Here is a 112,961-nt window from a genome sequence, read left to right as displayed (position 1 = left end):
GGGTGTGTGGGCACTTATAGTTCCACCTCCTCAGTCCGTGACAGACACTTAGTCAGTGGTGTAGTAGTCATAGCAGACAGGCTTGTGGCTAAGGGCTGAGTCTTTGCACAAATAAAAGAGAGAAAACATGTTTATTTGTTTGAAAATGACCAATTTCCTTATAGCTGACGCCTCACTTTATTCATAAATGCACTGCATCAGTGTGTACAGCTTTATACATATACTCATAATGGCCAACATGTGCTTATAAATATGTTTATGCACATATGTTTATAAATATAAGTATACTTTTGCAAGAGATACTGTGGTCAGGAACCGGTTGTGGTCGCTGATGCACAGGACCCACAGAGACTTGCATATTCCACAGATATACAGGGTACGTATCGTATAATACATACCAACATATATGTTTCATATTACACTTTCACCACTCTCTGCAGGGACTTTCAGTGGCGATTCAGTTTCTTGACTGGATATGTAGAATAGCCTTAGTTATTGTTCATTACATTAATCTTTTTGTAAGTTATTAAGCAGCCTAATATATTATACTTCACAATCAAGCCTACTTAAAGGGCTCATATCACAGAATATCATAGAATTTTGCACTTTTATTTCTAAAAAAATGTAAAAATTGTAATATCGCTAAACTTACAAAACAAACCGTTCACTCTCGTCCATACAGTCCATATATGGAAATGTAGCTGCCCATTTTGTGATGTCATAACAAAAACAACACATTCATTATTATTCACCTAGACAACCTACCGCTGTGTAACTCCACAGTTAGTTGTAAGGATATATATTTATATATAGTTTTAAAGCTCAAACTGCTTTTTTGCCTGAGCCGTAACACAGAGCAGCTTATCAGAACAGAGCTCATTTACATCTATCGGTCTTAAAGGCATAGTAACAAAAACAACCTGTTTAAAGAGAGGTCAGGAAGTGGTCATGTGACTGTTTTTGGTAAACAAACCCACACATACATCATAAAATGATCTCAGAAGTGAGAAAGGGGAAAACTAAAATGCAAAGCGAAATGCAGAATATGGGCCCTTTAATGGTCTGTTGCTTGTTACAGATATATTAATGAAAAGTAATGCACTGAATTTTCTTTCATATATTCAATTTGATCTTACTTTGGGCAAGTTTGGTGTTGATGATGCACAAATTAAATGAATTAACCTTGTTTTATATGAAATTGGCCTGAAAATATTTTTTCAAAGCTATAGCATTACATATATGCAATATCTAAAAAATCTGATTTTGTATAGTAAATAAAATGGCTGTATTTATGTTATAGGCATCACAAATACTGCTTCCCATCATCACCACTGTAAAAAATCAGTACATTTCCCTTTAAAGAACAACTTCCCAACAGGCCGCTCTGAATGACTAGGTTAAACTATGCAGGAATTTTGAAAAGTCGGTGGAATACCCCTTTAAAGGTGAAAATTCGCATGTTGCAGCCGTGATTGGACCAGTAAAGCTCACCAATCCTGGCCTAGCTGAGTGTGCTGGAGCTGACAGGCCTTTCCTTCTGTCCAAATGGGAGGGGAAAGCTTTGAAAGCGCTGAGCATCAGTGAGTGGCCCACACAGTGAGAGCTAATACGAGTGAGCAGCGAGAAGACCAGTCAGTCACTGTCAGAGACGTTTTCGCCAGTTTCCCTCTCAAGACGCTTTGCTGAGAGATTTCCGTCAACACGGACACACAGGAGGAGTCGTGTTATAAGGCTAATACCGCGGGAGAGAGTTTTCTGTCAGCACAAGCCGCCGGCCAAGCGAGAAGTGTCCACGGTCAAGAGACGAGTTCAGGTGAGTTGTGTGGTGAAGTTTGGCGGTGTAGGTGGGGGAAAGTGTGTTTTTTCCATAGTAAACAAGAGCCAGCAGCTTCTGTTTGAGCCAGAACAGCTCTGCCTGTCACTGAACTTCGAGTCAGGTCCAGGTAAACTGGCTTCTTATTCGAATTTTTCTCTTCCACCTTAAATGGTGCAGCAGTTGCGTTCTGGCACCTGAGGCGCCAAAATGTAACTGCTGCACCATTTAAGGTGGAACGGAAAAATTCGAATAACAGCTTCAGCTTCGTCAAACTATCCCCTTTTTCCTTACCCATGTGCTCATTATCGCTGCAAAAAATAACTTTTATCATCTATAAATGTCCATGTTTACAGTAAAAGTACTTTCCACATACACCGAAAGCAGCATATAGTCAGAAAAGTCGTCTAAAGTTCTTTTTTCCTCTAAATTATTGCATCACGCTAAAGTAACAGCAGCCAAATGAATGTCTGCCTGTCATAGATCATAGATAATCATTTCTGAATGACTCAGCAGTTTACGAACACTGACTGAGATTGCAAGTAAATCATCTATAGTGGGACAAATAGGCTAACCTGGACATTTTTACACTACATGGACTGTTTACATGGCTGAAATGAAATTCACTCCAGCTGTTGGAAGATTATCTCCTCAACAAAGTAATGTTGTGCTGGTCGTCATGATGCTAATAGCCAGAAGTGTAAATTAAGTTAGCCTCAATGAAATAGTGACTCAAATTCAAGTACCAAAAACACAACTTAAAGGAGAACTCCACTGATTTTTCAAAAGTTCTGCATAATCAAATAGTTAAGATGTAAATAAAGTCTTTCAGGGTGGTTTGTGTGAAATGCTCAATTCTAGAGAAACTTGCGGAGACAGAATTGTGCACAGTGGTGGTGATAGGAACCAGACGTCCACCTCTAAAAGCTCCCTCACAGAAAGTTAGTATGTGGGAAATGGTTATGAGTACGCTGCCTGATGCCTGATACATTGTTTTGCAGTAGTTTTGTGATAAAGCTTTTGGTCTCAAGCAGTTTATATTAATCCATTGATGTCAGTAGGATACAAAAAGGGTGGTCTGAGGCAAAATAGTCCCCAAAGAACACATTTTTTCATGTTTATCACTCTTTTGCCATCATTAACATTCCATACAAAACTCAGAAGGCACAAGTAGGTTCACTGTTGGTTTTGGATAGTAAATAAAATGGCTATATAAGTGTTGTAGACATGGTGACCCCTGGTTCCTATCACCACCACTGTGAAGTAAAAAGACTCCATAAGTTTCTATACAATTAACCATTTAACATTAAACCACCACATCTCAGCGATTGAATTATGCATGCATTTTGAAAAAAATGGTGGAATTCCCCTTCATGAAAAAGTGGCAGGTCAGTACTGAGTAACTTGTAGAACTGAATTGGAACTTCTTAAACATTCATCATTAGCAAACAGCTTTTAGAGGTTCTGCTGTCATCATAACCGTTTTTTGTTGCTGTACAAAAAACATACATGTTTTCCATGATAGAGAACCATTTATATATTCAAGTGGTTCCTTCAGTGTTCACCGTTGACTTTACTAAAGAACCTTTAAAGAACCATTTTGAAAATGAACCTTTTTGGTCTAAAATGAAATGCTCAAGCGTGTATCTGTACTAAAGCAGTGTAAATGCTGTCCCCAGGGTAAGAGACTGAAATTAAAGTCCCCAAAAAAGGAATCAGTAACTAATGTTAATGATTAAAATGTAACTGATTAACTTCCCCTTATAGTAGAAGTAAAAGTCATTTGAAAATACTGAGAAAAGTACTTCAAAAAGTCCATCAAGTTTTGCCTAAGTACAATACCTGTGAGTAGTTTTCACCCACCTCTGCTAACAGACATACGTAAGTGTTAAACTTCACTGAATTAGTGTGACAGCGTGACAAAAAGGTTACTTGAGCTCAAGAAGGCTGTGGTGAAAGTTAAATTGTTTTGGCAGAAAACATCAGAACTGTTGCTGGCCATTTGTGATTGACAGATTGAGATGTTATAATGAAAACAAGCAATGATAACTTTGCTCTAGCATTGAAGACATAGTCAAGCTAGTCAAGTACACTTTTACAAGGAACTTTCCCATCACTAGGTATCGAAAATAGCATTTTTCCATGTACATCTTCATTTGTTCACCGTGAACAACTTGCTTTTGTACGACCTTTATGTGCTTATGATCGTGCTAGTCCACTGTACTTACTGGCAAGCATAAATTTCCGGCAAGCGTCACAGTACATAAAGTGCAACGGGCAGAGCAAGTATCATTTTGAAAATTGTGCCTAATCGTTTTTTAATAGATTTTTAAGGAACTGGTTGAAAGGCCTTCTTAAAGGTCATCCTCCATGACCCTGTTTTGGTTAAAGGTTATGACGGTCAACCCTACAAAACTATTATTAAGCAAGTTTTGGGCCAAACTGGAGTAAATTCTGGTCCCTAACAAGAAGGCTGATGCTTTACGCTGATTCAAGTCATTAGTAAAACTGGTTGGTGTAGGAATGTGTGGGGTGTGCGTGCGTCCGTCATGTTTTCTCTGATAATAAAGTGATATGATGTGATTATGCCAGGCTAATATTAAAGGGCAGTGAACCTTGCTAATCACAGCAGTTTAATTCAAGTACTAAAGTCACTCACTGTCTTGTGACACTTAAAAATAAGAACTAAGTTGAATGACTATTTAAAGAAAATTACTAAATCACCTATGACGCCTTGTTGAATTGGGAAATGAACAGTTCAAGGCACTTTGTGATGCAGTTTTTTAATGTACCAGAGGTCAGTTTTGCGTTACTTCACTATTGTTTTCTTTCTTACTTTCTGTCTTTTGCCAAGATGGGTTTTATTCAGTGCATAATGCTTATTTTGCTTCGTTTTCATAGTAGAAACAGGCGCTCTGTTACAGTTTAGTGTGGAAGTCAGAGACCACTCTTTTATATATTAGAAACATTGACAACGAAATATATCATTTTTCAGTGTTAAGTGTCTCCAGCTTTTGGCTTTATTATGACGTTTTTTTAAGAAAAACTGTTCTTCTTGTAGGGATGGGCGATATATTGGGCAAAAATATTATATCATGATACTTCCAGACATTTTTGCAATACACAGTATGCATGTAGTTGCATGTTTAATATTATTCGTATAGTGCTCTTTACGTATATTCCAATAAATAATTCCAATTATACATTTTCAGTAATGTCCAGTTTCAGCGTTCTAGTGCACACATTCTTCTATTGTGTCTGTCTCCTTTTCTCTGTGAGGCTTCTTGACAGCTACACATCCTTTCAAACGCATAGCGCTGAGTTGTCTTCTCACAGTGGAAGGATGGACAGAAACACCTGTGGATGTTTTCAGATCTGAAGCAGCTTGATTTTCTCCTCTCTCTCAAAGATGAGAGCTTTAAGTGCTGTTTATCTGATGGGGACAGTTCTGGTGTCTACCAGCTTTTGAAGGTGGTTGTTAGGAGTCCCATTTTCTCTATAGATTTTTTTCTAGTTTTTTCATCTTACTTATGCAAGCAGAATATCATATGTAATGCTCATCAGAAATATCTTGTTTGGTCATTTTAGATGCATATTAGAATGAGATCTGGAAGGCTAGAAGTATATAGAAGCAGTAAGATGTGAAAATTAAAGAGCGGACTGATAGATTTGATATGATACTTAACTGTCGGAGGCTTTCGCATAATTTAAAGTCTTTCATTTCTTTAAATATACGTTTTCCTAACAAATAAAAGTAAATATTTTTTTACTTAATTTAAAAAATATTAAATAAACAAGAAGGTGGTCTCTGACTTTTGCATAGTACTGTATGTATTTTAATGGAGTTGTCAAAACTGCGGAGCTAATGTGTTTGTGCAAGTCGATGTGTGAGTTTATGAGGGTGCGCTGTGGTTCAGAGTTAAAAGACTGAGACTGATCTGTTATATAATCAACATACGATGTGATGGACTTTGTTCTGTTGTCATAAATGTAAGGTGCAGTGATATGAGTGAAGCCCTGTTGACATTGCCCTTGTTTGGTCACAGATTTCTCTACATTCTACTACAAAGCCTGCTCGTGAACAGGCCCGTTTTTACCCATCTTTGCAGCAATGAAAACTAACCACATCTCAATTCGCTCATGTCAGCTGAGGACAGCACCTGACAATTTTTCTTTTAATCTTTAAATGCGTGCAGTATGTGGGCGTGTGTCACTCGGTTTGTTGAAAAATGAGTGTCCTTGAAGGGTTTTTGGTGGGGTTATAGTTCGGGTGGGGGTCGTATGGAAAAAATTTAACATAATTATACTTCAAGATATTTTCTTAAATAAAAATACCATCCAAAATTATACGTACAGTGATTTTTATACATTGCACTGAAGTTAAACAGGACTAATTGTGCCCACTTTATAATGAAACATGTAGACGTTCAATGTTTTTTAAGTACTCATAATACCCAAGATAAGCCTAGAAAACTCTGTTGTGATGTTATGTGACATACTTTTTCACAACAATGATAAATATTGTCATATTGCCAATCCCTTAAGTTGTGATGTACAGGTGTGGAATATAAGTGTAATAATATAATATTCAGTAAAGTATGCACTCGTTTCAGCCAAAATACAGTTCTTAGATTATTTTCAAATGTAAAAAGAAAAGTGCCATGAATTTTTCTGTTTATTTCCCCAGTCACGTATAAGAAATAATTCCAGTCATACCAGAACAATCCAATAAAATCACTGAATCATTTTCTAATTTCATTTCCTAATCATAATCAAATTGTTGTTAGGTCAGCACCCTTAATGAAGACTCTTTTGTCCCTCATGACTGGGTTGCTTTCAAAAATAAAGGTACTAAAGGTAATAAAGTATTGTTTTTTTTTGTTTTTTGTGTGATGCCATAGAAGAACTATTTTTGGTTCCCTAAAGAACCTTTCAGTAAATGGTTCTCTAAAAAATATCTTTATAAATGAGTATGAGTGTGATGAATATTTTTAAAATTTAAAGAACCTCCACATAATTTAAAGGTTTTACACAAATTGAAGGTATTTTCTACAACCATACATCTAAACCAAGAACCTTTTTGTACCTTATACTTTTTTAAAGGGACATTTAACCTATTTTTCAAAAGTTACGCATAACTCACACATTGTGATTAAGAGTTTGTTGTGAAATGATTAATTGCAGAGAAACTGGCAGATTCAGGTTTCTTTACAGTCGTGGTCATAGGGACCAGGGGTCACCATGTCTACAACACAAATATGAACCTACACATGTCTTCTGAGTTTTATATTAAATGTTGATGGTGGTAAAATAATGATAAACCTAAAAAAATAATTTTTCTCTGAGGACTGTTTTGCGTAGAAAACACCCTACATGTACCATAACAGGATTTGAAAGCATACTTTTTATCCCAAAATCTTCTTAAAACTATCGTAAAACAGTATCCCAGACATCAGGCAGTGTATTTATAACAATTTCATATACTAACTTTCTGTGAGGGAGCTTTTAGAGGTGGACATCTGGTTCCTATCACCACCACTGTGAACAATTCTGACTCTGTAAGTTTCTCTAGAACAGAGCGTTTCACAATAAACCACTCTGAATGACTTTATTTACATGTTAATGACTTAATTATACAGGAATGATTAAAAAATCAATGGGATACCATTTCAAAACTGTAGGGTTCTTTATAGTCTAAACACTGCCAAAAAATAATATTGGAATAATAATATACTATATAGCTTTGTCCAGAACAGGGTCACAGACAGTGACCTTTAAAAAGGTCTTCGGAGCAGCTTCCCAAAAATCATTATCATGGTGTTGAGATCATATGAACTGACAGAATCTTTAAAGTGACACTTGCTCTGTCCATCTTGTGCTTTTTATGCCGTGACATTTGCAAGAAATTCACCCTTGCCAGAAAGCTGGACCAGCATATTCATAACAGATCGTCTTTAATACAACAGCAAGAAGTTGTTCACAAGAAGAAGTTGTGGGTGGGAGAATTATTCTTTATTATTTTTTAATGTAGACAGTTTCTTGACATTTTTCTCAGCTGTAACGCTCCTGCTTTTTGATATAGTATAGTACTGTTTATATCTTTATAGTATAGTAATAGATATTACAGCAAGCTCCTTCTGGTGTGGGTTTATTGTGACTTGCATGTTAATAACGCCCCATTGTGGAGAAACTTAACACTGCAACATACGCTCCAAATAAGTGATTTTCCTAAGCACGCCCACATTCTTTATGTATTAAAAAAATTACACATTTTGTCGTTATAGTATGGTCACTCATGCCGGTCACGGGTAAATACGGTAGAATTAACTGTAACAGCTTTTAAAGGCCCCATAATAACCCAGTGTTCTAAAAGTAAAACTGAATGAAACACTGTGTGTACATATTATTTAATATAATTTTTCAAGCTGTTTGTTAGTCTGTAGTTCTCTGTCAGTTCTCTTTCCCAATATCCAATTACATTGTCATATTGCCCAGCCCTAAATGACATATTGACCCCTTTAAATGGCCAGGGCCCACTGGTGGGCCCAAAGTTTTATAACCTAGGAATAGCTCATCTGCTTTGCATTGAAGTCCCTGTAGTTACTGAACAATAAGCCTTACTATGCAATAAGCCTGAGATTTTAAGAGGTTAAATGACTGAAAAGTTCCCACTATTGGATTAGTATTCAGGTATGGTGTCTCAGAGGTAGGGGTTGGCAATATGGCAAAACAAAGCAGCATCGTACTTCAAGACAATTTCTTGGTCTGTCTTTAGTTTTAAGTTTTTCTCTTGGATCAGCACAATTTTGGGTCAACGTATCGATGTATTCCAAATGAATAGTTGTTCATTTTTATTTGTTTATCTTCTACTGTTTAAAGGGTACAGCTATAGAGGTGGGCTTGGGTCCAGGCAATTGACCATGCTTTGATGTGCCATTAAAAACCTCTTATCGTTCTCACTAGATCCACTCATTAAATTCCATGGTGGGTGAACATTAGATAGCTTATAATCTTCATATCAGATATGCGTATGATTTTTACACTGGCATCTGTCTGCTTGCTTATTTACTTGTTTTATTTAGTACGACCTGTTTAGGTTGTTGGATCAAATCTGTAAAAAACTAATAAATATCCCATTTTTTTCATTTTTAAAAACAAAATCACCAAATAAGTGATTCTGCAGAACATTACTGAAGATATACAGTACTGTGCAAAAGTTTTTGGCTCCTAAGAACATTGTTTAAGCATACTCTCAGCAGTGAGTTTGCTTTTGCCAGTAAAAACGTCATATAGCATTAGAATAGATACAAATAAATACAAATAAACAAATACGGTAAAAAGTAACAACATTTTACAGGTTTTGTTCTGCAATTCTCATTGTGATGCCCCAGCAATTGCGTGGATTTGTTCATATTCACCAGCACATTTGATTTTACATAATGAAGGACTGATTATCCCAGCGAGGTGTTGTATGATAACTGTAAATAATAGGGCTGCCATGAAGAGAGGTTTGGAAATGGTTAAACAAATACATTGACATATAAATAAAACCACTGTTTATTGTATTATTTGTATTTATTTCTAATATTAGTGTTGCAAAATAAACTGAGCAAATAAACCCCTACTGCCCAGATAAACATCGTTTTGAATCAGATTTTCTCATGTGCCTAAGACTTTTGTTTATTAGTAATAAAACAAACAGAGCTTTGTAGACTTCATATAACCGTGCGGAAACAACAGGCTTGTTATTTTTATATTTGTGTACTTGTTATTTATTTATTTTCATTTATTCTTGTTTACAGATTGTTTATCAGTGATGTCTTTATTTGGAAGTCTGGGACTATACGTCCGCATATTATTGTTAGCTTATCCAAAGTTAGACTTTTTGTGTTATGTATTGGAGCAAATCAGCCTACAACAAAAAGCCTAATCAGCAAAGAACAGCAAATTAAGATGAACATGTAAAACATGCAAAGTAAGAACAAAGTAATAACAAGTAAGAAACATGCAGGGGACCAATGTTAACATGATGATTTTCATTTAAATTGTTCAATTTAAGGAAACATAAAGCAGACAGCTGTGCTGAAGAAAAGTCTTCTGTAGCTTCACTGAAACAGAAACACGGAAAGGCTGCAGTGTTGCAGATTATCAAATAGCCTTTTGGAATATCTGCAGGTGCGTATCTGCACTTGTGGTATGTGGTTTGCAGTGTTTGAATTACTGTAGGCTTATTTTGGGGTTTTGCAGCATGACATCATTTTATTCGCAGTGCTGTGCAAAAGTCAGAGACCACCCTGCATTTATTTTATTTCCTGTCATAACAGCCATTAAGTACATGTTATTCATGTTTCAGTAGTAAAAATGCAGCAAACATATTTAACAGAAAAGCCTCAACACAGAAATATAAAATCAGATTTCCCAGTATTGGAGTGTGTCACTCTTTACCTTTACTGCAGCTTCAGTTCTTTTCAGGAGACTCACTTTCAGTTTCTCAAAGAAATCTGCAGACACACCTCCAAAGTTCAGTCTTGGCAGCTACACATCCTTTCAGACTCATAGCGCTGAGTTGTCTTCTCACAGTGGAAGGATGGACAGAAACACCTGTGGATGTTTTTAGATCTGAAGCAGTTTTGGTGTCTACCAGGACTTGCAGGTGGTTGTTAGGAGTCCCATTTTCTCTGTAGCTCAGTCACATTTTGAACTCCAGTTTTGCAAACTCCTGTTTTTATTCTTGCGACTCTCTCCTTTATTATCTTATATCTAATCTCCTCAAAATTATCTCCTTAAAAAATGAAGAGCTGTGTTGTTGGTGCTTGAGGAGGACTGTGTGTTGAAACAGGCTGTAGTAAAGCCATTAGAGGCTGAGATTTACAGAGCGTCTGAATGATTAACAGTCTGTTCTCACAACAGATGTCATCAGCGTAATGGCTTTATTGCCTAGTCAGTGAAGTGTGTACGGCCCAGTGCACTGTTTGTTGACGGTTTTACTGCAAATATGAATGTGCATCTATCTAAATAGTATTGTCAACCAAGATAGTCTCCTAAAACACTATGGCACCAAAGATCACTGAAATATGAAACTGCAAGTATCACTTGGTACACCTCAACAGGGTGAAGCGTAAGAAGTAAAACGTAGCTTTCGCTGTGCTCTGTGTTGTCTATCACTCTGTAAAAATAGTTCCGTGCTGCCCTTATTGTTGAAAGCACGGCAGTAGTTTCTAAGCAAACATGCAAACTCAGTCAGAATACAGTTTAGATTGCTATAGAAAGCTTATTAGCGCTGAGATATCATGTATAGTAGATTAAAAGGCAGAAATAGGCAATTTTTGGGTGTCTGCTTTTTGTCGGACAACGTTAATACCCTGATACATCAAAGCCCTCAGAGAAGCACTCATGTGGACCTGTAGCCATGTTTACATGCAGCCTAATAATCAGTTTATAATCCAACTAATAGCTCGGAATAGAATACATCCATGTAAACACCTCAATTGGAATAGACTAGTCTGATTGAGGCCATTTGGAATACAATTTCTATCCGATTGAACAAGGTGGATAATCTTGTAATAATCCATTAAATAGAAGGATAAAAGCCATATAAACGCCTGTATCTGATTACGTTCCCAATCGGAAAGTTTAAGTGTGTTCTGCGCATGTGTGTCACGTCATAGTGAAAGTTTATAACATTCAACATGGCGGGAGCAGAAACTGGTCTGCAGAGGAGATGAAGTTTATGCTCTGATCTTTAAAAGATGGCGGTGGGATGGACGTCCAGCTTATGTGTCTCAGAACGTCTTCCTCTCGGCCTTCTGTAATAAGCACATGTGAAGTACGTTTTCCTGAGTCTGACATCATTTTAAAGTAATTAAAAACACAAGCACTGCTCACTGCTGCTCGTCTTACACAGACTGGACTCACGTGATGCTCGTTGTCATGGTTACATCTACACTAAGTGGTTCTCTACGCATGCACGTAATATTGGATCAGATTACTTGCAGTGTGTAGAGTGTAAATGGATCCATCAGATTGTAGAATGTGAATATAAACACCTTAGTCTAAATCTATAATCAGAATGAATTCAATACGATTGGCAAAAATATTTGCACGTAAACACAGCCAGTGATCGGTATGCTCATAGCACACAGTGAAAAAAAGGTGATAGGTTAGGGGGCTAATTTGCATATTGTAGCCTTATGTGATATTGGTATATTACATTAACGATCCACGAACTGATAAATTGTCCAGCCCTTGAATACATGGCGTATACCAGAGTGTACTCTGAAATGTTCCTTCTTGGGGGTTGCAGCTTATCATGAGGGGACCATTGGGCTTACCAAAATGTTTGACATAACCGAGTGATCCATGATGGTTCATTAGAGCAAAGTTCATAAGACTTTTGTACAGAATTTACAGTGTCACAAGTGATAGTAAACATAGTCACGGAGCTTAGGGAATGTGATGTAAATCGTTCAGTAAGCTGACCTTTCTCAAAGGGTCTGGCCAAGAGCAGCACGGCCACATGGCTTTAGTCATAATGTGAACCTCCCCTGCCAAGCGTCCACCCACCCACTCCTTTTTCCTGTCCACCTCGAGGAACAGGGAAGACCCCTCCTCAGTGGGTATGGGGCCACGCTGAATGGCGGAGGCCTTGACAGCACACAAGCCCCTTCCTTATCCGCTGAGGAAGCACGGCAAAGCCTCAGGGGAGTCATCAGCTATTAACTCATGCCTATTATAAGCAATTGGGGGAAAGTTGATGTCCTTAGATATTGTGGAAGACCAAATTCCCAAGGAGCTACACAATAAAGATCTTGGCATTCGAGACACTCGCCCAGAAATGTTATTTGTTGCGGATATCGTTTGTCATCAGGGTCCCCCCCCCGAAGAATGTTACGGCTCAACACCCACACCCACCCGCAGGTATGCACTCGTGATGCCGTTTTCAGTGTTTTCTCCAGGGCTTTGGATTTGAAACCATGAGATCATGATTAGTCATGTAATGAAAGTATGGAGGAGTAGACTGTGTTCTTGTATGTGTGTTTTGTATGTGGTTTATGTGTGAAGATGCTTTGCAGTTAAAGGCTGTTAAAGAAGTAGTTCGGTATTACAGATGGAGCGATACCACTTTTTCGTTTCCAATGCCAGTACTGATATTGAAACCTTAGCAGAGTATTTCTTCTCTAAAAAGTACGAAACTTTAAAATGAGCTATTTTTAATTGGAACGCTTCAATTAAAATGAGTGTAAAATGAATGAAAAAGTGAGTTTCAAATTTACACCGCAGACAGAAACTGTGAAAGTTATAACAGTATTAGCAATTTAGAAATCAGTAGATTAAAGTTAGAATCAAAAAAAACAGTTTTTCAAATTTTCAGAGTCATTCAGTGGTTTGGTGTGAAATGGTTAATTGTAGAGAAACTTACTGGCTCAGGTTTCTTTACTTTCTTCACAGTGGTGGTGATGGGAACCAGGGGTCACCATGTCTACAACACAAATATAGCCGTTTTATTTACAATCCAAAACCACCAGTGAACCTACACATGTCTTCTGATTTTATATATAATGTTGATGATGATAAAATAGTGATCAATCTAGAAAAATAGTTTTATTTTGTCTTAACCTGCATAAACCTCTCCATCATTAATGTGCTTTTAAAAATGTCATGGGCTAAAACCTCCCTCAGAACATACAACAAGGCACCAGGCAATGTGTCTGTAACCATTTCCTGTAATAGCTTTCTGTGAGGGAGTTTTAGAGGCTAGTAAACACTTCTGAAGTAAAACTCTCAGACATTACCGCATGTAATTCCTTTTTATTAAAGGGGGAAATTCTTCCAGTTTTCATTATGTCTGCATAATCAAATTATTAAGATGTAAACAGAGTCATTCAGAGTGGTTTGGTGTGAAATGCTCTGTTCTAGAGAAACTTACTAAGTCAGTATTGTTCACAGTGGTGGTGATAGGAACCAGATGTCCACCTCTAAGGAGAGGTACATATGAGTGTTGTAAAGCAAGAAAAGAAAATGTTTTTTTGAGATTTTTCTGTTTTATCATTATCCTTATTCTGTATGAAAACTCAGAAGACACGTGTAGGTTAACTGGTGGTTTGTAGTCATGTGACCCCTGGTTCCTATCACCACCACTGTAAAGAAATCTGAGTCTCTAAACAACAGTGTGTGTGTGTGTATGCAAAAAAAACAAAAGAAAAAACAAAAACAATACTTAAGCGAAAGTGAAAAATGTCAAACTAAGTTCGGTTCAAGTTAAGTTCATTTACTGTTAAACTAAGATCCAGTCTGCATGTTTAAAAATTCAGTAGCTCAGCACTTATACTGATGACATCCATGCAGGGAAAGCTACTTTTACGTCAGCTTTACTATATAAATGTATCCGAAGGAAGAAGTGCTCATACCAGTATGCTTTCTCTAAAGAGAAGTGGAACCAGAAAGGCTCTCAGTTTGAGTGAAGCAACAGGAAGTCATCTGGCTAGCCTAACACCTCACAGCAGGACCACATGATGGTTAGCTGTCTGCACTTTTGCTGAGGCCACGAAGTGTGAAAATTGGGGAAAAAAAATTCAGTTCCTGTTAAATTTGGTAAAACCACAAAAATAGCCACTCGCCTGCCATTTTCCTAAAGTCAAAAGTTCAGTGAATACGTCCTCAGCATAATTGACAACTTCAGTCACGGGGCTTTGATCTCCAGTGGAAGGTTGGGGGTTTTTGGGGTGAGTGTTTTTTTTTTTTAGCTCTTTGTCTTTGGTTTGTCACATCTTGGTTTAGGTTTGTAGTATTTTGAATACTTGTTGTGGTCTGTAAATTCATAGCAGTGTTAAACCATGTTTTCAGTGAAAATAATAGATTACACATAGTATTTTTGCAAGAAAATACTTTAGTAATGTATGTGATCACATTCATTTAAAGGTGTTAATTCAGTGTTTAAGGTGTAAGCAGAGTCATTCAGAGTGGTTTGAAGTGAAATGGTTCAATGTAGAGAAACTTAGACACAGATTTCTTTACAGTGGTGGTGATAGGAACCAGGGGTCACAAAGTCTGCAAAACAAATATGAACATTTTATTTACTCCAAAATACATTTTGTTAAGGGAGAATTTTAACTTCCTGCACCCTGCATGTACCTCCTTAAAATATGTTTTACCTTCTTAAAACTATTAAAAACAGTGTCTAAGGCATCAGACCGCATATTCATAACCATTACATGTAATAACTTTCTGTGAGGGAGCTTTTAGAGGTGGACGTCTGGTTCCTATCACCACCACTGTGAACAATTCTGACTCGGTAAGTTTCTCTAGAACAGAGCATTTCACACCAAATCACTGTAAATGACGGTTTACAAATTAAGCCTTTAATTATGCAGGAATTTTGAGAAATCAGCGGAATTCCCCTTTAAGTGGTGTCCAGTAGTGCTTGAAAGCATGCGTTAATAATATAGTAATGATTAGCATGACATCCTACCTTAAGCCCATGAATTAGTTTCAAAATTTGCGAATTTACTCATCCCAGTAAATTCATTTAAATTAGTATATCAAATGAGTACTTTTTTGAGTATAGTCAGTGTTATTAATCAAATCATTGACTGCACAGTGAAATGCACGTTTGCAAGTGTTTAAAGGACATCTCAGCGTAAACTGCGCTATTTTTGGGGAGCGTCAGTATCGGTGCCATTTGTATGACACAACCAATCATAAAGGACAAAGTGAACCATAATATTTCAACACTGAACATGGTAATAAATGACCTGCTGCTGTAAAGAGGGACCCATTAATCTCTTAATCATAGATTAAACTAGTTAGACAGATAAGTAACTCATTAGATTTTCTCTAACATTAGCCAGCTAGGTTTGTTTTTAGAGATAAACATTTAGAACTAGCTGTGATTAGCAAGATAGCTTGCAAGCTAGCAGCAAAAATAGGGGCTAAGCACTGCAGTCTGGCTAAACTCAGCCTGCCTAGACTTGCTCTCTTCCTGAGCAGGTTCTCGAAGGACGTCTTTCACATCTTCTCTGCTAGATTCTCTTTTAAAGCAAATTATCATTGAGCTTTGAGTACTTTGTTTACATGCATTTTAGAACAAAATTTCTGCACTCATTTGCAGATAAGAGTAACAACTGGTAATGCATGCTTATTTTTAAAGCAGTATTATAATGTTGAGCGTTGCCACATATCACAGTTTTGTTGACATGCTAGCCAAGCGCTTAAATAAGTAACATGCATGTTCATTTAGAGTGCAGTAGAAAGTAAAGCCAAATACTTTCCTGCTTTATGAAGCAACATTTCATACCTAATACAATATTTATGCTTATAAATGCAGTAGTGAAGGTTCTGATCATTGCATCTTAACTTTTAGCTGATAGGAGCACCACTAAGAGTCATTTGTCATTTATAGATTTATTAGCATACATAAAAGGTTTAAAAAAAAGAGGTTCTTCTAGGGTTCTTGAGTAAAAACATTGGCTATACAGTATTGTGCAGGAAGCTCATTATGTTAAGCTATTTATCTTGACAGTAAGTGTGCTTTTGCTTATAAAAACACCATATATCATCAGAATAAATGCAAATAAGCATAAATATAGAAAAAAGTAACAAGATTTTTTTTTCAAGAAAAAAAACCTGGCTGAGCTTTGAAGAACTCTTCCATATTTCTGACACTTCCAGCCACCACATGCACACCTGATTTAACTTCATGAAGCACTGATTAGTCAAACCTAATATTGAAAAAACGTTGGCGTGCATAAAATCACTACTTATTAAGTTGATTTTATTTGTAGTTAATCTGATATTAGTGTTTTATGAGCAAATAAACACTCAGACCAGATAAATACCTGTTTTACATTTTTGTCCTGGGTGCCAAACATTTGCATAGTACTGTATATAGAATCAAGACAGCTCAGAGAAGCATTTGAACACATAAATAGTTGTTTGCAAGGTAATGTGGTTTAATTTCTGTGATTAAAATACAGCGCCTGAGAGTTTTTTGTACTACGTAGAACCCTTTGTGTAGAACCATAAAAACTCAAACAGGGTTCTATAAACACCAAAAAAGTAACATATAACAATAGCAGACCCCTTTTTGGTTCTTTATGAAACCATTTTTTATATTCAGCAGGCTCTTTATCATCGAGAGGAACCATCAAGTAAGCAAAGAACCATTCAGTTGTTTATTGTATAGTTATGGTTCTATGTATAACAATGTTCATAACTTAAAATGAGAACATGAACTCCAGAACAATCTGTGATTTTTCACAAGCAAAAATATATACACTTTCTTTATTTGATCTGTTTCCTGCAGTCGTTCGTTCTTTTAGATTATGTTTTTGCATCTCTGAAGGACATTCGTGTTATTTACAGAGCCGTACCAAAGTCAACAGGAAGGAAACGATGGTATTGATGAGAGGGCAGTACAGTCATGTGCAAAGGTTTGGGTGCCTGTAGTCAAATGGCATGTTGATTTTCTAAGTGTTGAAAAGGTAACGCACAAGGTAACTCTACAGAGGTCGCATTTCTGCACAATTTAATGCATTTGGTGAAAAAATGGAGCATAAAAATGAGCCTGCAAACATTTTATATTGTGCGTTTATTTTTTACTACATGTTGAAGCAAATAAACAGAAATTGTGCATTAAAATGTGCAAGAAAGTATTATTAATATATGTTCTCTGTAGAGGATGTGTTAACTTATTTTCACTTAGAAAATCAACAAAACATGTCATCACTGTTTATTTGCTGATAAAAAAAAAACATAAAAATGTAATCTGTACAGAAGTTACGTTTTGGTTTTATTGCTTTTTCAATGTGGTAAACTCAGCAGATAAATAGAAACTGTACCCTTTGACCAGGTATGTGCACAGTTTTTGAACTGTATGAAGGAGTGGATGTTTCCTTTGACAGCAGCCGGTAGGCCCCAAACCATCACCTTTAAACTGAGCAGTATGAAGTAGTCATGAAATCTAGGCCGATTTTGTGCTTTGGTCAGTTGTTTTTCCTGAACTGTTTACTTCAGCTATTGGATTGTTAGACATATTACATTTTAAATGTCATTTCTGTATTTTTTTTTAATGGTAATCTTTTGAAACAAAAGTTTTGGTTGCCTTTGTCAGTTTACATATTATTATTACTTTCGAAGTGTAACACATCCTCTACTTGCTGAATGTAGCATATTTGGTGAACAAATAAAGCATAAAAATGAGCCTGTGCACATTTGTATTGTGTGTTTTATTTTTTCCAATATGTTGAAGCAAATAAACAAATTGTTCATTGAATATGCAAGAAAATATTATTTAAATGTGCTCTCTGTAGAGGATGTGTTAACTAATTTTCACTGAGAAAGTCAACAACAACATAATTTGACCAGGGGTGTTCAAACTTTTGCACATGACTAAAGAAGCCATATCTTATTTTTCATCTTCACTTTTAGAAATAACGGTCTTTTACTTCTTAAATTTGGAGGAAAATTTAGAGAGGGAAAAAAAACTTACACTGTTTTTTTTTAGCTAAAACTTTTTGTTGCTTATTAAATAAATGAAATAAGAAAGTTTAGCATGTTAGTTTTTTCTGTGGTCGGAATCAAAAATGAGTTTGATTGTAAGTCCTGAGGATGAGGCTAAACGTAGCCTACAATGCACACAGGTCTCTTTGTTCATTCTATGTTAAGGCATACAATTACAGGCACTTACAGTGGGGCAGTCCAGTACTTCATTCTCCTCTTAAACTTACAGAAATCTATAAACTTGAGTCTCTTCAGCTCAGGGGACATTTAACCCCTTAACCAGCAAGCCCAAAGTCTTTTTACACACTGCTATATCCTGAGAATAGCTCAACCAATTTGCATTGAAGTCCCTCTAGTTGCTGAAAAATAAGCCTTAGTATGTAATAAGACTGAGATTTTAAGGGGTTAAAGGGACATTTCACCTAGAAATCTGATTTTTGTTTTCTCATTGCTTGACAGCTAGGAGGAAGGAGTCGTACTATGTGTTTAGAAAGACAGAGAATGCTTATTTCCTTATTGTGATACGCTGAACTCATCAAAACACATCATCTGGCAGTCTAAAAATGTATCCTACTGTTTCATTTCAAAACCTGGAAGTGCGCGTTCTCTGTCTAGCAGTCATAAGCTTCTTCAGTATTTCACTGAAAGGAAATGTGAAAACATGATTTTTACGTAAAAATTCCCCTTAATCAAGCATGTATCTGGAACACTGTGGTAGGACAAAGTCTGGGCACCCATGGTCAGTTCACATGTTTTTTGTTTACTTCATGTGTGTGACACGTCCCCTACAAGAACACACCTCTGTACATTTTAATGCACAATTACTTTTTTTGCTAAATGTATCATATTTAGTGAAAAAATAAAGCATTAAAATGAGCCTGTGCACATTTTATATCGTATGTTTTATTTTTTCCAATATGTTAAAGCACATTAATAGACATTGTGCAATATGCAAGAAAATATTATTTAAGTGTATTGTTTAAGTCTGTAGAGGATGTGTTAACTTATTTTCACTTAGAAAATCAACAAAACATAATTTGACCAGGGGTGTTCAAACTTCTGCATACAACTAAACAAGCCAAATCTTAATTTTCCTCTCTACTTTTAGAAATAGATGTTGCTTAAATTTGGCTTTTCCATTATCTGAAGTTTCTTTACAATTTAAAAAGTTTTTTCCACACTTGCACGTCTGTGAATCCAAAAATCCATTGAAAAGTTCTTAAAGGACTTAAAGGAAGTAGAATCACTCCATTTCGGCACCTTTGGTTTTTTCCAGCATGTAATGGCAGAATTTTTTCTCTGAGCATCACTAGAACAGGAAAGTCTAATTAGGATTTCCCCACACAACACTTTCCAAATCAGTCAGAAAAAATCAGGGTTCACACGTGCCATGTTCGACAAATCCATGCCAGACTACCCAGAATGTGGTCTACAAGCTGCGAAGTGTAATTCCTGCATCAAAGTGACAAATACTTGCCTAGCAAATTCAGTACTAGCCATGTGGGTGTCGAGACGACTTTATTGTCTGGGCTTAGTCTCATAGCAAGAGGGCAGAGTTAGACACTTTGTCGGGGGTAGTATTTGCTGGCAGCGCTGAGGTCAGGAAGTCACATTTTCTCTTTCTTCAGCGCTCTATAACAAAGCCTTGAGGTTGCGTCCTTTTCCGATGAAAGTGTTGCACCTACAGTGGCACCACGAGATCTAAAAATGAGAGTCGCGTCCTCAGTTTTTCTGAGAATCTTTTTCCTTTTTATTCAGAAAGTTCTCAAAATAAATGAATAAAACCCCACTGCAGGTACCCTGGAGTGTGTTTAGAACAGTTTTTGATGGCTGAAACGAAGCTCCTCCCTTTAATTCCTTTAATACTCTTTGATGTGCAGCAATACTATTAGTAGGGTTGGGCAGTATAAGTCACAATACACTTATCATACGTTTATCTACACCAGACCACAGAACAAATATAAAAAATGCCAGATTTAGACCAACTGTACAGAGCCTCTAAATAATGTGCAGTGTACAGTAACTGCATAAACTGCATAATCACAAGTATTTAGTTAGATGTCGACACATTATGACATTTATTTATTGACATTACCAATTGTTAGATTTTTTGTGAATTATGAATTGCAAATATTGTTAAGTTCATATTTTTTATAACTGTTTTGTCATTTTGTTCATTACAACTATCAGTGAGCGTCATAAAAAGTAAATATTATGATATGTATTGTGTTTGATGAAAATTCTTTTATGTAATGTAATGTTTTTGCTCTATCGCTCATCCTTAGCTACACGTACACAGGGTTGAGACGGTTACTTTAAAAATATATTCTGGTACAGATAACAGATTACCTGTTAAAGTATGTATCCTATATATCCTGTAACCTAATCCAAAGGATTACTGTATTAAGGTAATGTAATCTGATTACTTTCTGTTACTTTTGTATTAATTTTCTTTTTAAAGTCATAGAATTAAATAATGACAAGGAAAACTGCACTGTTTTATGAAGTAAAATATTGTATTATAGGTAATGCAAGTTATACAGGCATATGCAAAGTTTAAACACCATGGGTCAGATTACACATCCTTAACAGAGAGCACACTGTGTATTTGCCGAATTTTACGTTTCATGTTTTATTTTCTCTCAATATGGCAGAAATTGCACAACAATCTGCAGAAAATGGCTCATTTAAGTTTATTTTCTGTATAGGATGTGTTCACTTAGAAAATCAACACACACACACACGCACACACATTATCTAAGATGCTTGTACTTCTGGGTTGTGGGTGGTGCTGGAGCCCATCGCAGCGTCATTGGGTGGAAGGCAGGAAATACCCTGGACATGTCAGAAAATTGATAATAGTTAATTATGTTAATCATATATGAGTATAATTTCACTGGATGTGGCACTTTTTGGGAGGTGTTGCTGTAAAAATAAATTTAAAAATAAATAAATAATAAATGATAACAAACTACAGAACGTGTTCGTATATTTTGCTCCTTATAATTAATGCAGAAGGTGTCATTAGGTGGGCTACTTTCCATCTAGGAAAAGTGAAAGCACCACAGAACGTCTTGTTAAGGATCTGAAACTGAGCATTTTTGCTTATCGCTCAGATTTCCACAGCCCAGTTTGAGTTACGCTTGGAAATGCACAGGACAAACTTTTGGACGGTCAGTTTGGCTGTTGCTGTGCAAATTTCAGACAACAAAGACTGGGAGAGTGAGTTTATGTTGTCTGCAAAAAAATTCACAAAAATAAATAATTCTGCATTGTCACTGTCTGGAAAATTGTGTTTGGTGTGCAAATGTGGTTTTAATGTTGATGTAATTCTGCTAGTAATCTCCCTGTTTTTATAAAATATCTGTAATCTGATCACTGCCTTTTTCTGTAACTGTAAGAGAATGGAGTTACCCAGTTTTTATATCCTGATCACGTAACATCGTTACATGTATTGCGTTACTAACTCTATGTACAAATATGAAGACTGTGTATGCACTGACACTACAGCACTAATTAAAACGTTCTCTTTTTTTTCTACTAACAACATGCAAAAAGGTTAGTTACTGTGAACAAAAAACCTCCGTTCTGGTGCCAGATTTATTTAGAACAGGTGACCAAAAGAGATAGTGCTCCATTTATAGTGCATTTGAAATATTGAAGACAGGACTGGGTCCTATACATTAATGGCCTTGGCCTTGTCTTGGTCTCACTGTCTTTTGGACTCGGTCTTGTCTCGTTCTCAGGATGAGGGGGGCTCTGAAAGTGTTCTCAGTCTCAGCAGAGTGCAATGTATCTGTCTGAGGTAACTGGAAGGGAAACTGTTTTTCTATCGTTATTGAATCCTTCAAACAGAGTAAAACAGTCTTTTCTCTACATTTAAATCTGTTTGCTGGGTCTAATTGATCTTTCCATGATAGATTAACTGGATATTATTTTGATCACTGCCTACAAAATTCAGACGTTCCCTGAGAGCAGAGTGGAATGTTATTAGTATTTTTTCATTTAATAGTAAAAAGGGATGGATGCTGTTTGTTCAGGTTTAGAGAAGAAGTTGCAACTTTGGGAATTTTGCTTCCAAAGGCTGCAATGCAAAGTTGGATTAAGATTATTATATGATAATAAATCATAATAATTTAGACTGTATTGTTTCATATTTCATTTTACGAAATATGTTTTTGTATATTCATACATGTACAATGAAGTATGAAAGAATTTCAGGTTTTTCCCCTTTTATTCTTTTTATTTTTATACTCTGAGGAATATAAAAAGGTTCTCAGTCACGTCTCAGACTAGACTACTACTTCAGCTTGGTCTTGACTCGTTGTGTTGTCGGTTAATCACGCGCATTCTGCCGCACTGAGAAAAGTGAGTCTGGTATGCATGTTTTACTGCATTATCGCTTAGAAATCCCACAAGGAAAGAGAAGTCGTCTCTTCGTGGGCTTATCAGCCAGCCGGACTGTGATGAATGCAAAGATGCCGTTGAATGTTGTCAGGCAGGTTCTTCTTGTGCACTCTGTGCTGATGATTGCCCCTCTCCAGGAGAGACGTCTTTCAAAAGGTAGCGTACTTTCTCAGCCCGTCAGATGCGAGCTTTTCCCAGCCACAGAATTATGCGACAGTAACAGGTTGGTAAGTAAATTTCTGGCTGTTTTTTTTTTTGAGAAATTCTCAAAAAGTGAGTTTACTACATGCATGCTGCCCGTCAAAAGTTTGGGCACAGATAGGTTTTCAGCATTTTTAAAGCAGATGAGCATGTTTTCTCTGTAGATTCGCAATAACTTGACATATTAAGGATTAACCAGGCCTATTTAGAGAAAAACTACTGTATATCACAGGTGTAAGTACTTGTGGCAATGCTCCCTAATGCCAAAGCTCCTGCACTCGTCAGCACTCAAACCTTTCAGGTATTTAAATCACCTTTGGGCCAAAAGAGTTTCAGTATGTGCTTTTAACAATATTTTGGAAATGAAAACTGCCAAATAATTATTTAGGAAAAATGTATGCAAAGTGTACGCTTAAAGTGTTAGCAAAAAGCTGTTTTTAATGCTAACAAAACCTGCTTTGCTGGTATTTTTCTTACTTTTCTTACTTATTGAAAGGTTCCATCAAGAAAATTCAAACGTCACCAGAACACAGGGTGTCCCCAAACTTTTAACAGGCAGCGTCGTTCCAGGGGAACATACTGAGTCAGAATTGTTCACATTGGTGGTGATAGGAACCAGACGTCTACCTCTGAAAGCTCCCTCACAGATAGTTATTACATGAAATGGTTCTGAATACACTGATGCCTGAGACATTGTTCTATGATTTCATCTTTCTTTAGAAGGTTTTGGCTTAAAGTGTGTATGGTTTTAAAAACATTCATGGCAGAGAGGTTGTGAGGCAAAATAGTCCCCAAAGAAAACGTGTTTATTTAGTTTTGTTACTATTTTACCATCATCAACATTACATATGAAAACTCAGAAGACACATGTAGGTTCACTGTAAATACAATGTCTACATTTGTGTTGTAGTCATGGAGACCCCTGGTTCCTATTTCCACCACTGTAAAGATATCTGGGTCTCCACAATCAACCATTTCACATCAAAACACTGAATGACTGTTTACATCTCAACAATTGAATTATGCGAACATTTTGAAAAATGGGTGGAGTTCCCCTTCATAGTGCCTAAAGTGGCAAGCAAATGCTTTAGGGCTGAAATATTTTTACTTTTTATACGAGTTTGGATAATAATGCGAGATGAAACTATACATGAAAACATTTATTTTCTCACTATTTCGCCTTGGCTTGACCATTGCTGCTCTTAGGAAATATCAATGGAAAACATTATGTTCTTGTTGCAATACTGTCCCTGTGGAAAGGATTTCACATCGCTCTCTGCAAGAAACACTTTTCCTTAACTTTCTCACATGAACAGAATTAGAGCTCTTCTCAAAATTCTGCCCAGGAGTGGAACAGAAAATCTCCTCTAGGTTCTCGCCCTAATTTGAAAGACAACTCACCCTAAAGCGCAGTTTAAAAAGAGATAAGATCAAGCATGAGAACAACGTCATTTACTAACAGCCTGTTGGAACCACCTTAAAAATAACAAGATGGATTATCATGCGCAATCACAGAAGTATGAATTACTGCACAAATCTATGTAAAGAAGAAAAAAAACAGAAAAGCGTTGTGTAAAGCCGTCCACCTGTACATCTGTGTACACTGCAAGATCAGACTTGACAGGGACAGTCGCTGCATGGCCATTAAGGGATGGTCCACATGGCATTTGTTGTCTTTTGTTCATACGCATTGCATTGACTTTGATCATTTGTCATGTTTTGTTAGGTTGGCTTTATACGTCAGGTCGGCGCAAACACAGTCTGCTCCAATAAGCTGTGAGAGAACATGAGAAACCTTGATGTGGATCTCCCACTGTATCGCTTCAGATGCTCTGCATCATCACATAGAGATGAAAGGACTAGTTTAGTATCGTAAATTGACCAGAATGTTACCAAATTAAGTTAATGGGCCTTATTCACCGATATACACCAATAGGTTTATTCTAAAATGTGTTCTTGAGAAGGGTCCTAAGAGAAAGTCTACGTCAGATTGATGACACGTTCTTATACTGCAGAATTATTCACACCTTTGTGCTCTTGAGTGTGTGTAGATTCTGTTTATACCTAAGAACAAATACCTAAGAAGTGGGTTTTATGAAGAAATTTCCTCTTAGGAACGGTTGGTAAATGAGGCCCAATGTTTTTACCAGGGGTGGGAAATATGATGAAATGTTATTGTGTTAAATTATGTACACTTTTCTGAGATCGTCAGTTAGTTTCAGAGCACTGAACAACTGCATGTGTCTTAAAAACAGTGGTTAAAGGCTACTGGATGCATTGTGCTTGCAGCGTCACGTACCAGCTAATACGAATATATAGTTCAGCTATACCACATAGAATGTGTCGCAGTAAAAATGCCAGTGAACATCAAGTTCATGTTTCTTTTACTTTCATTTAAATAGAAAAAACGTTGAACATTTTTATCACCTAGCTTTTAGTTGGAAGTGGTTGAGCATAGATGCTGAATGTTAGCAGTGGTGCATTAACCCTCTGTGGTCGAGTTTTCTCGATTTGTGCCTAACTTCTTAAATTCTCCTTTAAAGGCTCTACATGTAACATCATGCTCATATGTTTTGTATCAAAATGCTTCGTTATCTTCATCACTACTTTCCAAAACCACTGCAGCAACTTCAGCTGCTGTAAATTCTCTGCAGGCCATTTCGCATGTGTCTCCGATGTGGACTTAATGAAGAATGAAGGGTTTCTGGCGTGATGGGTCAGTCCTTAGTGATCTCCTGAGTGTCCATTGGTCAGTTTCACACAGAATGTAGACGGACACACGAATCCACCAGTTCCACACGGTGAGAGGTAGATGACGTGTATCTCTCCCCCTCTTCATAGGCTCATAACTCCGCATGTGAGTCACGTACGATCTCATGATAAGACGGAATGAAAAGGGCGACTCTACAGATTCAGGAGAAGTTTGAACCATTTTTTTGTGCTGCATTGTCACAAAGATAGAGACACATATATAGTACCATTGAGTTGATGCGCTTTTGGTTTAGAATTTTTGGACACTTGTTCAGGGAAGTCTGTCCACTTAGCAACCATCTTGACAATGCCACCAGGCACTTATTTCCAGCCTTATGAGACCAGGCTCCTGTCTTTTTGAATGGAAAGAGACTTAAAAATCTCAAACCTGAAAGCCAAATTTCCATTTCAAAAACATCAAATCACTGACAAAATCACCCTACACAAGTCCCCTAAAACATTTTTTAGCATTTTGCTCAAATAGCGCATTGGCTCAGATTCTTGGGGTTTTCTTGCAACTGTTCTTGCGCAGATCTGCACAGCTGAGGGTGGCTTTTCCCGCTTGCGACATTACTGGTCTGTATCACTCATCTGATTTCCCTCAGCTATTTTTGAAAAATAAAACATTTTGAAATGTATTTCTCTGGGTGATGCTAAATTTTAGTGCAACACCAGTGCTGACACCTTTAAAAGGTAAACCCCAGCACTATGTTTTCACTTCTTCTTAACTAGATATCCGTTTGTGAACAGATAATCGAATATTAAAATTAGTCAAAATGGACACCCACCCCCCCTTACTCACTCTCAAATGACTGGGCATTTTTTCTAAAGAGCTTCTAGTGTTTGTGATTTTGGGGTAAATTTTGTTACAGAGACATTGAAGAAGTTCCATTGGAGACAAACCAAACTGTGTAGTGTATAATTACAGCTCTGTAGAATCAAGACAGTTTTACCACATAAAATATTAAAAATCAAATCAGCACTGTCTTAGAATTGAACGTCTTTATGGTTAGACCATACTTGTCACACGATAGGCCCGTGGTTTCAATCAGAATGTGATGACGTTAGACATTATCCAAAAAAAAGCAGAGGAGTGGAGGGAGGATATGTCTCACCAAACCAAAATGTCTGACCCTAATATCTTCCTCATCTTTCCAACTGGAGCAAAAGTGCACTCTCAAGCAACATGTTTACCACATTTCAGAGTGAAAACGTTAGGGACAGAAAGTCGTGGCTTTGCTAAGAATAGAAAATCTTTTGCTGCCCTGCGTTTCCAGAAAGCATCCGATGAAATGTGCGTCTTCTCCCACGTGTTCCGAAACAATTGGTAGTGGCAGTTGGTTTTAAGGAGATTCCATTCATTCGTTCACATTCCATTCAGGTAAGAAGGGAAAAAATAAGTCATTGACTAGAGGATGTTTGTAGCCTATGGGTATTTTTGGAAAGTCACTGGGCACCATTTCAACTATTTATTAGCTATTTTTGGAATGTATAGTGGGCACACTTTGAGCCCAATTTGACACCCGTACTTGTTCTCATCAGCCTTTACACACAAACACCCCCTTATTAGACTCACAATACACTTAAAATAAACTCCCATGGAGGTAAAATTAAACACAGGAGGAAGCTTTCAGAAACTCTTTGCTAATCCCTGATGGAAAAAAACACATTTCCAGTGTTCTGGTTATAAAAGCATTCTTTACACAACCAGTGGCCTTGATTATGTAAAGTCTTGCTGTCCGTCTGCAGGTCGAAATGGTGAGAGTTGGGGCAATAAACTGATCGTGAGTTCATTGATGTGCTCGCCAGGTCACGCTTTAGTTTATCATAAACCACAAGCTCCTTACTGAGGACACTGTGGGGTTATATCCTATATTTCGAAGACTGTCCTATGATTTATGAACACAACATATTTCTGTATAGTTTATATAGATATTATTGAAATTATACCACACAGGCTATATGTAACTCAAAAGTGTATAAGTACACTAGGAAGTGTAAACACAAGCTTCAACAGCTAAATATCAGTATTTATAACATTTTTACAGTATTTAGTGTGTCCATTCTTTTCAGGAGACTCACTTTAAGTTCCTCAAAGAAATCTGCAGACACACCTCCAAAGTTCAGTCTTAGAAGCTGGTTGATCATTTTTTAAAGTAATCTAACACATTCAGTGATGTTGAGATCTGGACTCTGGGGTGGTCAGTCCATTGTTCAGCTTCTTTGTTTGATGTGTCTGTCTCCTTTTCTCAGTGAGGCTTCCTGACAGCTGCACATCCTTTCAGACCCACAGCGCTGAGTTGTCTTCTCACAGTGGAAGGACAGACAGAAACACCTGTGGACGTTTTCAGATCAGAAACAGCTTTTTTTCTTGTCTCTGAAAGATGAAAGCTTCAAGTGCTGTTTATCTGATGGGGACAGTTTTGGTGGTCTACCTCATGAAAACAACTGCAGAGCATGAGCACAACTACAGGACTCAGGAGGGCAACTGTGAAGTGTAGAAACCCCAAAATGCTGTTCATGTTTGGTCTTTATGAGCTAATGAGTAGAGGCTGACAGACTTTATTAGCCAGTGAACTTGTAGATGCATAGTAGTGATAGGCCGTTTTCTTTAAAAATACATTTAATTTTAATTGAAATAACAGCCTAAAATTACTTTTGGTCAAACCCACTGTGTTTTTTTTTACTTTGTGTAATATAAAAATCCAAAAAATGAAAGATGGCCTTGGTAATAGGTAGTGTCAAAGTATAATCCTCTTTAAACCTCTATGTGGACCCACTCATTGTATTAAATAAATAATACATATTAGGTTTAGTAACTGGATATTAATCCTGTACTTTAAGGGGTTCATAAAAAGAAGAACCTGTCCTTTGCTTTCTGTTAATAATCTTGCCAGTAATTTGCTTGGTTTAAAAGCCGTGATCATGTTGAAAGTGGTTTTCACACTTAAGACAAGTTCTGCTTACTCGCAGCTTCTGATTTTAGAGCTGGTATTCAAATGATGTTGTTTCAGTCTCGCACTTTGTCTGTTTTCGAAGAATAATCACAGGTTAAAAAGTTTTGCTGGGTTAGAGCACTCGCATGGCAACTCTTGGGCCTGCTGTTTTCATGGCCAAAAAGGCCACCTGGGAGAGAAAAAATGATGTTAAGCAATTTCATGCTGTTCTCTGGCTTGTGTTTGTTGGTGAATGCTGACTGCTCAATGCTAAATTAGCCAGTCATTTGATATATAGTGAGCTATCTTGAAAGAACTGTGGGAAGTTGCTTAGAATTGTATTTTCTTATCTCTCTAGCTTTTTTAGCATATTTTGGCATCAGCTAGATTTCATGTTGCTCATACGGTAGCTCCACTGACAGTCCTATAAGAAACAGGAGATGACTGAGACCCACATAGACTGCAGGGTCAGGCACAGCCAGTACCATTCCACTGGGTACAATTGCAACAACGAATTGCCTTTCGCCTGGTTCTAATGCTGTGTCTCTCTCTCTCTGGCAGCTATGGTGGACACACAGACGTTCTCCTGGCCCATGGGATTCGGCCTAAGCACTCTGGACCTGGAGGAACTTGACGACAGCTCACACTCTTTAGACATGAAGCCTTTCTCCACACTGGACTACGCAACAATCTCTGGCGTTGAGTACGAACCCAGCCCGCCCCAGAGCGAAATGACACACATGATGGACCTGACACACATGTACAGCTACAGAGCCCACGAGACCAACTACAGAGCCCAGGAGAGCAACTACAGAGCACATGAGAACAACTATAGAACCCAGGAGAACAGCTATAGAACCCAGGAGAACAGCTATAGAACCCAGGAGAACTGCTATAGGGCCCAGGAGAACAACTATAGAGCGCAGGAGCACAACTACAGAACTCAGGAGAGCAACTACAGAGTGCAAGAACCCCAAAGTATGCATTTCGCTTATTCAAACACAGTTACAAACAAAATGCTAATGTTACTAACAGTGCATTAAAGTGGTTATGCAGATCATGGTGATTAATGGTACTACCTTCCATTCATTCTTAGCCATGTTAGCTTATTTCAAAAGAGATGGCAAAGATCCAGTACTAGGCTTCGGTACAGGCTGAAATCAGTAGAAAATAGTCGATTGGATATTGGAAGAAAAAAAGTAATTAATCTGATCCAGTTCAATCACAAATCTAGCCTGATATTGCAAAATTGCTCATAGCGCTATAAAAAACATAAAATGAAGAGGTCATGTGATAACAGTGGCAACATAACCCAGTATTAACATGACTGCAACGAGGCGCGAGAAGAAAAGTTCATTTTAACCATTTTCCAGTAAGTTTATGAAGTTATTTATATGTAATCATGCACTAGTTTTAGACGGACATCTTAACTTTAGTACTTCAATTAAAAATGTAAAAGCTATATGCAAGAGTTTGGGCGCCCCTGGCCAAATGACATATTTTAGTTGATTTTCTAAGTGAAAATAAGTGAACACGTCCTCTACAGAGAGCACACTTCTGCGCATTTTAATGCACAGTATTTTGGTGAAAAAAATAATATATGAATTGTGGCCTGTTCATAAGTTATGGAACATTTTATATATTAAGTAAGTTAAACTCAGCAAATAAATAGAAATTGTGCATCAAAATTTGCAGAAAAATGTCATATTTAAGTTGGTTCCCTGTAAAGGGTGTGCTCACTTACTTTCACTTAGAAAATCAACAAAGTGTGCCATTTGACAGTGTTTAAGCGTTTGCATACGACTATGGATCCTCTTAAAGCTTTTTAAGGAAAAATATAGGATTAGTGTTGGACAGTCCCTCTTCTTTCAGTCAAAAGAAATTCAATATATAATTACATCTGAATAATATAGAAAAAGCAAAAGTCAGAACTCTCAGCCTTTAAAAGTTAATGCATAACAATTTTTTAGCATGTAGTCAACCATTTATTTCCACTTTTTAAGCAATACCAAGCTGCTGGTCGCATTTTAAGTGAGAAGGTGAAACATTAATTCTTAATGCTTTCTGTTACTTTCATTTCATTCAGGTTCAATTAAACTTGAGCCAGAGTCTCCTCCACAGTACGCAGAAAATAGCATGTCATTCTCTAAACTGCACGAAGACCCCTCCACCTCCGCTTTAAACATCGAGTGCCGAGTGTGCGGGGACAAGGCCTCTGGCTTCCACTACGGTGTCCATGCCTGCGAAGGTTGCAAGGTACAGTTAAATACCACTTCCTGAAATATCACTTGTCTTTATGCTGGCAAGAAACAAGCACGCTTCCTTATAAATGCTGCATGCCTAAAATTAAAAATTTGTTATCCAATGTGAAATGTTAAAAATGTGTTTTCAGTGTGAAAAAACCTCATATATGACTTTTGTGTTAGGGGACGTATCCCTTGCTCTGAACATGGCATTGCCAACTCAAAATTTTGAAGTTGGGCTATCAGAAAAGGTAAAAGCTAGTCTGTAGAAACGGCTGCCTCTAATTAAAATTTTTATAAATAAAAAGCATAAAGCTTACCACACTATTGTGGTTCAACAGTTGTCTGATTAATCAGATTGCTTAAAGTTTTTACAGTATTTACTTAGAACTTTTAATAAATTCAAAATAAAGGGAATATACTTTTGGAAACATCCACTCTCGTCCTACTCGGACAGCGTACAACTTTCCCACACTCAGCCGTCACTGGTTGTATCCACAGTCCAAACTGTGCAGTCCCATGCATGTGCAATCTACATAAAATGGCCAGCACAGATTATATGTAGAAGAAATTTACTGTGCAATTTAAATTATTGGCTTAGAATGTATAATTATTGGAAATCTTTTCATTAAGTCGCTAATGCTGATTTTATACTGTAACACTGTAATGCATCACACTGCTTACAGGAAAAGGAAATTACTTGCGATTAAAAAAAATGGTCGCAGATAGGGTTATAAATAGTATAAATACTAAATACTAAGGCCTGTTATTCATTAACTACACAGACTTCAGTGCAGACTAATGGAGCTGTTCTTAGGTTGTAGAAGTGTGTAATGCAACTTGCGGCTTGGTAAGGGGTTAATCGCCTCTTCATTTGTAGTTGGTCTCATTTTCACAGACTTACTTAAGACAAGATTTAATCTGTTTATAAAGTAGTGTATTTTGTTGTAGCTTAATAAGTGGACAAAATAAGCCTAATCAAACTGTATTTATTACTTTCAGTAATTCAGTAGCATTATTTTCATCATGTGAACATGAACATGAAATGAAAATTATGTGATTTTTCGTAGAGTGAACCAGTTATCATCACTGATGTTCAGTGGGGATGTCAGTAATGCGAAATCACATTACTGTAATGCGTTACCACTAAGACTGGTCAGCGCACAAACCTCATTTAGGCCAAAAAAAATCAGAAAGAGTTTGAATATGTGGTTGGAAATTTTGTATTTTGGGAATATTCAACCGGCTCTCCATACCAATGAACATGAAGCTGAGTGTTGAAGCTAAGTGCACCCAAAGGATTAGCACAGAGCTGCTTTAAGTTCAGACAACATTAGTTGTTCATTTTCAACGTTAACTGAAAAGTAACAGTGGGAAATTTTCAAAGGTTGCTGCTTGTTTTTACCAGGCAGTTTAACTGACTTTGCACATGACTTTACAACATTTATAATCATGTAGTGGTTTAGTTTTTATTTGGTATTTTAAGAAGAAAGAAAACTGAAGCTAAGTCTCATATCAAGGTAATTTTAATACTGCATGCCCTATAAAGAGAAGACTCAAGCATCTAACCACACACGAGCACTGAATGCCCAAACACACACAAACTCCTTCCCGTCATTCAGATAAATTAAGCAGAGGTTTCAGTTCGCACCCAGACATGTAGATGAGGTCAAAAGGTATCTGGCTATCTTTCCTCTGTCTGTCACATGAACCACAAAACCCCATACAAGTTTCCACACAAAGAAATATGTATGGGCAGAAAGATGTGTCTGAATAAGAATAATCATGTGAGTGGGCGACCCAGACTTGTCAGATATATTTCCATCCCACATACTCTAGACATGGTGCTTCTCGAAGTAAGTGGGTAGGTGGGTGGGTGGGTGGTTTTTCATGATACACCTTGGAGGAATAGTTCTGCGAAAAATCAAATTCATACTATTTTCCCCTCACCTCAAATGTAGTCCAGCAGCCGAGATGTGTTTGGTGTCTGAAATTAAAGCTTCATCAGCTTTAGCACTGGAGATACTAGGCTAATGACAAGGCGGAAGCAACAGTTGGCATTTTGCTAACTGAGAGCTTAAATCATGAAATACTTGTCTTAAGCTGAGTGATCTCAAATGTAAACATACTTTTGTTCATGTTTTGTAGTGTAGATTTTGATTTTTCAGTGTCAGTTGGACATCACGCCTTCAGTGTTTCCCACAATTTCACTGTCATTCTTGTGCAAAAGTTTGAAGTAGCAAACTTAGATATTTTGCATTTTTCTGTGCATATTTTCTGTTTATTTGCTTAACAACTTAACAAAATGGAAAAAACAGTAAATCATAAATTATAAAATGTGCCGTAACTTTTGCACAGGCCACATTTTATGTTTTTTCTTCCCCCAATATGTTAAATTCAGCAAATAAACAGTAATTGCACATTAAAATGTGCAGAAGTATGTTCTCTGTAGAGGATGTGGTAAGTTATTCTCACTTAGGAAATCAGTCATTTGCCCAGGGGAGCGCAATGTATGTATGTATGTGTGGGTGATGTATAATGATAAAGTACAGTAACGTAAAAATGTGACCAAGTGGCTATGATAGGCAGCAAGTGAGAAAAATGAGCACTTAGACTAGCCAACACATTACAGTCATTTTACCACAGTTGAGGGTTTTTAAAATGTTAGCTCACTCGCTAGTAGTTGGTCAGGCCCAGCTAAAGAGAGTTCAGTTGCGTGAGGCAGGACTGTTGAAAGGAGCAGCTGACGAAAAACCTGCCCTCATTAGGATTGATTGTTCAGACACAAAAGAGCAAAAATCCCTCAATTGAAATTAGTAACATTGTTTTTTTATTTATTTGGAAATCAATAGTACATCATCCAGGAGCTCACACTATAAAGGCCCAGTCACACTTGCATTTGGCAGCACATTTTTGCACACAAAATTACATTCATTACATTGGAAGCAGTTTAATGTTTGAAATTTCATATCCAGTTCAACGTTGGTGAACTTTGACATGCGGATTTGCATCTTCAAACACTAAGTCTACTGCACTGGCTGCATGGACCTCTGAAGGGACAGCTGTCTCTATGCTGACCAAATGCACAGAACCAAAATATGGCTAGTTTTAGCAGTGTCTAAGCACAAACCTTTTTACATTTCTTACTCACTGGCTAAAAATGAACTCATGAAAGAGAGTCTGCATGATACACAGTCAGTTAGGAGACTGTATTATTATCTTTACTTTTAATGTTTTGCTGTTTTTGGTAGAGGAGTTAGCCGGATTAACTGCTATGTTAGCTCCTTAGCTAACTGCAACTGCACACAACCACACTAGTAACATATCATCGCAGTTTAAAAGCAGTCTCCATTTTTGTCATTTTGTTTTTTACATCATGTCCTTTACGTTGTGCGAAATTGTGACCAATAGAAAAGATGGACCAATAGAATTGCTCCAAAATGACTCCAAAACCCCAAATATTAGAAAACAACTTGCATTAAAAGTTAAGACATTTTGCCCTCTCCTGTAAAGTTGCTATTTCTTTGCACAGCAACTTTTTTTGCTGCGGATCAGTGTACCATGTACTGTAGCGAGTATAAAGTTATCTAATATAATTACGTTCACTTCTGTGTTTTACTGTTTAGCTCCTTGGCTAACTGCAGCTGCACACAGGTCACCCCGCTGCTGCTGACCACGTCAGTTATCTATGCTTTATTTGCTGTAAATCAGTGTGCAGTACTGTATTTATGTGAATATAACTATTGTCTATAAATGTGTTCATGTTTGTGTCGTTACCCTTTCTGGTTAGCGAGTTAGCTAGCTTGCTAACTGCATCAACGCAGAGGATTTTTATCTTTGCCAGTCTTCCATGGTTTCATTAAAAGTGTTTGACTTGAATAAATGAGTTAAATTTGCTGATAGACATTAGGTTGAACCGAAGAAGTGTATAGATTAAAGCTTAACAGATTAACAAAATAAGTTACAGCAGCCGTAAAAAAACGCCTCTGTGATCTTGTAATTGGATGATCTTGGAAAAATGCAAAAACACCCATTCCCTGGTGAGGAAACTTTTTCCCAGAACTGAATGATTGAATTGAATATGAATGGAATGTTTCTATTGATACTACAAACTGCACCCGAATCTGAAAGATCCGGCTCGTTTCTGTCACGTCAAATAACAATGCCTGAAGTTAAGTTCAGCCAAGAAGGTTAATACATGAATTGTTCTAAAATACAAAAGCCATTTTTGGGTGGAGAGTTAATGTTAGCCCCCAACATCCTATTTCTATTTATAGTCCAAAATACTTCTAAAATTAACCATAAAGTGGTGGTGGGGTACAGAAAGTACATGGAAAACATCCTCTCAGTTTTGTTGTCCTTCTTCCGTTCATGTATGTCACTGCAAGTCAAAATCAAAAGGTGTGTTGAGCCAGTACACAGTCATGTACAAACCTAACCTCAGTTGAAAAATCTTCAAAAAGTATAGATTTGTGGCTGCAGTCTTAACTCATTTTCTAGTTTCTTTAGTGTGGGTATCAGTGGCACCTGATAAGCCAATCAGAGATCACCTGCTGTGGTGTGAATTTAGAATATTGACTGGAAACTAATCCTTTACTGTTTATTTACTGGCCAACTACTGTTCTTTTTTTGCTGATATACAGCATGAATAATCTGTGGAGACATCTGGTTTTATTAATGACTATATTAAGATCAGCATTCTGGCCAAAGTCCAATCTAAGCAATACTGTTGTGTCCTAATGGTGTATTATATAGATAAGCCTTGCCTATCATGAAGCTTTGGGTTATCTTTGGGTGAATAATGACTTTGCAGTTGACTTAGGTGCTGTAACCAAATGTGTACTGAGCGCTAAGCTCGGCTTGTGGGTTTAAACCAAATGCAAAATTATAGTTGGCCGTGACGAGAATGAGTGGTAGTGCTCTGATAAATCTTGGTTCTCGTTTTAATAGCTCTAGACAGATAGAACAACATTTTTGAGGAACTTCTTTGTGTGTTGAATGTGAAGTTTCATTAACAAGTCTGATAACCGTCTCGCCAGTTACATTTAGCAAAGTGGCAGAGTGCTAAAAAGACATGCATATGGTGTACAGATTCTATAAGGGCTGTCACAATTACTCGATTAAAAAGAAAATTGGATATTGATTAAAACCTGCATTATTGATAAAGTTATCTTTTTGCATTATGATAATACACATAAATAAGTTATCCTATGTTAGAGTTTTTTGGCACATATGCCTAGTATTTTTGCCTTTTAAAAGGTTTTCTAGTATATCTTATTTCCATTTAAGTATTTTGGAATCTTTGGAAAGCTGTGCATGGTTGATTACGGTTTGTCCTTTTTTATTGTATGAAAGTCACTTGATTAATCTTTAAAATACATATGCTCCTTAACACAACACATTCTGTCTCAAATTAGACACATCAGTGTGTTCAGCTCATTTTGTGTTACTTTTAACACAAAACAAGAAAGTGTTAAAACAGCTAACACAAGTGCGCGTGTTGTTATTTTATCTGTTATCTGTTATATTATCTGTTGTATTACCTGTTTTTGGGGGTCCTTGGGGAAGCACTATTGTATTGCCACTGGGAACGGACTGGGAGGTGATTTTCTCTCATTCGCCCAGTAGAGGTGGGCGACATCGCATAAATAGTATATCATGATATGTATCATGATTATTTGAAACAAAATCCACAATTAGTGTCACATTTTAAAACTGCTGTCAAAAATTACAGTGAATAAAATGATGATTATTCAGCATTTTACATACCACTGTGCACTAAACCCACTTAAACAGGACTAATTATACTTTCTGTTAGATGAAACATGCAGTTGGTCAATGCTCTTTAAGTACTGATCATATGAACAACATGCTCATTGAAATGAAATGGTGTCCTACATGATAACAAAATATCATCATATAACCCACCCCTGTCATACAGTTACATACTTGTAAAAGCTACTGGTTTAACTGAGTCATTTATATGCTCCCCCGAACATATGTAGGTGCTTGGAAACTCTTCATAGAGTCTTTTTGCCCTTGTGGATAGTGTTGCTGTTCTAAAAAAAAAAAGGGTAAATTAATGCAGAACAAAAAGGCCAGAATAAATACATACTGGTTCCACATATATGAGAAGCTGTTTTCAGTAAACCACCTGGTATCTCTGAAGTGGTAACTTTGTAGGAGAAGGATGAAAACAAGCTTAACGCCTGCAAATGTAGCTCAAGCAAACATAGCTTTGCTTATTTTAGAATTTCACTTGGTCCGCTCATCATGAAATGCTCATGCAAAGTGCAGCTGGCATTTTCAAATGGCGATTTCTCATGGCAGTATATCGCTGCTCTCGGAAGAAAACCTTTTATCTCCATTTTTGGTGTTTTTCGGTTTTTGACATGATTTGAAAATTCCTTTTGTCCTTTATATTGTGTGCAAATATTGTGATGAATGGACCAAAAGAAATGGCCCAAAATTGCTTGAAAAAAGTCTGGTTCCATTGACTTGCGTTAAAAGTAAAGTACGTTTTTCCTTCTCCTGTAAAGTTATCATTTTGGAGATACGAGGTTTTGTTCCAACAGCACCAATATTCTACCGCAGAACTTTAGAGAGAATCATTCACAGTGGTGGTAAGAGGAACCAGGGGTCTGAAAGATTTAATGCTGCTTAAAGCTACATCACAAAAAAGTTTTTACATTAAAAAAGGTTATGAATATGCTGCATAATGCCTGAAACGTTGTTTTTAAAATCATCAGCATTAAATATAAAAACTCAGAATACACATGTAGGTTCACTAGTGGTATTTGTGTAGACATCGCAACCTTTAAGTTTGATGTCTTCACACTGAAGAGGTCAAGAAATCCTTCCTAACACCTCTCTTTTTGTTCTCAGGGATTCTTTCGCCGAACAATTCGCCTAAAGCTAGTCTACGACCACTGCGACCTCCACTGCCGCATCCACAAGAAGAGCCGCAACAAGTGCCAGTACTGCCGCTTCCAGAAGTGCCTGATGGTGGGCATGTCACACAATGGTAAGACCCCTCTTCTACACACCCGTCTCGGGACAAAAACACCAGACTGGCCAGTTATCAATCGTGCTAACTGCTGACTTCCGTGCACCACTAGTTTCCATTGAGCTTTAACAACTTTAGCATTTTTCGTCTGATCTCTCCCTTTAAAGTGCAGTCTGGGAAAGGCCCTGCTGTTTCAGAGAAAACTGTTTCTGGTCGAGCTGCTAAAGGCAGACACTCTTCATATGGCTGTACCACTGAGGCAGCAGCATCTTGGCCTGCTTGCTTTTGTTGCTTCCTCTTTGCGGTCTCTACCTGCATCGTATGTGGCATTGCTGTCAGAAAGTGCAGAGCACTCAAACGTGCACTGCCACATGACTGAGAAACAACTTCCCTTGAAATGTAACACCCACATTCGCACCCTCTGCAACCTCAAAACAAAGCCTATCTCAGCGCTATCATGGTTTCATTAATTCTTCCATCAAAACCACCATCAGTTAATACAAAACTAGTACAGTGTAAAGTACATTACAGCCTAAAACTACCATTTACTGTCATTTGTCATGTTGTTTAATAATCTGTAGTGCAGCTTTACATCACTCAGCCTTATTGATTTGACAGAATTCACAAATGTGGAGAATTTACAGTCTTTTTCTCTCTTTTTTGTTCTCACACTACAGTACCCAGCATGCTTCACACAAATGTTCATACAACCGCTGAATTATCCGTCACTGCGATAAAGAAATCTGACTACTACCCACTGATTCAGAAGCCGGTAAAGACAGATGTGATTTTCAGCTTCCTGTCAAGAAATCTTTGTTAGTTTGCTTCCTTCTACATTAGCCAGCTAGTGGGAAACAACATTTCAAACAGTCTGTCCCCACAAATTACCCCCTAAAGCAACTGTAGTTTTTCAAAAACATACATGCAAACTCAACACCTTTTGGAGAAACTCACCATTTTGAATGATGAATATGCCAGGCTGCCAAAAATTATCTTTTATTTGCCAAGATATCATTTAGTGCATTCACATGAATCATGTACTTTTATTTTTATTGGCCAATCAGAATAAAGGCGACATTACCAAAACGTAAAAAGAGGGCCACGTGTTGCGAGTGGTGAAGTTGGTTTTCGCTTGTTCAGATTTTTTTTTCCGATGGCTTTGGAACAGTGTAAAAATGATCACTGTTTGCGACCAATCAAGTACATTCGTTTTTGTCTGTAGACAAAACTGCAGCAAGAGCTTAGCAACTTAGCTACTTTTGTACATGTGGGCCTTTTTGACCTTCATTTGTTGAACAAACGATTTTTAACTAGTAAGTCAAAATTGACATTACTTTTTGCATAGCTGTTGAACTCCACAGCAATTACAGCAGAATTGCAGCAGGATTTCTATGTTAAAATCACTGCAGTGTTCTCCCAGGTATGACGCTGGTGCCCCCAGGGTATTGGTTTCTGAATTTGTAACCCTTTAAACTGAATTTTCATGTATGCAAAACTTTCTCTCGCCTTCAAGATATATCATCATAGGTGGTTTTCCTAGACTTTAAACTGGAAAATCTCGCTCTTGAGATTATTGCGGCACCACTGAAGGATCTGAGCAGGCCTGTTTACAACAGGCAGGCAGCAGTTTAACTCTTCATCATAATCATTATGAGTAGACGTTTTATTTCCTTGGCCTTTTTGTATTTACAGTTTTAACAAAGCTTGGAGGTCTTCGCAGCTGGTTGTTCACTATTCTCTATAAATAGATTTGGGATGTCATCACATTAACATGTAAAATCTTTTTTTTTTCTGTCTGGAAGCTTTCTTTACATTCACTCAGGGCATCTTGCAGTCTAATAAACCCTGCTGAAATAGCACTGTTGCAATAGTATGTAAAGAATTACGGAAGTTTTGGTGTGAAGTGTCTGCCATTGCTGGGCAGCTTCCAAAATATCTACGTGATGCCACAAGACAATTAAATGGCTGCGTACAACACCTACGCCCTTTCACTCTGTCATTATATCTATAAATAAGGAACTGATATTCTAATTGTTATGAAAAAATGCTGCTGCTGCTCTGTTTTGGGAGTTAGATCACCTTTCAGTTCTTATTAGGACTTTGCCACAAACTCTTTTCTCTTTTTTCACAGTCACTTTCCCTCAGATCAACAAGTGAACAAGTGTACATGTCTTCCATTGTATCACATGGTTAGGAAAATACGTACGATTGGCATAGAATCATTCCTCAAAGGAATAGAACAACACAAAATCAATATTCAGTAATCATTATCAATATTGCATTATACAGTTTTCTCCTTACCTCAAATGTAGTGAACCAGCAAGGACAAGTTTGCTTCTTTAGTTTTGCACTATGTGGCTGCAAGGCCAGTGTAGCTAATAATAAAGTAATGAAAGTTTATGCCCCATCAATTAGCATTGTGTTAACTGCATGCCTAAATATCACACTTGCCGCAAACCATGCTGGGCTGTGAAATTGTTGAATAGACTTGGTTATGTGGTCCCTGACCCTGACACAAAAATACGCTGCATAGCTAAAAACAGTAGTTGCAGCTATTATAAAGCCAGAGTTTTCTTCATACTTATACTGCACTGTATACAGTATTGTCTATTTCATAATTTATACAATATTATATTGTCTAGTATGTCATGTTTGGTATAGTATTTTGGGGCACACCCCTAAATTTCACATTCAGACTGGGGTTCAGCCTGGGCCAGCTCATCTTTCTGTACTAGTAAGAGTCCTTGGGCAAGACTCCTTACGCTACATTTGCTACCTCTATATCCTGATTAAATTATAAGTCACTCTGGTTGAGATCACCAGAGCAAGGTATTCCCACATGTAAACATATCTGAACTTTTGAACATGTGTTATGTAAGATCGTACATTAATACCACATTTATTGTACCTAGCATAGATTGTTTTAGAAACGCGGCTGTTGAGCTGCACTGGTTGAATGTGCTTAGGGGAGACTTGGGACGGGGACACTGTGCCATTTCTGCAGGCGGATATGATGCCTGTACAAAAAGCCATTATGGTGTTTAGGACATCCTCATATCGCAGCCTCAGGTTTCAGGCATCAGACAAAACACCTTTGGGTTTAGAGTAACATTGTCATGGCTCTTGTACAGCTTAACATCGGCGGCTACAAACACCACGACTTTAGATGGTAAAGTTTCGTAAGTCTGTTCTTTAGATTAATTACAACTTCCAAATTAAAGATAACAATTTACTACAACCTCAGTTTATTTGATGGATTTTAAGCCTCAATTTACGCGCTATGGTTGTGTGTGCTCTCATGTCCACTTCAGTGTTGGGGACTGTCTCAAAATGACCGGGAGAAAACGAGAACACTTTGTGGAAATAAATAATAAAGGGTAAAGCAAATAAAAGAAAGACGCATCACACATATCTATTTTCCACACAATTATCCAAATAAGAGGATTCTGTTACTGGCATAGGCTTCTGCCAAATACCATAAATGTAGTAATATGTTTTATTTTATATAGTGCATTTCTCACACCCATAAACGTTTTACTTAATAAAATGCCATTATATAAGCAGCATGAACATAAACAATGAGAAAAAAGACCAAAACAAAAACTAAAGCCCTAAAAAATATAAATATAAATAACTTATTTGTCTTTATTATATTGTCCTTTTTTATATATATAACAATATGTCATTTGGTGTAAGAAACCAGAAATTCTACTTAGCTACATTAACCTCATAGCTCTAACTAAACTAACAAAAGACAATTCAGATTAACTGCATTTGTGGCATCTCTACTTTTTTAAAGGTCCTGTTATCATGGAGAACTAATTTTTTTGTTGCATGTAAACACTGTTAAAATTTCAGAACATCCGATTCACTTCCCAGTACATACGGTCCATATATGGAAACTAGGCTGCAAAACTGTTGCGAAAACCAATGCATTTACATATACCTGCTTATATTCAGGCTGCAGCAGTTTAGCCCTGCCCACTCACGCAGAAGTTAGAAGCAGTGTTTCAGCCTAGATTGCTTTTTCAATCAGGAGGTCATTTATATCTGCACAGTAGCAAGAACAGCCTGTTTGAGAAAGAAAATGGTCATGTAAAAATATTGTTTTGACTGGTGAATATTGACTGTTTTTGATACATAAAACCGCACAAATGTTGTAGGCGGAACTAAACTACAAAAAAAAGTAGGATATGAGTTTAATCACTTGTTAGGTTCACTCCAACTCCAGCATTAACCTCTTTAATGGCCTAAAGTTTTATTACACACTTTTATAAGCTAAGAATAGCTCATTCAGTTTGCATTGAGGTTCCTGTAGTTACTGAATAATAAGCATTAGTATGTAAAAAGCCTGGGAAATTCAGGGGTTAAAAAAGAGCCTTCAGTTCATTACAGTAAATGTACAAGTCATGCTACATTTTCATGTGCTGCTGGGAACATGATACGTGCCACTTTGAGTTTTCAAGTATTTCTCTTTAACCTTCAGGCAGAACCAGACTGCTCTTCAGGCATCTTGAGTTACGCCATGCTGAAGCTGTTTCTAGCAGTTGATTGCAGGTGTTGCTCTGCAAGCGGCAGGGTCATCAGAGTTTGTCTTTATCAGCCCTGCTGGCCTCTGATTGGCTGCCTTTGTTTTCCCTCCTCTCTCGCCTTCGCGTGCTCCCCCGCCCTCTGGCTTTTCACGCAGGCTCGCGCTGGTTGGGTGAAATCTCGTCAGGCTTAAGCCTGCTTTCTTTTTTATCAATGATTCATGAAGGCGCAGAGCCGGCCGCCACAAATGCGCCATGTCACTGCTCCTGGCTCCCTGCCAAGGTGTACAGTAGGAGCGAGGCAGAGAGGCGTGCGCAGGGTTTACAAAAGGTGTGATGGATATGATGGCTCACTATTAATCAAAACAGTTTTGCAACAAGTCAAGGCATATGCGAGAAAGCGACGTTGACGTCCCTTCCTTTGGAGAAAGGGAAAAAAATGTTAGATAAGTTTCGCTGCCTTGTTGGCTTAAAGGCACCACCGTGGGCTTGACGCTTCACACGTCATCTTTTCAAACGTTTCCTACCCCCTAGTCAAATACTCAGGATCGAGTGTGGGAGAGGACCCAAATTACAGGCTTTTAACGTTTGCATGCACCAGCCATGTTTGTACATGTAAATGTGCAGAGAAAAAGAACTGTTTAAAGGAGCCCTGTTATTGTCATCATTTTGTAACGGACAAAATTTGATAATGAGCAATAACAATAATTATAGTAATGATGTAATCTATAATGCGATAATATAATATTTATGTTTATGTAATATTTAGATCAGGGGTGTCAAACTCAACCACTAAAAGGGGCATATTAAGGAATCTCAACAAGTCTGTGGGCCAGCTGTGTTTTTATTAGATTTTTACTTAACATTTTGCCGTGACCCCAACTGGCCATTGTTTGTTCAAAATTCACCAAGACTACAACAGCAAAAACAGGCACTGAATACTTGAACGATTCAAAAAACATTTTAAGTAAAAACAGTTGTTTTATATAAAGCAATGGACTGCCTTAGCTGCAGATCATTGTTAAACCTCTTTAAATGTCCCCAGTGTACAGTTTTTTTTGTTTTTGTGGTGCTGTCCCATAGATCGTTGTAGGGGAGGAGGTGGGAGCACACATTACGTTGCAGTGCATACTGGGAGCTGTAGTGCAGCTCATGGTGAAATGGGCTAATATTAACAGAAAATTAAAATAATTTTGCTGGCCAAAAAGGATTGTGCCACGGGCCTGACTTGGCCCTGCAAACAAAACAAATTAGAAAATAAAAAAGAAAAATAAATAAGAAAATAAAATGGACGAGCTTGTCCAGTAGAAGGATGCCAACACACCATATTGACAGTTTTGGTTTCTGACCAAATTAACACAGAGAACCACTGGATGTTACCAGCGTCACATGCTGTCTGTTCAGAATATAGTTACTGTAAATTAATAAAGGGCCCTTATCCTACATTTACATTCTTACATTATTTTTCCCCTGGAGGTGTACTTCTAACATTTGTGTGGGTTTATGTACCAAAACAGTCATAATTCACTTTTAAATGACGATTTTTCAGCCTTACAATTGAACACTCTGTTTTTGTTGCCTTGTTTTTAAGACTGATATATCACTGCTGTCGGAACAAAACCTTGTATCTCCATTTTTGTCCATTTTCAGTTTGTGTCATAATTTGAAAATGCCTGTTGCTGTTTACGCTGTGTGTAAATTTCACAATGAATGCACCAAAAAAATGGAATGAAATGACTTGGAAAAACGTTTGGTTCCACTGAGTTATCATTTTGGACATACAAGGTTTTGTTCCGAAAACAGCGACATGTAAACAAGCTCAGTTTTGATTCCTGTACTGTGTCTTGTTTAAAAAGCAGTCCAGGCTGAAACTCTCCTGATAATGGATGGGCAGAGCTAAACTGCTGTAGGCTGAAAAGGCAGCGGATGTGGGGATATGTGTTGGTTTTCATGACATCACAGAAAAAGTGAATTCAAAACAGGCTGTTTAGTTTATTTAATTATGAACTTGAGTTTGGATCACGATTATATTGTTTAGTGCAATAATTCTGAGGAAGCGTTTGTCTAAATTTACGAAAAATGAATAGAAAAACTGCTACAAATTGGCATTTTTGTCAAGCAGAGGAAATAGGAGGTGAAAAAAGATGTGTCCATTAGATTTTTGTATCGTCGCTGTTGGAACTAAATTTTGTATCTCCAGTAATGTCACTTTACAGGAGAAGGAAAAAGTCTCAACTTTCAATGTAATTTAATGCAAGTTTGTCTTTTTGGACCATTTCTGTTGGTCTGTTCATCACATATTGCTGCTGTTGGAGCCTCATATCTCCAAAATAGTAACTTACATGAGAAGGAAAAAACAGACTTTAAACAAACAAACAAACTTTAAATCTAAGTGAGTGGGACCAGACATTTTTCCAAGCAATTTCAGGCAATTTATTTTGGTCCGTTCACTATGAAATTTGCACACAATATAAAGGGCAACTGGTACTTTCAAATGATGTCTAAAACTGGAAAATGACAAAAGTGTAGATAAGGTTTTGTTCCAACTGCAGCGATATATCACAGCTGTTTTTGATTTAAGTTGTATACAAATTGAAAAACGGGAAGCACAAAGTTTTGTTCCTACACTGAATTGACACTAAAATGAACAAAAGGGCAGGGAGGTCCTCATACACATATTATAACACAGTTTTAACAGAATTAAGGATTATTTTAGCACCAGATTCTTAAGGTTATTGATATTATCTTCAATTCTAGACATTAAAGCGGTATTCCCACATCTTAATTATATCAAATGATATTTACCATTAACTTAAAACGAGAGTTTCTCCAAAGTTATCAGGTCCTTAATCAGGGTCACTCACAGTTTCTATGAATCACAATATCCTTCTTTTTCAGCATTTAATCATAATAGCTGTCCTTGTTAGCATCAGCAAGAGCTGAACACTGCCTTTATGGAACGGGATGTTTTAATGTAGTTTCCTAATTTGAATTATTATAATTTTGTTTGTAAATTATCATCATCAGTGAACTCTTACTAATGCTACACTTCAAAGGGAAACTCACCTGCTGATTACCTGACTACCTTCTACAAGTGTCAGTGAGGCGGCTTGTCTTTCATTCATTATGTCAGCGTGACACCCCCTCCCGCTCTATGTTACACAAAAAAAAATAAAATTCGACCTCCTTTCTTTTCCCTTTGAACATATCAGCCTGAAACGGTGCGTGAGTTTCAGTGCTGCAGGATGATAAAGCGGAGATTAGCGAAGTGTTGCGTCGGCAGGTCCGTTCAATTGGAGCCTATATAAACTTGGTCCGCCTGATAGTGAGTCAGAAGGTAATCATGTGACACAGTATGTTCTCACCTTAATGAAATCCTCTATGATTCAATGGTCATTGCACAAGTTCTGTGACTATGCAGTTTGGTCTGTGGTACTGCTTATGTACACTTACATGGATGACATCACTCATCGAAATTAACTTACAGTGGTGGTTTCTGTGGTGACCTTGGACTAAAAAAGTATTTTCAACTATTGGAAGCCCCTGTAGGAGCTGAATTTATCTGTATCCAGGAAACAGACTCAGGTCATAGTGACATCCATCAACATACCCACGCACTTAAAAAACAAACTCCCTATTTTTTCACATCCCACCCACTTATCCCCAGAGTGAACATATTACAAGTGACCGTGAACATGCTGGATTTTGGGATTTTCTTGGGGGTTTTTGAATGTTTTTGGCATCTTTCCTTTTTTCCCAGCCATTCGCTTTGGCCGCATGCCCCAGGCAGAGAAGGAGAAGCTCTTGGCCGAGTTCTCCACTGATATGGACCACATACACCCCGAGGCGGCCGACCTGAGGTCCCTCGCCAAGCAGCTCTACGATTCCTATCTTAAGAACTTCCCCCTGACCAAAGCCAAGGCCAGGGCTATCCTCTCAGGGAAGACCAGCGACAATGCAGTGAGTTGGAGGATTTTTTTATGCTGTTTGTCTCTGTACTGCACTTTCCTGTGGAAGAAAAATCCCAAAACGTGAATTTGCAGCTGGCTTATAAACTGAATAAGCCATGAAAAATATGGAGGGAGCTAGTGTTACTAACAGTGAATGAAAGCAAATGACCATCAATTAGCATTATGCAAGTGGTGGTGGCTTTCGGCTAATCCGTGGCTTTCATTTATCGTTGGCCATGTTAGCATGTATGTTTAAGCTTTTCCGTTAAATAAGCTTTATGTAAGTCTGTTTGAAATTCCTACGAAGCCCCTAAGAAGCCATGGTTTAAGAAAAAAAGTGATGACGTTGCATTTCTTCGCAAATATTTTATGTTCCCTCACAATAATTTTGCATTCTCTTGCAAATGCAGTGAATTTTTGCATGGGACAGCAAAACGCTAACAAAATATTTTGCAAGAGAATGCAATGCAATTGCAAATTTTTTCTTTTTCTGCAAAGGCACTGTAGGGGCTCCGTAAATTGTAGCTAAAAAAAAGTTTCATATAAATAATTGTGGTTAACGTCATTTTAAAGTACAAGCCTAAGCAGCTAAACAGAATCATGTGTAGAGCCACCCAAACTCACATTTCTCTAGAGCAAAGATTCCCCTAGACCCAGTTAAAAGTTAAAACCTGGTGTTTTCATAACTTATGGAAGGGAATTTGTTTCCTGCCTCCTTTCATTTATATGTATTTATTTTGAGCCAGCTAATAAAAAAAGTATCCATTTCACATTCTGGTTGTTGTGATACAATAATTGTGTAAAAACTAACACTGTGAAAAACAATGGCCAATTAAAGTAACTGCAATCATCTCAGATAATTGAGACAATTATGTAGTAATTGTAACGGGCCTCCTTGTAATTGGTGAATAATAAATAACTGAATAATAGGCCTGGGCTCACGGGGGTCATTCAGCGAACCCTTTGTTAATCAATAATATTCAGTACATTAAGAAAGGTTTTGCTGCAGATAATGCAGGTATATGAATAGTTATGTGCCCTAGTTATCTGAACATTTGCAGAAGCGTTAGGAACAGAATGCTTCAGGCAGATGAAAGGCAGAAATTCAGGTTTCTAACACATGCTGGTCTTATGACTACAACTGCACTTACTTGAACTCCTGTGCTATTCGAGTTATCAGTTCCATTAGCAACCAAATGACGAAGATATCTGATTGTTGATGGTATGAAACCTTAGACCCACTGTGTGAGTTTAACCTTTAGAGGTCAGGAGTATTACCATCATTTATTTTTTAGATGTAATTACCTGTTGAAATTATTAATTGGGGTGTAACGATTCACAAAATACAACATATTCCTTAGGTTAACATGTTAATTTTACATTTTTCAGTTTAGTTTAGTTTGGCACAGCAGAGTTTTGCCTGATTCATTCAGACTGATTTCTTAGCAGCGTAGAAATATAAACAAAAGCTGTGCTTTATTTATAATCTAACAAAATTAAATATGAGAGAAAAAACAGGATATATCGTCTCAGCTTAACGACCGCAGCACTGAATTGTTAAGCTGTGTTCTTCCAGTTCCACTGACTGAGAAGGGTGACGTGTATAGATGAGTGAAAATGGCATTGCAGCCACGAGCTAACACTGTATCAACATCAGCAAGCTAATACCTTAGCTATCTAACATATTAGCCACAAAGTAATAAAAAACTTAAACTGAGATCTTAATTTACTCCGGTCTGTTGAATATATTGTTTGATGCCTTGTGCATATTGAATCGAGGGCCTTGTCTTGAACAGTACAGTGCGATGCACGTATTGTACCACAGTTAGCCTAGTTCCTCGCAGTGTGATTGGCTGAGAGGCGTGCCATGAGTACCACTACCTTCCATTAATGAATGAATGAATATCACTTCGTCTTGTTGGCCTGTAATACAGCAACGGAAACTAAGCATTAAAAAGAAACAGCCACAACTTTATTGCACCTGCCAAGCCTGCCGTAAAGACTTGTAACGACAGCAACTGACGCAAGTGAGCAGCACACGCAAGGCTGTTTCTATTTTTGACACTTTTTTATCTGATTACATTCTTACTGCAATATTATAACAAAATTATCTCTTTTCTGCTCTTTTTTCTGCTTTTTCCGTTAGAGATACAGTCTTTATATATTAGAGTACATACAGCAGAAATACAGAATAAAAATATTGCTTCATGCTTCTCTGGAAAGAAACGTTACCAAGGCTGTTGGACGGCTGTTTTGACTAGCATGAACCAAGATATGGTCCAAATGATACCGAACATCTGGTTGCCTCGAGAATGCGGAAATATTTATGAAGGCCCAGGCAGCAGAACTGCAGTGCTATAAAGCTTAGGAGGAAAGATATAGACAACTCTTGAGGTAATGCCAGAACATGTTCTTGCCAATGTATTTCCAAACAGTAGACTTGGCTCAGGTCAAGTTCTCCCTCAGAAAATAACTTGTATTGTAACTGGCTCCAGTATAAATCCATTTATCTTTTTAGGACAATTCCTAATTGAGATTTATTTGCTTTTTATAAAACAATGCAGGCATGTCCACTCCTGCAAGCATTTATACAGCACGGTCAGTCCAAAGGTGTTTGGCTTAAGATGAAATATGTCACCTTGGGATTTCAGATAATTGGAATGTGTTTTCTATCCTAATACAAGAGTAAACACCCGGGGAAGATTTGCCTAGAATCCCAGACATCGTGTTAACAACTACTCCACTCCTTGAATATGGCCGCCTGCTTCTATTTCAGGTTATAACCCTCTCATAATTCGGTAGGTGATGACAGAGAAAGGACATAGTGTAGCTGTTGTAACAAAACCTCACATGTAAGAAATGGCAACTTTTTAAAGGAAAAGGAAAGAACATTCTTAACTTTATGTATGTTAGTATAACTACATTTATGAACTTAAGTCATTTTAGACTATATTTGTTGTTCTGATGCAGGGTAGCTGGTGATTTTAAATGGTGTAAAATATGAAAACTTTTAAAAATGTACAGGGTTGGCAGAAGTAAGAGTAAAATACTGCATTTCCTGAAGGTCTGTATATATAACTATATATATGTCATTAAAGCAAAAGGGAGACGTACTGTACCAGGTTCCAAGAAGTTCTGCTTTTTCCTTAGAAATGCTAAATTAAGGGTTAGGATAAGGTTGTGGGTAAAGTTGGGTAAGGTTAGGTTTCGTGTAAGGGAAGTAACATATTAACATTACGTCTACTTAATGTAAGTAATGTATCAACAGAACATCTACAAGATATTTACTTTAGTGTATTCAGATGCTTCACTACTGCTTCTTCACTGATATACTGTCGATGTGTTACTGATAATCTGTTAAAAGTTTATTAATCATCTTCAAAGGACCGCTCCAAATAAAGTGTTACCAATGATCTTTTTTCTTTTTATGCCAGTGGCAGCTTGAAGTGCTTTACAGACAAGTGAAAAAGCTTAACAGTAAAAGAAGAAACTATGAAACTGTGATAGGAATGGAAATGGAAACTGAAAAACCGCTCATCATCAGCATAACTATGAAAATTGATATCATGTTTCCTAGTGACATCACCTAGAGGTAGCATTTACAAAGAAAAGCCAAGGCCCTAAAACTGAACCTTGTGGCACTCCACAGGAAATGTGAAGTTCTTTTGATGAATGATTTCCCAGTGAAACCAAGATTTGTCTTTTTATTAAATATGGTTTAAACCATTCCAAAACTGTACCTGACAGGCCTACCCAGTATTCAAGATGGTGAATTACAATTTTGTAAAGAAACGGTGTCAAAGGCTGCACTAAGATCCAGTAGGACCAGAATAGAAGGATTTTGTGCATCAGCACTGAGCCTGAGGTCATTCACAATGCAAACCAGTGCTGTCTCAGTACTACGGTTAAAGCAAAAAACTGATTGAAACTGCTCACACAACTTGTTTGATATTAGATACACTTTAATTTGAAAACAACTTTTTCTGAGACTTAAAAAAGGTGTAAAATTGGTTTAAAAGTGTCTGGAAAAGCACCTGTTTACAGAGAACAGTTTACAGGAGTTCTAAGACATCATTTTGAACACAGTCAAAAACCCTCGTGAGGAGTTAAGTAGAAGAAGGGTCAAGATCACACGTGGATGAACTTAATTTGTTTATAACACTTCTAATAATTGATAACAGAGAAAGAGGTCATCACTGATGTAGGTAGCTTATCAGGAAGGTTGTAGGAGCTTGTTTCAGTCGGCTGAGCTACGCTCTGTCTTACCAAGGCATTTTTATTTTGAAAATGAATTGCAAATATTGTACATTTTAGAAGATGAATCACCATGAGACACACTAGCTGACAAGTTAGAGTTAATTAGTCTATGGTGAAAAAAAGGACTTTGGTACTGTCTTTATGTTTTTTCAATACACTACAGAGGTGTGATTGGATATTTTCATAGCTTCATTGTAGGAGGAGATCTGCTCTTTGAAAGTATAATTTTCATTTCCAGTTTTATGACAGTAAGCTAGGGTATTTTTTCATTCATCCACAGGAGTACGCAAGTTTTTCTCTCATTTGACTGGAGCGAGAGTGCCAAAAGTTTAGTTTAATCTAGCGTTAAGATCAGATACCAGCTCATTACAGGAGGGAGTTAGACCTGTATTTGATGCACTATTGTAAATATTCTTAAACTTCTCAACAATTTCTGAATAAATATAACACTTTTTCAAATAATTTTCCTGAACTTCTGTATTGGCTTGAAGGAATATACAGAATAATCTGTTATGAAAACAGAAATAAGGGCCACATTTGTGTTTAAACCTTTAGTGTTTATCAGACACAGGAAGTGACCTAGCTTGTGGGTAGGGCTGCCCACGTGTTGCTTTATGTCAAATGTCTCTAGATAGTAATCTAATGAATTTTGCTGTCTGATGGATTATCAATATGAAGGTTAAAAACCCCAGAGAAGAATTTCATCATAGCTGTATAATTTGTAATTTATTTGTTCATCCCAGCAAAACAAATCTACATCTAATATTTTACAGTTAAATTTGTGACAATTTCATTAAGCAGTTTTATCTAATTTTTATAAATTTCTCAATTGATTTCACTACATTGAAGTCATTAACCTACATCTTACTATAGATACGTTTCTCAGTAGCATTTCCAAAGTGGCTCTAGTCTCATACCAATTTTATAACATGATGTCAGAGATCCTCTCTCAGGACGTTTTGCTTGTTCAGGTTTTCCAAAAGGTTTATGTGGGAGGACATTTTTGAGGTTGAAGTCATCAAGTTCTTTTTCAGTACATCTAAATGTACTGCCACAATTCCAAGTAGTCTCCACCCAGACCACTTTAACAGCACTGTTTTTGTTTGCTGAAGCATCTTTGTATCATTTAAGATGTTTTTTATTTCTTTAGAAATGATTAGCTGACTATTATCTTCATCTGTGATACAGGGTGAAGTGATGGTTTTCCCCCTTACCCCACATAAGTCAATCAGTCAAGACAAGTTTGGATGGAGTTTTAAGACTTATGTAGCTGATGTAGCTAAAAGCTTTTAGCCAGCCAAGTCACCACTGTGTAAACTGTGTGCCTAATCATCAAACCTTTCCTCAAATCACATTGCTAAGTAAACTCATATCGACTTGCGGTTTCTGACACTGTACAGCATATTTTAGCTGAAATAGCTAAAACAGCAGCTGTTACACAGTATCAGTGTGTCATACAGTGTGAGAAACCACATAAGTCTGTTCTGAAATTACCTAACAATTCAACATGGTTTGAGGCAAATGTGTGATGATTTTGGCATACAATTGGCACAATGCCAGTTTGTGAAGTATGAGCTTCCATTATTTTAGCTGCATTAGCCTCTTAGCTTCAATGCAAAACTAAAGAAGAAAACTTTGGACACCAAATGTGTCTGGTTGGCTACATTTGGGATAAGGGGAAAACTGTGCATCACTTTGACCAGGTTAAACTTTACCTTGTTACTAGGGCCTGTTTGATATATTTCTTGGCCGATAATGTTATCGCTGATAATTATCGCCTTTTTTAGGGGTGTCATTGGCAGAATTTGAATTTGCGATGTCCCATTAATAGAGCAAAATCTTCGACAGTTGTGAAACTGGGCAGCTCAATATGTTTAATTCTATGACAGTAATACATGCTGGTGAATCTGGGCTGAATATATAAAATGGATGCAAATCTAACCTTTAGCATGAAGATAACGTAACGTTTTTTATGAAGAGAACTAAAGAAAAAGAAAAATGGTGATGAACAGAAACCAAAAATGCAAATCAGCCTTGGTCGCTCCGCCTCCTTGGCTACAGTAGAGTAGAGCTTCTGTTTTTTAATTGAGTTTATGAAAGGTGACAATTGAGAACTGACAATCAGTCCATAAAGCACTAACAAAAACTATTAGAGTAGGAAATTAAAATCTCCAATATAAAATTATATTAGCTAATGTTATTGGTTATCAGAATTGTTAGCCCCTTAAAATGGGTATCTATATCGGCCACAAAACCTTCAGATTGGTCGGGCTCTAGTTATCACAAAAGCAAAATATCTGAACTGCTTAAAACTTAAATACCCTAATTCTTTCTTCTGTCTCATAGCCCTTCGTCATCCATGACATGAAGTCCCTGGTGGAGGGCGAGCAGTTCATCAACTGTCGGCAGCTTCCCCGACACGAGCAGCTTCGGGCCAACATGGGCGCGATGCAGTCAGAGCTGCACCGTGAGGTGGAGCTGCGATTCTTCCACAGCTGCCAGTCACGCTCGGCTGAGGCGGTCAGCGAGGTCACCGAGTTTGCCAAGAGCATCCCGGGCTTCGTGAACCTGGACCTGAACGACCAGGTGACGCTGCTCAAGTATGGGGTCATTGAGGTGCTCATCATCATGATGGCACCGCTCATGAACAAGGACGGCACGCTCATCTCATACGGCCAGATCTTCATGACCCGTGAGTTCCTCAAGAGCCTGCGCAAGCCCTTTGGAGAGATGATGGAGCCCAAGTTTGAGTTCTCCGTCAAGTTCAACATGCTGGAGCTGGACGACAGCGACATGGCGCTTTTCCTGGCCGTCATCATCCTCAGCGGAGGTGGGTCGTGGTTAGCAGGAACCAAATGTCAGCGCAGGTTTGGTGTGTGGTTAACCAGTGTTGCATGATATAAAAAACTAAGTGTCTGCAACTTTTTGGGATGTTTGTTTATTGAACTTTTCAAGCGCATTGGAGTAAACTAATAGTGGATTAGTAGGGCTGAGCAATATGGATAAAATGTCAGTTTGCAACATTTTGTGAATACAATATAACTTACATGTGACATGGTTAAAGATTGGCCTACCATATCTTGACTTATGTTTGTTGGATCATGTGCATGCCTTGATTTATACCAACAGCAACATCTCTGATTGGACTGCATAGATTAAAACAGTCAGGGCCTGATGTACTGAGGCTTTGCGCCAGTTTCAGGTGCAGTGTAGACTGGCGCATGATCCTAAATACGTTGTTTTTGAGTGGAGAGCATGGAAAATCAACAAAACGTCATTTGGCTGAGGATGTAGCTGTCTGAATAAAATCTTCCAACTCCAAATTCTAGAGGAGGAAAAAATGTTCCTAATATACATTGTAAGTTAATGAAAAAAAATATTTTTCGCATCTAGAAAAAAAATAGCCATGACATAGCAATGAACGACACCATAAATGAAATAAGTATAATCATCACTCATTGGTTGCTGGAAGTCACACGATGACAAGAAGTGAAAGCACATGACAGTCTGGGCAGGAGAAATGCAGTGGTCAGGTCAAACTTGCTGATTTTTTTCCTACAGATGGTCAGCCATGTGATCACCAATTGTGTAGTCACAGGAAAGACCAGTAAATGTTGACAGCATACTTTAGAGGATCTTTAAGGCGTATTCAAATGAAGCCACACACAGTTAACCATGTCTGAGGTTTATGAAGACTTTCAAAATGTCTTCTCAAAGGCAGTGTTTTGATTTTGAGTCAATATATCTAGTACACGTGGCTGATAGCATCTACTTCAAACTGTTTTTCTTTTCTTCTCAACTTCACCACAAGAGTATGACTCATTATATGGGCCTTTGCTTAGCTGTGATGAAATGAGCTCACACGCACTTGTATCATGACCATAACAGGCAGATTTATGTTTGGCTAACTGTGAACATTGATTGGGCATTATCATCGTATGTTGCCTCCTCATTAACAAGAGGTCTTCAAAACACCCGTGTGGTTATCGCTGAGATTTATTGGTCACCGTTTTGTGGCCATTTAATGACATCTTACCCTTGAACTTTGACTATTCAGATTGAGATATGTGAAAAATTAACCTTAACGGGGGAAACGCTTCTGTTAAAAATGAATAAAAGGAGAGAAGATATGAAAGAAAGCTGTGTAAATTACATTATGTGGGTGTTTCAATACATTCCTTTAAATTACAAACCCAAAGTAATGACCAGAAATGACTGTGAGGTGATGGAAGTGGACCTAGTCATGCACTGTAGACGTAAAAGTGCTTACGTTAATGAGGTAAATATGGGATGTAATCAGGCCAATCAGCAGTCTAGATAAGACTGACTACTTCACCATTGAAATTTGGCATTGAGTAACATTACTCTGTTGTATAGAAGTAATTTGTTCGGTAGCATAACAGTGTTGAACTGTGATATTCAGTCCTATGTGGGGCATTAGCAATAATTACAGCATAATAACAAAAATTATTATATACTGACATAGCTCAACAAAACTGTTAATGACATTAAAGCAATAACAAATATCAAATTTATAAGGATATTGGTATTGTATTGCAGCGTATCGTGTTGTATCGCTGTATTACGACTAGCATGTTAGCTTAGGCTATAATCTGTTAGCTTGCTGTTAACGTAATAGCTTGAGGCTAGATCATTAGATTGGGTCACTATAAAGCACAGCATTTGTTTCAAATATTGTACTTTTGTAAAGGTGAATGCTTTACATTCCCACAAAGTTAGTTTTCTACTACTACTAACTGTTTTTAGCTATGCTTCGTCTTTTAATGCACTTTTTGTAGATAACAGTATGTCGGTATGTTTGAGATACACTGTTTGAGGCGAGTGTGAGATGATTTAGACATTAGCCTCATACCTCCATATATAACCTGTTGCCGCTGTCCAAAAAAAACTTTACAGGAGAGGGAAAAAATGCTTTTACTTGTAATCCCTGAAAATCCCAGTCTTATTACATACTAAGGCGTATTATGCAGTAACTACAGGGACTTTGGTGCAAACTCTGACCTATTGTTAGATTATAGAAGTGTGTTATAAACTTTGGGCCTGCTGACAGGCTCTGGACATTTAAGGGCTTAAGGTAAGCAATTGTAACCTTTGTAGACCTTATTCTGAGCAATTCTGGAGAATTTCTGTTGGCCCATTCATTGTGAAATTTTCACATGGTGTAAAGTTTAGCCTCTGTGCTCAAAGGATGTAGAAAATTGAAAATCAGGAAAACTGGACATATCTGTTTTGGGGTTTTTAATTAGTTTGGACAAGGACGGTATGTGAAATATCAGAAAAGAAATGATTACATTTGATTTATTTCCAAAGACTTACATATACAGTCGGTCTGACTATCTCCTTTTGCTCTCTTGATCCCCACAGATCGCCCAGGATTGCTGAACGTGAAGCCTATTGAGGAGCTGCAGGAGAACGTTCTCCACTCCATGGAGCTGCACCTGAAGATGAACCACCCCGACTCCCTCCATCTCTTTGCCAAAGTGCTGCAGAAGATGACGGACCTGCGACAGCTGGTGGCCCACCACGTCCAGCTGATGCAGCTGATGAAAGAGTCAGAGATCGACCTGTGGTTACACCCACTGCTGCAAGAGATTATGAGGGACTTGTACTAGGCTGTGGTTTGGCTTCGTGAGCCAGAACGGTAGTGATCGTGCTTTGGTTTTAGTGCTGGGTTGTTGTTTTTTTCCTCTTTCTGTGAAGGAATTGAGCCTCCATTGACAGTGAGAGAAGAACTTAGTGTCATCCATTTGGCAGCCAGAACTTCTGAGATTAGTTGAAGAAGAGTCATCTAAGGTGAGCTAAACTGAATGGAGCTCTCTGAAATGGGATTCTTCTATAAAGGGAAAGCACATATCAGCACAAATGTATTCTATATTTAACCAAAAAAAACCAAAACGCACACATATTTGGAGGGCGCCGGCAGCAAACCTGGACATGTGAAATGGGAATTTCAAAGCAGTGCAGCTTAATTCATATCACTGTTTGCAGCAGACGAACTTTCTGAAAACTTTGATAAAAGAGATTTTTAAGAGTTATTCATGAAGATGTGATACTTAATCCTGTATCTTAAAGGGGAATTCCTCTGATTTTTAATTAAGATCATTTCTGCATAATTCAATAAACAAAGCCATTCAGAGTGGTTTGATGTTAAATGGTTCAATGTGAAGAAACCAGCTGTTTTTTCTTTTGTAGTGGTGGTGATAGGAACCAGGGGTCGCCTTGTCTACAACACAAATGTAGCCGTTTTATTTACTGTCCAAAACCAGCAGTGAACCTACACGTGTCTTCAGGAGGTTTATGTGTTTTATAGTTTCGTTTTTGGACCAAAACCTTCTCGAAACTATTGTAAAACAATACAAGACAGTGACTTTCTATAAGGGAGCTTTTAAAGGCTTCAGACATCTGGTTCCTATCACCACCACTGTGAAAAAGTCTGAATGACTTTGCTTACAGCTTAACCTTTTGATTATTCAGAAATGTAGAAAAGTCAGTGGAATTCCCCATTAAATTCTATGCAAAGTAGATAAAATAAGTGTTATCTGTGACAGCTGTGTACATACGAGAATGTCTTTCTTTTTTGCAGTTTTCATTGTTCTCAAAAAAAAAAAAATTATATTTCAGAGCTTTAATTTTTTGATTCTAAAACGCCTTTTTCGAAATGTATGTAAATACGACAGACAGATTTTTAAGGGCAGCCTCTGTCGGGGGTCTCATCATAGTTGTTTTACATTGAAAATGGTTAATAAAATGTAAATAAATATTTTCAAGATGTGCTTGTCCTGGCTGACTTCTTCTATTTGATGACTGCATGAGATGTCACATGTCTACTTAAGTCCACCCTCTCACTTCCCATGTTTTCTTCAATGGCTTCCTACTGAAGTGGAAGGGTACGTTCAGTCCCATTGCACGCAAAGCCGTTTCACAGGCATTACATCACTGCTTTATTGCGTGTTTTTTTAAAACACACCCAGTCGTGATTGCAAAATCTGAACTCCACTGCTCCCTGCAGTTGATGCATATCTCCAGCTCTTAAGATATCATTTCCAGCTGCAAGACGGACAAGGACATTTTTGGCACCTAGCAGAAGTTCTGGGAAATATTGTTTTATTGATTTCTAAACACAATGGCCACGCTAGGTAATACAGTAAGACTGTGAAATCTAATGAGGTTTTTATTGTTCTCCAGTGAAGGTTGGAGCTTATTTACAGAACATAAAGCCTTTTTGTTGAGTTTCTTTTGGGCCTTATAGAAGAGAACACACACACACACACACACACACAAACTCGCACACACACATATATCTCGCTGTTGTCGGAACAAAACCTATATCTCCAAAGTGGTACCTTTACAGGAGAAGGAAAAAACCTTCACTACTTTTAATGTAAGTCAATGAAAGCAGACATTTTTCCCAAGTCATTTTGGGCTGTTTCCTTTGGTCTTTTTTCTTCATGAAATTTATACACTATATATATTTATACATTATATATATTGTAAAGGGCATTTTTAAATTATGTCTGAAACTAAAAAACTCCAAAAACGGAGAAACAAGGTTTTGTCCAGACAGCAGCGATATATATGCATATGTACACATATAAATATGTGCTTTTAAGATATAATAAGTCTATTCGCTGAAAAAAACTTGTAGTAATTTTTTTTTTCACAAACACATTTTTTATGTAACATCCTTTATAGTGGACAACAGGACATTGCATAGTCATTATGTTGATATCATATTTCTTGTTTCCTTATCATCAATTTGTAATGCCTTCATTTTTAAATGTATAATTGTGGAGCTTTTCTAATGAACTGGCGGTACAAAAAATGAGGACCAAAAAGAAAAAAAAACATACAGTAATATTACGACAGTGTATTTAACTGCTAAGCTTACATGTTGTTGCTTCTAACCCAAACTGGATCAGGAGGGATGTGATGATCCTTTCATTTTGTCTGCCTTGGTCAATTTCCTTTCACCTGTGATACTATGAGCTTCATGTAAAAAACAGATTTAGTAAGTTCCAGTGTCCACCACAGAGGGCATCAAAAAAGTATACTGTTAGGTGGTAAGACTTTTATGCATATCAATAAAAATTGCTTTACAAACGAGCTAAAATGTTTTTCTAAACTGTATCAACTAAAGGCTTTAGAAACATCATAAATGCAAATTTCTTAACTACCCATTGCACCCACAAATTTGTGGTTGCTGAGATGCCAGCCATTTTGAAAAGGCAGAACCTCTGTTGCTAAAGACACACAAATGATGTATCATTGGAAAGACCAGGATGTCCTCTACATGACGCACCAGGTTTCACTGTAGCTTATATGGTCTTTGAAATATCCTATGGGGATGTATGTGATCTGCCGAAACTACTGCTTAACCTCCAATACATATCGACTACACTGTAAATATTCGTTGTTTTAACTTTAAAAAAGTTACAGGACTGCCTTAAAGGGCACACAGTCTGCATTTTTCATTTTTACATTTCATTTTTCCCCCCTGAGGTCCATGTGCATAACACTTGCGTGGTTTCATGCATCACAAACAATCCTAATTCATTTTCCAACCTTTCTTAATCCCTTGTGTTTTTAGGACTGAGATGTGTAAATGAGGTCTGTTCTGAGTTGCCCTGTTTTGTGCTTCATTCTGAAAAGCAATCCAGGCTGAAACACTCCATATAACTTCAGCATGAAGGTGTGGCGCTAAACTGCTGTAAGCTGAATGGGCGGATATATGTGACATCACAAAAACCATACATTCAAAACAGGCTTTTTTTGCAGCTTAGTTTACATATATGGACTGTATGGACTGGACAGTAAAGCTTGGACAGTGTTCAAACCCTTGAGACCTCTAAATGGTGAGGAAAATTCAGTTGACCATGAAAGAGGATCTTTAAATTTTTTTGTTAATTAAAATTCCAATAGTAAGTTAACACAGCAATAATGTGTCTTACTTTCTCTTGTTATTTTAAGTTAAATTAACTACAGCATTTAAGACAACCTAGTTTTTTAAGTGAAAACAAATTTTTTATAGTGTGTTTGTGGAACTATAGACCTCTGAATTTGTTGCCGATGACATGCCATATAAGGAAACTCTGAGTCTAGGCCACTGTTCTCAATGGGAAAAAATAGGGTTTTTTTTGTTTTGTTTTGTTTTGTTTGGAAAATCACTCTCATGCACACTGTGGTAAACAAAAATGTTCCAAAGTCTGTATGCTTTGTCCTATGAGGCCATTAAGGAGTCAAACTATTATTATTTCTACACGTTACAAGCAAGCTAACAAAGCTCTAGTGTGTTGAACTAAAGTTATGCGAAAGGCTAATACCACAACTATGCACAAATACATAACTATTAATACTATTATACAAAAACACTGGCTACTTAGATTGTAATCTACTACAACTAAGGTCTCTTGACTTCCACACTTGCTGGTTTGTGTGGGGCATTTTGGTGAGGTTGCTGTTCAGTTGACCCATCCATATTCTGCTTACTGATGTGTTCTTGTTTTGTAACTGTTGCCAAGCTGGACAAACTTCACAGAAAAAAAGTGCACAACCCAGTTAATGTCACAATATCTACATTTAGAGTTCAATATTAATTTCAGATTATGTTTATGTTGCATGTATGTGGAAAGTCCCACTGTTAGGATAGATTGGGTGCAGTTTATCGTTGTGTAATTAGCATTGTGGCAAACCTGCCTAGTTTCGGCTATGATGTCAGGGCACAGAGATTAAGCCTGATGTTGGAATCAGTGAATCACCATTGGAATTTTTTTTTCGATTAAGCTTAGGCTTAAAGAAATGATTCGGCAAAAAGGTCAAATTTACACAATTTGACACGTAACCCAGATGTCGTCAGTCAAAGAAGACGAAGTGGTGTCCAGATCTAGCTTCTTTAGTTTAACGCTGGAGCTAGGCTAATGTTGCTAGCAAACACTGGAAGTCAACAGTCATGCCAAAAAGAAAACTGGCTAATCAGGAGTTTCTCTGTGGTATCTGGGCAGATAAACTAAGTGAGCTCTCCTATTGGTTAGGACTTCAGAAGCTGAAGAAAAGTCCTAACATGTCAGATAAATCACCAGCATAATTAGGAAATTATGACAGAGAAATCAACCAATCACACTAATTTTGGCCAATTTCATAAAAAAACATCATTCTGTACTTTCTAGAGGTTCTAGATACATCAGTGACTGTGAATACCAGCAGCAGCCTAATCAATGGAGAAGGTTCTGGCTGCAAACATGCAGCCTTTTTTTTATTGTCGCAGTTATTCATAATAATTATACCACACATCACTACAACATACATCACTATTACACTAAACGGGTGAATTAAGAAATTATTTTAATCTCAAATAACAAAATTAAATTAAACAAATTAACAAAATAGATGAATAAAAATATTACAAAAATCATAATGACACTCAATCAGACATTGGGGGAATCAAAATATGTTGCAGAGCTCCACAGATCTGAGGAAAGTATTGCTCTTCTCATTGATCATTTTAAGGGACGTAATCCAGTGTTCAGTTTCTATTTTCAAAACTGACATTCTAGGAACTGAACTAGAAAATTTGTTTTTATGAATAAAATGCTTTGCAGATAAAATCATGAATAACATATTCAAGACAGTGTTCTGTCGGTTTGATGAGCAAAAACTGTGAACCAGCTACTGTTGGGCTACAATGAGTTACACTAAAAAGATTTTGGCTTTGTCATACTGATAATAATGGAATTAAAGAAAATGTTAATTTACAAAATAAAACCTACCACGATGATAAGACTTTATGTCGGGTCTATTTGCAGAAAAAAAAAACAGGCTACACCTGACACAATAAAATATATTAAATGGAATTCTCTAGCTATGTTATGTATGGAAAACGGATTAGGTGATGATATTGTTATTAAAATAGAAAAAGAAAACTATGATGATGATACTGTTTTAAACAGAAGCAGCCAAATGTTAACATACTGGTGGGCCGCTTCCGGCATTGTGGCAGAGTAAGCATGTGCATGTGACGTCACTGGGGCTGTATGTTTCTCAAACACTAGATGGCGCTCCTGAGCGAGTCCAACATAAATGGATTAATATGGAGCATTTGAGCAAAATCTAGCTCCACATCTCCCTCATTCATTTAGGACTCACATGCAGACGCCCTCTAGTGTTCTGGAGTCATGTTTTTTTATATAACGTGGGAAATAGGAAGAGGCCAGGCTCCTCATAAACCCATGTGGTGCCCAATCTCACATCCTCGTCCTGATCTTACCCCCCCTTGTTCCCAGCCACGATATTCACAGTGTTACTGGATGAATCATATATGTCACAGCCATCAATCAATAATTGTGGGATGAACCTCAAAGGCATAGGTAGATATGTATGTTCCTCACTTTTCGTAAACGTAAATATATTCGTAAACAAATGCAACAAAGCTAGAACACAACAATTAAAACAATGACACGTTTTGCAGTTAACTGCACTGGCTTGCATGATAATGAAAACATGCTAACTTGCTAACTCTGGCCAAGGGAAGTGAAAGCAGGACAGGGGTGTGAGATTGGGCTTTACACCGGCTCTAATGTCTGCAGCTCGGCTCCGCTGAATCAATGAGTTGTTAAAAAAAAGGAAAATGGTTCCGGCAGCAGTTCAGTACCAGAGTGTGCTACTAAAAAAAGAGTCACTGTGAAACAAATACAAGGTGACTTGCTAACACGCTAATACCTAAATATGCCAGGATGAGACTGCTGCACAGATTAAAGGAGAACAGAAAATTCAAATTTTTAAGTCTCATCAGAAAGTGTTCATGCAAATCGCCGTTAGCTTAGCACTAACAAATTACTAGAAACTTATAGGTAGGCTAGCAGACGTTTGCAGTATTGTTGAGTTGGGTTTTTTTGCTCATGTTTTGACCAAGTTTTGACATTTATGGCCCAAACTGAAGGACCAGCTCTAACAGTCAAGGTTTGCTACTGGATTTACAGACAGGATTTGGGTGACTATTGACTTTTAGCGTCTGTAAGCCAGCTACATTAGCCTCGTAGCTACAGCACTAAACTAAAGAAGCCAACATTTGGACACCAGACGCCTTGGCTGATCGACTACATCTGGGGAAGGTGGAAAATTGTATAAATTGGATTTTTCGCTGAATTATTTTTGGGAAACTGGACTATTAACAAACCTAAACCTCACCCAGATAGCAGACAGTTCTGGGCCGATTCTGGCCAATTCTTGGTTGATTTCTGGATAGATATTAGGTATGTGGGCCACAACTGGGCCAGGTTTTGTAATGTGTTTTGGCTTTTTAGTGGGCTGATATCACATAAAGGATACTAATGGTTTTACAGGTGACCAATGGCTGATTCTAAGTGCATTTGATGGTTTCCTAATCTAAAGGATCTAAATGGATCTAAAGATATTCTACAGGTCTATATTGGAAACCATGAAGTCAATTCCCATTCAAAAGCAAAACCATATGGTTTTGATCTTAACGGTCCCTTTTCAGCAGGGTCATTAGGTCTCTAAAGTTTGTCTGACCTCACCACAGTAGCTATGAACATACAGCTGAGTGACGACACAAGCTGAGAGGTCTGTGGAGTTCATTGCCAGTTCGGCCAGCACAGTTTATCTTTTTCTGCCTCTTCCAGTCAGCAGCAGTTTACCATGCTTTTCATGCTTCTGAATCAGGTGAGTCAAGGCAGGAAAAAAAGAAAAACAAGAAAGCACGCAGGGCAAAGGCTATGCAGGTCCGGCGCTGGAAGCCATTTCTGTAGATATTGTTGTGATTATCTGATGAACTTTGTGAGCCTCATCCAGTTTGTGTCATTCAGTCCATTGTTTAGTGGCGATGGTCCAGATAAACCTTAAACCAGTTACAAACAAAGCACAAACATCTGAGAAAGTTTTACACTCTGTGTGAAATTGAGTTTGTTTCACAAACTTGTAAACTTTTTTTTTCTCTTCAACAAGAACTTGTCCAGTGTTCTCTGCGAATGGGAACAGACGACCAAGCTAAAGACTTTGGCCTGGAGTTGTTCTGGAAAGCAGTTCGCTGCCTGTTTTGATGATGATGATTAAATGTGTTTTTTATGTCGTGTCAGCATATCCTTACTTTGTTACTACCAAGTCTCCGATGACCAACTCCTGCCAAGATTCTTCACGGATGCTGCCAAACGATTTCAAAAAATACATTTTCCTGCTTTAAAAACTCTTGAAGGAACTCGGCCAAAGATAGCAGCGGGTTTAGGAACACGGCATTTTCGTGTGTTTTGTGGTTTCTCGAACACAGCAGCTCACATCTGTTCAGTATGTTTAAATGTTGCGTATGAATTTCAGTGTGTTCGTCTGATGTTTGAGGAAAAACACCTGCTGCTATGAATTAGAAGCTGCTTCAGACAATATTGTGTATACTGTTCTCATATTTTTGTCTTATTTGCTGTAAAGCAGGGCTGCCCAAAGTTGGCCCATTGGCCTGCCAGAAAGTTACCAAACCCCATCCCCCCTCTCGCAATGAACAAACAAGCTTTCAGTCTTAAATTGAACATATTGACTTATTTTTCTATTTAAAATGCATTTTTAAGAATGTCAGTATCAAAATGCAGCAAACCATTATAAAACACATTGACCTTATTTATTTGTATACTATTTTGTCATTTTTGGCCCTCGGCCCACCAGAAACACTGCACTTTAGCCCCCCCGACAAGAAATGTGGGCGCCCCCTGCTCCAAGCTTTAATAGGTGTTCCAGTACAACTGCTTATTAAGTATTATTTAAAGAAAATTCTCATATGGAAAAGAAATACATGGGCATTTTTAGATAAACAATGTATTTAATAAATTTTTTACATGTGAAATACATTGTTATATTCAAAAATATGTTCCAAAAGCACATTAAGATCGTGGAAAAACAGTTTTTCCTTGCTTTTTTAAAATAAAAAAGTTTAATGCCGAATACAAATATTGTAAAAATTCCAAAACATATTGTTTTCTCTGCACTCCATACAGCCCATATATGTAAAAAGCTGCAAAAATAGCCTATTTTGAATGTATTGTTTTTGTGATATACATATTTACAAACTTCCACCTGTTAAGCATATACCAGTTTAGCTCCGCCCACTCACTCTGAAATTATAAGGAGTGTTTCAGCCTGGACTGCTTTTTGAATAAGATATAATACAGGACAGTCAATCAGAACACGGCTCATTTACATTTATGTAAGAGATAGAAAAAGAGGCTGGGAAATTATCATGCAAAAAATTTATAAAATAAAACATAAACATAAAACTACATACATATTTGGACCTTAGGGGAAATAAGAAAAAGAAAGAAAAATATAACATATGTGCCCTTTGAATAAAAAAAAAACGTTTTCATACATTTACAGATATATTTGATAGATAAAGTTTGCATATATTTATTTTCTGTATAGGTTAATATTTTGCCCCATTAATACAGAATGTTGGTCCTACACTGTAAAAACTGGCTCGGCAGTTCAACCTATAAAAATTAGTTCATGTAGTAACAAGTGAGTTAACTAGTTTTATTTAATCTAATAAATACTTTGAATGAACGATTCTTTCAATCAACGTAATTTTTTGTTGAATAAAACTAGATCAGTTGTTTGTTACTACATGAAGAATTTTTTTAGGTTGAACCGATGGGCCATGTTTACAGTGTAACTCCATGCCACAAGTAAAACTAGGTATAATATAACATCAGTATTTAGTAGTTTTAAACTGTTTTAGACTCATTTCCATTATTCTGTCACTGTCATGAAAAAATGTTGTCTAATTTTGTGATTTTTCTTTTTACTTTTTTATGCAATTTGAAATCTCTATCCATGGTGAAATTTTAACACAGTAAAAGGTAACAAGTTTGCAGATTATGCAAATCTTCAAATCTCTGAAATGACTTTGAATAAAATTCAAATATTACTTTGATTGAAAGAATCCTTCATTCAATGTATTGATTTAGGTTTAATAAAACTTATCTTACTCACTTGTTACCACATGAGGTAAATTTTTGATTCTGAACTGATGAACCATTGTTTATAGTCCATGTTAACTTCCATTATCACTTAAGAAAATTTCTTTGCCTCTCCTGTAAAGTTTTACTCCAATAGTAATAACATGTAAATATCTGCAGGTGCTGCTGAGATGCAGCTTCAGTATTTATTAATACAGTATAATATAAAGGTGGAAAATATATTAGACGAGATTTTGTTGTAGTCACTGTTCTTCTGTGCTGACTATTGATTTGTCGAAACTGAACAGTAGATCTGTTCTTCATTTCACAGGACATGCAAATTCCGTTTTCACAAAAATACAGTATTATAAATAGACTGTCGTTCAGAACTTTCTGCTTTTGCATTAATTCTGTCCTCAGCTGATTCAAACTAACCACAGTGGTTTCACACTAAAACTGAACAAGCTTGTTAAAGCAACCGCAATGGACGTTTTTAAAAACATGGGCTGTTCATCCCATTATGTATTCCTAAGAAATACTTACTGCCTGCAGCATTTTCGGAGCTGTTATTCTTATAGTGATAAACATTTTTACAATGGTTTAAAGGTTCCAGTTGTTAAAGGGTCCACTTTTCTTGTTTTTTTTTTTTGCAGCCCACTTACAACGTTTGTATGTCGTTTCAAAATTTATTTCTGCTATTTTCCAACCTCTTTTTAATCCTCAGAACTGAACAGGCTCATAACTGTTCCTTTAAGATTGATATATGTACCTAAGTTCTGTTCTGATTGGCTGCCCTGTATTGTGCCTCTTTCAAATGGCAGTCTGAGCTGAAACGTTGCTTATTACTTCAGTGTTAGTGGGTGGAGCTAAACTGCTGTAGGAGGAATAGGCAGATGTAAGTAAATGTATTGACATCACAGAAACAGTGAGTTTAGAATGGGCTGTTGTTTTTTTTTTACAGGGAAAAGAAAATCTTTTTTTTATGACATGGGCTCTTTAAAAATTGAATAAATAAATAAATTAGACCATGGTACAGATAAACTACACAGCTTGTTTATTTGTTTGATTTGTAAATTGTCAAGACAGAAAATAGCCTACAATTTCATGTCCAACAAAATGATCCTGAATTGTTTATTTTTTTTAAATCTATTATTACTTACATGTGCTTAATACATATGAGATGTTATTGTCACATAATGTGTGTGTGTGTGTGTGTGTGTGTGTGTGTGTGTGTGTGTGTGTGTGTGTGCACGCATGCGTACATTGTATACATTTTCCACATTTTTTTTCATGAGGTAAAAATAGAAAAGGACGGACAAACAAGATTCCTTACAGTGAAAGCTTTTCTTAGAAAGAGGTGAATAAGCGCAGAACTGAAGCCTGTTCTACTCTCCCAGCCTGTCTCATTTCCACCCACCTCCAATTCTGAGAAGCTCTCATGTGTCAAACCCTTTTTTAGCTTTTCACTGTCTATAAGAACTCTGTCCTCTCAGGTGCTGCCAGTGAAGAACCAGGTCACTCATTACACAAATGTTGTCAAGCTTTTGGCTTAAGCAAATGTCCACAAACACCGGCAGATTTCTGCCATGTCATCCACGTTCATGGCCGAATTTTTAAAGTTCCTCTTTAAAGCCTCTGCGTGGTGTAAACACAACGAGGCCTTGATGATGTTAGAGTGATTAGAGACCCATATGAAAGTAAACATATACAAAAATGTACTATCAAATACATTTGAAAATGTATGAAAATGAGCATCAAATAAATTTTGGATAGTTAACAGTTGTACTAGTACATTTCACTGTTGTTGGAAGAAAACCTTGTATCTCCATTTTTGCCGTTTTTTAGTTTTTTGACATCATTTGAAAATACCTGTTGCCCTTTATGTTGCATGTGAATTTTATGAAGAATGGACCAAAAGAAATGACTTGGAGAACATTCTGGTTCCATTGACTTACATTAAAAGCACAGTATGTTTTTCCTTCTCCTGTAAAGTTACCATTTTGGAGATACGAGGTTTTGTTCCGACAACAGCAATTGGCATCTGTACATATATATATATAAAACAGTTACAAAAATAAGATTAATTTTTCTATATGGGAAGGAATTTTAAAGAGGCCGTTCACAAAGCTGTGAAAGTGATAGAGCTGAATATAGGGGAATATGGTCATTTTGCACACACTGCCCATCTCTCTCAGAGGACATTGTTTTAGTAGCTAATCATATTTCTTCTGAAGTAATTATGCTTGTAGGCTTGCGTTACATTAGCTTAACCAGTGCTGGCAGTAAATTGAAGCGAATAGCCACCAATCAGCTTGATGTCATTTTCACAGTGATAAATTGTGACTGTTGGGTTCCATTTATTGTTAGCAACATTAGCTCTGCTTGCTAAATTACTCCTTTCACTGAGCTGTGTTCCTCATACAGGCTGGCACTCAGGCCTCGAGGTAACATATTGGTGAAGAATACCCCCTACTGGCTCATACGAAGAATTCACAGGTTCATTAAAACGTTTAAACCCACTTTGTTTACATATAATTTACACAACACTGCTTTTGCTGATTTTGTAAGTGTACATAATTTAACACGTCCTCTACAGAGAACACACTTCTGCACATTTTAATACAAAATTAATATTTATTTGCTGAATTTAACATATTGGGGGGAATATAAAACATTAAAAAATGTATCTTTTATGTTTTATTTTTTCCAATATGTTAAACTCAGCAAATAAACAGAAACTTGGCACTAACATTTACAGAAAAATATCATATTACCATATTCAAGTGTGTTCCCTGGGACCTATTTTCACATCAATAAAACATGTGATTTGTCTGGGGGTGTTTAAACTTTTCCATGCGACTGTACATCCCAGTGTCTATCAACACAGCAGCTGAATTCTCTGTTCTTCTCTTTTTCTGTCCTTTTTGGCTCCAGTTAAACCCTGATAAGAATTAGAAACTAAATATGAATGAATAAAAATGAACTGAGGAAACAGCGCCTTCCTTTCCTCAACAGACCTGAGCAGCAGTAGACCGAAACATGTTACTGTGTAAAAAGAAGCACAAATCCATCATAATTTTACTGGAAATGAGTAAATGAAACTAGTTGGTGCCTCTGACTAAGAGTGATAGTGTGAGCAAAACAGGAACTGCTTAAAAAATTCTTGGAATTGGTGGTTATTGGTTTTTCTGTCAGGGGTTTGGTCTTTGCATTTGAGGCAACTTATATTCTATAAGTACAATGTTTATGTAACATAAACAACTCTGGTCAAATCTTCTGATTTCAGTGAATAATTACACGTTTGAGTAGGGGTGGGCAATATGACATAAACATAGTACCACGATACACATGCACATCACAATATTTACCTTTTCTTTGATAAGTCAGAACAGATATTGAGCATTATGTCCATGTCCTAAAATGTGTGATTTTTAATGATCTTCTTTGTATTATTTACTCAATTAACTAATGTGATTGTGCTGAGTGCTTTAGATTGTTTCTACTGAATAAACTGTAAGCTTCTTATCTGGCTTCTCTCTGGTTAACATTTACAATATTGTGTATTTTGTTGTTAATTTAAAGGAAGAAAACCCAATAAAACAGACTTGTCAAAACCTACACTACAAAAAATTATACCTAAGCAAGTGAAACATCTTATACCTAACCAGTATATCTAAAAAATATATGCAACAACAATTTCATTGTTTTTTTGAAAAATATATGCCCATTTTGAATTTGATGCCAACAACATGTTCCAAAAAAGTTGGGATGGGGCATGTTTGCCACTGTGTTTCATCACTTCTTCTTTTATAAATCTCTGTAAGTGTTTGGGAACTGATGAGATCAATTGCTGTAGTATTGAAAGTTGTTTGACATTGTCTTGCTGAAATAAGCAAATCCTTGCCTGAAAAAGACGTCTGGATGGCAGCATATGTTGTTGAAACATGTACATATCATTCAGCATTAATAGTGCCTTCACAGATGTGCAAGTCACTCGCCTCTATACCATCATGAATACTGGCTTTTGAACTGTGCACTAATAACAAGCTTAGTGGTCTTTAGCCCAGAGGACACAGCGTCCATGATTTCCAAAAAAAAATTCCATTTCCCCTCAGTCCATTTTAAATGAGCTTGGGCCCAGAGAAGGTGGCAGCATTTCTGGATCCTGTTTAAATATGGTTTCTTCTTTGTGTTTAAGAGTTTTAATTAGCATTTGTGGATGCAGCGCCGAACTGTTTTCACAAACTGTGGTTTTCAGAAGTGTTTCTGAGCCCATGCAGTGATTTCCACTACAGAATCATGTCTCTTTTTAACGCAGTGCCGCCTGAGGGCCCAAAGATCATGGCCAGCAAATACTGGTTTTCAGCCTTGAGATTTCTCCAGATTCTCTGAATCTTTTAATGATATTATGTACCATAGATGATGAAAAGCAAAAGTTCTTTGCTATTTTATGTTGAGAAAAGTTATTTTTGAATTGTTGCACTATTTGCCCTGCAGTCTTTCACAGAGTGGTAAACGCCTCCTCATCTTTACTTCTGAAAGACTCAGCCTCTCTGAGATGCTTTTTTATACCCAATCATGTTACTGACCTGTTGTCAATCAACCACAAGGTGTTTTATTTAGCATTACACAACTTTACCAGACTTTTGTTACCCCCATCCCAACTTTTTTGAAACGTGTTATTGTCATCAAATTCAAAATAGGCAAATATTTTTCAAAAAACAATAAAATTTCTCAGTTTCAACATTTGATATGTTGTCTTTGAAGCATTTTCAGTGAAATACAGAGTTTAAATGATTTGCACATCATTGCATTTTGTTTTTATTTACATTTTTCACAGCATCCCAACTTTTTTGGAAATGGGGTTTATATATATATATATATATATATATATATACATTAGACATATCGACTAGGTATATAAGATGTTTTCAGCTGCTTAGATATTTTTTTTTTTATATTGTAGATGACATTTCTAAGACTTTTAACATGGAGCAGCAGCAGCACTAGTTACCTTTATTAATGCTAACTGAAACAGCATCTGATACCGTGATGTATTTGGTAAATATCGTTATACTAAAACAGATTAATACCGCCCAGCACTGCTCTGAGTAACTATCGGGGTTTATTAGAATCTGGTTTGCCTGCGAATGCATAGGAACCAAACATAAAGCCGCGAAACTCGGCGGACTGTTTTCACTGTGACAACGCGGCTGCGGGTTAGCGTAGCATGAGCTGAAGTAAGTTGACGGAACTGAATGTCTGGAGTTAAACTGTGCGTTTTTGATTTATGTGTGAGAAATGTGTAGGAATTATGTCAGAGATTTCCACAAATGCTCCGTTTAAAGCTTTCTAGTGGCCGCTTTCGCCAGCCAGCATGCTAAAGTGAGCTTATATGAATTTTCCCCGTTCCACCTTAAATAGTGCAGCAGGCAGAGTGTCCGACGGCAGGCTGTGTATTCATAACCATTTCCTTTAATAACGTCTGAGAGGGAGATTTTAGAGGCGTTCATTTTTTCTGACGTCTAGTTCTTATCACTACCACTGTGTCTACGTCTGAAAGGGGAATTCCACCGATTTTTCAAATTTTCTGCATAATACAGTGGTTGATTGTAGAGCAGAGGTGTCCAAACCTTTTAAAAGAGTGCCAACTTGTACTGTGTCAAAACACCTGAAGGTCGAAATATTATTCACAGTTGATTCGACGTATTAAGTTTTCAAAATATCAGTGCACAGAGTCAGAGCTTTCTGTGAGCTGCCATGTTTTCGATCACTGTATAAAAGATGCACGAGGCTTCTTTTATTGGCGAAGTGATCAGAGCAGTTTGGATCAGTAAGTGCTAATGGTAATTAAATTATTTAAAAGGAACAATAAAACCTGTCTAATGTGTTACATTTATTCTTATTCAAGTGTTCACTTGTTTAATTGTTGTTAGAAAAGCTGAACAAATCTAAGTTGTTTTATTTTGTTCTATATTGTTCTATTATACAACAGTTAGTTCCGGCCACGCAAGCTGATTGGCTGAGAAGAGTTCTAACCGTGCTGTTATTTCGCCATAATATCACGGGTTTTTCACAAACACTGTATCACGCTGCTGAGACACCGTTGCTAAGCAACGACTTTGACAGCTGTAGGATTGGCTCAAGCCATTTGAACGTTTTTACTTCTTACTTTGCCACAAACAGAAAATAGATCACATTTGACCGACAGCCGATTTGGTCAGACTCTGAAGATGAGACGACACTAAATTCCCAAACTGTCAGTTGGTCTGTGTGGAGCTGGAGAGCGAACTGCCGGCTGTGCAGTGAGCTGAGCTCGTTACTCTGACGTAGCAACAAGCTGTTTGTTAAGGAACTATAATTTGGTGAAAGGAACTGCTAATATTAAAACATATTAAATGACACGTTCACAGCCCAATTTATTGATTTCTTACTTTATTTATTAACTGTTGTATAAAAGCAATAGCACACTTGAGGTTGTGTGTTATCGCGAATAACATCACTTGTCTTCGGCTCATGCCTGCGACCAAATCACAGCTGTGGTGTTATTTTGCAATAACACACTCCCGTCTCGTGTTCTGTTGCTTAAATCTATAAATGTTTGGTTTTGTTAGGTAATGTTCTTTACATATCAAATGAATATAGCAGCAGCAATCAGAAGTCACTTTATTAAATGAGAAGGGCAGATTAAATATAATAAGAAGTTGGTGCTGTGAGACTCAGGCAGCTGCAGCTGCTTTAGTTTCTCTCCTGAATATTTACTGTACAGTTCATGCTTTTTTTCATGTCTGTTGATATTAAATTCATTACAGTCTTTTAAAATATAAGGCTCTTAAACTTTGGTAATACAGTGCATCACATTATTTTACACACTGTAATTTTACAGCACTGCTGCCACCATCAGTTGAAAAGAAGAACTGCTGCATACTGGCTGGCGGGCCACTTGTAACACACTCTAAAACAGAAGCTACAGGCTGATTAAAATCTGTTTGTGGGCTGCATTTGGCCCTGGGGCCGGACTTTGAACACCGCTGTTATAGAGACTGAGATTTCTTTACAGTGGTGGTGATGGGAACCAGGAGTCACCATGGCTACAACACAAATATAGCCATTTTATTTACTATCCAAAACCACCAGTGAACCTACACGTCTTCTGAGCTTTATATGGAATGTTAATGATGGTAAAACAGTGGAAAAGCTAAAATAATGTTTTCTTTGGGAACTATTTTGCCTCACAACACCCTTCTGCCAATTGTTTAAAATAAATTGATTAAAATACAATTTTAGACCGAACTGAGCATTTTACACCAAACCACTCTGAATGATTTGCTGACACATTAACCACTTAATTATGCAGAAATTCTAAAAATTGGTGGAGTTCCCCTTTAACTAGTTAATTGTGCAGCTAGAAATTTTAAGACATCAGTGGAATTCCCCTTTAATGCCTCTAAAATCTCACTCCTAGGACGTTATTCTATGAAATGGCAATGACTGTAACTTCATTCAAATTGTTCAGGTTTACCACTATTTTACCACAGTTAACGGCAGATATAAACTCAGAAAACACATTTAGGTTCACTGCCTTTTTTGGATAGCAAATAAAATGGCTATGTTTGCTCAACAGCTGGTTCCTATCATCACCAGTATATAGAAATCCAAGCTGGTCAGTTTTTCTAGACTTCAGATCAAACCACTCTGAATGACTTTGTTCACATCTCAGTGATTGAAATATGTAGAATTGAGAAAATGAAAAATTGATGAAATTCCCCTTTAATGCTAAAGTATTAATTTCTTAATTAAGTATTTATAGATGTTGCACTCAGGAATTTGCTAAAGAAAAACGTTTTTAACTTTTGTTCAGTCAACTATACCTCTTATTTTTTTTTATATAGGATGTTTAGTGTGGCGAAAGATTAAATGATCCTCACCAACATCTGGGTCTAAACTGCTGAGTGCCATGCATGAAACATGCACTATATGTCCAAAAGTTTGTAGACACCTGCTCATCCAGCATTTCCTCTGAAATGAAGGGTATTAATAGAGAGTTTGTCCTCCTTTGCTGCAGTAAGAACCTCTACTCTTCTAGGAGGGCTTTACACTAGATGTTGGAACATTGCTGTGAGGATTTGATTGCATCATCCACAAGAGCATTGGTGAGGTCAGGTACTGATGATTAGTTCTGGGTCACAAACGCAACTCCAGCTCATCCCCAAGGTGCTCCATCACTCCACAGCCCAATACTAGGGTGCTTTATACACGTCTAGCCAATGGCATGGTAACCTCAGGCTCATGTGCAGCTGCTCCAGAGCGTCCCGTTCTATTGGGAGTGCTTTTCTAAGGAGATTATGCAGAGTTATACAAATTATATGGTGTGTCAGCAATGGGTTCACCTTACAGTAGATGAATTCACTCATTAGAAGGGCTGTCTGGATACTGATGGACAGTATGATTCACTGTAGGACCCAAACCCTTGTATTGATAACAGGTGCCATGCCCTCAGCAGTGTTACAGAACAGGAGAACAGGGTTTATATGTGCTTCACCCACCAGTACCATGTAGTCATATTTTTTATCTGTATCCCCGCAGAGATGGAAGCTGTGTTCCAGGCTCCAAAACGGAGGCCAAAAGTTTATGAATCATTTGAGAGCCCGCTACCTGTTCCAATCACCAAAGAGGCTTCCTCGCCTCAGAGCCTCATATACAAAGCTGAGGTCATTAACCAGCATGTTATAGTCAGAGAACCTGACCACATTCAAGCTCTATATGGAAAGGTAAGCTTGCATTTCTTTTTCATTAAAACCCTTAACAATCCAGGTTTATTTCATTATTATTCAGTAACTACAGGGACTTCAATGAAAACCAGTGGAGCTATTTTTAGGTTATGGAAGCATGTAATAAAACTTTGGGGTTAATGTAGTTGTTATTTAATCCGATAAATGTCTTGCAGTCTCTTATTCAAGAGAAACTACTTCCTTCAGAGCATACTGAAATGATTGCTATTGAATATATTACATTTAAAATGTGTTATTGAGTTTTTGCTTTGTTGTGTCATTTTTAGGGCTATTTTGGTAAAGGAATTCTGTCAAGAAGCAGACCGGAGTACAGTATTTCGGATCGGTGGGAATGTGGGTATTGATGTGAAGTTTCTGACGTGCTTGTATGTACAGTAACAGTTAACAGTTTGGACCCACTTATAGATGGGTTTTTCTTATTTTTACTGTTTTAAAGAAAACTATGGAATAACTGACATGAAATTATGCAGTGACCAAAAAACCAAAACTCCTATTTTCTCCTATCTCAACTGCAAAGTTAAAATATAGTACAATAAAAACAAGTGTATATTGTCTTCTTTTTATAGATATTGGTGACAAATATTTACCTGTTATCCCTTTGTCAGAGTAAGTAGTTTGATGCTTTATAGTTATGATTACATATACCTTGTTGCTTGAAAGTTTGTGAACTCTTTAGCATTATGTGCATTTCTGCTTAAGTTTGACTTAAAATGAGATCAGATCTTCATTAAAGTAATAACAATAGATAAAGAGAACCTAACGATAATAGTTATATGGTTTTTCATTTATGTATTGGAACAAAGTGATCCAACATTGTAAATTTTGGTTAGCAAAAGTATGTGAACCTATAGAATTATCAGTTTGGTATGTTGGATGACAATCAGGTGTGAGTATGGCGGACCCTACCAACTTGAGGGGTGTCCTGGGGGCTCAGTCTCCAGCACAGTTTGTGGTTTCTCTTATCAGACACACCCACCAAACCTGGCAATTAACAGATGAGTTGAGTCAAATGTGTTTTGAGCAGGTAAATCTCTTACACTGGCTGATGTCACTGTACATGGATTGACAATCAGGCAAACGCTGAACAACCACCTAGATGAGCCAGAAGACTAATGAAGTAATGTTGTGTATGAATAAGACAAAAATAGATTTTTATGGCTTAAATAAGAGATTAGGCAAAAGCCAAACACAGCATACCAGCATAAGAACCTCATCCTCAACTTTAAAACACGGTGGTGGCAGTATCATGGTTTGGGGCTGTTTTGCGGCTGTTGGACCAGAATAGCTTGTCATCATTTGATGGAGCAATGAATTCTGGATTGTATCAAGAACTTCAAGAGGAGAATATTAGAACATCTATCCATGTTGTTCATGCAAGAAAACCCACTAACATTACACAGTTGAAAGGAGGATTGGGAGGAATAGGCCAAGTTAATGCGCAGGGCTGATCAACAGTTATAGGAACGAATGGGCTGAAGTCATTGCTGCTCAAGGGGGTCTCACCTGTTACTGAAAGCAGAGGTTCACATACTTTTGCCAACAATGACATTTAATATTAGATCACTTTGTTTAGTAACTTTGTGAAAAGCAATTATTAATTGTGTTCTCTTTGTCTATTGTTATGACATAAATAAAGATCTGTTTATATTTTAGGTCATATTTCTATAGAAATTCACATAACTTTCATGCAACACTTCTGTTTGTATGTTATACCTGTCTTTGTGAAGTGATAGGTTACTTAGTAAAAGTAAAGGAACTGTCAAAAAAGTTAAATAGTGTACCAAAAAAGTTCATATGTGCTTTTATACGTTAAACATGTTGTGAGTTTTTGTTACTTGCCAAGAATAGGGTTGAATACTTAATTGAGATATATAGCTATTTATATCTTTATATCTTTTATATAGTATACCCATTTTTCACTATGATTTTGAAGACTGTGTCAGTAGTCCATTTAAACAGTAAGTCATCCTTCTGCTAATCAGTAAATCACACAAAAACCCAAAATTAATATGTCCTCGATTTCTTCTGTTCCAGATACCAAAAACACATGACATGGGCCCGCTCTGCTCTTCTGTCACAGGGCTTAGATGAAGAGGTTGCCAATCAGGTACTGCAAAAGCTCACACAGCCAGTTGAACTGAATCTACGAGGAGAACATGATGAAGAACATATTGAAGAACAAGTTAGCCATCAAAAAAGTCCAGAGTTGGCATCATCTCAGGCGCCATCTTCAGATAGCTTAGATCAAGACCAGTTAATGGAGGATGTGGCAGCAGCAGAAGACATAAGCGATGAAGGAAAGGACTTAGAATGCACTGAGGCTAAAATACCTTGTAGACAAGGAGATCCTCTGTATGATCCTCTTGCTGAACTCTATTCTCAAGAACCTGAGCAGGTGGATACGAATGCACTTGCCAAGGTCAAGTGCAAAAGGCACGACGACTGGATCGTTCACTGCGGATGTCGGCTGGACGAGAGCCAAATGATGAGTGTTCTGTTCAAGTCAGGTTCAGAAGGCAGTGACCCATCTGTAGCTCATGGATATGTTCTGGTGGAGGAACCCAGTGAAGACGACGATGGGGATCCCATTCACGATAACACTTCCACAGTAAATAAATACAAACATGATAACATTAGGGAGCACGTAGTGCATGAAATCGATTTTAGCCTGCAGTTATTCTAGTGGTTTTGGATTCCAGTGTCTAGTGTTTTAGTCTGCAGTTATTCTAGTGGTTTCGCTTTGTTTTTTCAATGTAATTATATAATTAATTATATATTTACATAATTTATTACATTTGTATCGACAGACTTGAGTTTGCACCTTTTCCGTTTGCTTCAGTGGCAAATAATAGCTATATATTTACAGGCTTTTTTTTTTACAAAAAAATCACTTGAAGTTTGTTGATGTAGGCTGTGGAAACAGAAATTGCCAGTAATATTTTATGAACTGCAAGTTTTTTCCTTTTTTTTTTGAGACCTAAATTCTTGTGACAGCCTACATTAAAAATGCTTTTTTTTATATATTTACACGTAAACTAAGTGACATTTGACAGATTTTTATCACATAGTAAAGAGGTGGACTAATCTGGAAACGAGTGTTTTTAAAAGGAATGCTGCCACTTTTTAGTTCTTATCAGAAAATACTACAGTCTTTCTAAACGGAAGGTGCTCAAAACAACTCTGACAGAAACATGATAAGATTTCCGTATGTGTAGGTTTTGGTAAGTCCGGGAAGCCAAATGTAAAATACTTTAATTTAGCCTTTATTGGAATTAAATTGGAGTCATATCAAACAACTTTTATAATCAATAGTGTTTTTTGCAGGAGATTTTTCAGTTTTTAACATAATTGGAAAATGCCTGTTGCCCTTTACATTGAGTGTAAATTTCATGATGAATGGACGAAAAGAAATGGCCAGAAAATCTGGTTCCATTGACTTGCGTTGAAAGTAAAGTGTGTTTTTTCCTTCTCCTGTAAAGTTACTATTTTGGAAATAGTTCCAACAGCAGCGATATGTTTTCTAATCATTTATTAAGCTGTCATGCACACTTCTTTGCCACTGAATGGCTTTAGTTTGTAAGCATTTCAAATCACTTTGAAGGCCAAAGCAGATTTACCACTGAAATAATTAGCTTTCAACTCTAAAAATGATCAAGCTAATACTGTACCAAACACGAATGCATTAAATGTTAAATTTTTTCTTGCATTCTGAAGGTGAGAACAGGCAAGCTGGTTTGCAGAATCAACCCTTTTAACATGATGGAATACCTACAGCTCAGTTATGAAGAGGTAAAGCAATTCTTTTAACATACATACATTATTCTGTGTTTTTAATAATTATCCATTATGTGCAGCTGCATCTTGTAACAGGGCTGTGCTGCACAATGCTGTTACAGTGACCTGCTACTAATAGGCGGATTTGTTTTCTTGTCAAGGTGGAGACGTGATAAATACTTCAATTAAGCCATATTGTTACAGCTGGATTTGATAGAGAGAATGCAGTGCTCTGAGCCAGTACAAACAGTTGATGAAGCTGTGAAAATGTTCAGCTGTGGCTCTTCTGTGGCCCCTTTCTCCACAAGCTAATATTAACACAAGCCTCCCTTAAGGATGAACTTTAATATTCCAGCTGATTAATATGAATAAACCCAGTTCATTACAGACAGATTAAACCCAAGAATGTAGTCAAAGGGTCACAGATGATGTTTAAATAAATGTGTGCAATGGTTATTTGCCTGGTTATTTACCATCCCTGTTGTAGTTTTCAACTTTCAGTGAAAAGCATTGACTTTAATTGAACATGAAAGGGCCTGGAAAGCAATCATCAGTTTGGGAGTGTAATTCCCAGATATCCGAAAGTGAACCAGTTTCCACCCACATAGACCAACTGATAAAGCAGACAGTTGAGTTTAGGTATTGGGAAATATTTTTCTTCTCAACTCATCACTCATGCTCTTTTATATTGCAGGCTTTCTTTCTGGTTTATGCATTGGGCTGCTTATCAGTTTACTATGATGGGGTAAGTTTGTCCACATGCTTTGTAGAGTTTGCCCAATTACAATATCTTTACATGATGGCAAAATTAATTTTTATTTATTTGCTTATTTATTCTTCAGGAGCCACTGTCAGTCCTTCAAGTTTGGCGAATGTTTTGTTCAGTGCAGCCCAACTTTGAGACCACCTACGCAGCCTATCACTATTTCCGCAGTAAAGGATGGGTGCCCAAGTCTGGGATTAAATATGGGACAGATTTAAGTAAGAAAGTTCAGTCACACCTAAACACTTGGGGGAGATGAGACACAAATGTCCTATGTATGTCTTATTTTTCGGGGCAGTCTGTTCACACCAAGGGCAGATATGAGTCACTTACCCATACAAATGTGAACAAGGCAGAGCACTGTCTAGGTGGAAAGATCAGATCTTGGCAAAAAATGGAGCAGCTACACTGCATTTACATTGGCCTGGTGTGCATACAAAAAAGCATCCCCCTCTTGAGTTAGTTACATATGGGTGTTATGAGGGTATTCTCTGCAAAATCCAATTGAAATTTAGACTTGCTAGGTCGGTATTTATATAATTAACTAATTATTAATTTTAAATAATTAATTTTAATTAAATAACTACTCTATTTTTATGATAATATGAATGTCAGTGTTGTATGCATAATTACATTAATATTCCCCAAAACATTAAACAGCTTAAACTTGGACAGATTTGGATTTTAGGAGAGCATTGATTATCACTTGCACACAACATCAGTGATTTCAGGTATATTAACACCCTAACAAACATCTTCCCACCCAGATTTAGAATTTCGGAGTTAAAACAAGAGTTTTGGTTGCTGTTTTTCCATTTTCTATGTTGCACAGGAATGATTGAAAAGCAGCTCAACTGTTTCATATATTGAACAGCAGACACAACTTGTGCAAACATCAACTACCTCCTGATTGAGTAAATGTATCACAGTAGCAAGATTCATTTACTCACCTTTTTTGGACGACACACATCCGCCCAAATCCGACACAGTCCTTTTCTGATGGAACTGACACTTTCCTTTAAAAATAAATGGGATCCTATGTAGTGTGTTGACACACTGGAGCAATGTAAATGCAGCATAAGGCTTGTAATGTGGATGTAACCTGAATTCAGGCCTTGCCATCTCTGGTTCTAAAGCAGCTCTATACTTTGTGTTTCCTACTCCCAACATACATGACTCTCCAGCTATATTAACAAGCCCCTCTTGAGGTTCAAGTGTGTGTGTTAGAGTATGGAAAACACTAGAAGAGAGTCTAGGACCAGGAATGGGAAACTCTGATCATTGCAGGAATACTTGATGTTGAACGCCACCTGATTGTAATCAGTGAGAGAGAGTTTTTCCGTTAGCACTAGAGGATGATGGGTGAATTATTCAGACGGATCAAGCATTGCTTTCCTTGATCCCCTTACTTGTTTGCCTTGTGTCTTAATGTCAGAGCCAGGAAGCTGACTCTTGGCAGTGAACTTCGAGAGCACGAGACTGAAATCATGGCCTCTAGGCCGCCACACTTCGGACACACGATTCTCATGTTTGGAGTTGTATTGAGTTACGTCTTTTTTGTTCCAGCGACAGTGCTCAAGTTCTCTTTAACGTTTTGTTTTCTTCAACAGTGCTCTATCGGAAAGGACCACCATTTTATCATGCAAGGTTAGTGTTAATTTAGTAAGATGCTGTCATTTTGGAAACTAACCTGTTGCTACATCTCAGCCTTACATGAAGCTGTGATGCAGAGTACAATTCTGTGTAAATGGAACAGTGTCAGTGAATCAAGCCTAGAGTAGAAGAGAAGGAGTGAAATCAACACCTGAATATGATGAGTAATTCAAAAATCTGTTTAGTCCAAACAAATTCACAAAAGCAAGTAGAAAACAATAAGAAACATAAAGTAACTTTTCCACTGTGGTCTTAATCAGGGGTCTGTCTCACAAAGCAGGATCTATGGCTTTGGATTTATGGTTAGTTTGATCTAACCATGGATTTTCTGTCTCACAGCAGTGCATCACTTTTAATGGGACTACATCAACATGGCAATTTCTGCTGCACATCTAACAATCACTTTTCACCGATTAAGGTGAACATCTGATCAATCAGGGACAGTCTTCTGATGGAGGCAAGCCCCTTTAGTTCTTTTTGGCTCTCTTTTTTTTCCTCTTTGTAACATCTGTGGTGTCAATCACATGAAAAATATCGCTTTTCGGTTAAGGAAACGGGCCGGATTCACAAAAGCTTTCTTAAGAAAAGTCTTGCGAAGGTTCTAAAGACAAGCGCTAAGAGGTAAGTAAGAACGTACTTAAATGTAGTTCTTGGGGGGGAAAAAAAAAAAACTTAAGAAGTTCTCAAATATTCTCTTAAGATAAAATTAATTATTTCCTTAATTGTTTTCTTATGTAGGCTGTTACATTTTACAGCTTAACATTGCCTTAAACACTGCAAGATACATTTTGTATTTGTATCAACTGTTATTTCCATTATTTAATCCACTCAGAGGAGCAAAATGGAGAAAACATGTCAAACCAAGCCTTTAAAAAAATTTAGTAAACAAGAACTAAAAAAAATCCTCATTGGAAAAAAAAACAATAATTGTGGGGTAATGGCAGAAAGCAAGAGATGAGGATGGGGAGTAGCAGAGGCAGCATCCGTGTTTTGCTAAATTTAGATGTTCACCTCGTCAACTCTTACAGCCTAGGTGTGTGTGAGGCCATTGTAAAGAATACCACTTGTTCTTTGAATTATTCTTAAGAAATAGTTAAAAATAAGAGAGTTATTTGAAGAATAACCATTTTTCATAGCTTCTTCTTAAGAATGACGTTAAGAAAAAAACTCACATTTAAAAAGATTTTCTTAGATTTTCTTGTGAACCAAATATCAAGAATGTTACTCCTGTAAGCACTAATGTGGTTGAATGCTCTACTTTCTGCATATTTACTTTTTAAATGTATGCTGCTTGACTCCTCCTGATGTTTCACATGATTGGCTGTTCATTGTAAATGTCACACATTCATGTTCACAAGGATTAATAACAGCCTGAGTGTCCAAATCTGTGTTAACAGAGAAAGTTGATAATAGCTTTTGTAAAACAAGCTAACCGCAACTGCATTTCTAAGGTTTCATGAAATTGCAATTTGGTCAGGAAGTCTGACTAAGCTGAACATGCTTTGTGAGACAGGCACCACTTATCCCAGTTTGTTGAGGCTGGAATGACCCGTTTTAAACATATCGAATTCTTGATTCATGTGTAACTATCAAGCATTGTGAAAGATATATTCAGACGGCTGGCGATAATACTTGTGGATACCTAAGAAACCTATTTAGTGTGGTTTGCTCAGATGATTTCAGCTGTTCTTCTACTGTTGTTGAGCAGCTACTCTGTGGTGGTGGAGAGAGTAGACGAGTCGTTTCAAGGTGCTCCACTAAGGCCCTTCAGCTGGAGGTCTTTCGCTGCCCTGAGCCGAACCACCGGTAACGTCTCAAAGGTAAGAACCATCATCACCTGACGCCTCTAACCAAACTTACTAACAGCTCTAACCAAACCTACATTAGGATCACAGTTCATTTTGTCAACATTCTCTATGTGTTCTTTGCAGGAGCTGATGCTGTGTTATGTGATCATGCCATCAGACATGAAAACAGAAGAGATTTCCACGCCAGAGTTCCTAAAAAGGGTCAAAGTTCAGGTCAGATATTTCTGCTGGCATTAGGTTTAGTTCATATATTTATTAGGGATGCACAGTAATATCAGAATCATCAGTATTAGAAGATATTTGCTTAAAAATGAATATCGGCATGGGACTGATTTTAGATTTGACTGAGATTTCAAACCAGTATTTGATGGCACATTTATTATATTCCAGAAGAGCAAAATATTTAGATGACACTGGGCTACTGCATTAAAATATCTGCATTATATTCATTTTTACTGCATTTGTAACCCCTCAACAAATAAGTGCTAAGGTATTTCTACATTTTATAAATGTTCATGTATCAGCTTCAGCATATATGCACATGGAAAGTATTGGATGTCTGCAGTTTCCATACTGGGGCATCCCTAATATTTATTTCTTGCATGTCTTTTTGACTTGTCTTTGCTTGTTTTGTTACAGGAGCTCATTGTAAGCAGGTGGATATCTTCACGAGAACGAACTGAACAGGATGATCTTTAGAGTTTTTGTTCTTGATTACCAGTAAGTTATTTTACTGAACATTTTTGAATGTTAATAAACATACTGTATGTAATTGATTCATGCAGTTTCCTTTGTATCTTTGAATAATGTTGATTCAAGGCACAGCTATACCTGGATTACCTGAAGGAAACAATAGGTAAAGTGATAGTGGCCGAAACTAATTAAACCGGGTGTGACCTCAGACAATGCAGTGAGCCTTATGTAAGGCTTAGCTCATTGTCAGTAAGTAGGTGGAGGATATCGTCACACAAAGAAAGCCAGGTGTGTAGGTTCAGGCATATAGATATGTCAAGACCCATGAATGTTTATTGAAGCAGAGCGTTGATACAAGATCCCTTATGAATAAGAAAACAACACTGATAAATACTTGAGGCAATTGTCACGCTCACAGATACCATTCTGTTGGTTATATATATCCTAGCGTTGTTAGACCATGTGCACCAGTTCACAAACTGTTCTTTCGATCTTCTTCTTCATCACTTTGACCTTCCTGTGAGTTTCTCTTTGGACTCTCTACGATGTAGAAATGGTTCTGAGAAATCTCCCCACACAGCATGCTGTACTTGGATGCCCTTTTGACACGTGGCAGAACAAAAGTCTGTGTAAACTCGTCTTTACTGAGGGTTCGTTTTGACTGGGTGGCCAGGACGCAGTTTATGAACATCAGAGTGTAGCTGTAGCAGTTGTGGTTCTCCTCGTTAAAGCTGTAGAGAAAAGATGAAAAACAAGGAGCTTCTGAATGATGAGGAGTTTCTTATTTCACCATAGATCAAAGAGCAAGGACTGTAGCATCTCGGCGGCTCATAAACCAGACACATCTGCGTTAGAAGACCACAGGGGAAGTTTGGCTTTAAAAAGACAAACAGAAATACTAAAAAAAAAGTAGCTACGTGCTGCCTCAACAGTTTGATTTTATTGTGTCTAAAGAAGATCCAGAAGAAACACAAAATTGCACGTTTATTCTTGGAAGTTTCAAAGCATTATGCCAACCTTCTTCAACCTAATCTCCGTTACCACAGACAGTTTCTCTGTTTTTAATGGAAGGACAGAAAACCTGTTGACTTAAAACACCCTTATAATAGAAGCCAGTAGGCCAGAATAGGAAAACACTTTGTCTTTGGCAGTTGACTGTATGCAGATGTGGCAGATAGAGATTAGGTTGAAACATGCTCGAGTATGTCTTTAAGATGAAGACCAGATCACTCGATCAAAACCTTGTGTCTGTTGCTGCTCAATGCGACAAATATAGGCCTACCTTTGCCACAGTGGATCCCACATTTGAGCGGAGGAAAATTTCTCCAGGTATTGATCCCATTGATTGATGAGATTGTACATGTCTGGCTGAACTAAAGGAATGCTGATGCACTGCTCCCAGCCTTGATGGTCTCTGCGAACCCCAGTCTTGGTGTAGTTGTATACCACTCCTTCAAAACAACAAGGAACTCTATGCATGTGGGGTTTCACTGCACTGTAGATATTACTGGTAACTATATATCGCTGCTGTCGGAATAAAACCTCGTATCTCCATTTTTGTCGTTTTTCAGTTGTTGACAGAATTTGAAAATGCTTGTTGCCCTTTACATTGTCTGTAAATTTCATGATAAATGGACCAAAAGAAACAGCCCAAAATGACTTGGAAAAAAGTCTGGTTCCATCGACTTACATTAAAGGTAAAGCAGGTTTTTTCCTTCTCCTGTAAAGTTGTCATTTTGGAGACACAAGGTTTTGTTCCAACAACAGTGATATAGTATTTTGTATTTACAAAAAGCTGTTGAATTGGACAGCAACCATGTTTGTTTAGAAAAACACTGTTAGAATAAGTAATACAGTAAGTGCTGCTTTTATGTATTTCATTCTCTCTTAACCACATCCAATGAAACAGAACTATGCAAAGACTGAGGCATCAAGAAGTCTGGCAATAAACCTGTTCTACTAATTAGCTCACATCATCTGACCTTTTTTGAAAACAATAAATCACCACTGTCGGAATAAAACTCTGTGTTTCCATTTTTGTTTTTCGTTTTTCAGTTTTTGACATTATTTGAAAATGCATTGTATGTAAATTTCATGATGAATGGACTAAAAGAAGTGATCCAAAATGACTTGGAAAAAAGTCTGGTTCAGTTTACTTACATTAAAAGTAAAGTATGTTTTTTTTCCTATAAAGTTATCATTTTGGAGATGCGAGGTTCTGTTCCGACAGCAGCGAAATTCTTGTTTCTTTTTACTGCATAATGTTTGAATTCATTCCAATTTTACATGGAATTTTTAGAAACACACTTATTGCCTAAACAAACTGTTGTAAACAGTTTGTTTTGCTGCACAGTACTGTAAGTGAAGGGTTTCGTTCAAAAACATAATATAGATATGTGATACGTGTCGTGCTTTACACATACAAAAAATATTAATGCTGTACTATAATTAATACTGCCTTTTTTAGAGAATTAAAAATGTTCTCCATTAGACATGAAATGCTATTCTTTTCAAAAGCTTGTTATAATCAAAATTGTTAAAAATGCATATACAGCATTATTGGAATGAAACACTATATCCAGCCACATATGAGAAATTATGGCTGTTGAGCCTTTTAAGCACAATATTTAGTACTTTCAGTACATTTATATAATCAGACTGTATATCCTACACAGTAAATTGGTGTTATAAAACATTAGTACACATAAAATGTTATAGTATCTTTACATTTACTAAATCACCTACTTATTAGGATGTGAATGCAGATTTTGAACTATACTATTTGATACTGGGCTAAAGCACTGGATGAATCTGTGAAAGTGACAGATACAGCAAAATCAATCATGATCTTTAGAAACAAACCAAGGAGGATCTACATACCCTTTGTGTCAGTAATTCCAGTGTGCAGATCTGATCCACCATCGAATTCTCTGAAAAAAAGTCAAATTTCATACATCATTATTATCTTACTTTAATTCAAGGAACACATTAACTCTAAAGTCATATTCCATACCTGAGGATATTTTCTTCTGTTGGGGCAACAAGGAAAGCACATGGTGCTTTATGTCCATTGGAGAAAGGGTTGGGTACGCTGACCGGGGCTTCCTCTAGCCTCCTGCCACTGAAGCTCACTCCACATTCAGGGCATTGCTCTGGGACGAAGAAACAAAAGATGTCCTTGTCACAGTGACTGAACTTGATCACACTCTTATCCATCGGCAGCAACCATGGGAGCGGCTAGCACCTCAGACTTCTCTCCACAACCTCCTGCTTCATTCTGGCAGTCTGGTGCCGGACGCAATGGAGGCCAACAGGTGTGTTTCAACAGTCTGACGTCCACTGGTCATTTGTAACAAACCTATCAGGTTGCAGCTAACCCTACACCTATGGAACAGTAGTGTCCTTTTTCACAGCTACTTTTTTCCTTAATGCTTATGCACGTGCAAACTGCATGTTGTCATACAAATTGCTTTGGCCTTTGTGTAGATGTAGAGTTCCTGGTTCTATCTAGAATGAGTTAACAGGAGAATAGCAGCGTCTTAACATTTCTAACTAAACTATTCAGTTTCTACTATTCTGATTTTTTATCCCATGTATGCAATATTTGCGATGGTTAAAGTGGGTTGTATTTATTTGTGTGTAGGTTTAATAATATGTTAATTCATTCTTCAAAGTAGTAGTAATAAACACTTTTTGGGGTCCATGTTTGACATAAAATGTCATACTTTCTTTGGTTAAAAAGCTAAAGGGCTTCTGTTATGTTGGTATGATGATTGTAAATTAGAATGATGAAAAGCACAATTTCTGCCATATCGAAGAGTCAGAACATGTGTCTAAAAACAAATTCACACATATAGATACAGCCATATAGCCACACTGTATCATACAGTACCGAAGAGACCACTCTTCATTTGTTCAATTTTTAGTCAAAAGTACAAATTGTTTATTTTTTTAGAAGATATTTCTGAGGAGATTAGATATAAGATAATACACTTGTAAATGTATGGAGAAAATCAAATACAAAGAAAATGGGGCTCCTAACAACCACCTGGATCAGATAAACGGCACTTAAAGCTTTAGTCTTTGAGAGAGAGGAGAAAATCAAGCTCCACTCTCGCTTCAGACCTGAAAAAATCCACAGGTGTTTCTGTCTTACCTAAATATCATTGAACCAACTTAAGACCGAACTTTGGAGGTGTGTCTGCAGATTTCTTTGAGAAACTGAAAGTGAGTCTCCTGAAAAGACTGGAAGCTGTAATAAAGGTGAAGGGTAAATACACTAAATATGAAAATAAATTATTTTTAGTAGCTGAGGCTTCTGTTTATACACACACATACACATTTTCTAAACCACTTGTCCTTCTGGGTTGTGGAAGGAGCTGGAGCCTATCCCAGCGGTCAATGGGCGGAAGGCAGGAAACACCCTGGACAGGTCGCCACTCAATCGCAGGGCTTCTGTTTAATGTTCTGTTATATATGTGTATTCATCTTTTTTTGAAAAATGAATAACATGTAATAGTCTCTCTCTCTCTCTTTCTCAGCAAGCTTTGTTTGAGGTTGAAAAGATTGAGTTTTAGCAATAATGCATTACTGAATACTAATGTAGTAATGTAGTAGTGTACACTGCAAGTGTGTTTACAGATAGCTGTATCACAGTCTGGATGCCTATCTAAGGAGCTATCTAACTGAACCTTGCTTGGTTGGTTCTATGCTAACCTGTAAATTTGGAAATAAAGCAGAAATGAAAAACTCCTTCCCTGGGGATATTACTTTAGGGTAATTTGCATAAGATGTCCATAGGACAAGTTTGGAGTGAAATGCTTTTTCAATTAACTTAAGCTTGGCTACTCCTGACTACTAAGCTCCCAAATCACAGCTTTCTCATTAACATTACCATGTCTGCTGTGTTTGTGAAACAAATGTAAATAGTTTGCTCTGTGTTTTACCACATAAATGTTTGTGAAATAAACATTTTAAAGATTTATAGTTCCCTGTGTAATCTGGATTGCCTACTCACATAAGGTTAATCTTAATCAACGATAAAGACTATTTCATCATACATGATGCATCATAGCTTTTTACGCAGGTAGTAGGTGACCTGACCTTTATATATTCTCGCACCTGCCCTTCAAACAGTCTGAGTGTACCACTGTGTGTGTGTGTGTGTGTGTGAAATATATGTGTATACACCGGCATAACTAAGACCACCTCCTTGTTTCTATGCTCATTCTCCATTTTATCAGCTCCACTTACTATATAGGTGCACTTCGTAGTTCTACAATTACAGACTGTAGTCTCTGTTTCTCTGTGTACTTTGTTAGCCCCCTTTTACCCTGTTCTTCAGTGGTCAGGACCCCCATGGACCCTCACAGAGCAGGTACTATTTGGGTGGTGGATCATTCTCAGCACTGCAGTAACACTGACGTGGTGGTGGTGTGTCAGTGTGTGGGGGGCTGGTACGAGTGCATCAGACAGTAGTGCTGCTGGAGTATTTAAACACTGTGTCCACTCACCGTCCACTCTATTAGACGCACCTGCATTGTTGGTCCACCCTGTAGATGTAAAGCCAGAGATGATCGCTCATCTCTTGCTGTACAGTATGAGCTAATCATCCTCTAGTCCTTCATCAGTGGTCACAGGACGCAGTTGACTGGATATTTTTGGTTAATGGACTATTCTCAGTCCAGCAGCACTGCTGTATATATATATATATATATATATATATATATATATATATATATATATATATATATATATATATATATATACATTTTGCTAGCTATAAACCTACAACATTGAATACAACCGCATTTGACACACCCATTACCTAATATCAAATGAATTAACTTTTCCTTTTCAGAGTTTTAAAGATCTTACCAGTTTGGACACACCTGCCTGATCGTCTGAAGTGGCTCCTTATGAAGCTGGTTCAAAGAATTCCAAGAGTGGGCAAAAAATTAGGATGTTTTGATTTTGTTTTTTTACTCAGTATACAATTGCATCTATTCTTTTTAAGTTTTTCTGCCTGATGATGCCTCCTAAATGTGAAAAATAGAGCAAATAAGGAAAACTCATCCATGAGTAGGTGTGTCTGGGTGTGGGTACAATTGAGTGTAGTTAATTACTAGGGAAATTGTGTGGCAAGAAACTGGATTATCTAAAGGAAACAACAGGTAAAGTAATAGTAGTCAAGTGAAAAAATCTAATTAGACAGGGTGCGGCCTCGGACAATGCAGTGAGTGTTGTGTTAGGCTTAGCTCATTGCCAGTAAGGGGGGGGCAGATATATTTACACAAAGACAGGAAGGTCTGTAGATTCAGACTTATAGATAACACTGAACAAAACCTTGTATTTCCAAAATGATAATTTTACAGGAGAAAGAAAAAACACACTTTACCTTTAATGTAAGTCAATGGAACCAGACATTTTTCCAAGTCATTTTGGGCTGTTTCTTTTGGTCCATTCTTCATAAAGTTAACATACTTTGTAAAGGGCAACGGGTACTTTCAAATTATGTCAGAAACTAAAAAATGACAAAAATGAAGATACAAGGTTTTGTTCTGACAGCAGCGATATATAAAGATACAACTGTTTATTAAAGCCCAAAGTTGATACAAAAACCAAGAGCAGTTTTCTTTTACAAAGAACACAAGACATATGATCATTTTCATAGCAGCCAGATGTCTAAATACTGTCATTCATACAGGCTTCATTCTGAACAAAACTCATTATTATTTTTAGTAGTTGACTTCTAAACCTTAACACTGTGAAACCAGGTCAACAAGTTCAAGACAAAAGTTTCAGCAACCAGTTAGTATCCCATGATGCTCTTCATGTACAAAGCTGCATCGACTCAAAGGGGCTACTTTGAACAATCCAAAATAGATCATTTTGACTATTTTCAGTCAATGTATTATTAACACGTATGGAAAAGTGTTAATGCCTTTGCTATGCTAAAATATGAAAAACAGTAAAAAATAAGGAAACCTCTATGAGTAGGTGTATCAAAGTAAGTGTATTTGACTGGTATTGCAGGTATTTACCAGAAAAAGTCATATTAAAAAAATAAATGACTGAACAATTATTGGTGGTCATGAACTTATCAGGTTATCGTTGAATTATACTTGTGTATTGTCCACATACACTGACCGGCCACTTCATTAAAACCAACTCCTTGTATCTACACTCATTGTCCATTTTATCAGCTCCACTTACTATATAGGAGCACTTTGTAGTTCTACAATTACAGACTGTAGTCCATCTGTTTCTCTGCATACTTTGTTAGCCTCCTTTCACCCTGTTGTTCAAGGGTCAGGATCCCCCTGAGTGTAGAAGGAGGGTAGTTAATGAGGTGGCTAGTCAGTGTATATATTTATATTCATTACAGTTATTGTTCAACATCCATTGTGATTGTTAGTGAACGTCATTCTGAATCATGTGCTTTAACGTTTCTGAATATATTAGGGTTGGCAGACTTTCATGACCCCGAAACCACATCACTTACATCACGTTATAATAATGCACTAATAAATATGTAACGTTTTTAAAGTACATCCAATCATGATCAGAATCATAAGGCCCTTTAAAGTTATCTGAGATTTTCATTCTCAATTTTAATCAAACAACCCTTAATATGACTTGTATCTATGAACAAAAGTATATGATTTATTGTCGTATTTGTGACATCATATAATTAATAAAAGGACAGTAAATGAAGCATCACTTATCCTTTTATATTTAATGGATGCTCAAGCCAGTACTCAGCTTCAAACAGTCTTTAATTAGCTACATTAACTTCATGCATTTACAATAAAAAAAAATTAATTGCTAACTTCCATTTCATTAAATCAATCAGTGCGTTTACATGCACTCAATAATCCGATCATAATAGGATTTCTGCAGTTATCCGATTATTCAAATGGTCATGTAAACACTATACTCCGATCTAGAAAAACGATTAAGAAATCTGATGAAGAGGCTGGATTTTAGCTCAGTAATCAGATTTCTCAGTGCGTGTAAACTCTTACTCTGATTTCTTTTGGATTTCTCAGTCTGTGCATGCGTGAGAACAGATGCAGATGCCGGTACCAGAAATAAGCAAGTAGCGTTGCTGCGAGACGCAACAAAACACCTCATGAAACATGAAATGAAAGATTTAAATATTCTTCATCTTCTAGATGATGTATGTTCATATTGGAATTAGCTGGTAAATAACAAAAATATATCCAACCCAACAACGGAAACTGCTGAACGAGTGATTTTTTCATGAAAAATTACCTCAAGGACTGACAAACCCGAAGATATTTTATTTGTTAACTATGTACAAACCATGCCGCTGTATTTCTTCATACACCTTGATGTACATGGAGGCAGGTTTTATTCTGGGTAGAACATGTAAAGTGGTGAACTCATCTCGACTAAGAGAGTCTTTACTGTCCAGTGATCGCATATGATTTATGAATGTCAGGGCAAATCCATAACAACAAGATCCAAACTCCCTCTCTTCATGAAACCTGTGAAGTAAAAACATTGGAATTAACATTTTGCATTGGACATCTAACAATCACAGTTAATAACAGCCTCTGCAATATAGACTATATGTCCAAAAGTTTGTAGACACCTGCTTATCCAGAATTTCTTCTGTAATGAAGGGTATTAACAGGGAGTTTGTCCCCCTTTGCTGCAGTAACAGCCTTTACTCTTCTGGGAAGGCTTTACACTAGATGTTGGAACATTGCTGTGAGGATTTGATTGAGCATTACTGAGGTCAGGTACTGATGTTGGATGGTCAGTTCTGAGTCACTCCAGCTCATCCCAAAAGGTATTGGATGGAGCTCCATCACTCCAGAGAACACAGTTCCACTGCTCCACAGCCCAATGCTGGGAGGCTTTATACGGAACCCTTTTCAAAAAGTTGCTATCTAGAACGATATACAACACATTCTCCATCAATCTGAAGACGGATTTCATGATGCAAAGAACTCTATAGGCACACAAATGGTTGTTTGAGTGTTTATGGCTCTATATAGAACCATTATCTTTACTAAGTAACCTTTGAAGAACCATCTTCTTGAAAGAGTGTATATCTGAAATGCAAATCAAGAAATGTGCATGTTGATACAGTTCATTTTTCACTCATTGCTTATGTATTAATAATTCACATACCTCTCTGGAGCCCAGATTGGAAGTGATGAAAACAGTTGCAGTTCTTTATCCCATGACTCTATTAGGGAATCTCTCCAAGGCGGAACCAGCTGTATACAGACGCACTGTTCCCATCCATGTTCGTCCCTCTGGACTCCTGACAATGTGTAGTTATAGACTAAACCTATAGATCAAAAACAGTGTAATAAGAAAATTTCCACACAAAACACTGGCACAACAAACTGTCAGAATACAGAAGTGTTTAAAATGTTTTAATAAATAATAATAATAACAATAATAATAATAATAATAATAATAATAATAATTGCTGCAATTTTACCTTATTTTAACTTAATACTGTGTAGAGTTACATTCACGGAGCACTTTATTAGGGACAATAGGTTAATACTGGGTTAGGGTCTCCCTTTGCTCTCAGAACAGTCTTAATTCTTCATGGATTCATGGATTCCACAAGATGTTGGAAGCATTCCTTTGAGATTCTGGTCCATGTTGACATGATTGCATCATACAACTCCTGAACATTTTTCAGGCGCACTTTTATGCTGTGAATCTCCCATTCTTTGCAAAGGTGTTCTATTGGATTCAGATCCGGTGACTGAGAAGGCCACTGATGAACAATTAACTCATTGTTACGTTTATGAAACCAGTTTGAGGCAACTTTTGCTTGTGTCATGGTGCATGACAATGCTGGAAGTAGCCATTAGAAGATAGTGAATTGTGGCCATGCACATGGTGCACATGGTCAGCAACAATACTCAACCAGGCTGTGACATTCAAGCGGTGATTGATCGGTATTAACGGGACCAAAGCGTGCCAAAAAAACATTCCCCACACCATTACACCACCTCCATCAGCCTGGACTGCTGAAACAAGGCAGGTTGGGTCTGTAGATTTATGATGTTGGTACCAAATTCTGATTTTACCATCTGTGTGCTCAGCAGAAATCGAGATTCATCAGACCAGGCTACGTTTTTCCAGTCTTCAACTGTCAAGTTTTGGTGAGCCTGTGCCCACTGCAGCCTCAGCTTTCTGTTCTTAGCTGACAGATGTTGAACCCAACATGGTCTTCTGCTGTTGTAGCCCATCCACCTCAAGACTTGATTAGATAACTGCATGATTAAGCAGGCGTAGAGATGTTCCTAATCAAGTGCTCAGTGAGTGTACATACTAGGCCAGGCACCAGAATATTGTTAAAGATTTCTTTATAGTTTTATTTAATATTTGTTTATAAGATCGCCACTAACATTTTTTCTGTTAAGTTGGAATGTCTTAAGGGCTCTTATCTTGGAGAACCAAATTTTCCTCCCTCTTATTGAAAGTTTGATGTAGTATGTATACATGGTTAAAGTTTTCAAATGTGCTGTTCACTCTCCAGTCTACACAGTCCATATATGGAAACTAAGCCGCAAAACAGCCCATTCTGAATTTTTTGTTTTTGTGGTGCATGGAAAACAACTACTACAACTACTATATCCACTTCTTCAGCCTACAGCAGCTTAGCTCCGCCTACTCAGTTATAAGGAGTGTTTCAGCTCTGAATGCTTTTTAAATGAGGCGCAATACAGGATAGCCAATCAGAACAGAGCTCATTTACATATATCAGTCTTATGACAATTCTAACTGTGTTTGGTACATAAAAGCCATACAAACAGAAGTGGAGATGAAAGAAAAGGACAAAATATAAGAAAATGCACAATATGGGCTTTTTAATAGAATAATTTCATAAACTTTTGAGCACTACCGTAAGCTGAGGAGCAAAAAGACTAGCTAGTTCACCTACCTTTTGAGTTTGAGACTCCAACATGCAACTCTGTGTCATGGCCTTCTCTTAAGAGGAAAAAAGTGTTAGAGGTGTAAAAAAAAGTTTACAGTTTACTCGCAGTTCTTGAATAAAGGAATTACACTTACAAATTTTTTGCTTATTTCAGTCATTGAGATATAAACAAAGTCATTTAAAGTGGTTTGATGTGAAATGATTCATTGTAGAGCAACTTATAGAGATGTCTTTACAGTGGTGGTGATGGGAACCAGGGGTCACCATGACTACAACATGAATATAACCATTTTATTTACTATCCAAAACCACCAGTGAACCTACACATATTTTCTGAGTTTTATGTGGAATGTTGATGATGGTAAAATAAGGGAAAATCTGAAAAAATAGGGGACTGTTTTGCCTCACAACACCCCACATGTACAGGTCTGCCATGAACAGCTTTTAAAAGTATACATTTTAGGCCAAATTCTTACCTCAAACAATGTCTCAGACATCAGGCAGCGTATATCTCTCTATCCATTTCATGTACTAACTTTCTGTGAGGGAGCTTTTAGAGGTGGACGTTTGGTTCCTGTCACCACCACTGTGGACAATTCTAACTCAGTAAGTTTCTCTAGAACAGAGCATTTCACACCAAACCACTCTGAATGACATTTTTTACATCTTAGCTGTTTAATTATGAACACGTTTTGAAAAGTTGGTGGAATTCCCCTTTAAACGTACCTTAGAAATGACGGTCCGTCGTTCGCTCCTATGAGAAATGAGCACGGAGCTTTGTGTCCGTTCGTAAACGGACATGGAAGAGCCACAGGTGCGTCTAAAAGTCCAAGTACGAGAGGCTCCTGACAAACAGGACACTGATGTTTTCGAGCACATGCTTGATTCTGTAGGCACAGTGAGGATACGGTGGCGTTTTGATCTGAAAAAGTATAGATATCTTTCCCACAGTGTCTGAACGTAACCACGGTTTTGTCAAAGGCTGTTGTCATTTTTCCCCACCTCCAGTGGTTATGAGGAGTCGATTCCAAAATAGTCGATTCTTCGGCTCCAGCACGTCTGGGAGGCAGAGCCGACTCTTGGCCAGTGACTCTGAGAGTCTATATGTTTGGAGTCGACTCTTCGAATCTGTGTTCCGTTGTAGCTAAAGCATATAGCTTAGCATGTCTGCCTCTACAGTACACCATTCTCCACTCTTCATTTTCACGATTCGGGCTACAATAAACAAGGATTTAAAATTGCACAAGGAACAAAAACAAAAACAAAACAACAGTAAATAATGTTCCGTTCCGCCCTAAATGGAGATGCAACTATGTCCTCGCATATGTACGCTATTTAGCTAGATAACTGCTAACTGGATAACTGGAAAGATATAGATAAAAACTGGAATTCTGCTTCGTGGAAAAAGGAACAGGGTAACATTCAGCTGCTAAATTTTTCATCATTTAACTTTAAATCTGGTTAACTGTCTAACAATGGTTTATTTTTATAGAATTATGACTACAGTAATGGTTTTCCCTGTACATCACTCTGAGGTTCTCGTCGAAACTCGAGCTCATCATGTGAAATATGTGAAATTATATCACTAATTTATAATCTGCAGTTACTTAAAAAATGAGTAAACTACGTTTAGTGTGGTTTTGTATTTACTGTAATCCCTTTACCTTTTACCTCTGAAGCTCTCTTAGTTTTGGAGTTGAAGAGTCGACTCCAATCGATTCCAGCAGCAGGAGTCGAGAATCGGAGTCGACTCCAGAAAACCCGGAATCGTGAATCACTAACCTGTATTGTCCCGCCTTCCTGCGGGGTTTGTGGAAAACCAGTGCGGAAGAGCAACGCTTTCTCATAAAGCTACAGTTTATATAGAAACTGGCCCAGGGTCAGCGTTTAGCTCTCTGAAAAAGCTTATTACAGTTTATTACCTGCACGGTTACATTCGTATGATGTAATAAGGCCAAGAAAAAGCTCTTTGGAACCTTGTTATAAAACGTTTACTGGCCTGTGGTTAATGTTTATCTGAAATACAAAAATGTAGTATCATGATAATTACCGAGTATTTTATCACGGTTAACGATATTTATTACGATCTTGCAGGAACAAAAAAACTACATGTAAAAGATCATATACAGTCAACTCCAGAATTATTGGCACCCTTCATGAAAATGAGCTAAAATCAATATGTTAAATAAACCACACATGCAGTGAGTGATATTTTGGGCATAAGCTGTATACGTTTATTTTTACGCTGTGTTCTGAGAGCAAAAAAAAGTTTTCTTTATTAACACTTTTCTTTTAAAATATAGGTTTAAAAAATATTGGCACCTCCGTTAACCCCATTACAAAGCAAGAATAACAGCACTTAGCTGCTTAACAAGGTAGAAGAACATTTGTTGAGAATTCTTGGACCCTTTCTCCATGCAGAACATTTCCAGTTCCGTTATACTGTGGTACAGGCACAGAGTGAGCCACAGGGGAGGCCATGATTCTGTGAGTTGTGCTCTTTTATTGACACAAAGCAGAAAGTCACATAACACAGCATGGATGGCAGGAAGGTCAGCACCAGCGATGCATCTCTGCTTCATGGTAGACATGCAAGCCTTTTGGTAAAAGCGGGCGCCGTTTGGGCAAAAATCTCCTGATATTTAGTGGAATTCATTACGCCAGTGACACAGTGTGTCAGTGACAGGTTTTTCTCAGTTTGCACATGTGAAAAACTGTCGAGGAAAGAAGTTGCTACAAGCCACATTTAGCACAGCACCTGCGAGACACCAACAAACACTTTTGGAGTGATGCAGAAACCAACTACATGCTTGATGAAATGAAGAATTTGAATGTTCTTCATCTTCTAGATAATATTATGACATAAAGTTTGAGTTTTACATTACGTTTACATCACGTCTTCTTCTGTAAGTTTACTGGGAAATCCGATTATTGCCTGACTCATGTAGACTCAGAGTTTCCCCATTATCTAATTACCCAAGTGCATGTAAACAAGTTGAACGATTTACTGATAAAATCTGATTTTCTGTAGTTATCAGGCAAGATAAGGCAAGGCAAGTTTTTTATATAGCACTTTTCATACACTGCAGTCATTTAAAGTGTTTTACACATGAGAAAATACAAAGATATTTCAAATACACGGATAATATTAGCATAAAGCAAAGGAAATGGAAATTAAAACAAGATTAAAACAACAGATTTTAAAATAGAAGCAATTAATGATTAAATCAAAAATCAAATAAAAATTAGGATAATAAACTGCCGTTACATGAGAGATCAGATTAATAATTGCATGTAAACACTCATAAAGGAGTCAACACTGCTGCACAATGAACTGATATCACCAGACTGGCAACTTTACCAAAATACCCCACATAAAACGAGCAACCTTCGCCAAATTAAACCTCTGGTGAAAGTGCAACTTGTTTGACTAAATTGCAGAGACGATATTTCAAAGTGTCCACGATAACAATACCGTGCGTGTCGAATATCGCGGTGTACCTTTTTATTGTATTTAATGTCGGCAACACCTGCAGCGCGGAACCAATAACTCCGTGTTGTCTGGTGTATGGTGGGAAAGAGCGGAGTGCTGCACATAAATGAAAAGGGGGGCCGGGAATAAAAATATAAATTGCGCATATGTGGAGTGAGAAATGTCTACAAAGCAAGTCACCTGCAGGTAAAACAGCTGGATGTACATACTGGCGATATAGAGCGCAAAGAGCAGAGGAGCCGTACACGTTTGTGAGAATGTCACCGTTGACTTTGACGCTTTACAAAATGGTGCGGTGTTAGCTGGCCGGCTAGCTCAGCTCGCTGCGTTTAACGTGACCGAACTGTTTTCTTTAACGAGCGTCTTCCCAAAGTTACAGTTTTCGCGCTCGATTCTCGGTTTCGGCCCCAAACACTAGGTTTAAATGCTACAGTAGTGTACCTACTGTCGTCGACACTGAAGTCAGTTTCTTCTTCGCCAGCTTCTTGTTCGAATTTTCCTGTTCCACCTTAAATGGTGATGCAGTCACGTTCTGGCTCCTGAGGCGCCAGATTGTAATTGCTGAACAATTTAAGGTGGAACGGGAAAATTCGAACAAGAAGCTGGCGAATAGGAAGCCAATTTCAGGCTCATCTACGACACTTTATCCAAAAAAATCAAACCAGTTCAATGCTAAACAGTGAGAGATTTGTCACAAATAAACAGAAATACGAGCGATTAGTTGATACTGCTAGTGGTGCTGTGGTAGTGCTGGGCGATATACTGTGATACTGACATATAACCTATTGCTTTTCAGTTGTATCGATACGTTTGATAGATATTTCGTTTCTATCCAAAATATGTTGCCAAAGTGGTTTGTTTTGCTTTTTAATTCTATTTTGTCAGATCCAGGATCTGATCATTCACTGCAGTGAGTGTATGTCATCTTCTACTGCGTAGTTAAGGTTGTTTTGAAGGAACACTTCAATATACTTACAAAGTAACTTGAAAGAAATAGTACTTTTTTCTTTCTATATGTATGATTTGTATCCGGGTAATGTTCATAGTACAGTGTAACCCTTTTAGAGAATAAACATAAACAGAACAAAACAGTCCAATCAAAACAGCCTACACTCTTACCAAAGGGTGTTTTTTAAAGAACCATATACTGTAGGCACTCAGTCATGGTGAAAAAACACTTAAGCATTCGAGCATGGTTCTGTATATATATATCCACTGCCTTTAGTAAACCCTTTTTTAAGGGTGTATATCAGGTTTATTAGACATTCATTTAGTATAGAATAGCAGCACTAAGGAAACGTGAGCTCATTAACTTTATTAATGCAGATTTAAGCATCATCTGGTACTGTGGTATATTTGGAAAGTATTACTATTATTATTGTTATTATTATTATTATTATTATTATTATTAGTTGTGTTATTAAATTTCATCAATGTTGCACAGCACTTTACAGGAGGACATGTTTGTAGTGATGGAGCATTAAATTCCTGACACTGAACAGAATAATAATGAGAATAATAATCAGTGTAATTAAAAAGACATGATGCTCCTAAGTAGGGCACCGCAATTTTGGGAAAAATATCTATTTTTCTGTTCCTAATTGTGACCTGTAGTTCAAATTGGTAAAATTTCCCTGAAAGATTAAGTCCAGGCCTTTGTTTTTTGGCCATTAAGAGCAAAACATCCACTTTTTCTGGCTTATGGCTTGAACACTAAACATAGCACACTAGAGTAGCTGTTTGGTGTGGTTGTGATGTCACACCAAATAGATGTTTGGTTGCTTCTGATTAATCTAACTTATCTACAGTTCACACGCTCCATGTTATTAGATTAAAAAAATTCCCAGCTTAAAACATGCTAAGACAATATTGTTGATAATGTAGGCTATAATAAAAATTGCAGCTCTTGCGAATTGTAAATTGCAATGTTTCAAATTGTGTTTTTGGTATAAACATGATTAATTTTTCAGCCTTATGACAAGATATTGTGGACTGACCAAAACATCACAAATTTTGAACCAGTTCAGTGTCAGCCAGCCCTTACCCCAACTCAAATTCATGATTGGTTGTGTTTTTAAAAACGCAACAATGTTTTAGTTTTGGAGAGCAAAAATGTTCCAATACTAAAAAGGTTTTGCTGCACAGCAAGCAGTCTAGATTTGTGGGTTTTAGTGACCAGCCCTCTCAGAGCAAGACATTAAAGAAGTCACTCAGCCTGCAGGTAACAGCTGTTATGTAGTGTTGTCACATCTGGCTGACTGAGAAAACATTTTAACTGCTTCCACAGGGGTATCAGTGAAATAAGCTAGTTAGGTATGTATTTCTAACATATTTCTTTTTCCCCCCATCTGTGCAGATATTTTATTCATGGCGTTTGTCGAGAGGGGAACAGATGCATGTTCTCACACGATCTGGCAACCAGCAAACCCTCAACAATATGTAAATTTTACCAGAGAGGCATGTGTGCGTATGGTGACCGTTGCAGGTAAGAATGCCACTTTTTAAAGTGTTTATATCTTGCATGTGCACTTAAACCATAATGCTGAAAGTTCCTATATGGGACACAGGTGTAGTTTTATTATTATAAACTTTCAGTAAAGTATCCTTTTTCTATTTATTTTTAGATATGACCACATCAAACCTGGTGGACGGGGAGGTGGACCGCCTGTGGAGCACACAAACCGAGCCAGTAGTGCGGGAGCATCCGTCCCAGGACCAGGGCCTCCACCAAGTACAGGCAGAAGTACTAAGAAAGCGATAGTGCTGAGAGACAGAGGTATGGCAGAAGAATACTGAAGGAATAAGTCACAAATTTACAGTTATTGTAGCTAATTACTACTTTAGTAGTGGAAGTGGTGCACTTAGAGTTTAGGCAGTTCTGCTCGCCAAGTATTGCACTTATATTGCTACACATTGTGATACACCTTGTAATGTTAATACATTTGTGAATCATTGATGTGATGTGGTTAAAGCCTGAACTGCATTATTTTGAACCAAAGTGTGAAAGCCTCGATTCTTTAGAACTCCCACAACCATCTGTGATTGGTCAGGATGCTCACAGCACACAGTAAAACATTCAGTGATTGTATACAGGCTCATTTCCAGACTTCTGCGATATCAGTATGTAGCACATCAAAAGGCAGATAACACAAATAACAAACAATATATTGTACAACCCTAGACAGAGGCAGACTGAATCATTGCATCTTCCTTTTCCAGTTTCTGCTGTGTTCCTCTAATTCTACTCTCTGCTTCTAGCTTTGGCCAGTGACAGTAGAGGCCAGCCTTACAGTGGAGAAAGTGCAGAGGTTCTGGATTGTTGGGACTACAGAGACAGCTCTCAGGCCAAACCTCACACCTACCTGGATGCCATCCGTTCAGGTCTGGAGAGTTCAGCCACAGCCAGCCCTTACCCTGACGTGTCCCACCAGCCACAGCTCTGTCCTTACGCCGCTGCTGGTCAGTGTCACTATGGCAACACTTGCCCGTATCTCCATGGCGACATGTGTGAGATTTGCAGGTTGCAGGTTTTACATCCTCATGACCCAGAGCAGAGGGCAGCACATGAGAAGGTGAGTGGAAATACCTGTTTAAATCTACAGTAATAAATAACTTTTCCTGTTTTTATTTTGTCAAGTTAGTTATAGGGGTGCAGTCCTACTGGATTATAGTTCACACTGTAATCCAGTAGGGGTGTTAATCACTAGTGGCTCCATAATTCTTGACACAGTAGGATTCTATTGCAATTGTATTGCAATGACTTACTATAATATATCACAATCTGTTACCCTTGATTACGGATTCTGCCTCCAAAAGAACCTTCTCTGTTTGATCTACAGTTTACACTCACCAAAGCAAAAGAGAATGGGGAAGTGGGCTAGGCAGCATTCAAAAAAACTTTCTTAAGTTTACATATTTAGCCAATGATAAATGTTGGGAGTCTAGCCCAAGTTCTGTTGGCATAACAGTGGTGTTCCTCCCTGAATGGGAAGTCTAACCCTCTGTGTAGGATGATGGTGTTATCCACTGTCAGTCACTCTTACCGACAGCAGGACTGGTGGAAACCATCTTGTGGACTAAGAATACAGTACATTTTTATAGCCTGTTAGTTATCAATGGTCTTAATATGTGTTGAACATTGATAAGTGCACACTTAAAAAAGATGTTTTTTCAAGAGTTATTTAGGAAAGAAATATAGATATAGAACCATGAACACTCAAAGAGCGTTTTGCATGATTAAAGGGTTCTTTGCATCGTGAAAGTGTTCTTCAGTTTGATGGAGACGGTGCTGTAGATGGTTCTGTATAGAACCTTTTTAAAAAAGGATTCTATATAGCACCAGAGGGGGCTCTTTTCTTATTACAAGCTTGACATTGTAACAATAGAAGAACACTTTTTGGTGCTATATAGAACCATTTTCTTTTATAAAAAACTCTTGAATTACCTTTTTTAAGAGTGTGGTCGAAGTGCATATCTGCTGATACATAAATGTAGGGATGGGCGATATGTAAAATATTGCATTATGATACGTAAATACATGTTCACCATATATGATACATATCACAATATTTTGACACGTGAACACAAAGCTCTATTAATGCCACATTTAAAAACTGCCATAAAAATGCCGGGCACAATGATTTATATTCAATATTTCACACACTGTACTGAAAATGAACTTACTTTAATGAAAAATGCGGCTGGTCTGTGTTTTTACGAACTGACAATATGCAAGATGCACTCAGAAAAGTGTTTTGCTTTAGACATGACATCATTTGGAAAAGTACCAACGTAGCTTCTCTTAAGTTATTAAGGTCAAAATTGAGCTTAATAGCATGTGCATTAAGGCTCTGTATTAAGATCGCATCTGTAATAGAGAAGATCATTTCAGCCTGAGCTTCTTCCTCTGCAGATGTGTATGATGGCCTTTGAGATGGACATGGAAAAGGCTTTTGCAGTGCAGCATAGCCAGGACAAGGTGTGCAGCATCTGCATGGAGGTGGTGTATGAGAAGGCGTCTCCGTCCGAGCGGCGTTTCGGCATCCTGTCTAGCTGCTGCCATACCTACTGCCTGAGCTGCATCCGGCAGTGGCGCTGCGCAAAGCAGTTTGAGAACAAGATCATCAAGTGAGTAGGCTGGCCTGTGTAACAAAATATCTAAAATAATAATTTATTTAAAAAATACAAAGAAAACACTAAACCCCTATTTGGATAGGATTAGTTTTATGTAAGGAGCTTGGGTGGTAATTTTTACTGCCGTTTCTCAGTGATTTTAGTCCCATCCGAATGCACCATGTGAGTCAGTTTTATCGACTGCAAGCTCCCGCTTCAGTAGAGAGTCCTGCACCTTTTACCTCCTATAAAACGAGCAGCAGAAATAGCCTTAGGTAATATTAATCCAATGCCAATTGGCATGTTGGTAAAAACTCTTTTATCATGTGGAAAATGCGTTTCTTATGTATGGAGCCACTCAAAGAGGCATTTGTTTGTGTTCTTTCTAAAATCAAGTCAATATGTACCATTACTGTCCCATCTCATGTACAAATCAGAACATTTAAAATTATTACAGATAAAATAGTTTGCTTTTATGCGGTGAAGTTGGCTATTGGCTGTGAATTCCCAAGTTGTTGGCGATTAAAATGACGCACTGCATTCACATAAGACAGCAAGGTAGATGGTGATGCAAGGTAGGATAAACAAAATAATGGCTAATTAAAGTTTTGATGTTTTCTACTCATAACTGGCATAAAGTCGGTGCATAAATTGAGTAGCTTCTCTCATCTGTCATTTATACTGAGATTTGTTATCCTGTGTGAATCATAAACATTACAGAAGCTCTGTGGTACATTGGTGTTACCCCACCTCCCCATGAAAAACTAATCTTGTTTGATGATAGAAATAAGACGGTAAAATTTAACTAAATAAAAAATAAAATCTGAGGAAGGCATTGATTTGATTTAAATGCAACATTAAATAGGGGTGTTTTTAGATACTTATTAAAAGTGCTGAGTGTAATTGAGAAGGAAGCATTTTGTCTAAATCTAAACCAGTTTCTTCAGTTAATAAATTCAGTTATAACATTCCAGAGAGCTTATAGCAATAACAATTTATAAGTGCTTCACTGTCCCTGTATGTCTGTACATTTATACAAACCCTGCATAGGGTAAATCGGTAATAAAAATCATTTAACTTTTGAAAAAAAGTCATTATTAAAGTACAGAAATTTCAAACAGTCCAAACAATTTTGTAGCATGATTTTACAAAAGAAACCAAACTGGAGCAGCTTTCAATTTTTTAATAGCATATTCTGACTGAATATGACGTGTTCAGCTACAGGGGGTGCAGGGCGTTCCGCATTTTATTACTCTGTTACATCATTTGTTGCCAAGCTGCTTATTCTTGCTCCATGGTCTTATAGTTCAGTCACTGTGGAATTTATACCAGCCAATTAAATCAACATTTGAGACATTCTGTTTGTATAATAACACTTCACAGAGCATTGAACACTGGCAGTTATGTTATTTAAAATACTTAGCCAAATAAATTACATACCAGATCTAGTGCCCAGTGTGCACAACGTTATACAAAATAAATCTCCAATAAATATTTCGGAGATACTAATTACCTTCCTATCTCAGTAACTTTAACTTTGTGAAGAAAAGAATGACTGTTTCTCTTCTTGTAGCCAGTCAGTAACACTCTTTTGTCAAGAAATTACATGATTTGTTGATTTTATAAGTGGAAATATTTTAGCACACCCTCTACAGAGAACACATTCCTGCACATTTTAATGCACAGTTACAGGTTTATTTGCAGAAATTAACATATCAGGGAAAAAAATAAAACATAAATGTGGCCTGTGCAAAAGTTAAGGCACATTTAATATGTTTAATTTTTTTCTGATATGTCAAACTCGTCAAATAAATAGTAATTGTGTGCTACAACTGAAAGAAAAATTCCATTTTTAACTTTGTCCACTGTAGAGAATTTTTATTTAGAAAATCAACAAAAGTGTGATTTGACTGGGGTTGTTCAAACTTAGCACACGACTATATATAAATTCATTTCTGAAATTCAGCATTTTGCATTCCTTAAATGCATCCTCAATACAAAGAAAAGCAGACTGGAGCAAGCTAACAGTGCGAAAGTAGTTATCAGCATTGTTGTCATTATTTAAGTGTGAATTATAAAACAAACAGTTCCAGTTCTCAAAGCTGATTGGCTGAGCCTTGTTCGATGCCCTTATTAAATATTTTACATATGCAGATCATATCAATTGAACTTTGTATTAAAGAGCACAAGTATTTTAATGTGCCTAAAAGGGATGGGTATCAAAAATTTCATGAATGATACCGATATCTTGACTTCGATACCTTTTCCTGAGCTGTACTTTTTTCAGAGCCCAAACTAAATGCAGGTGGGACTTAAACCGAGTGTGAGATGTTGAAAGTGAGTTTATTTACAGACTGCGGTAATTTCAGACTGATCAAGAATGTTAATAACATGCATAATATAATTAAATCGACAGTCTAGATTTTAGAACAAGCGTGCTTATTGGCTCACAGATGCTCAGACTGACTACTTTGGTGTTAAATAAGATGAAGTTCTTTCTATACTCTGGAGTATTAAAGTAATTCAGCTGGTGCCATAAAAGTATTTCTAGTGCCTAACAGTACCACTTAAATGTACAGTCACTGTAATGCATGGCTTTTGGGTAGCTGCTTTAAAACAGTGCTTTGTGTTGCAGGTCTTGTCCAGAATGCCGAGTGGTGTCAGAGTTTGTTATTCCCAGTATCTACTGGGTGGAAGATCAGGAAGAGAAGAACCGTCTCATTGAAGAGTTTAAATCTGGAGTCAGGTAAGCAGCAAATTACCACTGTAAGCTTGTTCTGGTGTACATTTATCATAAGAGAGTTCTAAAGATTATGGTGTCAGCAGATTTGCAGTCTAAAAGGTTCCAGTCTCAGAAAGCAGTAATTAATGTTTAAAATGGAGATGGTTCTTAGTGGTCTCGTTTAGTTACACCCTTGTGCAGTGAGGTGAAAGTGACATGGTTATTATACACCCACTTAAATAGAAACCCAAAGGTCAACCACCAGTCCTCCCTTAGAAGTCTGCTATAGGCTTCCCCACAGTGCAGTTTGTGAACTGCTTTTGATCCAGCTGAAGCTGAAATAACTCAAAGTCTGCTTTGCTTAGGAACCTGATGTCAGCATCACAACATACCATTTAGGCCTAATCCTATTTCTTATTTTTACCCCTGCCCCTTGTTTTCGAGTGTCACTTTGCCCCTTGGAAATGAGTTATAAGGGGCAGTGGTCAAAATCTTCCCCAACGTAATGGGACCCTCAAATAAAAAATAATGGGTACTCCATTAACAGGCTACTAGCAGTGCTCTGTAGGTGATCCTGCCAGTCTGCAGCGATAGCAGAGGAGGGTAAAGTTCAGCAACCTCGCTGCTGGGCTTTAGTTAAATTTAGGTAATCATATGCCGTCAAAGAGGGGGGAATTTTTTATTTATTATCGGCCACCCCTAATTCTTTGGCGTTATAAAGCTAGCTACCAACCAAGACATTAGCAAAGTACTAGTGATTTTTATGCTTTTTATGAAAAAAAAGACCATAATACATTGAACCAACATTAAACTAAGATAATACAAAGGTTATCATAATTTTAACAAATACAATTCTCACATTTGTGGGTGTCATCGGTCGCTTGCACAGCCATCTGGCAGGGTTTTCTTTTTTTCTCCTAACACTCCATTTGGAATGAGCCTCTGAAAAACCTCCATTTGGAGGACCATGTAGACCTAACACTTCATCCTGCTCCTCTATCTCAACAAGAATCAGGACACCCTACCCCCCAGACATGGACATACAAAATAGAGGGTCATAGCTAAGTGGTAGGGGCAAGGGGTGAAATGGGATTGGGCCGTAGTCTCATCTGCCTGCGATGAATCAGTTAGATTCTATCTTGCCCTTCATACTGTGAATGACAGGCCTGCATCCTGTATGCATAATAGTACACTACGGGTGCAATACATGCTTCTAATAAGCTTCATGTGTTTTGCAGCAAGAAGCCCTGCAAGTACTTTGACCAGGGGAGGGGAACGTGTCCGTTTGGAGGGAAATGTTTCTACATGCATGCCTACCCTGATGGGACACGAGCCGAACCAGACAAACCTCGAAAGCAACTCAGCTCAGAGGGGAATGTTCGGGTAATTTTCTGCTTTTACTACATATACCGCAGCACTACAGAACGACATGCTATTATTAAGACGTATGTCTTATTAACATAATGCTAGATGACTTTATACAACAGTTTATTACGATGGTACAGTCTGATTGGATGGGAAGCATTCTAGCTGTGCTGTTACCACAGATAACTGTAGCATTTTGATGAGCACAGATTGTAAGTAACAGCTCGCTTTAATCTGTAGTTAACCATTAGTAGGTTTCTGTGTTTCCACATAGAAAACTAGAAGATGGATTTGAGAAAGTCTATAAAATAATGTTTGTAAGCCTGTTTGGTCGAATTCTGAAGACAGAAATATCTAATAATATAAGTCTGTGACAAATGTGCACCTGTCAGTGCCCCTAAACAAGCTTTTTTAACTTCATATCAAGGTCTAATGCAGTTGTGTAGGTACAGTGTAGTAAGGTTTTATGATTGGTACAATTCTTGACAGAAACATTCTTGACATTAGAGCATGAAGCTCTACTCAAGCCCACTCAGGCTCCCCTGACCCCAGGAATGGTGCAGCAACAGGTTCTCCATGTGACTTAATAACATAACTGAGTTTGGAAACATCTTCGTCTCCCTGCTTTAAGCTGGGGTTACACTACACAGCTTTTACCCTGAGTTTAGCCCTGATCCTCAGTCTGGCTGAGTCTGTGCTGGTCGGCTCTAGTCTGCAGATTTTTGAGTCACTTGGAGTCGACAGTTGGAGAGAGAACCGAGTCGTGTGTGAGGGGCGCAGATTCCAATTTTTGGCCTCCCGATTATGTTTACAGACCAGTTAGAGTTTAAACATATGATATTTTTGACCCGAAATATAGAGTAAACTGGTCAAGAACTCTTGAACGGACTCCTGCAACAGCCAATGAAAACTGAGTGCGAAAGAAGAAAATACAGCAAGTAAACAAGGGCAAAAAAAAGTCACTCACGTGTGGAGCGAAGCTTTTTTAATGAGTTGAGTTTATAGGAATTAACCATTTTGATCCCCTTCCTTCTGATTTTAATGGCTTGAGGAAACAATAGCTGTTGGATACCTGTGATATGATTTGCTCCGCATCTTTCCAGGGCTTAAACCAACCAAAAGAAGTTTGCAGGCTTCAGATGTTGCTCATGCATTCACCCTCGAAGGACTGATGGAGTTTGGGTCAAGCTCACTTCTTTTTAACCAGACATGCACTCCTTTTGGAGCCTCAGTGAGCTGCTGGATGCTTGAGCTCCAGGGCCTACCTAGAATAATCAGCGGCAGCGTTCTGCCACCCACTCAGGCAGCTCAGAAACTTTGAAGAAGCTTGTACTAAATTTGGGCTGTTGTTTTAAGTGGTTTGTGAAATGTCCATATTTCTCTGGGTAGGAACCTTGCTGACCTGTATCTGAAGGACTATAATTGTGAAGAACAGAAACCATTCACATTAAAGCAGGAGAGCACCAGGAGTCTGCCTCATGTTGTACATTATTGTGTTTAATTTAATGTTTAGTCCTTTGTCCTTATTTTTACGCAGTGATGTACTTCTATTGCGTTGTGATCACATATGGTTCCACTTAATTTTGTGTAAAGATGTACACATAATGGTGGTATTAACCCACAGTAAATTTGTAAGGTTCATTTCATTTGACACACCAGTCAGGCAGACCATGTACATGTGCCATGTACTCAGAGGCCACCTATCATTTATTTTCAGTCAAAATGGCCATAAATAAAGAGGAAACTTTAAATTTTCTAAGAAATCTGCAGACACACCTCCAAAGTTCAGTCTTAGAAGTTGGTTGATCATTTTCTGAAGTAATCAAACACATTCAGTGATGTTGAGGTCTGGACTCTGGGGTGGTCAGTCCATCGTTCAGCTTCTTTGTTTGATGTGTCCGTCTCCTTTTCTCAGTGAGGCTTCTTGACAGCTACACATCCTTTCAGACCCCACAGCGCTGAGTTGTCTTCTCACAGTGGAAGGACGGACAGAAACACCTGTGGATGTTTTTTAGATCTGAAGCAGCTTGATTTTCTCTTCTTTGTCAAAGATGAAAGCTTTAGTGCAACCATCTAAGCGCTCATCCCATCGGCAAGAGATGCTACAGCCATCTGTGGCCAAGAGAGTACAGTTGGCCTCACTCTCTCTGGGTAGGAAGGATGCCAGCCCCGTCTCCCCCATCAGTCAGCATGATGCTAGTCAGCGCCGGTGTCCGTTAGCTGACGTAACAGAACTGGTGGTTAGCGCTTTCCTCCAATCGCGTTCGGCTGTCCTGTGATGATGCATTAGCAGCAGTTTGAAAAGATGTTGGAGGAAGCCTGTGTTAGCCTTCGCCCTCCTAGCACTTGTGGTATCGTGTGATTGTGGGAGAACTAACTAGTGGGTGGAACTGGATATGTCTAAATTAAGGAAAAACTGGGGAAAAATCATTAAAAAATGCTTTAAATACTGTTACTAGGTGGTTAATCCTAGTTTATCTGTAATTTAACAAAGGGTGGTCTCTGACTTTTGCACAGTGCTGCACATTCAGAAGAAGAATGCATCTTGTTTTTCATTGATCAATTTGCTCATTGAAAAAATAAAGTACTTCTGTGTTGAAATAAAAGTTAAACAAACACTTTTCGAGTAATAATAGTTTTTTCCTTTTTCCCCCTGAAGTTTCTCAATTCTGTCCGGCTGTGGGACTTCATTGAGGAACGCGAGCATCGCGGAGTTCCGCAGTACGAAGATGAAGTCAACGAACTGGGAGAACTCTTCATGCAGCTGTCTGCAGCTGGAGAGGACAGCGGACCCTCAGCATCCCACTAATTTCACACATACAGATCCAGACCTGTAGGCCGACCTCGGAAACCATGGTTTCATATCTTTGGTAACTGTGTACATTATCTGGGCAATAAAAATGTACTCACTGGTAAAGCTTTTCCTGTTTATGGTTTGAGGTGTTTTTCATAAAAAAAAAAAAAAATCTTTTTACCTGTGGTACATTTTTGTGGAATGACATATAGTATATGAATATGACAATATTTAAAGGCACCTGTATTGTTTCTGTAAGCTGCTATGTTTTCCTGATACGTGTTAGAATCTTGCTGGATTAAAAAGATTTTTAATGCGTCCACAGAAAACATGAAAAAAAGGGACTGGCACATTATGAATGCACTCAAGTAGTGTGTGAAGTATAATGAGTATGACGAATATTGTGTATTTAAAAAAAAAAAAAACATATATACTGTAATTGTTGCACTTAGATCCGTTTATGAAGAGGCGACTTCTCTACTATTTTTTGGGGAAAAATGCAATATTGGAAGAAAAAAAAAGATCCATTTTCTTGTAACTGCTCATTCCTTACCTATTACTTCGGTAAATGTTTTTAGGACTGCTTAGATATAATTACATCCTCCTGAACACAACAGGAATAGTAATACTGAACTTTATCCCATCTAGTGTACACTTGAACTGAAGGTACCTGATGAGGCTCATATTGTTCTGTTCTATGAATTGTCTTGTTGAGTGAAGCTGGTGAGACTGTAATAAAATAGCAGTGATTCAGCTGTTTGAGTGCTAAATATTGTAACATTGAGCTGTTCCTTCATATCGCGTGATGGATTTCACATCTCTGCGTTTGGATTTGCCTCACCTCACCTGCACTGAGCCTGCAGGTTTTCACTCCAATCAAGTAGAGTTGAAAAATGATCCTTTAAGCTCAGTTTAAAAGAGTGCCATTTTAATTTTAGCTATGTTTAAAATAGGGAAACCTAATAACGTAGTGCTTGTGAACCACCTGTGGATGATATAAACCAATCAGAAGCAGTTAAGTTCAGAAGTTAAAGAAAAAAAAGCCAGTTTTCCTCACTATTTTGAAATGAAAGAGTTTGATGCATTATGTAAACATAGCTGAAGTTGCAATTTATTCATTGCAGTTTATTCAGATAATAGAGTCAATATAAGGAAACTAAGCTGCGAAAACAGGCCAATGCTTTTGTGATGTCATACATCTGCCTCTTCAGCCCACGCTGCTTTTTAGGCACAATACAGGGCAGCCAATCAGCTCTGATGTATTTACATATGAGTCTTAATGTACAAATACAGCCTGTTTAAATCTGATAAAGAGAGGTTGGAAAATGGTCATGTAAAAATTATGACTTTTTGATATCTATAACCCTTTGATACCTGAACACAAATGGCAGGCGTGGCCCTCAGGGAAAACAATAACATGCAAGAAAAATGTAGGCTATGGACCCTTTAAACTAGTGAAAGTCGATGCGCTGGTCTTCTTGGCCGAAATAACAGGTCTGGAGCGATTTTATAGAAAATAATCACAATTTAACGTCACAGTTGCAATATTGGTCTGAAAATTGCAATTAGATGTTTAGGTGTTCAGCCCTGCTATCAAGCAAAAGCACTTGTTTAAGTGTCATAGTTAGTCTCAGTATACAATCAGTCAGTTATATGAGTTGAGATCCTGCTTGATTGAAATTGAATCCTGCAGTCTCACCAGCGCTTTGCAGGTTGGTGACCTCTGCTGTAAATGCCTGGAGGATTAAAAAAAATGTTTTGATGGGATCAGAAAGTGTTTGGTAGCTCTTTACTTGAACGCTGCTACATAAAGTATACATAACCATTTCATAAACGTGTCATAGCAGTGTCATGTGCTGTTATGAGTTGCTATTGTAATGACAGATGCTGTAATGTTTGATGTCATGACACATTTGTCACCTGCCTATTCTAGTTAGAAGGCATGACATCAGTGTGGCATCTGTGATGATGTAATGGTAACATGACGCTGTTATATTATTTTCTATAATACAGTGAGTTAATTTAGTTTTAGAGGGCCCATATTTTACATTCCAATTCAAAATGGGCTGTTTCTGCACCATAGTTCCTATATATGGACTGGGGAGTTAAGGTTTTAGAACTTTTGCAGTGTTTACAAACTACGTCAAACTTTTTTATTCCAAAAAAGGAGAAGAAATTTGATTTTACATGATACGGGCCCTTTAACAAAAGAACTAATTAGACAGTTGATCGCTCCTGCTTTGTGTTCCACCAACAAGCTCCACAAACATCATTTGCAAAACCATCAACTTAATCTATTCCTTTAGCAGGATGTTCATGTAATACAATTCTGCAAATCTTCAGAAAAAAATCTCAGAATGGTAACTTTATAGAAGGGGGTGGGGACAGTAGTAACTTTCAATGTCAGTTAATCTAGAGAATTTTTTCCAGGTAATTTTGGAGCATTTCTGTTGGTCTATTCATAATGAAATGGCCCCACAATGTAAAGGGCAGCTAATATTTTCAAATTATGCCAAAAAAAGAAAAACGACCACTATGTGAATATAAGTTTTTGTTCCAACAGGGACGAAGTAAAGCCTAACCTGGGGAAGAGGGGTGATAGGACAGTATTTTCTGAGTATATGATGCATATGGTCAGTACTGCTAGAACACTGTCACTATACACTGCCCACCCCTAGTGTATAATATAAATATATTGTTATGGGCATATCAGTACTTACTGAACAACTGCATATTTTACATATTTTATTACAAAGTGACCATAATTAGTCCTGTTAACTGGATTTAATGCAGTGCAGTATATAAATGCTGAATATAAATCACTGTATTAATAGTTTTAGATGGTATGCTTTAAATGTGGCACTGCAGGTTTTCCAACCCCCATCCTTACTGTTTAGGGACAGAGTAAAGCCTGACATGGGGATGTGGGTGATATGACAATTATGTTAGTTATTAATAATGTCACGATTTTATTTTATGAGTAGATTATGCGTTCGCTGAGTACTTCTCTAACACTGAGCAACAAAAATACTGATTTATAGAGATCAAATTATAGGGCCTGTAAACAACCTTCAGTGTATGGTAAGGGTAGGGGTGCAGGTTGGAACACCTGTAGTGCCACATTTAAAACATTAAATCCAAAATTATGAATACAGTGATTTATATTCAGCGCACATTTTACACACTGCAGTACATTAAATCCAGTCAACAGGACTAATTATGCAGTGTCTGTAATGAAATGCAGTTGTTCAGTGGTCTTTAAGTATTGACAGTATGCTTGGAGAAGGATGTTGTGATGTAATACATCACTGTACCAATAAATATTCATACAATCAGTCATGTTGCCCAACTGTAGTGTGCACTGACTGCATAAACTGTGCAGTAAAATCAGGCCATCATCTTATTTTAGTATTTTATTTGTATGAGTGGTTTGATTTCCTCATGTCCCTTAAGTGTTAAGTTTATTTTTACAAATGTTTGTTATAAAAAGG

The 112,961-nt window shown here is 37.4% G+C and overlaps 5 protein-coding genes across 10 annotated transcripts; 3 read left to right on the top strand and 2 right to left on the bottom strand.

Annotated features, from left to right (window-relative positions):
* The first annotated feature begins 1,494 nt into the window (after nt 1-1,494).
* Nucleotides 1,495-57,383, top strand: pparg (peroxisome proliferator-activated receptor gamma). The gene is made up of 7 exons (XM_036559639.1): nt 1,495-1,813; nt 29,167-29,583; nt 30,692-30,861; nt 37,734-37,872; nt 46,144-46,343; nt 52,937-53,420; nt 55,976-57,383. Exons 2-7 carry the CDS (start codon nt 29,169-29,171, stop codon nt 56,221-56,223), a joined length of 1,656 nt encoding a protein of 551 aa, XP_036415532.1. The 5' UTR covers nt 1,495-1,813; nt 29,167-29,168; the 3' UTR covers nt 56,224-57,383.
* Nucleotides 57,384-70,750: 13,367 nt separating this feature from the next.
* tsen2 (TSEN2 tRNA splicing endonuclease subunit) lies at nt 70,751-83,130 on the top strand. 6 transcript variants are annotated; one of them, XR_005006135.1, is made up of 12 exons: nt 70,751-70,802; nt 74,149-74,333; nt 74,621-74,687; nt 74,921-74,960; nt 76,389-76,962; nt 78,069-78,143; nt 78,823-78,873; nt 78,971-79,109; nt 80,502-80,538; nt 80,884-81,165; nt 82,253-82,364; nt 82,476-82,511. XR_005006135.1 is itself a non-coding variant. In XM_036559799.1 (12 exons), the coding sequence occupies exons 2-12, from the start codon at nt 74,151-74,153 to the stop codon at nt 83,049-83,051; spliced, it is 1,428 nt and encodes a 475-aa protein (XP_036415692.1). In that variant the 5' UTR covers nt 70,751-70,802; nt 74,149-74,150; the 3' UTR covers nt 83,052-83,130. The 6 variants fall into 6 exon arrangements, 5 of the variants coding, with proteins under 5 accessions (XP_036415692.1, XP_036415695.1, XP_036415696.1 ...); XM_036559799.1 differs by lacking the exon at nt 80,884-81,165 and adding an exon at nt 82,992-83,130 and having other exon boundaries at nt 82,476-82,565; XM_036559802.1 differs by lacking the exons at nt 70,751-70,802; nt 80,884-81,165 and adding exons at nt 70,818-70,947; nt 82,992-83,130 and having other exon boundaries at nt 82,476-82,565.
* A 229-nt stretch (nt 83,131-83,359) lies between these two features.
* On the bottom strand, nt 83,360-86,374 carry LOC118799772 (MKRN2 opposite strand protein). The gene is made up of 4 exons (XM_036559805.1): nt 86,059-86,374; nt 85,926-85,975; nt 84,328-84,496; nt 83,360-83,776 (listed from the first exon to the last, which is right to left on the bottom strand). Exons 1-4 carry the CDS (start codon nt 86,259-86,261, stop codon nt 83,518-83,520), a joined length of 681 nt encoding a protein of 226 aa, XP_036415698.1. The 5' UTR covers nt 86,262-86,374; the 3' UTR covers nt 83,360-83,517.
* A 3,248-nt stretch (nt 86,375-89,622) lies between these two features.
* Nucleotides 89,623-95,011, bottom strand: mkrn2os.1 (MKRN2 opposite strand, tandem duplicate 1). The gene is made up of 4 exons (XM_036560202.1): nt 94,711-95,011; nt 93,991-94,037; nt 92,211-92,373; nt 89,623-91,558 (listed from the first exon to the last, which is right to left on the bottom strand). Exons 1-4 carry the CDS (start codon nt 94,974-94,976, stop codon nt 91,351-91,353), a joined length of 684 nt encoding a protein of 227 aa, XP_036416095.1. The 5' UTR covers nt 94,977-95,011; the 3' UTR covers nt 89,623-91,350.
* A 2,524-nt stretch (nt 95,012-97,535) lies between these two features.
* On the top strand, nt 97,536-110,223 carry mkrn2 (makorin, ring finger protein, 2). Its single transcript, XM_036559336.1, has 8 exons — nt 97,536-97,663; nt 99,834-99,962; nt 100,102-100,253; nt 100,736-101,049; nt 102,390-102,604; nt 105,225-105,335; nt 106,550-106,694; nt 109,336-110,223. Exons 1-8 carry the CDS (start codon nt 97,638-97,640, stop codon nt 109,483-109,485), a joined length of 1,242 nt encoding a protein of 413 aa, XP_036415229.1. The 5' UTR covers nt 97,536-97,637; the 3' UTR covers nt 109,486-110,223.
* Nucleotides 110,224-112,961: the final 2,738 nt, after the last annotated feature.

This window comes from Colossoma macropomum, unplaced genomic scaffold (genome assembly GCF_904425465.1).
Source record: "Colossoma macropomum unplaced genomic scaffold, Colossoma_macropomum, whole genome shotgun sequence".
Taxonomy (NCBI): Eukaryota; Metazoa; Chordata; class Actinopteri; order Characiformes; family Serrasalmidae; genus Colossoma; species Colossoma macropomum.
Note: the sequence above shows the minus strand (reverse complement) of the source record. Positions and strands in the feature narration are given on the sequence as shown.

Bases quoted from the DNA above. Each gene is read 5' to 3' on its own strand.
- pparg (XM_036559639.1), top strand. From the start codon at position 29,169: ATGGTGGACACACAGACGTTCTCCTGGCCCATGGGATTCGGCCTAAGC. The intron at 29,584-30,691 runs GTATGCATTTCG...CATTTCATTCAG, and splicing joins CAGAGTGCAAGAACCCCAAA to GTTCAATTAAACTTGAGCCA. The intron at 53,421-55,975 runs GTGGGTCGTGGT...TGATCCCCACAG, and splicing joins CGTCATCATCCTCAGCGGAG to ATCGCCCAGGATTGCTGAAC.
- tsen2 (XM_036559799.1), top strand. From the start codon at position 74,151: ATGGAAGCTGTGTTCCAGGCTCCAAAACGGAGGCCAAAAGTTTATGAA. The intron at 74,334-74,620 runs GTAAGCTTGCAT...TGTCATTTTTAG, and splicing joins TTCAAGCTCTATATGGAAAG to GGCTATTTTGGTAAAGGAAT. The intron at 78,144-78,822 runs GTAAAGCAATTC...TTTATATTGCAG, and splicing joins TACAGCTCAGTTATGAAGAG to GCTTTCTTTCTGGTTTATGC.
- LOC118799772 (XM_036559805.1), bottom strand. From the start codon at position 86,261: ATGGATAAGAGTGTGATCAAGTTCAGTCACTGTGACAAGGACATCTTT. The intron at 85,976-86,058 runs GTATGGAATATG...ACTTTTTTTCAG, and splicing joins ACAGAAGAAAATATCCTCAG to AGAATTCGATGGTGGATCAG. The intron at 83,777-84,327 runs GTAGGCCTATAT...TTTTCTCTACAG, and splicing joins TGGGATCCACTGTGGCAAAG to CTTTAACGAGGAGAACCACA.
- mkrn2 (XM_036559336.1), top strand. From the start codon at position 97,638: ATGTCTACAAAGCAAGTCACCTGCAG. The intron at 100,254-100,735 runs GTATGGCAGAAG...CTCTGCTTCTAG, and splicing joins GATAGTGCTGAGAGACAGAG to CTTTGGCCAGTGACAGTAGA. The intron at 101,050-102,389 runs GTGAGTGGAAAT...CTTCCTCTGCAG, and splicing joins AGAGGGCAGCACATGAGAAG to ATGTGTATGATGGCCTTTGA.
- mkrn2os.1 (XM_036560202.1), bottom strand. From the start codon at position 94,976: ATGACAACAGCCTTTGACAAAACCGTGGTTACGTTCAGACACTGTGGG. The intron at 94,038-94,710 runs GTACGTTTAAAG...TTTCCTCTTAAG, and splicing joins GACGGACCGTCATTTCTAAG to AGAAGGCCATGACACAGAGT. The intron at 92,374-93,990 runs GTAGGTGAACTA...TTTGATCTATAG, and splicing joins TGGAGTCTCAAACTCAAAAG to GTTTAGTCTATAACTACACA.